The 144,179-nt window shown below is 45.8% G+C and overlaps 2 protein-coding genes across 4 annotated transcripts; one reads left to right on the top strand and one right to left on the bottom strand.

The window, feature by feature from the left end:
* Positions 1–74,841: 74,841 nt before the first annotated feature.
* On the bottom strand, positions 74,842–87,713 carry LOC135385701 (UDP-N-acetylglucosamine--dolichyl-phosphate N-acetylglucosaminephosphotransferase-like). Of its 2 annotated transcripts, none has more exons than XM_064615168.1 (8): positions 87,592–87,713; positions 82,734–82,848; positions 82,098–82,311; positions 79,844–79,990; positions 79,652–79,736; positions 79,328–79,516; positions 77,188–77,434; positions 74,842–75,005 (listed from the first exon to the last, which is right to left on the bottom strand). In XM_064615168.1, the coding sequence occupies exons 1-8, from the start codon at positions 87,615–87,617 to the stop codon at positions 74,940–74,942; spliced, it is 1,089 nt and encodes a 362-aa protein (XP_064471238.1). In that variant the 5' UTR covers positions 87,618–87,713; the 3' UTR covers positions 74,842–74,939. The 2 variants fall into 2 exon arrangements, with proteins under 2 accessions (XP_064471238.1, XP_064471237.1); XM_064615167.1 differs by having other exon boundaries at positions 87,066–87,693.
* On the top strand, positions 87,712–108,900 carry LOC135385700 (splicing factor, proline- and glutamine-rich-like). Of its 2 annotated transcripts, XM_064615164.1 has the most exons (4): positions 87,712–87,865; positions 89,179–89,212; positions 94,916–95,057; positions 106,235–108,900. In XM_064615164.1, exon 4 carries the CDS (start codon positions 106,255–106,257, stop codon positions 108,733–108,735), a length of 2,481 nt encoding a protein of 826 aa, XP_064471234.1. In that variant the 5' UTR covers positions 87,712–87,865; positions 89,179–89,212; positions 94,916–95,057; positions 106,235–106,254; the 3' UTR covers positions 108,736–108,900. The 2 variants fall into 2 exon arrangements, with proteins under 2 accessions (XP_064471234.1, XP_064471235.1); XM_064615165.1 differs by lacking the exon at positions 94,916–95,057.
* Positions 108,901–144,179: the final 35,279 nt, after the last annotated feature.

Genomic DNA, 144,179 nt, shown 5'->3' with positions numbered 1-144,179 from the left:
TGTGTGTGTCAAAAACTTTTTTCCCTCCAAAGGTGATTTTTCTAGTTCCCTCCTCTAGAAATCCCTATGCCTAGGTGTGATTTAATACCATGATGGTACACGTGCAGACTCTCACAGGGGCATAGAGCTGTACCCCTAAAGGTATGGCATATAGCCCTTTGTTGAGGACTATTTTATACCTGTAAGCGGCGTATAAAATAATACCTAAGAAGGGCTAAGTTACTGAGCAGGCGATCTATATCTTTAAAGGTATAGATTTTTCTCTGAGTGTAGGAGCACGGAAAGGTGTCTAGCCTAGCTAGTATTAAACTAACTATTAACTAGCCCGTATTAAATCATTCAAGTCTTTTGTTGGTACATTTGGTATTTAATCAAGATGGTGACTGCGCCAAATAATCTATTTGCTGTTATCTGGTAAGCGACTTCCAAAGCTTTCGTCAACTTACCTTCGCGTTTCGAAAAGAAGGCAAAACATATACAAGAATGCAATTTCCTTTTCCACGTAGACTCTCTGTTTCGTGAACATCCAACCACTTCAAGGGCTACTCTAGTGTGACGTCCAGTCTGCGGAATTAATTAATACACATTCAGGCCCCGGTGGCGTCTGTAATGGTCAATCCTATGTAACGCCATGTAAGTTCCCAAAGATCAACTCCCAATACGTTATTCGAGGGAACCAGTGACCGCGCGAGTGTGACTTCGAGGAACCTTAGAGGAATTTTCTGCTATACTAAATAGTATTGACGCAACTGTGCAAAAAGTGGCTCAGGAGAGCTAGATGTCGTACGAGTAGCGAGTTACTGATTTTCATTTATGTATTATTTGGTTATTTATTTTCAGGCTGGATCGTCGGTTGAACCAACCAGTGATGACGATAGTTGCTGACGCTATACGACGAGCGTCAACCGCGACGTTGGGCAATTTCAATGCCAACGATCAGCTGTCGGGCGCAGTGAGATACCAATGCTGGCCGAGGGCAAGCCTCATGAGTCATGGCCAACGTCTCTTCACCACTTAAACAAACAAACAAGTTTCACTAGTAGGAGCTCGACAGTACCAATCATGTCTGTGGAATCCCGGTTGAGAACCACTGCCCTATACAAATGTGCGATTCGCTGGCCGTGTTAGCTTGAACCTCGTTACGCCCGTGTTCGAAACCGTTCCCACAATCTTCCCCAAATTACACACAAGCAGAAATGCAAGCGGGGATCGTCTGTGATTCCGCATTACCCTAGTGGTTTTCAAGCTCAAGCACTAGCTTTTAAGTGGTCGTAGGTAATGACAACATCTCTTCTCCAACCGATCCTCTCCTGGCTGCTGAATTGCAAAGTTTCCCTCTTTAGGCGAAATGAACGCAAAGACAAATGGCAGTGGAACTGTAACGGAAACAGTAGAAGACGCGGCCGCCCTTCGTGCTCGCCACCCTCATTTTCGAGCGAAAGGCCTGTGATTACCTTAAACGGATAATGAGAGACAGCAATTTTCCTTCGGGCTCTACATCGAATGGCCAGTTCGGCTTACCCACATACATCGTACGGATGAATAAAAAAATAACCGAAGAAAATGTTGAAGCGATGTCCATGTCAGACATGCGCGTTCGCAAAGTACATGACTACTCTGTATGCAACTTTTGTCTGTGCCTTTCTCCAACAGAGAGAGAAAAAAACTTCTACAGGGAAGACCATTTGTCTTTCATTTCCTGTCAGAAACGTTACACGGAAAATACGCCTTTGAGGTGGTTTTGGAATTCTATATGTCAATTATGTCGCATTACGTATATCTTATTAAATAAGGCGTGTGTTCTGTTTGATGTAGAAAACGACGAAAGGTGACAGTACAACAAACTGGAGGTGTTTATGGAAGCAAGGCGAAGCCGTATGTACGTATGTAGATTAATACACACTCGTAGACACGTGGGGGCTTACGACTTCGTCGCAGAAATAATTGATTAATAGTAGCTAAAGTATGCGTGACGACGTGTACAGGGCCTGGCGCCATTTGCCATGATGAAGGAACACGCCATGCCATTGATGCAGGAGGAGGAGGTGCACTGACTCACTGCTAGGAGAGCGAGAGCAAGGCAACTGTCCCGTCACGTGACTGTGTGACGTGTAAAGAAAGAAAGCACAGTAGCTGTCCAGAGAGGATAACGTTGTTTCGAGTCGCACTTGTTTGGAAGGTCAGTCCACCGTAAGACGTTTTCCAGGTTCAAAACACCAGAGATGAAACAAGGAAAAATTTTATGGCACAGGTGTAATCCCAAAAATCAACACAACGATGCTAACGCTGTCATCGTAGAATATGCTAATATAGATAAAATAGTTATAGTAATAGATATATCGATACAATAAGATACCACTATGCTACTACTAAGATAAAATTCTATGCGGACTCTTAAAATGAGAAGCGCGAACAACAACAACACAACAACAAATAAATGGAGTGAGGACAAATGAGGAAATTTGCTACCCAATTTTTAGATTATTACTCCAGGACACACTGGGAGTATGTGATATCAAATGATGAGGTGACGCATGAATAATGATCCAAGCCCTTAGTTATGAATAGGATTCCGGATTTTCGGATTTACCAGGACGTACGCTGGTGAAATTCAAAGCAATTCGGATTTATCCGAAATACCCTCAATGGTATTTTGCAAAACCCTCTTACCAATCTTGGGTAATAGTGACTTGTAACAGTAGCTAGTTACTTTTTGCAATAACTGGATAGTGTAAATAATACTTTCTGCAAAAGTAACTTGTAACTTAAGTAGTTACTGCTTTTTGTTAAAGTAACTGTAAAATGTAACTGTAACTACGTTACTCAGGTATTGCAATATTTTACACGCGTCAGTTCTCGATAGTGTCATTTTGTCGAGGCTTCGAATGTCCTGCTCGTTGTTCATAACCAGGAATTCTCACACGAAGCCAGGATGGCCTTAGATTAACTCCCACCGTGCTCTTATAGCCCGCGGGAAATCCCATGTTTATAATATGTTTATAGATATGCTTGGACAGTACAAGTGCTAAAACAAGTTTTTGAGTTACAAATATTCAGCTTAAAAAAAGATAACTAAGTTAAGGTAACTAGGTTAAAGGTAACTAAGGTTGCCAAGTAACTAAGTTACTTTAATGCAGTAACTGTAGCTGTAACTAGTTATATTATAAAAGGAATAACTGTAAGTTAGTTAAACTTTTTGAGGAACTTTACCATGACTGCTCTATATGTACACCCTGACCCTACCTCTCTTTTGTTCTTCTTCTTTTTTTTTTCACCCCTCCCCAGAAATTTCTGAGATTGCTAATACAACTCGGCTACCAATGCATGTACCGATAAATAGATCTATAAACATATTCACCCCACCCCCCTCCAGGAAGCTCTGTCAGGATGTCTACAAAATTGCAGCCATCGAATTCCCTGACTTTTCCAGGCTTTCACTGACTATTTCAAGAAAAAATCAATGAGCAAACCAGAAGGGAACTTGGTGCCAGCTGCTACGTTTTGATACAGATCCCTCATACAAAAGATAGTTTACTGAGTATTAGTAAAGCTGCCCTACTTTTCTGCCTCTGAGCTTGTCGTATTGGCGAACAGTTACTCGTCCGTGACAATTTCCTGTTTTCCAGGTTGGTAGATACCCTGTCTATAACCCCCCCCCCCCCCCCCACACACACACACACATAGTTGATTTCTAGGAAAATTACTGCGTCCAGCGCCATTGGTTTTGCTTTCCCTTTTTCTGGGCATCATGCCTCTCTTCCCCACCAAAGTGGGCAAGGGAGCACTGCTCTCATACAAGTTGACGTCTTGAAAGGGCAGACAGTAAGATGGGACGCCAATGGCGAAAGCTTCCTGGAGACTATGTCGAGGGATTTGCGGTTTTCAAGATGATGGTGCTGCCAGACGATCGCGATACAGATGTCGCTGTCTGCAATTTCTACTGCTTAAAAGTAGGCGTTTTTAAATCAGCCTTTCATTCGTTTTGCGAGAATGTCGTTCAACAGCTGTCGCTTTTCCTCCAAATTTAGCATATTCATCGGCTTGTAAAAATAAACTACAAAAAACTCCGAATTCTGGGGATATAATAAACGCCGAAAAATCCGAAAAATTTACACCGCCTTGGGGGGTTCCAGTATCCGGGAGCTCTGCAAAAAAAGCCATGCCTTGATGATTGGTTGATGGGGTTCGCTTCCCTTTGTGCCGAGAGTGCCTCGCGTCGTGGATAACCAGCACCCGTAACAAGGAAGGATGGCTCTCTTGATCTAGATCCACTGTGCAGCTGTAACAATGCCCCAAGCAGAGACACGTCGACACTGGAGTCACTGAATAGGGTAACCCAGTTAGTGAGTAACTCTATATACTAGACATGAGGGCATTTTGAGGTAAATTCGGTCACTTTCCAGGTCTACTTGGGAAAAGCCGAGGTCTATATAGTGTTCTCATTTTCCTGTGAATCGTGTTTTCTCTCCTCCCCATAGCGCACAAGGGAATGAAGATACAAATTGACCTCTTGAAGAGGCAGGTAGTTGCTGCAACGAAGACAATAAAGCGGGACGCAAGCGATATCTGCCCTTGATTATGTCAAGAGATGCGGATTTCGAGATGATGACGACGCCAGGCGATTACGATATACAGATGTTGCTGTCTACAAGTCTTGTCGCACAACACTAAACGGGGTACCATGTCATTCTCTTTGTGAGTATGTCGTTTCACAGCTCCGAATTTTGGAATAAAAAAATGAACAACGAAGAGCTCGCTCGTCGTTGTATGTGTCTATTCTGCATGGTTTGAGTGCGTTCTCGTAAAACGTTTATCTGACGGCCCTTGCTTTTCTCGTAGCCTTGTGTTTGTTTATTCGCTATTTTCAATCTTACTTAAAGAAAAGCAGAAAAAAAAAACATCCAAAAGCGTACTGTGTTCATCCTCCTATAGTTTGGCGAGTCGCATCTGAGCCGCTCCAAAAGCACACAACTAAAGCGGGAGCCAATACAGACGTGTAACGGTCACCACATCTTGAGAAATGTATTACCTCACGTCATAAATATACGGCTGCCCAGTACACTGCAGAACAGTTTGTCTCTGTTAGGCATTCGGCATTGGCCTAATACAATTGTGAGTAGAAAAAGGCGCGTTAGCAGGCCCGTTAGGCCCAAACGTCCGAAAGGCCCAAAAGGCCCGTTAGCAGCACTGTTTAACTCGAGTGAAACTGTTTAAAAAGCAGGATCCCCCCAAATTGTATCATTCAGCAAATGTAAAGCATGCGTACACCGTACCACGAGAAAAAGAAAACGCAGTTAAACAATCGCACAAAACGCATGCATCACGGCAGCTTTCTTTAAAAGTACAACGCGTTGTTTTCCCCGAAGCCAGTGATTATACCCTGCGTGCAAATCAAGCCGCGCGAAACTGAAACACGCCTTAACCTCCCTCAACCTTAAAAGTGTTACACAAAACAAATTGCCCTTTCGAAACTTCTGCGTTTCGCTTAAGTAGGCAAAATCCATTTTTTTTTTAAATCGCACGCAGCTTCCGCGAAGGCAACGGTCTCCTGTATCGTGCATGGGGAGAAAGGCGAAAACGAATGGCTCTTTCGCCGGGCGCGTTTCTGGTAAAGCATGTAATTACAATAATGAAGAGGGCGGTCAAACGAATCGCTCCTGCTTGACCATTGCAAATTGAACAGGGAGAGAAATCTCTCTCGGATATATGCCAACGAGAAACGGGACAAACAAATTAAGAAAGGGCAAAGGAAAGAATGCGGGAATCCGTTCCAGGAACGTCTGCCCTGCGGTGCTGCCCCTGCTTCGCCCCCTTTCCCCACTTGGACGCCGCGTTCTGTGCCCCCCCCCCCCTCCCGTCCTAACGGTTTCTATCTCACTCCTTTTTTTCCCTCGAAAATGGGACGCTCTTTGGTTCTTTTTAGGTCCAAACTTTCTACTTTACCGTCATTTATTTGACTGGCAAAGTTCTTCGCTCACCGTCACTACAGGTATTTGTCGTGACGTTGCGAGCCCTACTGACTATGGCAAGCAGTTCCATCGCCACCAGCACAGGTATTTGTTCTTGTTCATCCGCGAGAGCCTGAATGCTGCTTATTCCGGAGATCATACGCTTTTCAAATTCCGAATACTCGGATGTATTTAAAGCCATCGAAAGAAAAAAAGGAACAAAACAGAATCTGCTCGCAGGAGCGTAGGAACAAAACAGAACGGGTGAGACATAAAAAAAAAGAAGCTTCCATAATCGCGATTTTCCGTATTGATGCAACTACTAACGGGTGCCCTCTCTGCTTCTCTCTCTCTCTCTCTTGTTGCAGCAGTGAAACTTGCCGCGTAAGGTGAGCAGGCAGACCTCACTCCTTTTTTTCCCTTGTTTCATTGAACATCACCCCCCCCCCCCCCTCAGTGGAGCGAAAGCACCGCAATAAGAACTTATGCAGCTTACTAGCAACTATTTTCGTTTGCCACACAGGAACAATGACAATATGATGATGACGATGATGATGACATTTCATCGCCACACGCGATGCTCCCCACGGTAATTTGGTGAAAACATAATGGTGAGCATCACCGAAGGACAGAAGACCTACATTGTCCGGAAAGGCTAGATAGTGACTTTACGGTAGGGGTGATTGATAAAACGGCATATATGCAGGCAAGCTGGTGGACAAACTCCGTGGTAAATAAGCTTGAGCACTGGGCGAACACTGAAGACGACAGGGTAGGGGCGTTGGACTGGAATTGACCATTCACCAAGTAATTTTGTGATCCAGAGAAAGCGTGAGTCTATAGCTGATCTAGGGACACTATAGGAGTGGTCCTAAAAGGTTGATAGTGCGGGCAACGGAGAAGGACGTGTTCCGAATCCGTCGCAGGAAAACGCTAAGCATATTGCAATATCAGCAGCAAGATTTAACCAGATTTTAAGATTTCGTTCCCCATCGATTCCGTAACTATGCTGCCATCTTATTCCTCGTTGAGCACTGGCCATGGTACGAAAAATCCCACGCAAATTATTGGCGTAGGTTTTGTGCAATTTAATGAGATACACCGTAAGAGCAGACGCCGGATGTTGAGAGTAAGGCGGAATTTCCTCTCTGGAAAACCGAGAAAACGTCGTACTCTAGCCGACAAATAATTGCACGCGTTTGACAAAGGTGAGCCGCCGGAGCTGCGGTCGTCGGGAAAGCGCGGAGCAGACGAAACAATCGTCGCGATGCCAGTCGACTGCGCGCTGCGCTCTCAATAGCCGCGTTTACATGAACTCGACAGAAGCGGGTCGAGTTGGGTTGTCGGATTCGACTAATGGCTCATGAAAAATGCTGTCGGGTCGTGTTGACCCCGCGTCGCGTCGAGTCCAGTCAAGCCGACGGCAGGGGGTAGGTTGACTCGACTCGACACGCTCGGGCTAGGCTCGACCCTCGACTCGCTACCCGCCGCTGCGATCGCCTCCGGTTGGAGCGAGTTCATGTAAACAGCAGCGGGTCGGGTATGACTCAACCCGCTAGTCAACTGGACTCTCTCCTGTCGAGTTCATGTAAACGAGGCTATTAGTGTACAAAAGAACGCCACCACGATGTTTTGCCGCTGGGAGCTTCCCCAACTGCAGCGGCAATGAAAACCTTTAAAACACGTTGATTTAATAGCTATATGAACTAACTTTTCGGGAAAAAAAATTGGCCGAACAGATTGTCGAACAATGCCAAACATTGTGGTACTTGTTTCATACACACGTTTCCGGAGACGACTGTCACTTTGAAGCAAAGTAACGAAAAAAGTAATCCCGTTACTAACAAGCAGCAGCATCAAAGCTTCTTCTTCTATTCTATAAAGCAATACTTCTAATTTTTGGTCGGTTTTACCTCGATGTTAGGGCTGCAAAGTTAACCGTGTTGCGTGAGTATTCAAAGGTTGCGAAACTGCTGAAAGCCTGCTTGGCATTTCTATACGCACAAAAACAGCATTCGCTCATGAAAAGCTCAACGGATACTTATTGCAGAGTGCATAAGAGCCAATAATCTCGATGCGAGCAACCTGGAAAGGAGGGATCCATCTTCTTTACGTAAGGCATTCATACAGCAGTATTTCTTCCGAAGAATAAACGCGCCGCCTTATTGCCGAGAAAAAAAAAATCAAGAGGAGCAGCGTTTCGCAAGCGCAGTGGGCGGCCGGACTCCTTGCCACAAGTTCCCGGGAAGAAGCCGCGAGCGCGCAGGAAATGCCGTTGCATAGCTCACACCGTGAGACATGCACAGTTAAGTCCCCCTTCTCTCTCTCTTTTTCGTCTTTACGACATCACGAACTGTATGCATGAACGCAGAAGAAAAGAATGCGTGCATGATATTCCACGAATTATTTTCTCGATCGCTATATAATGTTCGGAGAAAATTGATGCGCTTCATTCTCAAGCGTTTCCAGCGAATAGAGCAGCTGCGCTAGCCACACAGAAAAGACCTTGTTACGGGGACGTCGGAGAAAGTTTGTTCACTAAGCATGACTTTGTCGGAATGACCAAGAACGACCAAAATGGAAGGAAAAGAAAATGTAACATTGAAAGTAACCCTAGAGCAGTGTTTCCCAAAGTGTGGTCCGCGGACCCCTGGGGGTCCGCTAGAGTGTCCGTGGGGGTCCGCGACCATCTATCACATTTCCGTGAGGATTTCCGTCCCCACAAACACGCGCTCGTACATACTGCCCGATTTCCAAACACACAGAACTTCCAAAATTGCTACAGGCATGCTTCAACGGCTAGCTTCTAATTTCTGATAGAAAAGTCGCGCAATACATGTTTGGCCGCGTCATACGTACACATACAAGCAAGAAGAAACCAGTCCGGAATCGTTTCTGAAGGTGTATCGAAAGCACGCGGCAGCTGACGAGGTTTCTGGTTATGCACTGGCTGTGACGGTGGGGGGGGGGGGGGGGGGGGGGGGGATCCGTGAATTGGTTCTCATCGCTTCCGGGGGTCCGTCACCACCAAAAGTTTGGGAAACACTGCCCTAGAGGTCACTTCGCTGACCACCGAAAAGATTCAAGCAGTGAATGGAGCCGAAACACCGTGGCCTCTGTAACACAGCCACAGCTGGCATTTTACAGTCTGAATGACAGTGATGGCCACTAACTACTTCTACAGTAGTTTAACTATAACTACTAACTACTTTGCGATTGAGTAGTTTAACTAGTAGTTGAACTACTTTTCAGGGAGTAGTTAAAACTACTTTAACTACTGGCAATGTAGTTTCACTACATCTATAACTACTTAACGTTATATGAACCAAATATGAATCACAAGCAATGATAAACTTATCTCAAGCAATTGCTACGATCTTCAAATACAAAGCTTGCGGCAGGATTCTTTCTGTGCCTACGCGATAAACTAAGTTACAGAATTATTTCACAGCAAATGAGGCTTCACTAGACAAGCATTAAAAGTGAAGATTTAGTACACATATACGACACAATTGCTCTGCACCTCCGTTCTCATCAAACAAGTAGCTCAACGTAAAAGTCGGAAGCACAATCGTGCCGTAAAGCTTGCGGCGAATTCGGAAGCAGTTCGCGCCTTCAGTAACCTAACTACTGCAGTTAACTACTTAAAATTGTAGTTTAACTAGTAGTTGCCACTACATTTCTGCAAGTAGTTGATAACTACTTTTTAACTACAATCAGGTAGTTTAACTACATGTAGTTAACTACTGGCCATCACTGCTGAATGACAATATCGGATCAATATTGGGTCAAGTTTCGTTTTCAAGCATGTTCCAATATTGTCAATCGAATGTTCTCAGTATGGGTACGATCTGGGACCAAATGTTGCGTGTATACTTTACTCCATAGAAATCGCACAGTGTACAGGAGGGGCAAGATCTGCATGTGAGCTCAGTATTTTGTGCGCCTTATGTACGAATATCATACAGCAAGAACACAGGGGAACATCTCCTGCATCCGACAATGAACAGCAGAAATGCTCCCAAGGTGGAGGTGGAGCAAAGAGTGTGAGATACTGGAAGGAGAACTAGACAATAGGAAAACTAACGGCATAATGGACAGGCAATAGCTGGTTCTGACGGCAATTTGCCTGCCGTAAAACCGTTCCTGCAAACATACTGGTTTAATGCCCCGAGCAATTAACGTTGATCTGCAGACGCATGTCCTCTCTGCAACCGCTCCATACTTTAGGGAGTAAACGCTTTAGGTTCGTGAACCCATGCCGAGGTTGTGATAGACACTCCAATACAGGGACTGTTTCATTCACAGGCCACGGTAATTACAAGGCCTCGCTGGAGTATGAGTGCATTCGTTGAGAGCGAGATATCAACGGTTACGGACGTCGTTTGACATCGGCGCCGGTTGGTTGGTTGGCTGCCTGTTTTGCGCTAGTGGGTCAGCTGTCCGCGCATCTCCCCAGTTTCCCGCTCTCGCCTGTTGCCCGAGGAGCGACCTCACTTCTCAAACAAGAGGTAACAGCTTAACGTGAGGTACACGTGGTTTCCACGCCGAGTACCATGCTGTTCTATAAATACCCCCCTATTGCTACCTTGTGAGTGGATAGAGAATTCGTCACGTGGGCAGGGATGGGACACTCCCATTGATCGCAATGGGGACGTTTTTCGGGCAGCAGCAGAGCCAAATACGACCCCAGTGATTGCAAGACAAATTCTGCGGATGCGCATTCGCCATGATTTTGGATAAGGCGGCGGGTAGCGCATTCATCCGAGGACGCTGTTTTTCATGCTTATCCAACATGGCGGAGCGCTCTGCGGCCTCTCCGGTGCTGGGGTTCTGTGCCTTTCATTAATTATTCTACTGGTTTACGAGGACGTCAGAAAGTGACAAAAGACAGATATCGGAACGGAAACACTGTATTCATCAAGCTTACTCATAGATATGCAAATATGATGTCACTACTTTCCTCGATATCTCTGCACAGGCGTTGCAAGATAGCATAATTACATAGTTTACAAACACATCACAGGGTTTCTTCGCAACAAGTCTCTTCTGGAGGAGGCATGCTTTGTGACTTGCTTTCCAGTATCATGAAACTTGGCTTTCAGGCGGTCTTTATATATTTGCAAGGTTCTTTGGCATGCCCAATGTGGATTTCCGTACGTACACAACGCTTTCGGGAAAGCAGTTTCGGTGCTCTGTATCCCGAAAGACCTGAAAATAATCGATCAAATGTGAATCCTGCAATTCCGGTTTCCGCACGTACTAACTACCTTTGCAGAGATACGAGTATTTTTATTCTTACCAGTGCGATTTTGCTTGGCGTATATCCGTGTATCCGGAACTGGTGTCTGTCACATCTGTGCAATACAAAATCGCATAACAATTCACGCACCCACCCAGACCATGCACATTCATCATAACTCATAATATTTCTACGGTTGCTTACTTTGGAAAACACAGGTTGATACAAAGCGCACACTAACGCACCAGCTTCCACCTTCCACTGCTGTCACTCCAACGGTCAACGGTTCAAAGCTCGCGCCCAATGTTTCGGATTGCTTGCTGGCGGTTGAAAGGTTGAAAGGAATGTGACCACGGGACACACACATTCTAAATCGAAGAGAACGAGTTTACTCAAACAAACGTAGGCTCGCACTTTGTTCAGTTGTTGTAGAAGAAGTACACCTATTAAGTGGGGTTTTGTTTTTATAATTAAGAAGTCTTGCGAAGTGATGGCGCCCCAATCGATACTACCGTGGCGACACACTTGGCGCGGCCGCGAAACTCTCCCAGTGGCCCTCCTGTGACGTGGGTTCTACGAACTTTACCCTCTCTCACGCGCAGACACAAACTGCAGTAGCGTATTGCGAACGGTGTGCCTGCCGGTGCGGTGGCGCTCGGGGAGACCGTGCGTCCTCGGCCGACTTCACAGGAAACTGTCGACATCGGCGCCAGCATCCAATATAATATTCGAACGTCGATCTTCTTCTTCTTCCACCTCAGACGCGGGCCGTTATCCACCAAGAGAGATTGGCCAAGGCTAAGCTATTAGTTCACGACGATATTTCCTTTTTTCCCTGTGAAGTAGGCCTAGGACGCACGCCCGCTCCCCCCTCCTGCGATAGTCGTGATGTTGCCCGCCTAAGCGTGGCCGACTACCGCAAGCAGTTACATCATCACCACCACCACCGATCTTTTCTGACTGCCACCGCGTGCAGTTGACTTCATCATCATTTTCGTGACGATTTCTCCCTGGGGCTTGTGTCGACTATCTTCTCGCTATCCTACCCTCAGGTCGTCGTCATCTTTTTTCATCGTCACCTCTACTCCAGTCAAAAGCGCCAACCTGCCTCCAGTATCACCACCACCACCTACGCGCTATTCTAACGGGTTAACGGTACCACCGCCACCACCATCCGACTACTTTGCTATGATATCAATCGCCTTCACTCAATGTCACCGCACGACCAGATTTTATACGCATACAAAGGAAAACGGGGAAGATACGAAAAGCATGTACCGGGGACAAGCCTAAAATATAGGTACAAGTTTGAGAACGATGAGAGGATGCGTGCATACCAGTTTCCCCCACGCCCATAGCTTGAAGCGAATGCAACGATTTATCACCTTTTCCCGCCGGAACACTACTTTGGGTACATAAATCCGAGTTAATAACACGCTTCCGCAAGTCATGCCGGCAAGAGGTCCTCACGGCCACTTGATCCTGAAGTTAAGGTGTCGTTAAGTGGCTCTCAACGAACCCCACTGAAAATACGATTCTGTAATTTAAGTGTAGGAGTTGTCTTTTCCTCGGTGGCTCTGCACGAGAAAAAACACATTGAACATATTAGAGGCAGTGAGAAGTTGAGTGTACGATATGCTTTGCTTGACTTCGAACGGAGCTGTAAGCGAAGCGGGCGTGTAGTGCCATATGTAGGTGTGCGGAGACAACTTCAAACGGTGAAATGCGAAGAACTTCAACATCGCAGTTAATTTCGGCAGTCCATGTTACGAGAGACTGCTGAACTCCAGACCTTTGGTGACGCTTATCCCAACGTCGACTCTAAACGGATTTTCATTGCGAAACACTTGCGATACAGACAGTTTTTTGATGCCCCAATGAGCAGTCGTCACTGAGGATGTCCAGAACAAGTGCGTTACACAATGCCGCATTGACGGCCTGTTTTCTCTTTGAGGCCACAAAGGGTAATGGTATACCCTATTCTAAAACTGTCTAACGATTTTCTGATAGGCTAGGTGTAATGAAGCTCGCACGGCCGTGATAGATGACTTCAAGAAATCCCAGTCCTCCTTGCACACGCGTCCTGATGCGCGTGGAAAGAGAATAGCGCTTCGTGTTTCGTTTTCGCTGGCCTTGACGTTTCGTGGACAAGGGACAGGGAGGGAAGAAATCGAAACAGTTTGTGGATTTTCTCCTCCTTTCTGGTAATAAAGTTCGCACACTTGAAAACGGGGTTATGCGACTTTCTCATATCGTCTATTGTGTTTTTCAACAGTTTGCAGGTACTGATTTACACCCCGACAACACGAAAAGGGAGCATTGCTTGCACGTGCAACAAAAGAATGCAAAACGGCGAATGCTGCTGAATGCGACATCACTGACTCATGTAAATAGAAAATAAATGCAGGACAACAAGTTACACTTCCTTTTCCAAAGCCAAGGCCAAAACCAATGACTGTGACACTGTCCGACCCGTTAAAAGACGCTTCAGTTCCGGCTTGAAGCATAAATGATTGTTTGTGAGAAATCGCTTCTGGGCCTAATATAAAAAAGGAACCAGTATGCCACGCTCATACAAATAATGTGCGTCGTTTAACTGGAGATACGGAAGTCGGACAATAAGAGGGCGAGCGTTTTTGCAGCATCTTTGACCTGTTGTTGTTTTTTATATACTTTACCAGGTCTCAGCTTGTATATTTTTCAGCGTTCGTTTCTCAATACGGAAGGGAGCGGAAACTTAGGAAAGGAAGTGCGTAAAATAGAATCATATTCCAGAATCCGGCCTCAGAAAATCCCTGTAGCCCCTTTCAAACTGGTAAGACGCACAGAACAGCTTTACCAGGCCGTATCTCACGGAACGGTATGCCTTCGGTGAACTCAATTCCGTACTTGAGAGATACAAGACATTAGAAATAAGACAGTAAAACGAGCTTCAGAAAGATTAAGGCAAAAAAAAAAAAAACATATGGAAATAGTACACTAAATGATGGTGGTGGGTGGTGATGGTGGTGGTGGTGATGGTGAAAGGGCTCGCCGTTATCGGCCTCACAGAGGGTTACATCCCATTTCGCCTAATCCGGATTATCGGATTAGAGAGGCGGGAGGGCTGACTGACGTTAGGCGAAATGGGACTGCTGTGCATTCTCATTAGGCGAAACGGGACTGTGGACAAGTGGGCGTTGCTTACATGACCCGCCCCGATAGTGACGTCTGTAAGAAATGAATGCATTCGTCCGACGACAACATTACGTCGTTCGAAACAAGGACCCGTTACATTTGCAAACGAAGGTATATGCGATACCACTAATAATAAAATGAATCGTTTATTATCGAGTAAGACGTCTTCATTGATTCATGAATGGGTGGATGGATGAGTGTTTAACATAAAAAAGGACAAGTTTCCATACAGACTGGACATGGAAATGGACCTGCTACCACTTTGCAATATCACTAGCAGGGACACAGGTTTTTCCTGCGGCTCAGGGAACTGGACTTGGAATGAAGAAAAACAAAAGGAAAGGCAGAATTTTTTATTTTTCCTCACTTCAAAAAAAGAAAAGAAAGAAGAAAAAAAGACAGAAAGAAAACTCCACTCGTGAAAAGAGCGGAGGGAACATGAAGGCATGGCGAAGGGTACGCCGTGACCAACCAGACGGTCGTGAAGTGGTCCCTGTGCACGTGACCTGCGACAGACCTCATTGGCTTAGCACACAGATACGAAATATAACAGGTAAAGCGACTTTTGGCAGTACGCTTGAATAGAACTAGCAAAGGGATAAAGTTGTTATGCGGAGATGCGTAATGAACTTTGACTTCCCGACAAAGAATCAAATTTCTCGCATTTACTTTTTCAAGAAGTAAAAAAAAATGCATTTAACGGAATGCTATGCTTGAATAAAACCAACGAGGTTGTAAAGTTATGTGACGATGGGAAAGTGACTTTTAGTAGCACGCCAGCGGACCGCCTTCTTTCATCACGTGACACGGGTGAGTAGGCGAAGTCTGACTGTCTGCAGCATACATTAGGCCAAATGGGACCCCCATGAGTTGGAAGTTGGTGAACCTGCTAAGGGATTGCGAGATAATCCGCTACGAAGCATTAGGCGAAATGGGAATAGGCGAAGTGGGAAGACACGTCACAGAGGTGGGCAACGTCACGACTGGGGAATGTGCGTCCTGCACTCTAAAAACTGAACTTCACCGCATAGCACGCTCTGCGCCAACCATTACCTCGAATGATATCGTTATCTGTAATGATTTGTTAGAAACGGGAGACGTACGCCTTGTTTGTGACACTTATGCTGTTTATAATTGTCACAAAAAAGGTGCACGCCCCCCGTTTTCATCAAATCAGGGCAGATAATGACATCATTCCAGATGTTGGTTGGCTAGGAGCGTGCTATGCGGTGATGTTCATTTTTAAGAGTGTACCGAGTGACATCGTTCTCTCCCCTGATTTATTGAAAAATTTTGTCAAATTTTTGAAATTCTCCCCTTTTTGTGACACTTATGCAGCAATGATATTTGTCACAAACAGGCGTACGCCCTGTGCTTCCCACAAATCAGGAGTGATGACGGTCTCATTCTGTGCAATGGTTGGCCTTCAGCGTGTATGTGGTCAAGTGCTGTTTTAAGAGTATGTAGGAAAAGGTGGGACAAGATGAGACAGACATTTGCAATTGAATATGGAATTTCTTTATTTTTCGTGTTAAAAAAAACTAGCCATAGGCACATTCTCAGGGGTCTAGAGTTTCGGATCTATAAATGAGAACGGACGTGGCCGGTTCTAAAATAAACACAGAACAAGAAATTCAAAAACACAGATTGTTTCATCTTGCCCCAACCCTCGGGGCAATAAGACGAGACATCGCATGGGGCAAGATGAGACACGCCGTGGTAATGAACTATAGAAATTAGTTTTTTGCAATCCAAGCACCTACACAGCCCCCTTGAGCCCACCGTCCACATGATGTGCTATAAAACCACACAGAGCCCGGTGCTATTTTGCTCCGCCGTCTTTTGCAGACAAGGCACCGCCAGTCTGATGTGTAGCTGGTCGCTCGCTTTTGAGTGTCCTCAGCTTTGCTGGAAATATCTTAGGAAACAGGAAAATTTCCTAGGAAATCCTAGGCAATATGCAAAAACAGGAATCTCTGAGGAACAAGCATAAACCCATCTAATAGTTGACTTATCAGTTTCTAAATTACATTAAATTGTCGCGTCTTGCCCCGTGCATATCGTCGGATGCATTCATTTTTCAGTTAAACACCGGATAACAAAGGGTGCCCATATTTTGCATATATCTAGACGTATGAATAAAGAAATAGGATGTGGAATTACATTGACAGAATAAGTCTGCGACACGCTGCTGCACAGCTGACAAGAAAAACGACTTCAGAAAATTGCGCCTTTTTTGCGGGTCTTTACATTCCAGGCAGAAGTAACCGATTGTTTTTCTCTCTCTCTTCAACGCAAACACCAATCCTGACAATTCTCACGTGCAATAAAGCGGACATGCATGCCACATATGTGTAAAGCTTCAAGCGCATGGGGCAAGGCGTCTCTGAGACAGGCGGTGTCGAGCAAAAAATGTCGCGCCTTGCCCCGTGTCCCATCTTGCCCCACCTTACCCTATGTGGCTCTGCATACCACATGCACTTACCGCCCTCTCTAACACGCAAACCACACCTTCCCCAATATAGTAGAGCTTATTCGCATGACGTCATCCGCAGGAGAGAGCCACTGTCGCTAGCAATTTGCCGCCATAATGTAGATCATCAGGTTTTGACTGTCCAGGCCTACACCCACATCCCATTTCACCGTATACACGTGGTTTTCTTCATAGTTATTGTACTGTGCGCCCTACCCTCTGAAAAATGGTGGTGGTGGTGGTGACGAAAACCGGCTTGCCGTTGTTGGCCTTACGTATGTGGGCTGGTTAAAAATGAACTTCACCGCATAGCACACTCCTAGCCCATCATCATCTCGAATGATATCATTATCTGATCTGGTTTGTTGAAAGCGGAAGGCGTAGGCCTTGAAAGCGGGAGGCGTACGCCTTTTTTGTGGCAATTATGAACAGCGTAAGTGTCACACAAAAAAAGGCGAATACTTCCCATTTTCAACGAATCAGGGCAGATAACGATATCATTCGAGATGATGGTTGGCTAGGAGCGTGCTATGCGGTGAAGTTCATTTCTAAGAGTGTACACCATGGCGGCGATTTCGCCTTTTCGAAGCTAGTGCCTTCTGGAGGGATGACGTCAGTAAATAAATTCTACCACGTACAGCAAACTGTACGCACAAAAAAGTCAAAACTTGACCACTCTTTCTGAGCAAAAAAGGAAGTAATTTCATTGTTCGTTCTCTCTGTTACTCGAGATCCTGAAAGTTCCTCGTTCACCGCTTGTTAGTTTATCCTTTATTTCCTAATTCTCTTCTTTTTAGTTATTTTACTCTTCTTTTATTTTTATTTTTTCTTTGCGGAATAGCAAGCCGACGTCCCGTTTGGATGACGCTTCCTCTCATTTTTGTTCTTTGTTCTAATAAATATACCCTCCCCCCTCGTAGTCTGTATGTCACCAATTATTCAACGAAGCTCTCGTCCGTTGAGGAACCCGTGAATCAAGCTGTTCAACAAAAGCAACGTGTAACACTACCCTTGATTTATGAACGGTTACAGTTTATCGAAAAATTGGTCACAAATCGAAGCACGGAATGAGTGGAAGAGTGTGAAAGTGCAAGAGCGATAGGATAATGCTTTGTGACGTGGGATTCAGTTTATTTTTGAAAAACACTTGTAATTTGCAAAAGCACTCTACTCCATCGGTTATCCTGCGTTGCTCAGGAGCCACGCGGTTCCTGTCCACGAAGCTTTAAAAAAAATAAAAAATCTGCGTGAGCGCCGCTAATCATTTGTGGCTATGAGCAGCGTACAGAATTGGACAGATGGAGAGCTCGGACAGCAGGAAGAAGTGAAGGACAGGGGTGGTTAGTATGCGTCCTGGGACGACTTCACACTCTAAGAACAGAACTTCACCGCATAGCACGTTTTGCACCAACCATGGCCACGAACGATACACTCTAAAAACTGATGGAGGTGGTGGTGATGGTTAAAGGCCTCGCCGTTGTCGGCCTCACATATGTGGACAACGTCACGACTGACGCCCTGGGGGAATGTGCGTCCTGGGCCGACTTCTAAGGGAACTGTGCGACATATGTCTGAAAGCGTCTGAGGGAAACCCAGGAAAAACCCCAGACAGCACAGCCGGCACCGGGATTCGAACCCGTGTACCTCAACTTCTCTGCGTGAACTTCACCGCATAGCACGCTCTGCGCCAACCACTGCCACGAATGATAGGGTTATCGCTTTTGATTCGAAAAGAGAGTGGGGCGTACGTCTCTTTGCGTCAATTTGGATACATGATAGTTGACACAAAAAGGCGTACGCCTCCCTCTCTCCTCGAATCAGAAGCGATAACCATGTCATTCGTGGCAATGGTTGGCGCAGATCGAGCGTGCTATGCGGTGAAGTTCAGTTTTTAGAGTGGGTTATAGCTTCTGATTGGAAGAGAGAGGAGGGAGTACGCCTTTTTGTGTCAATTATCATATATCCAAGTTGACAGAAAAAGACATACGCCCCCATCTGTCCTCGAATCACAAGTGAGAACCGTATCATTCGCGGCAGTGGTTGGCGCTGAGCGTGCTACGCGGTGAAGCTATGTTTTTAGAGTGCAGAGGGAACTATGCCGACATTCGTCCGCGAAATTATGCCGGAAAACACAAGGAAGGCCCCAGACAGCACGGGGCGGAGATCCGAACCCGCGTCAACCCGCGTCACCTCCCAGTCTTGGCGTGGAAAGCAGTCATCCTAACGACTATATGCCACGGAAGCTGGTTATCCTCGAAGTACTGCATTACATCCGCTATGCATGTTAATTTCAAAGTTCAGCTCTAAATTGACAGCTGCTGGCCCCGTTCGTGCCGTGTACCTCGAAATAAACTGATCAAAATCCCCGCTGCAAAATAAACTACTGGAAGTAAGTGTTATTAGACTATAAACTGCCAACAGCGAACCTCGACTAACCTGGATAAAAAATGCAAACACCGAACTTGGACTAACCAAACAATAAACTAACCAACACTCTTAGAAATGAACTTCGCCGCATAACACGCTCCTAGCCAACCATTATTTCGAATGATATCGTTATCTGCCCCGATTTGTTGAAAGCGGGATGCGTACGCCTTTTTTTGTGACACTTATGCTGTTCATAATTGTCACAAAAAAGGCGTACGCCACCCGTTTTCAGCAAACCAGAGCAGATAACGATATCATTCAAGATGATGGTTGGCTAGGAGCGTGCTATGCGGTGAAGTTCATTTTTAAGTGTGAACGTGGTGTTCCGTCGTGTCTGTCCTGCTAAGCCTAACGACCGCTAAAATTTGGTTGTCGTTCGCTAACACGACTTGAACAGACATCGAAAACCCGTGAATATGGGTGGTTAAATATTGATACCGTGTTTTTAAACACGGCATATTATCTTACGAAGCAGTCGAGCATTCTCCTTGATTTTCCTTATTTCGAGAACGGGAATTTCCAGATCGGGGATTTCGCAACCGGGAATATGGAGGTCCGCCCTCCGTGCCGCAGCAGCATGGACCATACTTCATGCTAAATATGTGAATCACCTATCATTTTTTGACAGTGGAACACGGGATGCTCTACCTCTGTGTGCTTTGTTGATCTCTATTGACCTGTTGCTGGTCCTGGACGACACCCAGTTCATAAATCGACATCAAGAATGGTGGGATCTTCGAGGTCTGTTCCCCAAACATCATTTCACTGTCCCAGAAGGAATGAATGTTCACAGAGCGAATGAATTCTTGAATATCGGGTTCAGGGTTGACTGTATGTGAATTTAGCTCCGTCCAAAGGCGTCGCGTTCAACATTAATTCCTCCGTGCCGCTTTGATCGCGCTACTCCGTGTCAACAGCGGGACGGATATTCCCCATGCCTGGCAAAAGGGATGGCAAACGACACCCCGCGCGATGCACATGCTTCGTGCTTCCGGTCGAAGGGCAAAGACGGCAACCCGATCACGGGACACCCGAGATACACACAAAGCACGCAGGCGATAGAAGCGACAACTGCTGTCGTATCTGAACCAAAACATACGCCGCTGTCAACCTTCGAGATGTCATCCGCGTGTCAGATTCGCATGTGAGGCTCGCGAGAATCAATCGATCGGGTGAAATACGATCACCTGTGCGTCGGCCTCGGGCAGTATACAACGCGAGAGCGCTGGGGAGAATCTCTGCGGCACATTCACAGAAAGCGCGGGAGATGACTTTCCTTGCCACGCTATCCGTCCTGTTTACATTTTCTCAAATTCATCGCGTGCTTGCACATTTATGCCTCCTCGTGGCTTTTGTAGCTCGTTTGTCCTTCACGCGATGTGTGTGCTGTGGTTCCCTTGTGGGACTGACTCTATAACCTTGGCGCGCATTCTTGCGGTCAATTTACAGCGAGAGACGCGCGCAGATATTTCTTTCGCGCGCTGCACCAGACAGCACCTGGCGAAATGGACACATCGCGAGCCAAGTGTTAGGCCCTCGGATGTACAAAACGTCGGTATACCAAACAAAACGAAGAAAACCCCGTTGTATCGTAAATATTTCCGTGTAGCCATTCAAGAAGATTACAGAAGCATTTTCCGTGTATAGTTTGGACGCCTCGAAGGTAACTTCTCACAATTACTCCTCGCTGGCCCGGAAAGACAAGGCCGTCACTTGGTCATCTAGTGTTCCTTCCTAAGAGCTTGAGGGTTCGCATGCTTATACGGTTTCGATTGTTCTTTTGTCAGATGATGATCATGGTAAATACTCGCTCCCTGTTTGGTCACAATATATGTTTTTCAGAAATGCCATATGGAGCCCCTACATAAGCACACTACTCCTCTGAAACTCGGTAGCGGAAGTTACCTCGGGTTTCATGAAACACATACCTATCTTGCCAATATCAAATGTGCTGAACAGATGCAGAATGAAATGATAGAGGTATACATACACTGCTGAGTGATACATTTAGAGAGCGGATTTTTAGTCACTAACAATGAGCGCTTTTCATCGCATAAAACGCTCTATAGGCCAAACAACGTTCAGAATAATACCGTTTTATCTTCCCATCGGAAGGAAATTTGATACATAAAAATGTGTGGGCTCACTTTCTCAGGTATACTCGGGATACAGAGCGATATCAACAAAGGATGCTGATTGGCATTCGGCGTTCTATGCATTCAAGAGCGCACCCTGTTAGTGCCCAAAAATCCGCTCCGTAGTTGATGATCATCCATCGTTCAGGCAAAGCGCTATACCCACGTTCTAATCGTGTTGAGGAGAATGACCTGCCATTCTGTGCAGCATGCCTGAAAATTAAGAATTTAAGGGTCGAACACAACCATACGCGCCTGCACTGCAGAAGGCACCAGTTGGTTCTGATGTTCTTACCATTTTATACGCAATTGCACGACGTAAAATGTTTGCGAAACGAGCTATACTTTGGCGGTTGTACACAATGTGACAATCAGTTGAATTTTATTGCGCTGTGTAAAGGAACGGCAGTTGTACGAAAACAAAAGCCGTTCGACATTCAGGGAAGTTTATGACGTATAGGTCTACAACCAGGAAATGACACTGGCGATGAAGCAAGCGGAGCACGAACACACAATCCTCTGGGAGGCATATTACCATATGATGGTCACACAGCCCTTTCGTCAGGAGTACTAATCAAAGAAATGCGGGTTCGAGTCTCCCGCTACTGCACACTCTAAGAAAAAATGGTGTAAAAAGGTGGTAACTTCTATAGTTACCACCTACAGGTCAACGTAGCGTCTGATAGAGGGTGCAAAAGGGTGGTAAAAGCAATTAAAAGATATCCAAATTGCTACAAAAAGGCGTACGCCCCCCTCGCTCACCGAATCAGAAGCGGTAACCCTATCATTCGTAGGTAGCAGGTAGAACTTTGCAACCTTTTAGGCACAACATATGCGACAACTATTACCTCCTAAAAGGTGTAACTGTTCCACCCTTTTTTCTAAGAGTGTGACACACAGGTACCTTTTCCGTCAGGGGCGGCTTTTTCGTGGTTGTAAACCTATAGCGTGAGCTGCCGTTCTTTCATCGCAGCAATGAAGCTTTCACGTAGTGCGACTATTCTGAAGCCCACCTCTGTTATCCTGCGTCCACACGCCTCGCTGTCACCTCTCGGTAAATCAGCTTCCCTGCAGCAGACGTGAGTAGATGATGACGCACCAGACGCACTAGATGTCCACGGAGTTAAAGACGGGAAGAGTAACAAGAACACATCACGTTCCAAATATAGGTTACACAGCATTATTGCCAAGAAGGAGGCCATCCCTTGTCACCAATGGTACACAAATTCGTCATCTATGTGGAAGCAGCACAACCGCACATTTCCCGTGTCGAGCATTTGGTAAGCCTGCGGACCACGGCATGGAACAACCGTGTGGTAAATCCGTCCGACAGGAACGCTGGGCCGAACAAACAAATTGTACATGTGGCGCGCGAAGTGCAACCCCAAAAAGACTTTCGGGAGCCACTACGCCAGCCCTCTCCACACCAAGGTTTGCACATTTATTTGAAAACGGGAAAGGGAGACAGACGTGCGGAAGTGTGGACGCACAAAATGGACCCTTAGTCCACCATTGACCAGTCCTGATAGGAAAGATAACGTCAACACACGCGCGCACAAAAGAAGAAGAAAAAAAAAAACAGAAGCGAAACGAAGTGTGGAGCAGACATCGCCACGTGATCACCGCAGGACGCTATTCATCACGAGGGCGAGGGGACAGTTGAGTATGCAAGCCCTGAAACCAAATCTGCCGCGATCAAAATAAAATTTTCGGACGTCGCCATAAAAGAGAAAAGACGCAGAATAAAAGTAACGAAAGCAGGGAAAGCCCAGGCAGTGGGGAGATCCCTGCGGCGTCCATCCGAAATTGGGCTCGAACCCCCCCTCCCACGAGCCGGCGGACATCTGCGCACGCCCGTAGAGAAGCACGCGTCTGAAAAATTCGCCACCGCCAAAGCCCTCACACAAAAGGAGAGAGGTCCAGTCGACACCGCCAGAAGGATGGAAAGTGAGTGGGGAGGCAAAGTATAAAAGAAAGTATTAATAAACTAGTAATAGGTTTTCTTTGAAACGGCCCCGTCATGGGGACGCAGATGCAACGGCGACCGATATCCACCGCTGATAAATACAGGTAGGGTGGGCAAGGCACGATGCGATTAGAGCTTCTCCTATTCTGCAGCTCCAGTTAAACACGGCTGTCCACCCGACGGCGGGGAGGGACGGAGCACCGTTTCCAGGGCAACGGTGCATACATTGCGGCAAAACGGAAGCGGGATGACACAGTCGGCGAGCTTCATTCAAGGTCAGGGTGAAGGCCGGGTGGGGCAACGGGTCAAGTTCGCCTGCTTCAGAATAACGGCCTCCACCACTCTCCTTTTTCAACGCTGTTATTTTCATTTAACGATCCTCGTTGTCGTTAAGGTTTGCTGCCCAGTCTATCCAACGGTTTATCTCCATTATGTGTCAGAGCATCGATGAGTGTACTCTGAGCATTGGAGCCGTTCCCTTCCATTTCGGTCATATTGAGGGAGTTCATGAACCTCGTTTCGCTTTGACGAGCCGAGTGAAGAAAAAACCCTGGCTACGTCTGACTGAATGCAACAGACGAAAGCAGAATACGTGGAGAATAGAGTAGGTCCAAGAAGTACGTAGACCAATAAGACCGTTCTGATCAGAGCATGTTTAATGTACTATCATATGATCCTGTACATCGTTCTGCCGTCGCAGTCGTCACTTGGCCATTTCCACAGAATTCCAATTAATTAAGCTACGTAATTAGGCTACAGTTTTCGCATTTTATAATGCCGAACGGTGTCCCCAATTGGTGTGCCATTGCAGAAGATGGGTGCAATGCAGGTTATTGGCCGACAACATTTAAAAAAAAGTGCGGTTGGGGGGGGGGGGGGGGGGTGAGACGACTGTGATGATTACGGTCCAAAAAATGTGGTCCGGCTGCCCACAACACTTAGCGCGCCAACGGCTCTGTATCATGTTTCATTTACTCACGCGAGCTTGAGAAAGATGTCGTAACGTCACTGTTACAAAAGAATCTTGTACCTTGCTCTAAAAACTTTTTTTTTAAATTCCGGATTAGCGCCGCGAAGAAACTGTGGCTATGAGCGGCGTACAGAAGTGAACAGATGGAGAGAGGACAGCAGGAAGGAGTGGGGACAGTGGGGTTAGTATGCGTCCTGGGCCCATTTCAGAGGGAACTGCCCGAAATTCGTCTGGAATGTTTGCCGGAAAACCAAGGAAAACCTTCAGACAACAGAACCGGTGCGGGGAACAAACCTAATTGAAATCACAGGTAAGTTTTCTGTATAGCTTCGGTTCAGGAAAGAAAATCGTAGGGAACAAAATGCTGGAACAGACATTTAATGCACGTATTGTTATTTCTTTATAGAGGAAGGGTTATGTTAGCCATATAGAACCAAATGGCCAGATACTGTCCGGGCCCTGTGATACACCTTTACCAGGAGCACGAACGTTGGCCCCATAGGTTCATCGAGTGCAACTCACGGCAAAGCACGTCACGTTTCGGCGGCCGTTCCGCAGCCAATGGGAGAGAAAGCACAAAACTTAAATTCCCCGCAGCAGAAATCTGTGCACCTCGTCTTTCGCAAGTTCCCATACGGTTCCTTCTGCTCCCACTTTCTCCGAAATCTTGCATTCTCGCAGACCAAAACAGAGAATAGTGCACGTCCCTGCAGAAGAAATTCCAGATCTCCGGTGAACGGTCGAACGACAGACGACAGAAGATCATTGTGGAGACGCGTCGTCGGCAGCCGTCATTTTCCAGGCCATCAGGCGTTGCCATTTCGAGCCGTCGGTTAGTCATGCGTGCAGAACGCACATGGAAGTGATTTGCGTCACACTCTTCTCCCTAACTTTATTTATGCCTGCTTCGACACCCGATTCCAGCTGGTCCGCCAAGCGTAACCCGGTGACAGCGAAAGATTGCTCTATGAATATGTAATGCGACACAGGCCAGAAGGGTGAGACACGTTTTCCCGGCACTTTTAAACGGTATACAATTCCTACCTAAGTGTGGGAAGAGTGAGACCAGTGAATGTTCTGGTTGTATCACGTTGGGACGGTCTTTTCACATTGGCCGGACCCTTGCTTCATGGACTCCTGTGTATACTGTAAAAGTGTTTTTTCTTTCTTTTTTTCCGCGCGGAACGATTTTTCGCGTTTTCCGCGAGTACCAAACATAACACCGCGAAGCAGATACACTGACGTCACCGAGAAACATAAGCTTGCGTTTTTCGCGAACTTAAGTTACCGCGTCAAAATGGCCTCCGCCAAAAGGCGAAAATATGTTCCACGCGAAATCAACGACGTTTACAGTAAACAAGGAGGGGTAGAGTCCGAGTTACCGCGCGTGCATGAAAGCCACTGTATCAAAGAGACGTAGAATCTTCACCGTACAACGAAACCATCGAGAAGCGAAACGCAATTTCCCGCTGGCATTATAGGATGCGTGGATTTGCAAACAATGCAGTGGCAGTGTGCGCTGCCTTGACCCTGCGAATGTGGTGATACGGAGCGTCGGTGATCCATTAAAGACGTATCCGGCGCCAGAGCTTGGTTCCCAGCAGTCCGGCGGCCGCCCATTCGCATTCACGTTGGCCATTAGGGATCATTACCATGGATATGCAAACATTAGGCAACCCGCGAGCATCTTTTGCACGCGATGCCACGGGAAAAGCGGCGCCTTCTTCGCTTCATCCGCTCTGTGTGCGCTCAAACAATTGTAACTTGGAGAGGTCTTATCGTACGAATGGATGCAAAGTTCCCGTCTTTACTCCTTCACTGGGAAAAAATACACTCTTAAAAGTGAACTTCACAGAATGATAACGTTATCACTCCAGATTTGTGTAAGGTGCGGGGCGTACACCCTTTTGTCAAAGTCAACATAGCTGCGTAAGTGTCACAGAAAGACGTTTCCAACGAGTCAGAAGAGAGAAATGCCGTTCGGGATGATGATTGGCTAGGAGCGCGCTGTGCGGTGAAGTTTTACTGAAGTACCACAACCTCTGTTTTAAGCCGTGTATAGGATTTATTTAATGCGGAAGCCACGCGTCGAGGAGATTCCAAATTGTGTCGGAAGGATAAACGAAGAACAAGTGTTTAGTTCATGTTAGAGGCGTTATGGAATAGAAGAAAGCAAACATTTGGTCAGCTCGGAAAGGGTCAGCTCGTTTTGTCAGCTCGAGAAGGTTTCATTAGAACCTGGAATTTCATACTCCTTCTACACAACCATTCCATTAAAATACAGAAGGGAGACGAATTTGGTCAGTTCTTCACATCACATCGTCATGAGATCCTCAACGCGTACAGAGTGCAAAGAACAATGGCCTCGCGTGCACGTGTACACGGCAGGCGGGGCATTTGAAACAGCCTGAGGGAGCCCAGAGCCCAGAGATACCGTGATTAGGTCCTCTTCACGTTCCACCACTCACGCCGCTGTATAGCCTGGAACACGAAAGATCAGAGCGCGCTGTTCGCCGTTTTCAAACACGGAGCAAAACCACAACACTGCTATAATGTTCGTGCAGATAATGTTTATATAATGCTAATAATGTAAGAAATAGAGAGTTTAAGTGTGGGCTAGCAGCTAACGTCTAACATTTACCTTTTGTAGCTTAGTGTATCCTCATAAATGTGAGTATTCCTCTGTGAAATGTCGAACCTCATAAAATTGTTAGGTAGCCTTTTTGTCTTCTCCAGCAAACATTTGGAGAAGCCACGCATCAATTCGCTTCGTTTTCCTCCTCTAACGCTTTCGAGTGAATTCACGATTTTGGTCTCGAACATAGTAAGTAACACTCTACTAGAAAAAAAAGAAAGAAAGATGCGACTATATACTTGACACAGGACGTATATGCAATGCCCACGGAGCCTCTCTTAAACCACAAACCGACAACCGGTGCAATAAGCAGGATTCCTCTGGCCTCATTTCCATACAATCCCCCACGATCCCAAACAAGAAACTCATTTCAAACCGGCCCGCCGCAATCAAATTCCCACGCGCGCACCCCGTCCCCCTTTCACGAATACAAATTCCGCGACCATATTCCGGTATGTCGCGCAAGGTAACGCCGTCGAGATGCTACAAACGCGGCGCTCTCAATTCGACGACACCATCTCAACCGCGAGGCTTCACGCAATCGTACGTCCAAAATCAACAACATCAAAGACGCGAGTGACCACGCACTGCATGCGTAACGACGCGCTCGACGCTCGAAAGGCAACCCTGGAATGCGGCCCGCTTGATATTCCAGTCAGCGGGAATATTTTGCAGACAATCCCTCTCAATTTGTGTAAACGCGAACGAATATACAAGAGCGTGCGATATACGGATACACGACTCTCGTCTTTTATCTGCGTGTATCCGCAGCGCATAAAGGAAGATGGGGAGTGCCAAGTCACTGGTCAAGCAATGCCGTGAATACAGATGGGGGTGCCGAGCGAATAGAGGGAATGGAGAGATGCATTGCGTGCGATCCGCGTGGTCACTGCGATGCGTGCAAAACGTGCTCCAAGAGGCGTCGTCAGGATCAAGTGTGCGACAAACATGAACTGCATGCAGCTAGTGGAGGAGGAAAGCGAATGGGACGAAATAAACAGAGTGAGTCGTGCGCGGGAGAAAATAACCATCTCCGCATCAAGGCAGAACGCGCAGGGTGTATGCCCATGACCGGACACGCTAGAAATTGAACTTCACCGCATAGCACGCTCAGCGCCAACCATTGCTACGAATGATAGGGTTATCGCTTCTGATTCGAAGAGAGAGAGAGAGAGCGGGGGGGGGGGTCGTACGCCTTTTTGTGTCAATTTGGATATATGATAATTGACACAAAAAAGCGTACGCCTCCCGCTCTCTACGAATCAGAAGCGATAACCCTATCATTCGTGGCAATGGTTGGCGCAGAGCGTGCTATGCGGTGAAGTTCAGTTTTTAGAGTGTACACTCTTAGAAATGAACTTCACGGCAGAGCACGCTCCTAAACCCAAGCATCATTTGGAATGAGATCGTTATCTGCCCTGATTTGTTGAAAACGGGAGGCGCACGCCTTTTTTGTGACAATTATGAACAGCACAAGTATCACGAAAAGGCGTACGCCTCCCGTTCTCAACAAATCAGAGCAGATAACGATATCATTCGAGATGATGGTTGGCTGGGAGCGTGCTATGAGGTGAAGTTCATTTTTAAGAGTGTAAGGCAAGAATTCGGATACGTAGTACGAGATCGTCAGAGCTTCAACTGCATGGTGCCGTGTTGTTGTACCCATCTATGAAAATCGTGTATGCAAATCCTGCAAAACGTGAGACGGTATAACATCAAATGGCAGTCTCTGATAGCTGCATGATTTGGAGCTATTTTCGCAAACATTCCAGTTAGAATCGAACGAAAGAAAAGCCCGGCATTGAGGGAGGATGAGTAGAGCACTCAATCCCTCCCACACTCTAAGAAAAAAGGGTGTGAAAAAAAAGCTGGTAACTTCTATAGTTACCACCTAGGTCAACAAGGCGTCTGGAAACGGGTGTTTCGACACTTAGTGATTTTTCCGAGTAATTAATTGGTTTCGGTTTACATATTTCTTGCGCGGAGCAGTGCACCAATGCGCTCTTTGGATCAGCTATCCCGCTGTCAATTTCGTGTTCATCTGCCTGGTTCACGCACGGGGGCGACGGAAGATAAGGAACAGCCGCAAGAGACGCTTTGGTATTCGTTCTCAAAGTGACTGGTAAACAGCGCTGGCGGTTCTGCCGCTCCGTAGGTGAGATAGCGTGCTCTTATCATAGATGATGACGAATGCGCCTCGAGCGCTGTGAACAAGTGGGGTACACTCTTAAAAATTAGCTACACCACATAGCACGCTCCTAGCCAACCATCATCCCGAATGACAACGTTCTTGCTCGATTTGTTGAAAACGTGAGGCGGGGCCTTTTTGTTCTTATGTTCGGAATAACTGACAGTACAAAGAAAGCGTACACCCCCCATTTTCCTCAAATCAAGTGAGAGAACGTTGTCATTCGGGATGATGGTTGGCTAGGAGCGTGCTACGTAGTGTAGCTAATTTTTAAGAGTGTACCCCACTAGTTCACAGAGCTCGCGGCGCATTCGTCATCATCCATGATAAGAGCACGCTATCTCACCTACGGAGCGGCAGAACCGCCAGCGCTGTTTACCAGTCGCTTTGAGAACGAATACCAAAGCGTCTCTTGCGGCTGTTCCTTATCTTCCGTCGCCCTCGTGCGTGAACCAGGCGGGTGAACACGAAATTGACAGCCGGATAGCTGATCCAAAGAGCGCATTGGTGCACTGCTCCGCGCAAGAAATATGTAAACCGAAACCAATTAATTACTCGGAAAAATCACTAAGTGTCGATGCGTAAAACAGAGGTTACGTAAGCGTGCGAAGTAAAAGTTAAAAGCTACGATGTTTATCTAATGAGTCAGTGTATGCAAATGAGCCGCTCACTACCCAGTTCATGGCCGATGTCCCAAGGATCTTTACCAAAAAGAAATTTCTTCGATGGCGCCACCTGTTCACGAATTATTCAGCCGGGGGATTTTCGTGGAACACCCTGTATAAAGTCGACTATTATAACGTGGTAATTCTATAATGTGGATCTATGTCATAATTCACTTCTGACTACCGTTTCTCGAAGCCTTGTTGCCGACTCGACACCATCGATGTGTTATCTGTGCCACGTACTCCAAATGAAACAGTCTTTGTTATCTGGCCCTTAAGGAAGACGGCGCAATTCTGTTGGGCACAGCGCGTGCGAAACAAAACCATACGGAACGAAAATATCACGAAATTTGGCTACCGAGCAGGAATGCTTAAAGCAGCAATCAAGCGTGCCAAGTTTCGAATATTTCGGTGGCTCCACATTCGATTTAATGAGTAGGCCCGTCTCGTGAAGGAGAAAAAGTAATGTCTCCCCCCAGAAAAGAAAAAGCAAACAACTGCACTCTTCATCGCGACAACCCCGCAGAGCAAATAAGCTACGGGGTCAATATTCAAGGTCAGGGGCGCGGCGTGCATGTCGCTCAAACCCGCACGCGCAGTCGCGCGACGAACACGCACGCACGCGCGCGACATCTATTGCAGCGTTGTTCCCCTCTTATATACACTCAACAAAAACTGGAAGAGACGCTCCCGTGCCGGAGGGAAGTTCCCTTTTGGCGCTATGGGCCGCATTAATCAGTATTAAGTGTCAATAGGGCGCGCAATTCACCCGCCCTTTATAAATCACTCACGGCGGCCCCTCGTGCTTTGCACGCACAACTATACTGTCGCGATAACCAGTCCCCCGTCTCCATTCCTTATATTTCCCTTCTGTAACGTAAAGTAGGCTTTAGAAGAGAGCGATCGTGCGCCGAAAACACAATGGCGACCCCGAAGAATTGAGGCTATGGCAGAAACGGTGAACGGTACAGGCAGCGCTATCACTGTTAGGGAGAGGCGACCCAGGTGGTCGACTGGCCGGAGTTTGTGGGCCGTGCCTACGGCCTACGTTCACACTGAGCCTCTGTGGAATATCTACAGGTCTTTTGTCGCTAGCTGGGAACAACGTCGGAATAAGTGCTCTCTTAGAAATGAACTTTACTACACAGCACGCTCCTATCCAACCATAATCTCGAGTGATATCGTTATTTGCCGTGATTTGTTGAAAAACGGGAAGTATACGCCTTTTTTTGGTGACACTTACGCATAATGGTCACAAAATTGGTGTACGCCTCCTGTTTCCAGCAAATCAGGGGAGAGAACGATGTCTTCGTTATGTCGGCAAGACCTGTCAGTGAGATGCAACATATCGCAACAACACTGGAGTTCGAACTCTGTGCGTTATCGGAACTACTGGAGAGATACTTCTTCGCTGCACGCGAATTTCGCAACAGCCTCAAAATTCGCACGCTTTGAGCTAGCTTTTTTTCCGTGCTTGCTCATGCAGTAGCCCGATAGGTGCCATTCCTGACGGTTAAGATTACATTTTATACGCCAGTAACGCGAACGCCAATTAACTGCTTTCTTCGATTAAGCACGGGTCTGCGACAAACTCGAAACCGCCCCTTGGTCACATGAAAGAGGCATAGAACCGCACGAAAGATGCCATCCAATACATTCATATTATCGCATCCCTCCTATATGGAGGACAGCCATTTCCACGAAAAGAACGTCCATCCGGTGAATCTGCAAGCAAAACGAACAGCCATTTCGTCCTGCATCGATCACGAGGAATCGCAGCTACCGCTTTCATGAAACGGAAATGTCACATACGCTCGCACGGCAAACACGACGTTCTCTAAAGATTCATCCTTCTGGCCACATAGTGGGCGTTTTTGTGCCTGGACGAAGCGCGGTTTGTGCGTGTTCAATGCCGTGGTCATCTTGTGTCGCCTCACGAATCTTTCAGAAGCTTGCATGGCCATGGTACTGTCGTGGCGTTGATGCGGCAAAAAGAAGCGTACGTTGCGTCTAGAAATAGGAAGATGGCTGTTATTTCGTTGAACGGCGAGAGGAAGACCTGTGCGGTGGAGTGCAGGCCCAAGTAATCGTTCTATGAATTGCTTTGATCGATGGCGCAAGCGTGCGCAGCTGGCGCTGAAAGGTACGGACTCGTTGTTCAACGGCTACCTTGCCAAGATGTCAATGACAAAAATGCTCCGCGTTTCACGGAGAATTCCGTTCGAGTTTTAATTAACCTTCGGTAAACTAAATTATCGCCGCGGAAGTTTTCGGGACCTTTCTCCTCCTCCCCCAGTTCATTTCCACCACAAACACGTACGGTGTGAAATGAGTTACATCTGCTCATCATGCTGGCGGCTGAGAGGTTACCAAAACAAACGGGGACAACAGCATCCACATTACGACACATGTTATCTTTCACGTCCTATTAGAAGCTCGCTTGCGTTCCTTATCGTCACCTCCGCTGTTCCGTCGTCTCGGGCGCCCGAACCACGAACAAAAATTGAGGCGCGCGACCGACATTGCTTATTTCCTTCTGCCGCGTATGTACCTTCTCGCAGAGCAAAGCCTCCAAGTCGGACCATTTCTCAAAGCTGCTATGGCGCAATACGTCTGGCTGAATAATCGATTCCCAAGTTGTTCGCAGCGTGCAACACAACGCTCTGATCGAATCTCCGAGACATTTTGTTGCTGGTGCCTGCCACGAGAAGCGAAAAGTTTATTCCGAGTAAAGCGGAGTAAGTAGACTATACGCAGAACTGCTGGAAGAATATTACCCGAACGGCCACATCCCCAGGACTCGCATGCTGGTTTTCTGCCGTGATAAATGGCATTTCCGATCGTGCCTTCGGAGCGGAACAGCCACGCCGTACACTAGACTGATCTTTCTTCCGCCAGGCGGCACCGCAATTTGGAGGTACATATATGCGTCCGACTACGGCACATACATCAGCCACCCTTATGTATACGCTCGCATATATCCATTCTCTCGTTCTTACCATAACTCCATTCCGCACAAATGACCAACTTCTTACGGGAACCCAATTTTGTCCATTTCATTCCCGTTTCCTCGTGTATATCATTACTTCGTTTTGCTCGAATCGATTTTCTGCGCAAAGGATGGGCGAAGGAGGCTCGCTGCAACGTCCCAATAAACTGTCAAGCCCACGTCGAAGCAAGAGCCACGTTTAACAGTGGGACACCGACCCGCTATATATGTCCGTGTGAACACAAGTGGAGTATATGCTCAGGTTCCGTATAGCTTATATAGTACAGGGTAAATTTAGCAAAGGCTACACATTTCGATCGCGTCGTAAATATAGAAGGTGACGTCTCTGGAGCTTCAAACTTTGCACACTTATAGTCATTTGTCTCAAGTTCTATCGATGTCTTTTTTTTTTTTTTTGAAACGGTATCATTTTGTAGAAAGAAAGTTAGAAACCAACGATGAAAGATAGAAGTCACTGAAACGGTTAGCCAGCTGTAGGAATCCCATGTTAGAAACCAAGCAAATCATCACCCCATGCATTTCCTATATGGCCTATACCGGCCGAAAACCGTCATGTTTTCCTCTCTCTGCTTCACGTTCACATCACCACGTATAGGTTGCGTTGCCTAGAAACCCTGCATCTGATCCATCTGTTTGTTGGTTGCTCCATAGGTTCTGTTGCTTCGTCTCCAGGCAGCGCCACCTATACGAGGTGACGAACGAGGAGCAGACAGAGGTAAAATTGGCGGTTTGCGGACGGTATAGGCCATAGAAAATGCATGGGGTGAGAATATGCTTTGCTTCTAACTTTTTTCTACAAAGTGATAGCATTTGAAAAAAATAAAAAATAAGGGTTAATCTTCGAGCGAACTACTATCAGTCTGCAAAATTTGAAACACACATATAATAGATGCAAAGAAGTGAGTAAGACAGAGAGAGAGAGGGAGGGAGTAAGCCACCTATTCAACATGGACAAAACGAGTACCTGAGTATTCGACCTTGCATCGCAAAGCGTTTGCATTGCGTACACTCAGGCAATTTTTGAAATGTAGCAGCCTTACTGATTTTCTGAGAACTTTTCTCGCACGCCCTGCGCAGAAACTGACCTTATGCTCAGCTGAGAGATATTTCTCACACGGCTGGACACACGGCGTTGAACTAGGCTACTACTTATACTCTACTTCATCGCTACTATACTATACTTTGCTTTATGTTGAGTGACATGACTCCTGCCTGTTCTTTTCTCTTCCTTTCGTGAGAGTTTGCTTGGTCCCTGTCTTTCTGTTTGCTTTGCTATTCGTATGTCATTTACTACACACCACGAGAATTAGACCGGACAGTCATGAACCTGTCGAAGTTAACGCTTCCATATTTTTATTTCATATCTAGTCTAATCGAAGAGGAAGTGGTGGTCGATTCTGGATGCCGCGCGGACGACTGGTCTAATGTCACTGGAAAGCCAGAATCCACTAAGCCACATCAGCTATTTTTTTTTTTTTCACAAATACAATGCGCTTTACTGCCTATTTGACGGTGTGCCTTTACTGTGAGACCCAAGGCCATATCTTTTACAGTTCGAGTTGCCCTGCTATAGCGTCAACGAGGCTTCAGTACGTACAAATAAATAAACGTATAAATACGTGCATTACCAATGCCTCCGTCACTGACGGGTGTGTACCATCTAAAAGCTGAAGTGCTACTCCGGATAAGAAAAAAAAAAAACAAGACAAATATCCAGCAAAAGAGACGAAAACATCGCCAGCTCCAACTGCAAAAAAAAAAAAAAATCGGAATATGCAAGAGAAATTCTGCAACAAGCGTGTGGCTGATTACCCCCCCCCCCCTACACATACACACTTATAACACGCTGATTGTCTTCGATGCATCACAACACAAGCGCATATAGGTACACATCACATACCTGATTAGCGTGCCGCCGCATCGACGTCGACGGAAAGTGTCCACCACGCTGTAACCACGCTGTAGTTGCACCAACACCACACACCGAGGTACCACACACACACACGAACAAACAAACAAAAGCACGTCGTTTGCTGCCCCTTCGGTTTCCTCGTCAACTCCGCGTGCGCAACCCTTCTTCGCTACCTGCACAAGGAACGTCCAGCCATTAGGTGAAATAATTGCGTACATCTTCTAATACACACAAATCTCCTACTTAATTGGTACGCCATGCACACTGAAGGAAAAAATAAAATCGTGCGAACGTGTGCTGTAGCACGCATAATCGTAAGTATGGCCAGCCGAGGGAAAGGAGAAAAAGATTGCGTATGTATGACATCCGTTCGTATAACGAGGGAGACCCCCCGAGGAAGATGAAAAGGACGCGAGAGACATATTGTGTTCAAGGCGCATCAGTCGCACGGATGGACGACGTTTCTCGTTAGCGTACTACACTGTGGCCATTGTGGCACCGCGTAGCAAATCAGCTACAAGAAACAGGTAAAGAAGGTGAACATGCTGAGATTGCTGCTGAGGTGCAGGTAATAAAGGAAGGGGGAGAAATAGCCCATCAGTACATCGTTGTCAGTGGCAATCACAAACAGCGATCGACTGCCCAAAACTTATCTCGGTGAGAATTACTCATTCTAGCAAGGCATTGCACAGTCAGACTCATGAACCAAAAAAATACACATCCACTCGTTCGGAATTTTCGCATGCACACGGGTATTCCGTCTCGGAAACCGACAACGGGTAAGCCTACAGGAAAGAGGCTTTCCGGTACTATGCCGCTATCTCCTTCAGCATACCGTACGCGCATTTCCCGGCGCACTCTTGACAACATATCGTTACGAACACGTATCGCGCGAACTTCGTCGCACGGAAAATATGAATGGAAATCCCTAAAGTGAAATGCCAGCTACAATTGTCCGCCCTGTACTGTAGGAGCGAGGGAAGAAACTTGTTCTTCATTCCCTAAGAACACCTCCAAGCCCCCTCCCAAACACCCATAGGACCCCCAAAAATATTACAACACCCCAAAAAATACAAAACAGAAAACGCCTTCAAATATGGGTTATGATCACTCTGTAGACACTAATGGCCATATTCGAATTATTAAATCCAAGCAACCTGCTGCAGGTTAGTTGTAACATTTCCCTGAATCTGGGGAGTCATATGAACAAAGTCTCGTCTCGCCCGTTTGTGTTTGTCCTTCCAACACAACTCCCCAGACCCAGGGAAATGTTACCAACAACTATCGTTTCTTTGTTCCCAACACATCCTGTGATGGGATAGATTGGCGCGCACAGCTTACGTGCACTATGTTTCCTAATCATTCGTGCGTCACATTATCTTCATTTCTGTGGATTCGCGCATATCAATTACTACACGCAGTCCTGTCATCCGATAACTTTGACTATGCTTCTAACCGTTCCATTTAGTTTTCGTGGCTATCACCACCAACAAACATTCCCGCCTAACTGACGTCACGTATCTCGGCCTCATGGCCGACAAACGAGGAACTTCTGCGCTACATGCGTTTCTGTGCCGTCTGCTTGGAATATTGGCGTGCCGCAAAGCCCCGTAGGAGACAAAGCTAGTATTTGGCGCACGCATACTTCAAAATTCGCGTGTATCAGTTCTCGAATGCTGCTGAAATCGTTATTTCCAGCAGCGTACGTTGAACTTGCGAACATACGTGCTGACATGGGTTTAACATAGTTTTGACCCCGTATGGATATTCCAAAGCGAAAGTGCACAGTGCAGAGAGTAAAGAGGCCCAAAGGGTGCTCATAAAGGCTCGCCTGCATTCCTTCACACGCACCCGTGACCCTTTACGTCGGCCCCGGGACTGGGGCCTCCCGTTCCGACATGCACGCGGGCGTCGTACGTGCAATGGCATCTACAAAGCACACTAATCAACCGCGATGTGTCCCATGCGATCCGCAGGTGCACGCGCATGGTTTCTTACTCCAGAGAAAGAAAGGGAAACACTCCGGAGCTGTATACTCATCTTCCCTGTTCGGATTCTGTTGCACATGTGACTATAGCACGAAAGGTACAAAAGCAAAAAGATTAAGTTCATGCACGAGATATGCGAATGTGATTTCTGTCGAATACTGACCTCGATAATTCTTCACAATGCGCGTCAATATTACGTACGAATATACAAACATTACAACCCATATGTCGAAGAGTCAACCCTGGTACTTTCTCCTTTGTCTGCATACGACACATACAGATAGCACTGTATGTCCTCTTCGTGTCCTTTACGAGTAAAATTTCTACACAGTTATCTTCCCTTTATTGTTCTACACCTCTTACTTTTTCTTGACGTGTTAACAATTTACGACTGGCGAAGAACGAAGGCCAGTTTTTTATCCCTCCTCTGAGAGGCAACATATTTCACACACGACAGTAAATGTCGGTCCTTCAAAATCACCTTCGTCTCTGTACATCATAGCAACAAGGGCCACTTTCCAGCTGCCTCAATTATACTCAATTGCGTTTTGTTCCGCATTTTCATACAATAGCGAAACTCCACGGAATTAGTGCATGCTTCCCTGATGACTATGAAACCGTACGATATCCGTGGCGCCATCTGGCAGCGTCGACGAAAACTGTGATGCCGTCTCGAGCTCGGGGGGAACGCTGGGCCGGAACAGCAACATGTGCTGAAAAAGACAGAAAAAAAAAGGCGAAAAGGGAGAAAAGTGACCGCTGCCATCGTCACCGACGGAATGCAGACAGCGAGCGTCCTCTGTAATCCGAAACTGGGACTAGCCAGCCAGTGGTGCGTGCGCCATCGTACGAGTAAAACCTCTACCCTCGTACTTCCTCTCGTCGGACACCATAGCCAAAGCGACCACTGTGCCACATCACCACCATTCACTGTTGCGGACACATGATTTCTTTCGTTTCATCGTTTTACGTCATCGTGGTGTTCTTCGCTTCCCCCCCCCCCCCGTCCTCAAGAGTATAAATCGACCTCCAACGTATTCTTTTTTTCTTTTTCTTTTTTTCTCTGTCTGCAGCATGGTCACCGTGGTGGTGGGGCAAAATAGTGGCGCCGTGTGCCGCATGCTGAATAAAGAGAAGGAACCGCCTTGTGAAGCGCCAGTCACCGTGGCGAGAAGGTGACTGCTTCTCTCACAGGCGAAGGGTTAAAGAGGAGCCGTTATCGGGTTCGTAAATAACGAGAAGGTGGGAGAGCCTGTAGTAAAAGTGGCTATGCGAGAGGGAAAGGAACTAACGGGGCGAAAGTGTGCCTCGCTCCGCGTCGACCTCAGCCACGCAAAGTCAAGGTTAAGGACGACGCGCCAAGCGGTGCGCTCTGCTGCTCTGTCAGTGTGTCACACGGGCAGTGTTGCACTGGTGCTGCCTTTCTTTGGTTCTTTCGTTTCCTTTCTTTTTCGCTGACTGGCTGAGTCTGCACTCTTAAAAATGAACTTCACCGCATAACACGTTCAAAGCCAACCATGATCTCGAATGATATCGTTACCTGCCCTGCTTTATTGAAAACGGGAGGTTCATAATTGTCACAAAGGTTGCGTACGCCTCCCGTTTTCAACAAATCAGGGCATATAACGATATCATTAAAGATGATGGTTGGCTAGGAGCGTGCTATGCGGTGAAGTTCATTTTTAAGAGTGTGGCTGTGCGTTTCACTGTCTGGTCTCAACATCGGTGACAAAGCCCGATCGAGCCAATGAGGCGAAATATCGAAAGAAACATATCTATTTCACGAGGTTCACCTCACTCCGTCAATCATCGGTTCACCTCCTCCAGAGACATTGTGGGTACGCTCCCCTGACAACCTCGGCAGGCTGAAACGGCGGGACATAAACGTTGAGGAACGCGTCATTTTTGTCGTGTACCCTTACAAAGGAAGCTTTCACAACAGATGAGAGCTCGTCTCGCGATTGCATCACGGCAGCGCGGGAGTGCTCTGCGGTTCTGAGCTCTGCTCACTAAGCGCACTGCTATTTATTCGCTCTTATAAACTGAATTACGCTGTGATATGTTGTAGAAAGATTTTCCGTGTTGAATGACTCCACGATGAGTGGAACAGAACCTCAAAAACCCGAACTGCCCTATAGCTAATCGTCTCGAGAGTGACGACGCTGGAAGCGGTTTGATGGGTCCGAATGGTGTCAGCATACGTGTTAAGTTTTATCCCAGACGTGCAGCAAGCTTTGTTTCGCATAGATAGAAACAGCAGGTCACACATGGCGCCATTTTGGATGGAGCTCTAAAGTAGTCTGTAAGCAATGACTTGGTAGGTTACAGCTATAGGCAACAATGTCAAAATAACTGCTCGACGTTTGTCGTCGCAGTGGCCAGTTTTTGCATTCTCTTCGTTTGCAACGCGTAACAAGAACTACACTTCATTCCAATGGGTAGGAGTGGAGCGATTCATCGCGATGGACCAAACCCTACCTCCACTGCTTGGGGTAATTCGATGGAAAGTATGACGATGAACCCGAGAGCGAGGACGGAAGCCCCGTATTGTTCAGAGAAGAAAGCTGCACTTTTAAGACAGTACGCTGGTCAGCTGGATTTCACCACGGGACAAGAGGTTCTGTCATCCTGAGACGGATGACATCGCGAGTGTAGTTCAGAAAGTTCGGTAATGACGACAGCGAAGGACGATGTGCTCCAGATATTCAACGTCACCAATCCCACTAGGTATTCGGCGTCCTTCATAATGATAAGGAATGAGTATGATAGGAACCACCTCCGTGCCCACTTCAGTTGCTGGCACGTATCACGCGTTTTAGACAAAGTAATGTCCCCTGAGTACAAACGCATCGCTCGTTTCCATAAGAGAGCTCGATAACAAAAATGGGAGAACATCACACACTTTTAAAACATAACATCACCACATAGCACGCTGAAGGTCAACCATTGCACGGAATCGTACCTTTACCACTCCTCATTTGTTGAAAGCGCGAGGCGTACGCCACTTGGTGGCAATTAAGGTAACTGCATAAGTGTCACAAAAAGGCGTACGCCTCCCGCTTTCAACAAGTCAGGGGAGAAAAGGATGTCACTCGGGACGATGGTTGGCTAGAAGCGTGTCGGTTTCGTAACACCTCTGTGACGCTCCAGACGCTTTCAGACATATGTCGGCACAGTTCTCTTAGAAGTCGGCTTAGGACGCACATTGCCCCAGGGCGTCAATCGTGACGTTGCCCACATTTGTGAGGCCGACAACGGCAAGCCCTTTCACCAGCACCACCACCACCACCACCAAGTCTCGTAACAACCACGTCTGTTTTAAGAGTACAGGCTTCACGCGTAGAGCAGCGGCGAGAAGCCCCATATTCAGGGCATGCTCTGATGCGTCAAGCCCCAGACGCACGCTTCGGCCATGCATATACCCATATCGTCCAGCGGCAGGCGCAATTACTGCCACATGAACAGAGGCTGTATTATCTGTCCGCCATCTTTGCTCGGCGAAAAAAGCAGAAGAAAAACAAATGAGCAGCTAATAGTCGGCGCATATCCGGCTTTTCTCCCATTTCCCAACAGCACGGTCCGTGGATTTTCCTTTGACAGTGAGAAGCCCGCCTCTCCCGCGATCCATTACACTGTGTCGAATGTCGAGGTCGCGTTGGCGTATACAGACGTTTTCCGTGAAACATCATCTTGACTTTCAATAATATCGTAGACACGTTCTACGCATCTTCTCAAGAACCTCGTCGACTTAGCGAAGAACGGAACTCTATTAGCGACAGCGTCTCATATTTATTTTTCTGCACGCTCTATAAAGTCGGACTTGCGTAGCACGTTGCGCGCCAACCACTGCCACGAATGATAAGGTTATCGCTTCTGATTTGAAGAGAGAGAGGGGGGCGTACGCCTTTTCGTAGCAATTATCATATATATATATATAATATATATATATATATATATATATATATATATCCAGGTTACTACAAAAAGGCGTACGCCCCCTCGCTCTTCGAATCAAAAGCGATGACCCTATTCATTCGTGGCAGTGGTTGGCGGACAACGTACTATGCGGTGAAGTTCTGTTCTGAGAGAGTATGAGGTCGACAACGGCGAGCTCCTTCAGCACTACCACCACCACCATCTTTCTTAGAGGTGCAGACATGCAAAATTTCCGAACATTTTGAGCTGCAGAAAAAAAAAGAGAAAGACTTCTTTTATATTTTTTGGAAATTGAACCGAAACGAAACTTCCACTCTTGTAAAACTCCTTTTTTTTAAGTTAACAAATGTATCGGCGAACATAAAAGATGTCATAGGGTAATATAAATTATAAATACAGCCTATTTTTTAGCAAAATATAACAAGCTTAGCTCAATGTAGCCATTAGTGGGCTTCACTGGAACCACCGAACACCAAACCACCGGAACCACCGAATAGATGAAGTCGTTAAAGAAGTCGCTTCGTTCTTTATAAACATATCACCCCCCCCCCCCTCCTCCCCTTTGTAATTTTGGCCCTGAAGTAGGGCAGCTTTTCAGGAAGAATTGAGAAGAAAAGGCTAATTTTTGGTTGCACTGCGAATAAGATCTCTCAGAGCATTCACCATATAACTAAAAGGTGGAATAGCTTTTATTTGATATAACTCAACAAGGCATACAGGAAGGGAGTTGCCTCAGGACAGAAGCCGCCGATATTTCGAACAGAGACTGTTCTTCTTCTGAGCGAAAGAAGGGCGCCCAGAAGAAGAACAGTCTCTGTTCGAAATATCGGCGGCTTCTGTCCTGAGGCAACTCACTTCCTACATTTCTACCGGTTCGCTGGATTTCTACCCATCTACATCAACAAGGCATACGTTATTTGTTGATATTTATTTATTTTGCGTTATTTTGGCCATGTTGATACATTATATTTTGCCGGTATTTTATGTGTTTTACTTTTAGGATGGAAATTTTGTGGAATTTTTCCGATCGCTGAGATAAAAAAAAAGCGGAAAGAAACCTTTTTTTTTTTTTTTCAAGTTTTCCGTGGCCTCGCATCTCTAGAGAGCTAGCAAACGGACGGCATTCACGCTGCACTTTCCTATACAAAGTGCCTTTTCGCTACGATGTCATATTAAAAATTAGTTTATCGCTGCGATTCGTTACATGCATACTGTTCAGTTCGGTGTGCGTAAGCTAGGAATATTATATTAAGAATTCCGTTTAACTATTTGCTGTAGAGCCCAAGGCCAGTTACAAATTTCTAATATATCCTCCAACTCGAATTGCAGTCCAGTATAGCCAATTCCTTACACGCATCCCAGTCACCCCCAAATTTCCCACGGTCACCGCGACACGAAACCCAAAACTAAAAGTGAACATTTCTGGAAGTAATCGGCGTACTTACGACATATAGGAGCCGTAAATTTTAATCGTCCCTCCTACCCGCATATGTAATTCACGACGGCATTGGAAACCTTCGAACCCCCACTAGAAGAGCGGAAACACATAACTGCCTAATCTGAGAATCCTCCTCTCCCGTTCACGAGACGGGACAGAGAGAGCGATTTGCGTTTTGAAACTGTCTCGGGTGATATCTGCTCCGCTTTCCATCTAATCTGTCTCCCTTTTATGAGCCTCGCCCGAGAGGGAGCATATTCAGTGCACGTTACGGCATTCCGAAGGCGCGAGGGCCTCCGTCTGTGAGGCCCCCCAACGGGGGCGCCAATGCCACGGCGAGGCAAGGGACATCTGGGCAAGGACAGTGGGGTTCGTTGCTGCCACGAGAAATTGCGACCAGAATGCCACCACGTTGCTCCTAATGGAGATTCACTTTCTTCGAGATTTCCAGGACGTTGTCGCCATGCCGCCAACTTTGCCAACGGCGGAAATTATGACGAGAGAACTGCGGTGAGTGATCAAATCGCAAAGGGGTGATAATGGAACACTCCAAGAAACTCATGGGCTAACGTTCGAATAATTCATCGACTACATGCACGACGATGAGATGGGACAGATATATACCCTGCCTCAGAGCATGTGGGTTAGAACGTGAGTGGAATGGGAATAAAGGAGATGAGACATACACGCATATACATGACATAACGCGTGGCGAGTGGGGTATAGGCAGACATGTACAAGATACTCAAAAATGTATTTAAGATAAGATAATAAATACTAACGTTAGAATGTAATTAAGATAGAGTATAAATACATGAAAATTAATGTAATTAAGATAGAGTACAAAATACTTCAAAAAGTATTTGAAATACAATTAAGATACTATTTATCCTTGAACGCAAAAAGTTACCAGTCAGTGGTCAGTGCGGCAAGTCGCCGCTACGTGACATGAATCACCTAAACCCTGCGCACTACGCTGACCGCCGCTGTGTGATAGGAGTCATCTAAACACAAGTCCCAAAAAGATGACAAAGAGATACCACATAACTCCACTAAGTATATGTGACCCAGAACAAAGAACACTTCTAGCATGTCCGTGCTCGGCGAGGTCAGAATTCGGCATCACCGTGGCACACATAATAGAACCCTGACTGGCCAAGGATTAGTACACACGGGGCAAGATCTCTAAGTGGGGACTTCCAAGAAGGGTCAATGTCCGGGTCAAGTCCAAGGGACCCAGGAAATTTCCACTGAACAAGCAAGAATGAAAAGACGAGACACAGAAAGTCTAAGAGGGAGATCCAAAATATGTAATTAGAGTATTTAGTAGAAAATACCATAAACTGTATTTTAAATAGAGTACAAATACACAAAACAAAAAGTATTGAGTAGAGTACAAAAATACTGCAAATTGTATTTAAAATACAGTATTTTAAATACAATACTCCAAATACGTACAAGTCTGGGTATAGGTATATACTGCACGCGGAGAGGCACCGTAATTCCAGGAGACCACACGTGGCGTAGTACAATGAATACCCGCAGACCTCACTGCCGTGACACAGGAGTCGCGCTCTTGTAAAAGTTATCATTGAGAATAAAGGAGCTCAAGCAGACCGGTGAACGTCAATAATTTGTGAAATGATTGCAGACATTGGCGATGCTGCATAGAGCTACTGCAAGGGGTTCGAAGAATTCATTTTCCAACTGCTTTATTATATTATATTATTATACTTCTTTTTTTTTCTTCTTTTTTTTACAGTACAGCAATGCGCGGTATAGCAATGGATGGTAGGAACGCACGGCAGATACGAAAACTGCTCACTTCGAGCTCTGCTTTCTAATAAACACACTGTGGGCAGTAACACCTTAATGAACAAGATACGCAGACAAAATAATAACTTTACGTAAGAAGGAACAGATACATAAGTTATTACGAATTATTTAAAAAATAATAAGTTATTACGAATTATTTAAAAATAATAATTTTGGTCACTTCTCCTTACCACACGCAAGCTTCGTCTGGCTTATATATATATCAGTCATCGAACTTTTAGACTAACGTTCAGTTCCTCCGAACACGGGGAATCCCTTCCCGCAACGCCCAGCGGTCGCGTTCCACATTAATGTTTCCTTCTCCCTTTGCTTCTACGAGAAAAAGAGCGGAAATCTTCATTACTCTCTGGCGAGCATCACTTCTATACCTGCTTAAGACGACGTAAATGACAGCTGCCACTCCTCCCATGAACTCTATCGAACATTTCAAAAGTGCATCTCTCCCATCAGCACACGTAAGCCTGACATCTTAAATGAACGCCCTCACCGCATAAAACGAGCACAATGTCGTTCCATAAGAAATGTACATAGTCCAAATTCCGCTTTAAAAGAGGAGCATTGAGTTGACTTCCCCCACAGCAGCAGAAGAGGCCCTTCTATCTAAGTAATATACGATAATCTTGCCAGGGCCCCTCGCATGCAACGAACGAGGAACGATGGAAAGCTGCCTGTTTCATAATCAGAGCCACGATTTAGTTTCTGGAGGCCTCTTTCGCTCTATCAGTCGAGGGGAGAGAGAAACCCACAACCCACGGGCAGATCGTCGTGAGTGCTCAGCGCGATGTCCTCCGTGACATAAAGCTTCGGATAAATGTGAAATTCGGTAGCGATATAAGCGAGATTAGTTGCGACTCTTCTGAAAAGCAATCGAACGAATCATGTACGACAGCACCTGAAATCCAATTGGTTCCGGAAACATCCTTCCTTTATAGTTCAGGAAGAATCGTATTTAAAGAATTCTGTCCATGTTGAAAAAGCATTTATGTAAGGGAAAAGTTCAACGGTATACGCGATCGTATATGCGTACTGGAGTAGCCTGTACCCACCTTGCTGTGACTCCACATCCCCACGATATTTCTTTTTTAATCGATCAATCAATCAATCCAGTGATTGTAAAAGGAATGTACCTCGACCGTGTGGTTGTCGAGGCACTGTACAACTTTCCAACTGACACCTCGGCCCTTAAACCCGTATTTTAAAAGCCAGCTAATTAATCCGATATAATTAATTAATGACGCACAGTGAAACAATACTGACGACTGCTAACAACGTTCGGTTGGTCTCATTCGCGCTGAGCGCTCCGTCCTTTCCGAAACCTTGGTGGACGCGGAGTTGAGACACCCAGTAGATAAATCATTCGCATGAACGAAGAAATAACCACGCTACTGTTGCGACGACAAGGGCTCCTACCTATAACCTAGTTATTCGTTCATCATTTCATACTTCATAGTGCCCACTGAGGCCTGGTATACACCATGGTCCGTTTGCATAGAAGTTGAGCGCGCTAGCTGCTCGTGCAGGAAGCGCTGCCGAAGCTGTTGAGATAGAGTCTGAGACCCGAACTCAATAGCCTTGGCAGTGTATTGAGCACGCGCTCGCTTCCTCCTCTCCCCGCAGCTGCCGTGCGCTCTTCTTTGCGACAATCACGCAGATACTGTGCATAGGCTTTGTTGGGACTGTGGTTATCCGTGAGGGACTTCACATATCTGTTAGAAAAAAAGCGAGGCTCGCTTTGCAGTTTACAAAGTTTAATTGAAAAAAAAAAATCCCCCAATGAAAAATCGTCCAAAACCTTCCTAAATGACGGCAAAAGTTCCCAGGAGGTAATTGCCGAAAGTACCACAATCTTCCGGCAAGTCCATCGCAAGTTAGATTTTATGTGTTTGAGAAAATTTATTCGAGACTCACACTATATAGCACACTAATACACTATTAAGAACTCGTTACAAGCTACGGTGTATATATGGTTAGATGTATGGTGGTATGGTTAGATTTTATTATCGCATTAGGTGAAGCACCCTGTATAGTGGCTACGATGATGGCATTCCACGCGGGCTGGGAGGTGATCCGGGTTCGAATCCGGGCGCCGGCTGTGCTGTATGGTGTGTGTAATATCGGCCCAGTTCCCTGTGAAGTCGGCCCAGGACGCACGAAACCTGCCCGCCTGAACGTGGCCGACTATACGGAAAGCAGTTTCATCACAATCACCACCAGATTTTAGATGTGGTTTTAGAATTGAGCGGCAAATTTCTCTAGTCATCGTTATTGCATTTGTTGCTGTTTGCGACCACGAGTACTGAGTACGATCGTCGAAATATTGCAGAACAACGAAACGAGTTATTTGATTCCCTACGGTGGAAGATGCAGCATATTTTCTTCGCTCGGCCGTTTAGCACTATACTTCACTATTTTCACCGATCCCGTTCCCAGGGGTTGTCGCTACTGCAGAGATATGCGTACGAGACATTGCCCTCGCGCTGGCCGACCCAAGTATAGTGAAAAACGCGTTCAATCATCATCACCCTACATGATTGTACGCAGCCTTGAGTGGAAAGAACGAGCAACACCCATGCATTTGCCGCGGCCCCATGCATGACAGGAACGACGTGTGCACGAGAAGTTCCAATTGACTCTGACATGTTTCGTCGCTAATACCACAAAAGTCGTTGGATGCATGGAATACAGTTATTAACCGCTGTACTGCAGGGCAGATAAATCGCCGTAGGATGAAGTTTTAGACAGATGACCGGCAGTCTTATGCAAAATAATGCTGAGAAAAACCGGAGCAAGATATAAAAAACTATCGACAGCCGCGTGGCGCTGCTGTGCGTCCCCTTGATGCCACCAACACCCATAAGCGTGACAGGTATAAACACACACGGCATGCTGCTGGTTTGGCGTGTTGCTCAATTAAAGGGCAATTTGCCTGCTGGCCCGCTATGTGTGGTGCGCGCTGGGGGTACTTGAGTGAGGGCGCCTCACGAAATGAACATGGCAAAAGAGGAAACTAAAAAAAAAAAAGACTTCAAGGGTATCAATTTGCAACAGCTTAGGCCAGAAAGGTAAAGGTATAATCATCGTCTATAGTGTCATCATTATCTTCATGTTTTAATGCACTAAAATTATAAATTAACAGATTAACGTACTTGAATTGTATACTGATTTGATAATATGGTAACAGTGTCCCAGATGCTGTTGTCAGATGCTTTGACATGGGCGCATTCACCCTGCATGCCATGGGCGCCTCTTTCCTGCACATCTACATCTCCAATACATCTCCATCTTCCTGCAAGCATCACATAACAACGGTTTTTTTCTTTTTTTTTTTTTTTTTGCCAGTTATTACCGAGGCAGTCCCCAGTTTCCAAAATATGAGATTAGGCGACACGATAGCTTTCCCTTGTTCCCCGCCTTGCTCTTCGACTGCCTTCGAGTGAGAAAAACCTCCTGCAATACACATGAATGCTATCGAACTTTTCCACGCACACTCCAACAGAAAGACAGGTTGCAGAAAACGAAACGTTGCACGCTCTCAGTACGTTAGCTCATTCGTGTAGATACCTTGGATGTGGTGCTAACCCTGCTATGGTTTATGTGGCCTCGTCTCCCTTTGCTCTGCATGCATATAATTCGCAGTTTGTTAGTTCTTTTTAAAAAAGAGGGATATTTATATACTTTTATGGTTTGTATATATGAATATCTGTCTTTTTAAAAAAACACGGACATTTAGTTTGGTGTCTGGCGATGAAACACCCCATTCATCATCATAAATAAAGTTGTTGTTGTATGGTTTGCTCTCTTGCGAGCACCAGGCCTCGTATAATAAGCATATATATAATGCTTGTGCGCTTTTACCCACGTAAAACAGTTAGACAGCGCCTGCCATGTTAGCCGATGACCCACATGCCGAAAGAAGGGGCGTAGCTGCTTCCGCAATTAACGGCGCGAAGCCGCTGGCGCCGACCGTCGCCCTCAGAAAACTGATAATGAGGTGTAAACGAACAGGCAGCTTTCTCCTAGTTCCCACTTATTGGAATTTGAAATAGGTATATAGTTCGTCCCTACTACACACCAAGTGATGATCCACAGTAAGAGATGACGCATGATGTAAATACGTCCCTGTGGTACACTGTACTTACATCAAATAAGCACGCTGTTGAAAATACTCCTTTAAACAAATACTATTGTGGTTGCCAGGGCCTTTTGCTTTTACTCAATATTTTTTCCTGTACCTCAAAGCCTGGGAGGCTACGCCCTCAGTCCGCCGAAGTGAAGTGAAGTGAGCTTGGGGAATTCACTCAGTTCACTCGATCGTGGTTGAGCCATTCGACTGCAGTTGACTCAACCGTGGTTGAGAAAGCTAGTGTAACTAGGATATAAATCGTTAGTGCACTTGCTGCCGTGTGCCACTAAAAGATGATGTGTGACAGCACACGAGTGACACTAAGTACAAGTGTCACTCGTTCAAAGTGACAGTAAATTAGTCTGTATGACAGGGGTATTATATATACAAATGGTAATCAACAAAGGCGCTTTCCTGCACTCTTAAAAATGATGGTGGTGGTGGTGGTGGTGGTGGTGGTGGTGATAGGGCTTGCCGTTGTCGGCCTCACGTATGTGGGCAACGTCACGACTCACGCCCTGGGGGAATGTGCATCCTGGGCCGACTTCTAAGGGAACTGTGCCGACATATGTCTGAAAGCGTCTGAGGAAGCGTCTTAAAAATGAACTTCACCTCATAGCACGCTCCTAGCCAACCAAAATCTCGAATCATATCGTTATCCGCCCTGATTTGTTGAAAACAGGAGGCGTACGCCTTTTTGTGAGAGTTATGAACAGCATAAGTGTCACAAAAAGGCGTACGCCTCCCGTTTTCAACGAATCAGGGCCACTCTAAAAAATAAAACTCCTTTTTAGGTGTAATTGCGGTGTATTTGGGGTGTATCAATTGCTTTACTCCCTTATTACACCGTCAAGAAAAAGAATACACCCTATTTTTGGTCTGAAATGGGTGTAATATGTGTATGTCCACTCTGCAGGGTGTAATTTCGAGAATTGGTGTGAAAAAGGTGTAGTGGCCATCAAATTTCTAATGCTTCGCTACGACAGGTCTGGCAACAGTGTGCTGTTTACTCTGTGTTCTCCTGCTATGGCGGTTGGAGTTAGTTGTGGTAGTTTTCGTGTTCTTTGGGGAGGTCGTTTGGTGAACTACAGGTCATTTGACCGTCTGAGTTTAGTATGCACTGCAAGGACTATGGTTCCGGGTCTCGAACGGATGCAAGCAACAGATGCGCCGTGCCTATCGGATCGAGTAGCTTGTCCGAGCGTCTCGCTGCAGCGTGCTGTTTGGTAAGTGTTGTCGGTGTATTTTGTCTTGTCTGCTTGTTTGGTTGATTGAGGTGCCTTTGAAGCGGGTATTTTGAGATTGTTTGAACCTTAAGTGGAATGCACGGACTAGATCAGAGAACAGTGTGCGTCTCGTTGTAACGGTCACATGTGGCCGTTAGGCAAAGTCAAGGGGTATACGTAACAAACGAAGTTGTTGCAATTTGTGGTAGCAAATAAAGCAGCTGGCAAGAGTCAACAACTCAAGAGGCAAGAGGTAGCGGGCAATGAAACCACAAGGCCACAACCCTCTGATTTCCGGTCAGATGTGCTGAGTCAATGGCTGTGCGCGTCTTCAGAACAAGGCCCTGGCAAGTTTGTGTGTTGGCGATGTCAGCATGGTGTAATTGGTAATACACTTGACCAGAAATCAGAGAGGTATGGGTTCGGGTCTCGCTACCGACACTTCGCTGACCCTTTACCGATTGTAGCTTTGTAGGGACATTGGTCTTTTAACTACACTATGATTGTGTGCTTCTTAATTTCTAAGTTATTTTAGTATAATCGTCTGATTTTTAACTAGTCACAATATTACCATGGATTTGGCGTATTATAGCTTGAGTTGTTTTTGCGCCAATAAAATTCAATCATCATTTATCGATTGCTTTACTTTCTATCTTGAGCTGCTTGCATGTTGACGAGGGCTGTGTTTGTGTATACTCTTAATTCTTCTCTAGCCTCAGCCATCTGCGTAACTGTCATGTAATTTGTGGTTCGCCCTTAATTAGATTAAGGCATTTCACAGTTCATTTTTTTCTTTCACTACAGAGGCAGGACATCTCTTTGGTGGACACTTGGTGGACGACACAACGACACGTTGGTGGACACTTTTATGTTTTGTATTGTGCGGTGACTATGTAATTCTTATTGCAGTGCATGCAGTGTATTATAGGTAATACAAATAAATAATATGCCTGTTATTTTAACCGTTGTGTTTCTGTTGCCCTCGGCATAACACCCTTACTGAAGGGTGTTGTCTTGCCTGGGGGTGTAGACATACACCAAAAAGGGAGTCAGTTAGGGTACCGCTAGATTACACCAAAAGAGGTGTTCAGACAACACCCTTTCTGAGGGGTGTAGTTTTGCCAGAGGGTGTATATATACACCAAAAAGGGAGTCAGTTAGGGTATCGTCAAATTACACCCAAAAAAAGGAGTTATATTTTTTAGAGTGCCAGATAACGATATCGTTCGAGATTATGGTTGGCTAGGAGCGTGCAATGCGGTAAAGTTCATTTTTAAGACTGTATCCAGTATACTATACCTGCTTAAGAAGTTCTCGCGAGTCCCTTATAGTTCCCAGATGAATATAGTAAAGATATTCTAGAGACGAAAATCATCTGAAGTTTTCATCAGATATACACGTGCGCCAAATTTTCAACTTTCACGACGCCTCCTCATTCTTCTGAAGCGATCCGTGTGTACAATTGCGATTATTATTACGATTGCTACTGAAGCAGGGTTTTTCTCTCTTTTTTAAAAAAACGTGCTATTTACGTGCTACCTTTCATTGTTGTTGCGGCTCAGGGAAATACGTGCAGAAACATGAAATCAAATGTTGTTTGTACTACTCGCCATTCAGGTGCCTTGCACCGTCTATATACACTCTAAACCTGGTACCTTCTAGTAAAGAGTACAAATTTCAAAATTTTTACCCTCTATTTCAGAAGTTACCTTGTAACCTATGGACAATACCCTCTATAAACGTTACACAGATCATCTATAAATAGAGGTTACTGTCTCCTAACCGCCACACCGACGTAAAAGTTAGTTTCGCCAGGCATGGGTGTCTCTGAGACGCTCTCCTCTTCACAGACACTACAGAACAAATGGTGCTCAAAATGAGCTCTCATCATGCAGTGCAGAACGCATACTGTTATTCGGAACATATGGCTATATAATATACGCAATTCATCTAAGGGCATCCAGTGGCGAAAAGTGAGTGATCACTACATGTACAGATTCACGTGCACAACAAAGGAAAGAAAGAAATAATTGCAACTGGAGCATATGTATTATTTAATTGGCAAACCTGGAACTACAGTTGAGGCAAGAGCACGAGGACGTCGCAATACCAACACTTCAGCTGTGGTGAACGACATTCAGTTTCAAGGAGGTATCTTTGCAGTCCTCACGTTGTTGCAACTTCCTCTCCAGTATGCCAAAAACATTTCTATTCCTCTGTGATATGTCAGAATGACACATCAGCGACGCGGCTATGGTGAATCAGAAGCACATGAAGAAGTAAACCACAAGAATGGCAAATGACTAAGTAAATAACGGACGTAAGACACACACGTACACACTGCATGTGTTGAACCGTTCAACCGTGTTAGAGAGACAGACTGTGCTGTGATTAGTGTTCCTAGACTGTCTAGCAAAAACGTAACCACGTAAACTTTGTAGTGAACATACCGTTGAAATACCCTGATAAAGTTCCGTCACTTGACACTTGTGCTTTCTTCACAGTTCTGAACACGATCCGCAGTTCGTACAGACGCAGAGACACAATAATCTAACGCACACTGATCCGACACTCTCGTACTGAATGATTGAACCTTTTATACAGGTTACCCTGCAAACAAACAAGAAAAACAAACGAAGGAAATTCAAACGTGGAATTCGTTTAGAAGTTACAACGTTCCTATATAAAGGGTACATTTATAAGTTACGACGATTGGATTTCCGTTGAACACCGAAGTAACCTCTATTGCTCCTCCAGTGCCTCGTTACAAGTCATGTTTAACCTCTAAATAGAGGTATCTGTCGTGTAACCTCTACGATATTTGGAAATCTACGTCTACATAAAGGTTACACATTTCAACACTCACAACCAGGCGACATCAGTGTTTGTTTCCCAGCAAACTTTAACGCGTGGAAGAGAAGCCCCTGGCCACGTGAAAACGGGAACAACGTAACCTCGCACTGCCGCTAAACGGGGACCGCATGCACGCATGTATTTCGTAACCGGCAGCATTCATGAATGACAATCAGCTTCCCGGTGATAGGGTATACGAAGCCAAAATAAACTCCTTCAGGAAAACCTCGCACAAGCCCCTTTGCCAACGACTTGGGCATACAACTACAAGGTAATTATTGAACGACTCGCGGCCAAACAGACATCGTTCGCTGTACACTTGTACCTTTTTTGATTCAGTGAATTCAGCCTATACCCCAAGCAGTTACAAGCATTAACATCTTCGATATGTATAATGATACAATAATAGCATGTTTTTACCAGTTGCGCAACATATTGCCCGCAGCACGTAAGGCTGCAACGTGCGCGATGATCAGGCGACGCAGCCTTCTGCTGTGTTTCGCATAATTTTTTGAATGCGTGACTCGTTGCATCCCGCTTTCGGGACGAACACAAATCTTCGGAAACAGGGAAAGCAAAACCAGATGTGATGATAGCACTCCCCGACATCGTCATCAAACTAAAAGAAATATCTAAAATGAACTAAAAACAAAACACTAAACAAAACAAAAACTAAATGAAATTGCGCGTTTACTATACACCCTTGACTGCCGAGCGTTTTACTTCGCGAAAGCGAGTTGTATAGCCTTTTAGAGACAGCAAAGTCGAAGGAAAAATTAGTTATATTACGTACTCCGCACTGATTACACACACACACACTGACTGCACACTCAGTACTCTGCACACTACTCTCTGATTAGACCAGTTGGGCACATTGCCTCTGCGCGGATGATATTTTTTAATCAAAATTTATTTTCACCCTTAACACTACGAAACGATGGTCTACCTACAGTTCATAGAACTAAAAAACAAACAAAAAAAAAACACCCTTTTATGTTGACTTGAACAAGGCAACGCGGTTTACCACTGGCACATCCCACAAGTGCCGTAAAGTACTACTTCCTCAGTCCCCTCGTCCGAATTTGGCAAATGCTACAGAAAAGGTGACAACACTGTTCGTACGTAACTGCTGTCCACGTGATTGCCTAAGATGACGCGGTTCTGCTTTGCTCTTTTGTTCTCTGTTCACTCAACAGTATTTAGAAACTTGTTTCAAACATATATAATCACCTGGTTACAAACCTAATAATCGTTCCCCGTTAAGCAACGACTAGGAACCGCAAGTCAACGGTTGGGCCCAGACATGCGAGATAACCTCCCAAAAGTGCTCTAACTTCTTCTTTTCGAAAGCCCACTGTATAGTAATTATTCGATGCGGTTTTCAGCGCGTACGCGCACGTAACACGGGACGGCGGAGACGGAACATGGATCGTGAGGGATTCCGCGCATTGCAGCAGAGAGTAAAAACGAAAAACAATAGCTCGCGCCACACAGAGTGAATTTGGAACAGCTTCTGGGACGACTCCAAGAAAATTTTGGCGTTGAATCGCGTTGTAGATGCAAGCAGGAGGCGGGACGTGCTTGCGCAGGAATAGACTTACACAACCACCTCGGTTCCCATCCATTTCCGGGCACGCGCAGATACGGCGGCAGTTACAAGACAGGAAATATTGCGATATCCCTGTATTTCGCAAATATCCCCCTTCCCCCCTTTTCAACGTGAACGCAGGAAACATTTGCATGCTTGTAAACTGCCTCCGGGCCCCGTCGGGCCCGTCGGGCCTTAGACACTGAGGGTGTCATGCGGCAAAGTGTAGCTTTTAGTGTGAAAGTAAAGTAAGCTATAGGGACCGTGCGACATCTAGAGGGGGCGCGCTGCTCCGTCGCGACAGCGCCGCCAGTGGCGGTCTTGGAAGTATCCGACGTGATACCACGTCGCCCGTTCTATGCATTCTCAAGTGGAACCGTAGCTTGCGTGGCGACCGCCGTAATTAGAAGGGCTAATTTCGAAGTGCAAATAATGTGGAACCTTTCTGGGGCGCGAACGAAGCGAATGGAGACACACTGCACAGAAGCAACCACCGTATTTATAATGTATCTAACAGTGCGGTAGGAGAACAGCCACAGACGTCTGTCTGGTTAAAACGGTTTAAGTGATACGTCGAGAGGATGGTTATTTGACGCCTCACAAAATCCTGGCATGCTAGCGAAGGCTATATACGTGTATTTCTCTGATTCCAGCCATTTGTAATATATCATGTTTTTGACTGAGTCTTGTATTCCTTTCGTCCTCTTTGGACACACATAGCTTCATCAACTGAAATCTACATCGTGCGTCCGTTTTATCCATACAAATAAACACTTGAGGTCACAACTTATTGTTTAAACTTGTACTGCAGTTTTTCCAGTATCTTCAGATACAATAACGCTAAAGAGATCCTCAACGAAGAAATTATATGAGTTTTTACTTCGGCTACCGCCGTAGGCTTGCGGCACGACAGCTGTGAAATGGTCGGTGCGTAAATACTAAAACTAAACCTTTTGGACAACGTAGAACTTCCGTTCTCACTGTGAGACTCGTCAACCAGATTACCGGGAGCAATATCGGCTCTGGGCACTGGCGATGAAACACCTGAATCATTATCTCGAAATAGGTTGCCATTTGGTCGGTGCATTTGACGGTGATACAGTATCCAGCGGCGTTTCAGCGTCACGAAAGTGCCAACTGTAAATCATTGATCATTTCGCAGGTCCTCATTCAGTTGCATTGAAACTAGAACAAAAGAAATAGAATATGTTGTGCACACCTCATGCAATGGCCGAACGCGCGTCACAAACTCTATTCGCTGCGAGTCCTCCGGTGGTATTGGAAGCATAGAAATCACGAGAAATGAAACATCTGGTCCCTAATGAAGAGTTCTTTTAGGTGCTGGCGCAGTTAGCGATGCAACAGTTCCAGTGTGGCAAAAAAAGACGCCCGCACTTCACATGTAAACAAAGCTAGCTACCCGGCGGCTATCACGCAAGGTACTTTCTCCGGAGGCCGTATCGCGGCGCCACCAGTTTGTCGCACACTCCCTATAAAGAGGGTCGACGCACCCTTCTTTCCTTTTTCTTTTTTTCCACTCCACGCTGGGTAGCACGCTAAGGTCAGGAGCTCTTTTGAGCTCCTGACAGAAACAGTTTAAAACAGAAGTCGTAACTAACTGACTGATATATATGAATGGTCCTGGACCTGCAGCTCCAATTCTGTTAAAGGGTTTTAAGCTAGAGAAGGGACGAATCCAATTTTTTTCGAATCCGAATCCACGAATCTTACGAATCTCGAATCTTTAAAAAGAGTTCAAAAAGCCAGGAAAAAACACTTCTAATGAAAAGTGTTTTGAAGCAGAATATGATGCCTTTATTTAATGAAAAACAAATTAAATAATGCTTCAGTTTCAGGAGAAAATATACCCATATAGTTCCTCGTAAACGTAATTTTTTTAACATGTTCATCGACTACAAGAAATACATAAATTCTTGAGTCTGAATTATTTCCATAAAACTTTGCAACAATCAAAAGCAAAACCCGGTTACTTTTAAACTTGTAATGTAACAGTTCCTCTCTGACCAATTCCAGAACAACTGTTCCAGAGCAATACGAACAAACAAAAGAAAACAGCTGTCGACCAATGAGGCTTTCGGCGGACTCCGGAGGCGCCAATTTGAAAAGCAAACAAACAAACGTGGTTGGTGGATTCGAAAGATTCGATTCGCCGTTTTGGGCACTGGGATTCGGAAACGCGAATCTCGAATCCCTGCCTATAGGATTCGAGGATTCGTGGAGTCTGTTGGCACATCCCTAGTTTTGCTAGTACTGCTATATGTGGATGGGTTCTGGACCAGCAGCTCCATTTCTTTAGAAGGGTTTGCGACACTTCGTATCCACTTATTCCAGATAAACGTAAAATGCAATTATTTGACCTGCATTCCAAGTTTTTGCAGCAAAGGGTGCAATAGTTGCGTAGAAAACCAGCACCGCGAATACAGTGGCTCTGACCCTGACGTCGTGGCAGGCGCCTCCGCGAGTGAGAAAGCGCGAGAGAGGTCACGTGCTTACAATTACCAATGGGAATGGCTGGAGCTCTTCTGTAAGAGCTTGACAAGTATACATGTGTGTCCAATGGCTTGTATGTACGGAAAGCGCAGATGGATTTCGTTACTTTCGCTCGTTGCTACAGGCTGGTCCAGTAAAGAAACAGTTTTCAGAAGGTCGCGAGTCAAGCTTCTCAAGCACGGCTTCCATTCTTTCTGTGAGTCTTGTAACTTGGACGCTATGAGGTGTTTTCACAGCATGACACTGTTAAGGTAAACCGGCATGAGTAACGATATCGCTCTGTCTCCCGATTTGCTCAGGACCGGGGGGGGGGGGGGGGGGGGGGGGGGGGGTGCACTCCATGTATCTTTGCAACACTCCGCGTACATGTAAAGTGTAGCAGAAAAAGGCGTATGTCTCCCTCCCGTTTTCAACGATCTGAAGACAGAATATTATTGTGACCGCTGGTTGGTCATGAAGAGTGTTATCCGCGGGGCTTTTTATATACTTCGGGGTGAAAAAGGACAGGGGAAGTATTGACCCACTGACACAACTACATTTTCTTCATTGCACGACCCATTTCTGGCAAAGCCACGGGACTCAAACGTCTTTTCTTCCTTCCGTTAAGCACCACATTTGTAGGGTTACAACTAGCCCACAAAATGTCTCCAATCTCCGGCAGGCAGATTGCGAGATAGCGTCTTTTTAAGTGAGACGACGTGGCGTAGCCATGGGGTGGGGGGTTACGGGGTTCGAACCCCCCGAAATCGTACCTTTGGACTTTACACGGGGGAGGAGGATTTCAACCTTGAAATCCTCCTCCCCCGTGTAAAGTCCCCATCGAATAACCTGGTCGAATCGAATATTTTTCTCCCTATGAAACCGGTAAAAGCGGGGGGAGGGAAGGGGGGTATGGTAGGATCGGCTCGCCGTTGTTGGCCACACAGAAGTGGGCGTCGTCACGACTATAGCATCCCTGGCACGAAACAGATTCCGAACCTATGGCTATAGAGTTTATTCACTGACGTCACTCCACCAGAGGGCACTAGCTTCGAGAAACCGAAATCGCGGCCATGATGTAGGTCCCTGAAAATTTGGTTCCTGTTTCGTTCGCTGCCTTTACGGTATTGAGCGCTATTGATACGCACGGAAATTACTTGGATTCAATCCAAGTAATTTCCGTTGTATTATATTGTATATGAATATTGTGAGACAGACGATTGCCATCGTATCATCGTATCCCGCACGCTCGCTCGCTCCCGTTTTTCTGGAAGTTCCAGCAGGACCAACCCTAATAAACAGTCTCTCCTTGCCAAACCTATGCACCATGATGGTGCAAATATTCATACAGTACAATAATTTTGAAACACGATACGTACGGTGAACGTGATGTAGGTGAAGGCATGGACAGTCAAAATCTTCGGCCTGTACATTATATGGCGGCAAACCTGCTAGTGGCAGTGGCCCGCTCCTGCGGAGAATGCCACGCGAATAAATCCTATATCAAGAGAGCTGACCATTGCCGAAGTAACGGAATGCAGCATGTAATTCATAACTGCCGTGGCTAACCTTTCCCTTCCTTTTTTTTTTTTTTTTGTTACTTTGCATTAAATATATCCCCCCCCCCCCCCTCATAACTGCGTGTAGCACGTGTCACTTTACTACATTCCATTTGGTTTTTCTTCGTCATTTTCTGTTTCAGTTTCGTTTTCGGAACGTTCCTGATGTACCAGTCCCACGAACTTCAGCTCCACCACCCCGACCTCCCGGCAGGGAAAGGTAACGAATCTTTTCGTTACCATTACCACCTCCGTTACTGGCCCTTATTTGGTTCTGTTTCAGCTTGGTTACCTTTGTTGCTTTCGTTTCCGTTGCGTTTCCGTTTCGGTTTTCGGTACCGCCCCACCTCCAGCTTTTTGTTTCCCTTCTTTCTTCTCTTTCATTTTTTCTTTAAAAAAACGACCATTGAGACCGTGACAAAACTTAATCCCTCTACGTTTTGAAGTCTATTTTGAGGATTCCAGGGATAGCTGGCATACAGGAGACAGCGTTTATTCAAAATACACATATAGGTACGTGATTTCTGTGAACAGCTAATATGAACATGGTTTCCAGGAATGTTACTCATGCTTGCAACTTCCAGGTCACCATAAGCGTATAAGAACTATGTTTCTTCTATTTACTGTTTGATAGTTCATTTTAGTTTTAGCTCTTCAGTTAATTCTAGGTTGCTTCTTTGAGGTTTATTTCATAAATTTATCTACATGATACGGTGAGGAATTGCAATAATTCGGGTCCTGCGGTACCCGAATTATTACCGTAAATTTTTGTGGTTTCCGTTTCTGTTGCAGGCGGTATTCTAACTGTGCGATATCCGTTTCCGTTTCTGTTACCGTTACCTGCTATAATTCCTGTATAATACCCGTTTCCGTTTCTGTTACCTTCCCCTGCCTCCCGGTGCCAGGGAATTCCTATACATCAGTTCCACGCCCCCCCCCCCCCCCCCCCCCCCCCAAAAAGAGGCACAGCAACTTGGGAATAACTGGACTCTAGTCGACGAGACCGTTAATAAAGCGGAGCCTCCGAAACGTGTCATAACTACGAAGTGGGCGGAAAAAGGGAACAAGATGAACGCGGAGCGAAAGGATTATCAATGCGGCCTGTTGCGCAAGTTGCATGCAAAGCCGGGATTGGTGCTGCCATTCCGCCAATGCAACGCGCTCCTTTCAAAATGGCGCTACATCGGAGCTGCGCATATGCATGCAAATCGTGGCACGCCTCCCTGAAAGGAACGAAGAGCACGCGTTTTCCACAACATCGCCAGCTGGCACAAACCGCTAACACTTGCGTTGCCAATACGCGCACTGTTCTTATTGTTCCGCGATGCAGCTGATGGGCATTCCCCGTATGCGTAATCAGTTTCAGTTTCGGTTGCAATCTTCGCCAGGATACCCGATGGTTTTGAATCCGTTTCAGCTGTTCCCCGCACTGTAAAAACATAACTTCACCGCATAACACGATGTTGGCCAACCACTGCGCAGAATGATGCGGTTATCACTCCTGATTTGCGGAAAACGCTGGGCGTACGCCTTACTGTGACAATTAGCAAAACTGCATATGTGTCACAAAATGGCGTACTTTTGCCATTTTTAACCAATTAGGGAGGCAGCACGATGTTATACGGGATGGTGGTTGGCGAAGAGCGTGTTATGCGGCAAAGTACCGCGTCAGGGGTGTAGAGTGCAGTGGGGGGACACCCACATCTGGCATTTTGGCCTCTCTCGCTGGTGTTTTGGTGATGCGTTGCAATATACTATTTGGTGGGGATATACTGAGGTGGGGTGGAGGGAAGGGAAATTTCTGGTTCCCAGCCTATACACTGAGTTCGTTTTTCAGATCCAGAAGAAACTTCTCTAGCACGACTGAGGACATCACGGATCCGTGCGAAACGGTCCACAACGGCCTTCGCACGTGCGCAGCCACCCACAAACGGATGATCTCGATGGTCCTGAACACAGCCGCTGTGAGGACGATTCCCGTACTCGAATTCTATACCCAGGCGGGTACACAACGACCATGCGTGGTGCCGCAGCACAACCTTGAAACGCATAAATGACAGGAATTTTTCCTCTAATGTCCCATTCGCTGTATCCTCTAAACACGACATTCAGCCAAGACGAGTACCACCAATCGCGAACGAATTTATTATGCGAACAAATCCTTCGCTTTCCCCCCCGTATGATATATGACACCGACTTGTTTGCGGAGGAAAATACGAAAAAGAGGCTTTCGCATAATGAAGCCATACCCAATCTCTTGAAAGAGCGCGAAGGTCGCTCGGGAGAAAATTTATGAGCCGAGCAGCAATCGCGAGATAAGCAAAATGAATCGACCATTGGCTGTTCGATTAAGTGTGCTTCGCATTCACGACTGTGCCAGGGCGACGCTTTCGTAACCTCCTAACCGGTCTTTGTGGTTGCTATGCAGAAATGCGCCAACCTATAGTCAGTCATGCCGTAGGTATACGTTTACCAATAACGAGGCAGGCAGCTATTCAGAATCGCGTCAAGGTGTGCGCACGAAACACTGCGAGTATTCCAAAACGAAACGAAACGAAAGTCGGCATATGGGGTGTTAAAGGGGTCGTGACACTTTCAGAAGATGTGATTCATTACGTCATGCACGCCATAGTTCCGAGGAAAAAATATTTTTTTATACGCTCGCGTCAAGCTCTAACGTCAGAGGGCCGAGGGCTACGGCAATCCCCATTGGCCCTCGGAACCACGTGACCTCTCCCGCGCTGCCTGACGCCTGCAGTGATGTCAGAGCCAGATGGATTTCCGTGTTCGCGATGCTGATTTTCTACGCTTCTGCTACACGCTTCGCTGTAAAGCTTGGAATGCAGGTTCACGTAACCATATTTCATGGTCATCTAGCGTAACATAGGGTACAATGTCACACGCCCTCAAATAAAGGTAACTCATTCCTACGCTCTTAAAACGGTCACTTCTACTAGAGGCCAAAAAAATTATATACGTTTTTTACCTCTAAAAGTGAAAGATACACTCTCAAAACGGTCACTTCTCACGTTACCTCTGAGAACGGATAACTCCTGTTGTAGAGGTTACATAATCGGTAACGAGCTTAGATGGAACTCTTTGGTGGCCAGAGGTTAGAGGCAGCGTTATGATCACCCACAGGAGTTACACGATCACAGTACACGCTCGATGTAACCCGTAAGCAAACTCTTACTCGTATGCAGGTAACGCTTATGACGGTTCTGTGTGCACTGTGTCAGCGGAATACTTTCAGGTTTCTACCGCGAGACGAAATAGTCACACCCTATATTTCATAAACCTCCGTCCACGAACATTACCGCGTACACAGCACAGAAAAAGAGCAGATTTGAGAATTAATTTCAGTGTATTTTCGGCGTTACCTTCGATCTTGGCAGCCAAACACATCCCGGTATTACGCGAGGTTGTGCAATGCCGTGTCAGTGCTCGGTTAGCTAGTTAGAGGTTATGCTATACCTTTTACTTTTAGAGGTAAAAACGCATATATATATATATATATATATATATTTTACCTCTATTAGAGGTGACCGTCTTAAGAGAGTACGAAAGCTTCTTGAGTTTTCGTGGACCTGTTTATAGAAAAAAAAAGAAAAGGAATAAAATAGGGAAGATACCTATACAGAAGAACTGCTAAGAACCAAGCGAGCTGGTGACCATATACATGACAGTAAAGCCCCGAGACCGTCTCCGTAGTTTCAAGGCTTTACTGTCATTCTAAAAAAACGATAAATCCCCCAGTGCAGGGGAAAAACGGACACAAGAAAAAAACGAGACGGAACAAGCACTGAACCAGTCTTTAATCGTGGGTGCAGAGCGTGTATTTAACATGCTCAACTTCCTTTCCCAGCCTGAGGGTTTTTACCTTTTTTAGAATGGACCACCAGCTCGCCCGGACTTTTGCCTTATTTTACTGTCACGCATTGAAGGTGCCTAGTTTTGCTAGCCTGTAACAGAGAAATACGCTGAAGGAGAAAAGAATGTCGCAGCGCTCTCCACGGAATTAACAACCATATACCATGGCCCGCTTATTGCACGAACGTTGAGGACGTTCCTCAGTGCTGCACTCAGTAGCTTCGGTAGTGCTTCGGGCACGAGCACCGTAACAGCGCGTGCCAGGAGCACAACCGAAGCTATACTGAGGGTACAACTGAGGATTCTCCTCAACATTCGAGCTAGCGGGCCAATGGAGTCATACAGCTGTCGATTAGCGAATGAGGCCATCGCGCGTATATGGATATATTTAAAAATACACGAGAATTACGTGCTTACCCCCCACTGGTTTGACCGACCCTGTGATATGCATTCTTGCAGCTGTGCTGCTTCGAGCACCGGTCCGACAGAAACTGTCGGCCGTATACAGAGTTTCTGCCGCGATGTCATTTCAGCCACTTGGGACTTGCAGCAGCTTTGGGATGATGCCGAAAAGAGCGAGTATTTTTCCTCCTCTTTCACCAATGAGAATGGGTTGGAAATACGGTGAAGGATGCATATACGGTCGGGGGATTCCCCCCCCCCCCCCCAGGATGACAATCCCTAAAAAACAAAAAACTGCATGCGGTAAACTCATCCCTGGAGGAGTAAAAGAAGATTCACCTGTGAGCTACCACACACCCATATAGGCACCTACAAAGCTCTCCAGCACGCGCTTCACAAGTAATCGGAGCAAAGCTTGGTATATTCCACCATTCGGTGCACATTCGCTGACAAAACCACGATGGGGAATACGGTAGAGTCCAACACTAACCACACGTGCTTGCCTTACAAGTTTCTCACACGCATATTGGATATTGGGAAAAATAATCATACGTAGAGTGTATAGCGCGGACATCGAAGCCGAAACGTGGCCTAATTCAGTCACAGCTGCTTCCGTTTTTTATTTATTTTTATTTCTTTATTTTTTATGCAAAGAGTCGCTAGCACTGAGCAATATAGTCGCTGAATTTATGCTGCAACAAAGAGAGGTGACGACAGAACGATCCTCTGGAATATCAACTGTCGAGGCACCAGAACAACCAATATATGGTCCAATTACTCTGTTCTAAAGGAATTGCACTTTCGGAAGGTCTTTCTTGAGTTGAGGGTGGGACACCTCTTAAACCCGCTTCATGTGAACTCAGACGTGCAATCTCATTCTTCTGTGCCCCACTCTCACCCTCAACGCATTAACCTCATGCTTTCCTTTTAAAGTCATCTTGTGTGATTCATCTCATCATTCTTTCACCGTTTGTTAGTCATCTTTTTTTTGTCATCTTTGTCTTTAATCTACCTCATCCTTCTTTCATCATTTGTTAGTTTTTCGGTATTTCCTAATTCTTTTTCTTTTCTTTATTTCTTAATTTTCTTTATTTATTTATTATTCTTTCTTTCTTTCTTTAATTCTTATCTTTTCTTTTATTTATTTATTATTATTTCTTATTTCTGGAATAGCAAGCCGACGTCCCGTTTGGCTGACCTTTCCCCGGTTTTTTTCCTTTTGTCTAATAAATATATCCCCCCCCCCCCCGCTTCATGTTTTTAGGCACTTCGACGTGTGGACACACGAACAGACAAAGCACTCTTAGAAATGAACTTCACCGCATAGCACGCTCCTGGCCAACCATAATCTCGAATGATATCGTTATCTGCCCTGATTTGTTAAAAACGTGAGGCGTACGCCTTTTTTTTTTGTGACACTTATGCTGTCCATAATTGTCACACAAAAAAAGCGTACGCCTCCCGTTTTCGACAAAGCAGGCGCGATAACGATATTATTCGACATGATGGTTGGCTAGGAGCGTGCTATGCGGTGATGTTCATTTCTAAGAGTGAAGAAGTATATATATAAAATAAGTAACATCTATTTTTCGACCTGAATGCAAGCAGTTTCTCGTGAGGCACAAATAACGGGGCAGTGTACACAAACCAACGCACGTCTCTGTTTTCACTACACTGTTAAAACAGAACTTCACCGCATAGCACGCTCTTAGCCAACCATCATTCCGAATGATATCGTTCTGTGCCTTGATTTGCTGAAAATGGGAGGAGGCGCCTATCTGGGACAGATTATCTTGTCCCAAATAGGCGCCTCCCCCCTGTTTTGAACAAACCATGACACTGAATGATATCATTCGGTATTGTGGTTGGCTAGGAGCGTGCTATGTGGTGAAGCTCTGTTTTAACAGTGTACCTATACGCTCTGCAAGTAACCGAGCGTTCTGCGCATATCTCCTCTCCCGGTTACTCCACTCGGGAAGCCCCATTGGCTAAGGCGGCGCCATCCCTATTCCCTCTCACTGCCTCCTCTCATGCGCAGAGACGCACTTGCACAGCGTATTACATCTGCATACGAGTACATATAAGTACCTCGTAGAAGGGAAAAAAGAGGCTGCCCGTGTCATCCCCGTCTCAGCTGAGCATGTCTCTAAAATTTTCAAATCATTCCGTCAATCACATCGTACACTCTTAAAAAAAATTTCACCACATAGTACGCTCCTTGCCAACCATCATCCCGAGTGACATCGTTCTCTACGTACGCCTTTTGTGTAACACTTATGCAGAAATGTTATTTGTCACAAAAAGGCGTACGCCTCGCGCTTTCCACAAATCAAGAGCGAAAGAGGTATCACTCTGTACAATGTTGGGCCTTCAGCGTGCTATGTGGTGAAGCTTTGTTTAAAGAGTGTAGGGCACTGTCTAAGCTCTATGGCCCACTATGTGTACCACTTGGAAGCATTACTGCCACATTGTTTACTGGAAATACATAGTACCATAAAACGTAGTCGACAGAAAGAAAAATATTTAACCCTGCCAGTCCCCAACCCCCGCTTTTTTTTTTTTTTTTTTTTATTGCTTAAAACGTTCCTCTGCACTCTTAAAAATGAACTTCACCACATAGCACGCTCCTGGCCAACCATCATTTCGAATGATATCGTTATCTGCTCCGATTTGTTGAAAACGGGAGGCGTACGCCTTTTCTGTGACAATTATGAACAGCATAAGTGTCACAGAAAAGGCGTACGCCTCCCGTTTTCAACAAATCGGGGCAGATAACGATATCATTCGAGATGATGGTTGGCTAGGAGCGTGCTATGCGGTGAAGTTCATTTTTAAGAGTGTGGGAGGAGGTTCACCAGCCTTCGCGCGGCTAAGTGAAAAGCATTGTAAGGTACTTCGTGATTTATAGTACAGGACAAGTTAACTGTTCATGCAAATGTCTTCGAGGCTATACGAATTCCCTGAGCTGTAAATAACCGCACATGCAGAATAAGTATCCATCGTTGCGTTCGTGACACAGGGTCATTAGTCGTCCAACCCCAGGCGTTGTACAGAGCGTTAATTTGTCGCCGTGATACGGCGCTCTCCTCGCGAACATCACTCGAGCGGAAGTTCTTGGAAGAGGCCTCGCTTACGCGCGCATGCAGGGTCCGAGAGGCGTTGTTACGTACAAGTTGCAACGGGCTGTGAACAAGAGTGCGATACATCATCGGAGCAGTTCTATTCCGCGTCGAAACCGTGTCAAGCTTTCATGATCCCGCGAGACATCTGCTCATAGTCATCTTATTCGATGCATCATGCGCAGCCTTCCAGGAATCTGTGCGAGAAGGAAGTTGGTATTCGGTAGAGCCGTTGTAGACACCCGGACGGCGTAGACCCAGAACGAAAGATTTGAGGGAACCGATCTTTTAGGGGGGCAAGGCGTGAAAGTGAGATAGAACGGTAAAATATGCTAAAAAAGAGTCAACATTTTGTCATTTCTAATGGTCGGCGCAAGAATACGTCCATACCAGGATATCTCTTTTTCACCTTGCTTTAGACGCCGAAGATATTAGGCAGCCAACTGATATCATTACTTGCTTTATACATTTATTAAATCGATGACTTTTCAAAGGCAGGATGGCACCTGAACTACATCTATATGAAATGCTGGCGCTTGCACAACGGAGACAGAATTTGCAATGGGATCTGACAGACGCCCAAATACGGAGCATTACGTTGAGGATGTGCTATCTAATCTATCCAGAATATCTAAAAGAATGAGACAAGCCTAGCCATCCTTATCCCATAAAGTTTCTGACATACGGTGGTGGTGGTGAAAGGGCTCTGACAAGTTATGATATTATGTAGGTTGGACGAATGAGGCTGATCTTTGTCAAAAAGAGAGGGAAATGACATTCCTGAGGAGGAAATTTTCGCAAGCGTTGTGAACGATAACGGCGTGGAAACGCCGGAGAGTTCCTCGTGCCACCACATCGGCTGGCTTACAGCTCGGCAATAACGTGCCATCAAACAACCAAAAGAACGCAGACTACCAAAGCAAGATAGCAAAACAGTTTAAAAAATACAAGCCATGGAACACAATGCTAACATTCTATAATGTCAACGCGCCGTTATAAAAGGTTTATAGTACGATTAGCACGTGCCGCAAGTGTGAGATAGTTTTGGAGATAATCCTACCAAATGTCAGTTCAATGAGAATGACGTGTTGAGGAAAGTTATCTGAAAAGCAGCATCAGGCACATGCGGCAGTGCTTTAATGGCGCGGTGGACGAATTCCAGTAGAAATTAGTCTAATTAGTTTCGTTTCAAGTAATGAGACTACTGTAGAAGTGTTTTTTTTTTTTTTTTTTTTTGCGCGGAATTATTTTTCGCGCATTCTTACAAAATCGCGAATTTAAGTTCCTGCGAATAACTCTGGCCATATGAGGGCGAAAATCGTGCGGCGCTCGACGCTATACCGTGGCTACCTTGACCCTTTCTACTCTATGCAGTTTTATCCCATCAGGCAAGATGTAAAGAAATGAAAATTGCTCACGCTTTTGTTACTCCTACAAACGCATTGCACAGTACATATATACCACGAAGCCGCGAAGGTATTTTCCCCGCCTTCTAAAAACCAGCTTGTATGACAGTACGACATCTCAACCGAACTGTTCAGTGCCCTGAGTGATAATGAATTAGAACTGCTGAAATGAATTGGCTGACCTGCACACGGCCAGTACTATGGCCTCCTGCAGGGTCCTTAAAGGCCATTGTATAGGGCCTTTCGTCCCATGTCTGTGAGGAGGAAAGGGATTGACCCAGAACGCCGCCATCCCCGTGAACGGATGTCTTAGGATTCCGCGCCACTACATCCAACGTGCCATTACATCCAAAAACGGGCCGTTACGTCCAACATATTGTTACATCCATTGTGCCGTTACATCCATTTTTTGCCACTACATCCACGGGTGATTACATTCAACGAGCCTGTACATCCAACGAGTCATCACATCCATCGGGCCAGTACGTCCAACGAGCCATTACATCCACGGACACATAACACTCGGTCAATGTTCTCGTCGGTGTTCTGTGCTTGTTACGCAGCTCCTTCCTTCGACCATCTCAAACGCGGTTCATTCCAACGTCGCTGTTCTGTACTTTTTTGTCGCATCTACGTCAGCAGCCACCAAGTGTTGAGGTCGATAATTCCTTAGTTATTTTCAAACTTAGGAGGTGAGCCTATAGGTGAGTGGTCACCATGCGAATGTCGCTGTTCCGTGCTTTATTGCCAATGACCTCCTTCACCTATCAGATAGCGGCCTGTGAATCACGTGGTTTGAATACCAGATAGAGTTGGGAAGTTGCGCACACTTGGTCACTTGAATCCGGGAAAATCCACGGGTTGACCCCGAAACGGGTTATTGTTGCTGTCTCGAGGATTCGACGGAGAAGAATTCCTCCGATTCAGAGACACCACCCCGGCCAGCGAAATGATCGTCTTGAGCGCAGATAGCGACTTGGAAGCGCTTTTGTCGACCGAGTAAGTGTTTTGGTAACTCACCAGAATTCACGAATCCCGTTGTGCACCCTCCATGTGTCGATACTCACCAGGCGACGTGACACAGCCACCCATGAATAAACTCTTTGTGTAATTTGTGACACACTTCTACACCGTTTCAGCCACTTGGGAACATGCCTGGGTAGTAATGTCATTACTGTAATGAAATTACAGTAATGAATTACTTTTTATGATAATTTGTAATGTAATTCATTACTCTCGATATTATGTAATTTGTAACGTAATCTAATTACATTTGGGCAGTAATTTTAATTACATTATTCATTACTTTTTACAAAAGCATCGAGTGGTCAGATTAATGGTTTATGATATTCGAGAATCATTCTTTGCAGGCCACATCCTCCGGACAGTCTTCCTGTTGCAGTGATACATTGTGTCATCTTCGTCTCTACATTGTGAAACGATACGTCATACGTGGCACCCTGACATGTAGAAGAGACAAATAGAAGGGTGTGATTAAGCCCGCAGTAATGTAATTTCATTACACTTCAGTTGCAGTAATGAGTAATGTAATTTAATTAAATTCTAACTGGAGTAATGAGTAATGTAATTTAATTACATTTTAGAAGTAATTTACCCAGGTATGCTTGGGAACACTACAAAGCTCAGGTCACTTGGAAGTTGCAGCTATGAATGCAGTAGTGACAGTGTTCAGCGCTGTACGTGTAAATGAGCCGATCAAAATAAGTGGCTGTATGCGAAGGCGATAAATGAAAAACGGGGCGAGCTTTGCTTGGGAACCGTCTGCAGAGACAATGAAGTAGTACGAGAGTGGTTCAGAGTGGTCCTTCCTCCCCGAACATTTCTGTCTCCCGTTCAGCGAGGATTTCATTTCCAATCCACCTCAGCAAGTACTACCTCTTCTGAGCGCTCTGCTGCAGCACTTCATATCCTGCTTCCGTAATTTTGGCTGACGTACGTTCCCGTCCGTGACGTATAGGACTACTTTGGCGACTCCGGAGCACGCACCACGAATGTGGTTGAGGGTTGGCACAATGTACTCCATGATCAACTCCAGAACCAGCTCCCGAGTCTCGCGGAACTGCTTGCATTTTTTCCAGAAGGTGCAGCATGCCGCAAAGTACCAGCTGCTGCTTCTGCTGTGCGACCCTGCAGCGCTGCCCAAGCCACAAACGCCACGAGTCCGCGAGAGGATCGCCCGACATGCCGAAGAGATGGAACTAATTCGCCACTATTTTTTGTGTGCCCCCGTTCAATATGAAGACGTCGCAACGTACCTGAAATGTGTGATAGACGTTGGGATTTGCCATGTACATAATGTCCGCGAACGAAGCGCTGTTTGTTACTGATGTACCGACTTAAATATAGTATGCACTTTGCTGTTATCAATTATGGCCACGCTGATGAAGGAACTGTGATCTTTTGCTGTTAAGTCACTGCTATGCCTTTGGTAATTGCCACTGACCAGCAACCGCCTGCGGGTGGTAGTCGTCTTGAACACAGGCAGGTCACCGGTTCCCTCCTGCTATTCCTTAATCTGGGCTTCGTCTCCCGTCGAATTCTTACCTCTCATCGCCCCCATGGCGACCCAGATTTTTGGCCGTTACGTCCATCGTGTCGTTACATCCATCATGCTGTTACGTCCAACGCGTCGTTACATCCATACCGTGCTGTTGCATCCAACGAGCTGTTGCATCCATCACGCCAGTACGTCCATCGATGGATGTAACGACACGATGGATGTAACAGCTCGTTGGATGAAATGACCCCGTACCATTTCTTAGTACGTAACTAGACAAAAAAGCAGAGAACTCCGACTTAACATAACAAAATAACAAGGTTTACTCAGACGTTTCGTCCGTCATGCGACGGACATCCAGTCATCCAGGCATCATCAGTGCCTACTTTTTTGTCTAGTTATGTCGTCTCCCGGCTTTTGGAGTATTTTTGCGTCTTAGTACGTGCCGAAATATGCCCAAGTATTGACCGACAAGTATTCTCGCGAATCACTCCTCAAACCAGCTTTGTTCGAAAACGCGAAAATATTTTCCGCGCGGAAAAAAACACTTCTGCAGTAGTTATGGTTTCGTTTGTCGTCGTCCTCGGTTGCTCAGTCTCGTAACGTGCTTGCTTGCTGAGTCAAGATCGAGGGTTCGATTCCGGCCAGGGACGGCAGCAATCTGCGGCAGGTAAGCATTGCTACCAGCACCGTGTGTCGGAATTTTCGGCGTACGTTGAAGAACCCCAGGTGGTCGAAATTTGTTCGCAGTCCCACCCCGCGGCACGTGTAGCAAATCGCCCCCAAAATGTGGGCGAGACTATACCCTACGTGTAAGTCTACTCCGAATTATCTTCATAGTTTCGTTAGTTCACTTATTCGTCGCTCAAGCGTTGTGACATCACAGACGAGACAACAGCAGGTTTGAGAGGTTCCTCTCAAAATAGGAATGCTCGCGTTCTTTCGTTCACAATGCCGCGCGTCATTTTTTTCGTTCGTTCTCCCGTCCAATATCTTGCGCGATTAACAACCGCTCGCTAACGAACATTTCCTGCACTTAATCACAAGGTAAGTGGAACTTCATTTCTTCGATAGTTCGCAGCGAAGAAGCGCTAAGGTACGCAATCAATGAAAACTCTGCAGGTGGCTTCTGAGATAATCTCGCAAGTTTCTGTGATAAATGCTGGCTTTGAAGTTCGCGGCGACTGGAACTTCTCTCGGCTGAACACATTTTTTTCGAAGTTTCCTAATATGTCATCGTTTACACCTTGGAAAGCCGGAGAATACTGCGATCCAACAACAGTGTCGCAATAAATTCGTCCCGTCAGAGAGAGAGCGTGAGAGAAGCCAGGAAGTAACGACATGAAGCGCAACATTTCACACTTAATTGTTTCCAACGAGGTAGCGATGAAAGAAATGTGCAAAAACGGCAATCAGGGGCCGCTTAGACATATCCTGCTTCCTCTATCACTAATCCATCCCTGGGTTATTTCTTCGGTTATTTAAAAGGCGCGTAAGGCCTGTTGGCGAAGAACGGTGGTAAGGTCTTGAACGTTTAGGCGTTTCCAGTTTTCTTCGCTTGTCCTGCACTCTAAAAACAGAACTTCACCGGATTGCACGCTGCTGGACAACTACCTGCCTCTGAATTACGTCGTTCTCTACCCTGATTTGGGAAAAACGGGAGGCGTGCGCCGGTTTGTGACGCTTATGCAGTTATGTGGAATGTCACAAAAAGGCGTACGCCCATCGCTTTCCACAAATGAGGAGTGATAACGGTATCATTCTGCGCAATGATTGGCGTTCAGCGTGTTACACAGCGAGCCTTACACTGCGACTCACAAGTCGAAACCCTGTGTGAAGAACATCGGACCATCCTCACTACGGTAATGAAATTTGCCGTACCATAACTTGGTTATTGGATCCGAATGACAGAACACGTGTTGTGGGATACAAAGGCGTACACCGTGGATATGTTATTTATAACGTTTCAGAAACCATAATGTCTTTCTCCTGCTCATATATTTTCTTTTTCAAAGTTATTGTCTTAGCAGTGGCACCAATCGCCACTGTTTCGTCCTGCTACTATTTTTTACGCCCTGCGCTATGGACACAAGGTAGAACAACCAAAAACATGTCGTGAAAAGGGAGTTAAGCACATACCAGCCACAACAGTGATTTAATGGCTGGGAGGAGGGTATCATATATTTTTAGTACGACAGCTTTGCCGCTGTCCGTTACCACTCATTTTTGGAATTTCACGGCACGCTCAGATGATGCCGAAGACGACTGAAATCACTTGTAATGTAAAAGTATTAGCCGAGAGGTTTGCAACGAACTTCCTGTATTTAGGAACTGCAACGCGATAAGAATTACAATCATTATGTAGAAGATATCTCGCACGAAACTTGTTGAACGTTGCACAATAGTTGCGTTGAATTTGCGAAACGCTGTCAGAACTGCACAATCAATTAATTTTAACAATTTCATAGTTATGATTCTATGAATGAGGCACCTGCTCCGGCTACGAGCGGTGCGCCCCATTCACGCCAGTGCACATGGTAGAAGTGAACGTACAGGATAGCATCACGTCCATATTATTGGCGTTAATGACAACTGTGTGCAACAAATGCTATTTTACCGTGAGAATTATTTGTAAACGCACATCAATGACATGAATGTTTCTTTTTGCCGTTGTGGGTGCGAGATCTGCGCGCCGAACGTCCCGTGTGCTGAACGGTCCGAGTTGTGGATCCGGACACTCAATTGAACAATCTTCCAGCAGGGTTTGTCACATCATGTAACTCATACGGAATATAAAGCAAGACATAATCTCCACGGTACACGAGTACTGGAATCGAAATAACCATCAACAACGCGCCAAAGAAAAAAATACTCACCTGTCCAACAGTGAGGCGGCAGCGCTGTGTCGGCCATCTTGGATATCTATTTAGTTCCGGAAGCTGGCAGTAGGCAGTAGCGTGCGTCAGTAGTCGGTTGCATGAAAGTACGTGCGGTTATGACTGTGATATATCCCCAACTCCCAAAAACGAAAAAGTCTGAGCAGCAATAAGAGTTCTTTGCTTTGAAGCAGATGGGATGAACGACGGAATGACAAATATTCCTGTAGTTTTACAAGCGCATCACTTTGGACCGATCAAAATAGGAATTTCTCGTCTTTTTTTAATACTTAAACTTCAGATTATTCATAACAAGAACACATATGACGGAAAGGATGTTCTGTAACAAGTTTAAACACTTTTCAAACTTTATTTGGATGGGCCGTGGCTCTATACGACCGGCGACCAATCATGTTACGGGAGAGTTTTGTATGCGGGACCAGAATGTTTATTTTTTCGTGTGCTTCGGCACTTTTTATTGGAGCATGTACTGTATCTCTTCGCTGCGCTTCCTGTTGCTGTTTTCGCAATGTAAATTTCAGTCCTTGTATCTAACCTGCCCGCGTAAAGGTGTTAACGCGTTTCTTTTATTGACAGGGCCAACAAAGAAAATACAGTAGAAGCGCAACAACGGCGTTACAACACAGACACTCCGTCCGTGACTCTTGTGTACTACACACAGATTCGTTTGTGCTAACGTTTTCTTTTCGTCTTACATTTCGCCCATACACAACACTTTAGCGTTGCAGGTTCCTGGCTCTTCTAGATCCCTGTCCCTTTAAAGTGCAGTGCGACGTGATGTGCTTCACAGGGAAACCGCATTTGTACACGGCAGGCACAGCTGGGCAGTATATCGACCTGTGTCAGCCTCTGCACTTTGCGTTCCATAATGGAGAACAGCACATAGCTATGTTAACTGAACAGCAATATGAATATGAAGAAAACAGAACACTGGTGTCTACTTAATGCATTGCTGAGACAATGCATTCTTATGGTCACATTGTGGCCAGGATCTAACACTTTATGACCGGGGCTCCAGCGTTTATCGGACATTAGGGCTTAACGGCTATCAGAGCTTTCTTGACATGAAGTAGATTTTAACGATTTACCAATGTCTACCTCATAAACACAAAAACAGAAAATCAAGGGGAGGTGCCAGAGGGTTCTACACAGTCTACGTTTTGCTGTGGGGATAAGTACCAAACCACACATGGCAGTAATGAAAGTTATTATTAAGTTTTATCCCAATATCAAATCTTTCAAGCAAGCATGCTCAAGCAAAATTGACTTAATGGCATCAACAAGTTTTTGCTGCTTCTGTGCAAAAGTAATGCTGCTGATAGCAGCATTACCGAGCGGCGTTTTAGGCATCATTTTCAACTTTTCTATTTGATGCAGTTTTCTGTGTCTACATCGCTCCTAAAGCTCCCTGTACTAGTTTCTAACTATGGGGCCTCTAGAAATTAATTTCATCTATGTATGCATGAATGCAAGAATCAAAAAGAAAAAGCTTGAGGTATGCTCTGATATTTTTCTTATTTTAATTACACTCCTAAAGATGGACTGCGCCGCATAGCATGCTCAACCACCATCCTGGATTACATCGCTCTCGCCCGACTTGTTGAGAACGGGAGGCACACACCTTTTTTGCATCAATTACGTACTGCATAAGTGGTACAAAAAAGGTGTATTAGTTGACTAGGAGTGTGCTATGCAGTGAAGTTCATTTTTAAGAGTGTACCTAATTCTCCCGCATTTTTCTGTGCTGCAAGCAAGTCCAGTTTCCTGGTCTCTAAATGTTGGTGTTTGCCTGCATACACAGGAAGCATGCCACAATGCACAGTGTTTTGCTACGTGGTGCTCTCCTCACCTCTATCCTTTATTCTGGATCGCTGGAAAATGTGAGGGAATATGGTATATGTGTGCGTCAATAGAGCCTTGTGTTTCGGGTTAAACCCAGCAGCACCCGTTCTTACCCCCCAGATTTGCAGCACCATCACTTGGGGTAAAACCCTAGAAATGAACTTGCCAAAGTGCATATTTGGCCATCAAAACAGGCAGTGAAGCAAGCCATATACTGTGCATTCAGCACAACCGCTCGGCATCAAATGTTCATCTGAAGTGCGGGATGAACCTTTTTTTTTTTACTGTTCACACAAAAATCTGCTTTTCCGTTCGATATCACCTAGTTCTACCCTATTTTACAACTCCTAAAATAAAACCAGATTTTTGTCCCCTGACTTTTCAAAACACATGAAACCTGAAAACACAAGAGTCTGCATAAATAGGGTTCTTCGTTTTTGTGTTCTTTTATTTTTCAAATTCAGGAGAGAAAATCGGGTGCTATTTACACACGAGAATTGGGGGGAAATTGGGTGCTACGATCCACTACAATTTCTGTTTGATATATCATCAGGGAATTTTCGGGTGAAACAAAAGGCATATGAAACAAGCCATCGCTGTGACACTGGGACGAGAAACAAGAATCCTTATATTTCTGCTCGGAACTGGGCAGTGAATGACTGCGGCATTCAAACACTTGCCTGAGCGCCACAAGAGCTCGCCTTTGACTCCTGCAGGAGGGGATTATAACAGGAGGACAAATAGGTTGCCACTCCTTGCTGATATTATGATTCCGACTTTTCCGACAGTTTACCTAGAACGACAAGCTGAAGGAACCCCAAAGATATCGGGTTTCACCTGAATTCCTGAAAACTTGATCGGGGGAGGGGGGAACTATTGTGAAAAATAGGGTTTAACCCAAAAAACGAAGAATCCTATGCATAAATAATGCAAATGTGTTGCTACTTTTGCAGTGCTACACGTGACACTACTTGAAGGAAAAAGCTTGTTCCACACGCAACATTGCATGTAACAAAAAATGCCCATGTTTATTTGAACATAAATTACACGTCCAACAATACGTATTATACTGTCGAACAATGGCATCAACAAACATGTTTCTAAAAGTCATAAAATAACCTCGCAATGCCGTAGCGGATGACAAAGGCAAGAATGCTGCAAGCAACCTGTAACAGAGTAAACATATCACAATCAAGTCAAACCGTTCACTCATGCGTCTTTAACTGTCCCTCATCTCTCAACAATTCACATGTTCTAAATACCAATTATAATTTCATCAACATTTGTATAGACCAGTTAACTGTTTACAAACAAGAGGACCCATTTGCACGTGCGCGGGCTTGGTGTGGGCAAAACACACTGACTGCAGCATGTGAATTCTTTCCGCAAGTGCGACATCGGCCGTGTTGCACTGCTACACCACTGTCGACTGTCTTCTTCTGCAATACCCGAATAATACGGAGCTCTGAATGAATCTGACAAATGTCGCTACAAGACGAAGTTGTTTATGAAAGGTATACAACATGACGATCTCTTTGCGCTGCCCATCGACAACTGGACAGCCCAGCCACAAAACATGCTAGCGATCACAATCGCATTGTAGTTTATCTAACATTTTCGCCTAGCCAGTTCACTGCTGATACTGTGCAAGAGTACAAGTCACTGGAAGCATATAATTACTTCGCCTTAGGCAAGCTGGTTGATCGGGTCGTTTCTGAAAACAGTGCAGTAATTTGCTATCATGCCCCGCTTCATGTTAGCGTCATTTATTCGTACACAGGTATCGCGACGGAATCTCACAAAGGCGCTGTCATGTAATCTTTCCGTTTAACTGCAGCGATCAAACGATTTCTTCGTTCTGCGTTGCGCGGAAACCGATGAAAAGTGATTTCGCACCCGTTTCGCCAACCCGAAGGATACATGGCTTTGCGGCATGCCCACTTTGCATGAAAACAATCGCTCCAATTGACTGCTGTTTTGCCCACAGCAAGCAGACGAACTGCTGACTGCAGCGCCACCGCTAGAATATGACGTCAGGCGCGCAAACTGGTCTCTACACCTACAACATTCTGGAGGGAATGATGAGACACTTTGTTTTTTCTGTTTGTTTGCTTGCCTTTGTAGACAGATGAATGGATGGCTGGATTTTGTAACAGAAAAAAAACTAGAAAATTACAGGGAAAGAAAACCTTACTTTTCTTCTATGGCAAATTCTTTAGTTCTCTACAGCACTTTAGGTTCAATAGAAAAGATTACTTGGTCATAGGCTAAAATTGTCCAAACAGCTCTTGCTTTACATACCACGAAGCTCATTGTGTATGCCACAAGTACTAACTCATTTCAACATGCTAGCATGTGCCTGCACCCAACACACAGAAGATTTTATTATTTTTTGCAGCTATTGAAATGGCTATTCAGCACTGATCTGATTTCAAGGCATAAATGCTAGATCACTATTAATAAAGGGTACAAGCTTTTTTCATGGGAGGCAATTAAAGAGAGCCACGATGGGAAAAGCCATAGGTTTGGCGGAAAAAGAGTGAAGGACGACACTGAGGCAGCTCAGACGTCTCTGTGTCGTCCATCCTTTTTGTCTTCCAAGCTCAGGTTTTTTACAGCTTATCCACCCGCCTGTTTGTGTTCGTGCCATTTTATCTCTGAATAACGAGTGTCACGTTGAACGTTTGGCTCTGGACTCAACAAAGGGGATATCGTATGATGATGTTAAGTTATAAAGAAAGCTTTAAGACACTGAAGAAGAACGATGAAGCAGACAGAAAAGAAAAACACAGAGAAAAACGCTGGAGAACACAGTAAAATGCACACTGGCCACGTACAGGCAGCCACTGTGCCGGATGCTATAAAAAGTCAAGTCACATTTTCATGCGTGACGCTATACCTACTTGACAGACAGACTCCTGCTGCCACAGAGTGAATAATTTATGCTAGGGAAACCTACGAGAAAATCGTGGTTACCAACCACTGCGTAACAAAATAAATACGGCCACGCAAACTTTCATCTTCATGTATTTCCTATGCGCTATACCGATGGATGGAGACGAAAGTTTGCATGGTCGTATATATTTTGTTACACAGTGCTTGGTAACCACAATTTTTTCGTAGGTTTCTCTAGCATAACTTCTTTACTTTGAGGCAGAGAGAAGTCTGTGCGTCAAGGAGGTATCGTGTCAGGATGCCAATGAATGTGGTCATTTTTGTTGCAATGTTTTATCCTTGCCATTCTCTACGCTATCCTACCAGAATTTCTTTCCTATGTAGAAATTTAACACAATATGGCTCTGCAACTTGCTCTTCGTGGACGTGCACAAAATTGGGCCCTATGCATACCTGTATGCCAAGGAGAATAGAGGTGAGTTTCTCCTCGTGAGTTCTTCCTTTTAGGACTAAGATGAGGTTGATGAGGGTAAAATTGCTGCATTCCACTTCATCATCATCTCCAGCATTCTGATGTACTTGATACGAAACAATTCCCAGGGTTCTGTACACCTTCAGGACAATGTGTCCCAATGGTCCTAATGATGACAGCCTGAACCTTGTAGTGCTTGCTTCAACTTGATCATGCTCAGGGCAATACCTTTTTTGGAAAACAAAAAAAGGATATTGTGACAGTTGGTCATTTGGCATTAAAAGTGTTTTACAGGCACTAGAAGCAATTGAAACATTTGAAATATGCAGCATGTAATCCTTTTCTCAAACTTGTTGCCCGCTTGCGAACATACCCGCTACAGAGCATGGGCATTCTCAAGATTTTCTCGAGGGGGGGGGGGGGGGGGGGGGGCAAGGCCTGCCCCTCCCCACACCTTTTTTCCTGGAGATGGACGCTGCGGACTGTGCGGTTGAGCAGAGGTTCATATTATGACATCTGAGAATAATCATGACGAACTTTGACTAAAATGTTGTAGTAGTGTAGTAGCTATAATATTGTACTAACTATACTTGTGTTGATGTTGGTTATGTTTGTTTGACGTATTGTTTCTTTGATACCTCATTTGCCCGTATATCAGGGCCACGAAGTATATGCGTGGGATTCTACATTTTTCGCTTGTCAAGATTGCTGCCATTTTCATTCTCCTTTTTTTTGTCAGTTTAATATTAGTGTATACATTGGTATAACCACTTTTTGTGTACATTATTAAATCAGTTCGCTGCTGTCTGTATGGGAGTCGAGGCACTCTTCAAGCATTGTAGCTTTTAGCTTCAACTTCCACCACCCGTATGATGGAAACAAACAAATAAATAAAAAGTGCACAATTTTCACAAGTGATCTTGGAGCTCCAGGGGCTGGGCATGACCCCCTTGACCCCCTTTCGGTATGCCCATCCTACAGAGTTCTCTAACAAATGAAGTAAGCTCGCTGGGGTAGAAAATGTTGCCCTCTTCATTCTTATGGATAATGATCCAGAACGAATTAACAGACAAATGAATTATAAATTAACAATTTATTAACCAATAATTAACAGATGAATTAATTAACAGACACAAACTTGCAGTCAGTACTGGTTTGGGTCAATGCTGTCCGCTTTGTTCTATCTTTCTCGTCTGTTTTCTGTTCTTCTTGCTTCTCATCCTCATCTGCATTTCCTGTTTCTCCTCAAGCTCAGGGAAAAGTTACCACCTCACTTTTGTGCTGTCTGCTATACCTCATTACTAGATATGCTCTTATCGAAAGAAGGCAGGAACAATATACTGTTTGACAATATGCTGTTCTATTTGAAACAAACAGAGCAAGTGAAGAAATAAGGATTGTTATGCTCAGGCAGTTCTGTCAAAAGTATCAAGAGTGAGCTCCTGGAAGGCGGTATGCTTTACGTACATTACACCTAACAAAATGTACCATGGACGCCAGCCGCTTAATTAGCAAAGATAAAAACACATAAAAATCTTATATTATCCACACAAAAATCCTATTATCAGTTATGCTTTTTTTTCTGCTTCGCAGAGATGTGTGTCACTTTAGGGCGTAAGTGACAGTGTATATGATGCCTGAAAAATGCAATCGCACTATATTGCAGTCGCTATTGCCAGAAGCATGTGACCTGAAGAAGTACACCCTTCTGCACAAAAGTCTCGTCTCATTAAAATTTAGATGCTCTCAACAGTCTTCTTTCTGTTGTGTATCTCTATCGCCGGATACTTGCACATTGCTCTTCTACGTACCAAGAAGCGTGCACGTAACTTTTCAATGGTATTGTTCGCACGGGGAATCCCAAGAGCGTGAGATCATTACGCCAATGTGAGACATGAAATTCTTTTCACAAAAAATGCAGAATTTCCAATATTTTAGCATAGCATCTGAATGTTCTTGAAGTGGTAAGCTAGGATCTCTGCTCAAGACAATGGGCAACGTTAAGAGTTCTCTGTGCCTTGACCTTTAATTGTTCCAGTGGGGGATGTTCCAAGTAGGATGCTTTGAACGTAGTATCAAGGTGCTGAAATACGAATTTAGAACACAGAGGTGTACCTGTACCTGGGAAGCCTATGCCTTGGACAAGGAATCCAGTGGAAAAGCTGTGGTATGCTGTACAAGAAGTTGAACACTTGTGGTATGAAGAACAAGATCATAGTCTTGCTAAAATGACCCAGGATTCCCACCACAGCAAATGTCATGCCAGCAAAGTAGCAGAATGTGTCACCGACAAAGACTTCTGAAGGGTACCTGCATTAAGAGAGTTACCGGTGTAATTATCAGTAAGATATCTTACAACTGTATAATACATTTGGGTACTCGTGATAAAGTAAAAGTGAATACAGAAAAATAAACAAAAAATGAAACTAGAGGGGAAAATCGCACCAGTTGTACTTTAGTAATCCCAGTGTTGTTCCCAGAAATGGAGGCATCAGGTAGAGAGAGAACAGATGGTTCTTCCAACAGTCTCCTGGCAGAAATAGAAATATCTATGTGCACTTATTCAAACAATGCAAATATGTGCTAGCACAAAAAAAAAGACAGACAGCGAAATAAGTGCCACAATGAGGGGCTTACCAAATATTTCCACCACATTGAAAACTGTAATAGATGCTGCTATCACGACAGACTGGCCGGCTTCTAATCCATTGATCCCTGCCAAGATGTTGATGGCATTTGTGCAGAACACTGCAAGCATTCCCATGTAGACGTAGTACAATGGACCTGAAAACATAATAGACCAAAAGTTGTGTGCCAAAGTTATTATACCTATGTAGCATCAATCCTTTTAGCATTCCAAGGATCTTAAATGTAAATAAATCATCCCCCTTTTTTTCTTACTTCCCATACCTTCGTAGCCTGTGTTTCATTTTTCATATATATATATATATATATATTGAAAAGTTGAAGTTGAGTCGGATGGCTACGTAGTTATAGTGAATGCTGAGATAAATGGGAGACAGAAGACAAAAGTAGCGGAAGGGACAAAAAAAAAGGGTTTTTTAAAAGTTATAAAAGTTAGAAGTGACGTCTACGTTACGGTGGAAGCTCCACCTTCATCAGGACGAAATAGCTAAATGTGGCCATGAGGCTGATAAGGGGCTTTACAATGACGTCATCGTAAAGCCCCTTATCAGCCTCGTGGCCACATTTAGCTATTTCTTCCGCTATAGCTGTAAAGCTATATATTGTAAAGCTTTAGCCATTTAGAACATTCTTTTGTTAACTTTCCTTTTATCTGTCGTCCACGTCTTATTATTCTATGTCTTTTCATTTCACGTCACGTACATGTCACGTGTATACATATATACAAAGGAAAAATAGCCGAAGCTCTGTGGCTGCACGTTGAGCATATGTTTACAATTTGATCGTGCACTCCCAGCCGAGGGCAGCTGTTTCGCTCTACTTGGAGCTTGACACGATCTTGGGTCAGCGCTAACAGTGCGTCTCGGCGAGACGTCAATGTTCCACAGTGACGGCACCACCTGTGGAGGCCGCAGTGCAAGCCAGCAAGTACCATACATGTATACAGTGAACCTTCGATTTATGAACCTTCGATTTATGAACCTTCGATTTATGAACCTTCGATTTATGAACCTTCGATTTATGAATTCCCTCGTTTTATGAACACTAGCACGAGGAACCAAACTTTTTACATGCATTTTTACCTCGTTTTATGAACCTCGATATTCGAATAATGAATGGAATTTCTGGGAACCAACTAGGAGTTGCCCAGCGTTTTTGTCCTCAATTTATGAACGGATCGTTCCTAGGCCAACAAAAACCTTCAAAGGGATTATTCGTGGTCTTATGAATGACGCCTGAACAGACAAAACGTTTTCGAGGTATTGCACCCTCAGTTCTTGACCCCTCGAAATCCGAACAACAAACGGGTTTTTGCAGAAGTGTTCCTGACCTCAATTGACACAGCGGAAGGCATGGTCCAAAGCAAAATTAAACTATTTAGTATTGCATAATAAACAGAGTGTGAATGCGCTAACATCTGTGTTTTGTGAGACTGATACAGAAGAAGGCATGGTCCAAAGCAAAATTACACAATATCAACTCGGAAATACTGTTCCATTTGCTCGATAGTGCTCACTTAACGGAATTTTCGATTTATGAATCCCTCGATTTACGAACGATTTTTCAGGGAACCGAGGGTGTTCATAAATCGAGGGTTGACTGTATATGTATGGATAACTGGGTCAGATGGACGTGAAAAGGTCTATAAGTAATGAAGAGACTTGAGAAGCCGTATAACTGTTTTTAATGCTTATACGGCTTCCCAAGTCTCTTCATTACTTGTAGTCAATATATATATATATATATATATGTATAGATACTCATGGAACGATGCTACAGCACCAGAGGACACGTACGGAACACAAGGGGTATCGCATTTCTCTTCAGGAGTGACACCCTAGCAGCAAACAGAATTGGAGACACACACCGAGAGATGGGTAGAATACCCGGTCACCCGTTTCTTATTGACCTCTTCCTGGTGTCTAGCAGGGGGCTGCTCCAATGAAGAAATACACCAGTGCCGTGTTCCGTAAACTTTTGCCCCAAGCTGTCACATTGAAAAAGTATCCTCCAATGATACCACCTATCACTGCGTTCTATGTACTGCTGTACATGATCGGAATTTTTATTTTATTTATTTTTGGGGTGCCTAAGGGCCTCACTGATGTGGTGCACCTGGTAAATCGGGAAGAAATAAATGAACTAATAAAAGGGGAACATGTGGTGTGTACAGCGATGAAAGCTTACAAGAGCCTACTGTGTTAGAGATATAAAAATATTGTATAGCAAACAAACCTACACTCACCTAGCCAGAGATCATTTCCGATGAGAAAGCGAAGTGGTTTGGGTACTATAACTGTGGTATTGTTAAATGTAACATAGTACACCACCAATAATGGAAGAGAAGCAAGTGTTGGCAAGAGCAGCTTGTCTCGCCACTTCAGGTCCAAGACGTCATCAGCAAACCCAAGTAGCAGCATACAGCAGATGGACAACAGAGCAGCAAGGAGCTCCACAAACTGAAATGCATATACAGAAAAGGCCATTACACTGCATTTTGCTATGGATAAACACAACATAGTATTTCTTTTCATCACTCTCTGAACTTCTAAACAGCAGCATAGTATCGAGACAGTCACTGCTCAGCACAAAAGCTGGCCCCTAGTATCCGAAGAGGAGTCTAATACTAACCCAAAAATTAATGTGTTTTTTTACAATGGTGACTTATACCTCTTGCCATCAGGAATAAAGAAAGATGTGGTGTTGTGCCCCAAATTGGCAAAATGTGTTACATCAGAGCACGTATGCAGAGCAAATCTCTCAAAAGGTGTACCAACACAGGAACATGGGAAATCTGATCATACTTACTCAATCTGCTGACTACATTTGTTTCATTGGCCTTTAATAAAGAGCAAGCATATGAATAAATGAAGAAACTCACATCACTGTGGGGGAAGTTTGATGCGTCTGTGAAGTAGTTGAAGAACGCTATAGGAATAAAGAGGATTGCGGTAACCATGAACACTGTAGCTGACACAACTCCGATTGACTCTGCCCTGCAATAGCAACATCAAAAGTCCTTATGGCACAATTTGCAGCAGTAACAACTTCTGTCACAAAAGATTATGGTCCAAGCCAATTGCAATGCACCACTAGTGGACTAACGTAACTGGACAAAGTAACATTTCTGCACTTTTCACAAGGACATAAACAGTGCTAGTATCTTCAACACATCAATATACACACAGTCGAAGTAATATGGTAGGAGCCATAAAGATTGCGTTGGGAATACGAAGAGACGAAAAACATTCGTGTAATCTTGCAGAGCTTCTGCACTGATTACACTAAAGTTTGTGTACTGGTGCAGTTGGCTTTCAGAACTCTTCCAGTAGCGGTGGTTTATCCAGAATTCCAAGTACAGAGGAGTGTTGCCAAATTCGGGGGGAGGGGGGGGGGGGGGGGGGGGTCATACTTTAGTTATGTCACTACGGTAAACATTTCATAACCAATGTGTGTCTAAAGCTGAAATAGCAAGGGCACCCCAAGGCAAGGGCACCCCCAAGCAAGTTAGGGGGATGTCGTCGAACATTTGGGGGCGGTGTAGACAGTGTCTGGATTGTTCAGTAGTTGCGTGCACAAGAATGACGTAATAGCACATAGCATGTCCCAGAAATTGAGCAATCTTGGCATGAAATGCCTTTCACTGAAGCAAGCTCAATGTGGAACAGAGTACTACATATTTATACATGCAGCAGGTGTGAACGTACCTCGGCAAAAATCACTCATGCTCACTCACGCTCAATGTTGCAAATGAGCTGAGCATGCGTAAGCAAACAGGGACCTGACCGGGAAGTGAGAGAGCATGAATGGGCAGAAAGAGAACTGAGCAAGATAATGAGCGAGTAAATGGAGAGCTGATATGAGCTGTAATGAAAGACTCTGGATTACTGCAGGCACCGCTCAGATCAGTCGGATGAAGACCACAAAGTGGTTCCCTCTCCCATTGTCATCCTAACTGTCGCAATAGCCCATTGAGCCCTTCTCGATACCCTGAACGCTTACAACGGCAGCATGAGACTGTGGGTGAAGGGCAGCCTCATGTCTAGAACACCTACAGCTGCTACACAGAGGAACGTGGCCAGGAGCGGATCCCGACCGTGGGTTTGGAGGGGTTCCTTGTTGAAGCGCGTAGTGGGGGAGGGGAGAGAGGGAAATCCTATGTATAAACTGACTTTTTTGGGGTGCGGGGCGTGGGCGATCCCCCCCCCCCCCCCCCCCCGGCATCTGCCATTGAACGTGGCTTTCTCAACTAATATGCTCTAACCGATTACTTTACCTAAACCTCACTCACTTCGCGAATGAGCTGAGCATGAGTGGGAAAACGGGAGAGATGAGCGGGACGTGAGTGAGCTAGCGGAGAGTCTTGCAGGCAAGAATGTGCATGAATAAGCAAACGAAGAGCTGAGCAAGAGGTGAGTGAGCAAGCGGCAAGTGAGTGAGCATGAATGAGTGCGAGTCACAAGTGTCGACCGGTGGGTGTGAAAGCATTATGTCCTGGGCTGTGAAGTAATTAATCATTAGTAACTAAGTTAGTATAACTAATTACATTTAGGGTAGCTAATTAGAATACCTAAATACTTTCAAATATGAGTAACTGCACACGTAATTTAATCACGTTTTGCCTGTAACTTCCACTCATGGACAGTTACTTTCTGCAGTGGTTTAAAGGGATAGTTATTCGCAAGCATCGTCCCAAGCATCGATTCGTTGATTTCTGTTGCACAGAGTAGTGTATTTCAAACTTTATCAGACCCTTCCATTAGTTTCTGGCAGCTTGAGTGGTATGATTTATTATAGGCATCTGAAAGCAACCAGATCCATGTTAATAGGTTTTCCTGCAGAGAAGGATGTGTGCGCGATATCTGTCTGAGAACAATGTGATGACAAGAGGGCATTCCCATTTTCCTGACATCGAGATGTGGCTTCCTATCGCCAGCCTTGAAGCAACGTCATGAAACGCCACGATCGCAGCTTCCTGTATTATGGTCCTCCCCTGACGCCTGCCAGGCGCTGCCCACACAAAAATAATGAAAACTCCAAAAATATGTAGATTTCGAACGAAAGTGATTGATGAGGAGTTCTTCATTGTCTTTTTTTTTTAATTCTGTGTTAGCTCCGCGAAGCAACTGTGGCTATGAGTGGCATACAGATGTGGACAGATGGAGAGAGGACAGAAGGAAGGAGTGGGTTAGTACAGGGGGGTTAGTATGCGTCCTTTGCCGACTTCAGGGGAACTGTGCCGACATTCGCCTGGAACGTCTGCCGGAAAAAAAACAAAAAAAACAGGATAAACCCCAGACAGCACAGCTGGTGCTGGGATTCCATCCTGCGTCACTTCCCAGTCTCAGCTTGGAAAGCGATCATCCTATCCACTATGCCACGGGAGCTGGTGTCTTCATTTGTCTATTGCACATGTCCAGCAAGTTTTTTTTTTTTCCAGTTTCGTCAGGGAGCGAACCATCCCCTTAAAGGGGTTCTGAAACCATTTCCAGGCTTTTGAAGAAATCACCTGGTACATATTAATCCATGTCTACCGAACATGCACATCAAAACGGTATGTCTCTGCGATCCTGCGTTATGAAGCTATTGCAATCCAAAGGTAGCCCGCTGAGCGAACCCCTGCATCGCTCTCAGCTCTTAACCTCCTCGACCGTTTTCGGAATGACGTCCCATGTTCGAGAAAGGAAGCGCTTTCTTTTCCGTTTCCATGACGACGTAAGCTGTTGTAAAGAGGGAGACGACTGCCAGACCGGCTTCGGCACAGTTACCCTCTGGAACTTCGGGCAAGCACGCACACCTAAAATGTCACTTCCCGTTCGTCTGCCAACATCTCTCAGCGTTGTTTGGAGCCACCGGCTACGGTGGCTTGAAAAAAATTTTGTTTTACAAACCAAATAGTGAAAAAAATGTTTAATTCATGAATGTGGGACTTGCGTGTCGGCTCCATGGACTACACTGTATGAAACAATGCCATACATTTAGTGGGTTGCATTTGGTTTCTCAACCCCTTTAAATGAGTTAACTCGAAATTTTTGTTTGCAACATTGCCCATTGCAAAAGGCTGCAGGTTATTACTGCATTTAATGTTTTCATTTTTCGTACATCTACTGGTCATGAACAGGTTTTAGCGTTTATTTATAACATCATATACTGAAATAAGTTACACTACTGTTCCCGTGGACGCTTCCATCACCTAGTCAATGATATTGGCGTTTTTGTTTTGTTCCCGTGAATTTAACTTACAGCAGTCTGTACACATCACTTTAATGTCACACATCTAGTGCACTAGAATTCCTAATTTAACACCAATGTTAGGTGTGTTTTGCTTTTCAAGTTCCAATTAGGTACTCTGTCACCTACAGGGTGTGTGCATATAAAGTGTACCCACATCTGTGTGTGTCGTGTTATGGGTATACATTATCTGCACATGCCCTATCCATACAAGATTTGTTTTTATGACGATGTTTTTTATATGTTGTTGACATAAAGATTTATGTCGTCCAATATGTTATCTAAAGACGGAACTTGTAGCATGAAAATAAAATTACTTATTTTAAACTCGAGGGAAGTAACTGTTCTGAGGATGAAACACAGAACAGATTAAAACAACACAGGGCTCAAGGTGCTGAAGAACATGAACAATTGAAATATGGCAGTCGTTGAAAAACTCGGAAAGCGGTGAGAATCAAACCCAGTGTATCTGTTTGTTTGTTTTATTTGTATCGTTGTAAGAAAAGGACAACACTGTACATAAGAGAGACTGCAAGGACAAGCCTGTGTCGCAGTCTCGATCGGTAAACGCAGAGATAACGTCACATAGATATAGGCTGAGTTTGTGAGATATTGTTGTAATTGGTTAACACAGTGAACCGGCAATCGAGAGATGTGCAGTTCGATTGCCGCCGCCATCTGGCTTTTGGACGACTGCCATATTTCAATTATTTCAACTATTTCGTTGGAAGTGTTGTTATATGTGGTCATTTTAAGCACACATAGCATGAAGTAACTGTATTACATTTGGTAAGTAGCCGTAATGGTAACTGAATAACATTTTAGTGTCAATAATTTTTCCTGTGTCTTTATTACCTTCAGAGTTTGAGTAACTTGCACAGCGCTGGCTAGAAACCACAGTATTATCCTGACAACAAATGTTTTAGCACCGTGTATATGTAGTTGCAGAATGCGCTGGACAATCACTGGAGTTTATACTTACACCTGAACCTTTTTTGATTTGTTCATATCCGTGCCACTCAGTCCCGCTTTAATGAACCTCTCCCTGAACCTTGGAATCGCTCTAACAGTAACAGAATACGCCAGCAGGGACAGCATGACATTGAGTCCGACAGTTAGCACCGTATGCATTATGCAGAGTTTGTGCTGCGAAGTTCCTTGATTGTATTCCACACCGGTCACAAACAACAAACGGGGACCTGATCAGCTGAGGAGATTACGCGACACGTACACATGTCCGAATGCACACGTAACCAGAGCCCACTCAGAACTTCAACACTCAACGCTGGTGTTTCGTGTTTCTGTATTACGTCACAAAATCAGCCGGCAGTGCAGCCCGAGCTCAGCACAAGCGAGTCTCAAGATACGAACCACTCGAAACAACAACTATCTTTTCGTTTTTTCTTTGAACAGTTTGGAAGTCCCCAATCACTAGTGAGGGGTGAACTCAACAGGTCATATATGCGACATCAGTGACACCTTCTTCCCCACAATTTTGTTCCCTACACCTTCGCAATTTTGCATTCACCACCATTCTAACTGGTCCAGGTCCAACTCCAAATCCAAACTGTGCTTGGCAGGGGCAGGGTCGTAGAGCTGGTAGAGCTCAGTTGGCTCAGTATCGGCAACATTGAGTGACAACGCGCATGCGCATTATCTTTCTCCCTATCGCGAAGGCACGCCATAGTGCGTTGACTTGTGTGAGTTCGTTGTGTAAAAGAGTGCATAAAAGTTGTTAAAAGGACTTCGCCGTGGCATGAGCGTTGCGTCTTATACAATAAGGTATCGTTGTGATTACATAAAGCGTTATGGAATGCTTCTTGGAACTCTGTGTGTGACGTGCCGGTTCGTCGGTAGATTTTATTGTTTCTCGTTGGCCGCCATTAGGCATTCGTGCAAGAAGCTACTTTACTAGTGAAGGTTGTATCTTTAACTGTACGTTCTACCATTAATCTGGTGCACGATAAAGGGTCACGAAGCTTAGTACACTTCCAGGTTAAGTCTAGCAGCGCTTACACTTAATGAGTGTCAGGGCTATCTCGTGAACGGATGCCGGTCTATCTTTGTACGCCACAAATTTGAATATTGAACTTCCATGGATATATGAGATGGGCGTAGCATGCGAACATGAAGTGGTCAAGCGTTCTCATCATCAGCGCGCTTGCTATTAACCATCTGGTGGCTCGCATGGTCATTAAGCCTACTGATGAAATACACATCCACAGACCACCGGGTGTGTGGTAGTAACCGACGTGGCTGGGTTGTACCTCTCAGATCTAGGGAACATTGGAAAAAGCTTTAGGAACGGTCCTGCTACTTTGAGAAACGAAAAGTGCACGAATACAAACAAACCAATTGCAGCAAGACCTTTGAGAAATAGACAAAAAAGAAAATGTACTACGAAATTAACCTTTTGCATGGGGCTGCTTGCATGGGGCTGCAATGCTTCGTCCCAGGTTATACCATCACTTGTTTTCATCGTTGTGAACTTGCGTACTAACAATAAACATACAGCAAAAGCAGTAACAGACACTTAAAAAATTGGCACTGTGAATACCGCAACTCACCCTGTGAGTCAGAGGGAAGTTACAAGCTTATGACTAACGATGGAATCATGGAAATGTATAGTTCTTGGCCCTCTGATGTTAGAGCCAAGGATTGATCCAGGATATTTGGGGGGGGTCTTGGACAGCACGTACGTATACACTGCCGATTGCAGCATTATGTGATGACACCAATTGTGTGTGCAGTCAGAATCCCCAAGATCTGTGTCAGAGCTTTACGTGTGTGTTCTTGCTCCTGGTGCTGCGGCTGATGAGTTGTGCACGGTTTAAAGCTGTCTAAAATGTGCTTTTTCTTGCTTCTTTAAATTGATGCTCACTTCTTCTGCCCCAGTTCCTCTGTAGGCAGTTCGCACAGCCTTCAAAATAGATGTTTCCTCAGTGGGTCATACAGATTTGTTCTCTAAAGTTTTAAAGGTCACGTTAATGCCATTTCTGTGGTGAATTTTAATGTGTTGTCTCTGCAGTAGTTTGACAGCTCGACCAGCTACATTACAGCACTTGGTTTCATTTACGTATTTGTTATGTTTTCAGATAAAGCGTGCTGTGAGCAAGATCTGGACTCAAGGTAAAGACACTTATCTATTTGTATGCAAATGATCCGTGAATGGCACGACTACATGTGCTCGTAAAGTACTTTTGAAACAATCCATCTGTGTTGAGTAGGAGAGGTACACAGGTAGAACTATAAGTCCAACACAACACATTTGTCAGTTTTAGGGCAATTCGGGCAGCTTATTTTAGGACATAGAGGATACGTTGAGATCAGCAAGCTTCCACTGACAGACAGCCCAACTTTTGAGAAGAAAGTGTGGAGCTTGCTTTTTGATGTGGAAAACACGTGACTAAAAGCCACTTTGTGTATGCAAGCCTGCAGAGATACCTCAACCGCACTTTCAGAGCAGGTCAACCTCTGACAAACACTTTTCACTACCACTTCATGTAACATTACCTTAATATACAAAGATAAATAGACAAATCAATAGACAAATAAACATACCTGTTACAAATGAATGAACATGTAGTCTTATCACGTTCATACCTGCCAACTGTCCCATTAAGTATGCAGATTTTTCAGTATTCCTGTTTACTTGGGATTAGCATTTGACTAAGGAATGCATGGTGATCAAACATTTCAAATGATTTCCTCTGCTACGTTTTGTTATCCTGTATAACGTGCTTCATTCCTATACAGCCACATTTTTCGCATCTTAACTCCATGTACGCTTACAGGTTGGTGGACATCAGATGAAAACTTACGCATGCATGCCAGCAACTTGGCATGATATGAGTCTCAGAGCTAAGTTGCTTTCAGGGAACGATGTGTATCGTAGGCTGGGCTTTTGCCAGTGCTACTGGCCTCTCATGTGCCACAGGTAAATTACCACAATTAACCAAGAACTGTGGCATAGCACTCGATCATAATTACTGTAGCTTAATGACTTAAATTTTAAGAAATTCTTCCTTTCTGGGCATTACAGCGTAGCAGTGAACTTTTGCATCATGAAGCAGCTGGACATGATGCATTTAATGCATATGCTTCCAATCTTTCAGACTACACTATTTGCATCAGTGTTCACTACAGTAGCAGATCCAAGTGATCTAACATGGCCCTGCCATTTTTGTCAGCAGAATACAATGAAGCTCTTTATTGCACTGGTGGTAATGCTGCTTTGTCTGGTATCAGAGACCATGAATTATCTCGTTTTGGCTTGCACAATGACAGCCCCTCGTGGGTACTCTGTAACTAGCTTCGTTATTTATAATATAGGTATAATAGCGAGCAAGGTCGTAGTCGTGTAAGACTCTAGGTGCAGGCTGCCATGAATTCAAGAAAATCCATCAAGAATGCCTCGTTGAAGGTACATTCCTCCCTCAGATAAAACCTCAGCCCCCTTTTTTTGTTCTGGGATGTTGGCAGGTATGAAAACCCTTCTTATATGTCAGTGTGTGATTTCTTTCTGTGTATTAGTTTTCCTTTTTAGTATCTTCTTTGGGTTCTCACATGTTCCCGTCTGCAGTTATTTTCTTTTCTGGGACCTTTCACAAAAGATTCTGCAGAATTGTCGCATGTTATCCATTTAAGGATGCCCCTTTTCGGTTTTCCTTGCTCAGAAAATTTACCACCAGCTGTCAGCAGCTAAATTCGTAGTGCCAAAAATGCCACTACATCTGGCTTTGAACGCCTGACACACCGTAGTTTTTTCTAAATCAATATTTACTATCATCAGTTCATATAGAGCGTAGACTTTATTACGTTGCCGATATGGTTTTCCTTGCTTCTGATATTCTGCCATATGAAGACACTTTCTTCCGTTTTTATGTAAAGTTGGTTAGGTGTTCTAATACATGTTTTGCTGTCTGGGCACACTTGACCTGCAATAAATGTGTTTTTATTACAAGCACAGTGCAGGCCACAAGCACTTTGCTTGTCTCCTGTCATGACATGTACTATAAGGGGAGTTAATTTGCACACTTCAGTACTCTCCTGAGGTTACAAGGCCAAGATACAATACTCACAGCCTTTGGTAATAAGTAAATAATGGTATTGAGACTCATCAAATATGAAGAAAAATTGTGCTTCTATATGACCACAGTGGCAAGTGTGAAACATAATGCCACTTCTAAATAATATTTCTCTCTCTCCTCCCCTCTTCTGGAATAGATCCTTGTTGTCAGTCAGGTCAAATCTGACCTTGCACTGGATTTTCTTTGGGTTTGACTACTTGTGTTCATAAGGGGAGAAAAAATTGTAGAATGACTATTGTCCCAACACCTTCTGCAACATGTATGATTCCATTAAATTTTGAACAAATCTTAATAAAGATATGCACAATGTTGCCGTGATCTGGTGCGTCAGTGCAAAGCTAATCTTCCTACACCTGTAGTGGATACTACAATTATAACTTAGGAAAGTCCATATTTACAGTATAAAATGCATACTTTGAAGAGTGCATATATCTTTTATGTGCCTGAAGGCGTACTCGTGCCACACTACGACCAAGTTGTCGTTCTGGGACAAGGCGAAATAATCGTGCAGTACAGCTGTTAGGGGTTGCTCACATATAGGTACATAACCTGTCAAGTGAGCTAAGCAAACATGTTCCACAGATGCACCTCACAGTAACATGTCCCTGATACAATAAAGTATTCCGATATGATATGATATATGGTGTCGTATAATGCTGTAGCAGTGGAAACTATACAGCGAAAACAGCAAAATGCACATGCAAGCGCACTAGCATGTTCGCCAGATGCTGTACTGTACGTAATCACAAACAAATTGCTTCCGTGTAAAGCGTTGCATCAGTTTGTGTGGAACTTGCCATGTAAAAGATGGTTATTTGCAACAATGTGAGCTCATACCTTCAGTTTTCAAGTAACAGGGGTAACAATCGTTTTGAAAGATACTTCTACAAAGGTAGAATATCTGGCTGTCCTATTAGCGAAGCTTCTGGCTGCTGTAAGTGGCAGAGCGGGGTGTTGTGAGTTGTGATGTCAGTTACCATTTTCCGAACTACTTACTTGTCAATGGAAAACAAGGACTGGTCTCATGATTACTCCGATTCAAAAGAACCTGATTTTTGTTCAACAACAACAACAACTTTATTTTAGGCTCCAAGGCCGAAAATAAAGTTGTTGTTGTTGTTTTGATTTTTGTTAGTGCTTCCTGATCTGGCAGTAGTGCCCTAGCCAGGTGGCATCATTTAAGGTCTTTAACATCGTGGTCGCAAGGAAAGGCCATGGCTAGGTGATGGGCATATTCTGCAGCATGCTGGCAATGGTTAAGACCAATTATAATTATGAAACTGTTGCTGGATTTGGCAACAGTGACAACACTATTTATCTCTTTGGGCAAAGTTTTCATTTTTCTCCTGTACCTGCAGCTTCGTTTTTTTTTTCTTCTTCTTCTTTTTTTTTCTTTCTTTTCTTTTTTGTTTTTTTTTTTTCCTTATGTTGATGTTTACAGCTCATCGGTAATTCGCTGGTAAACATGACTGTTTATAGCACTTCTGTTCCTGAGAATTCGGATATTTCCTTCTCATACGCTTAGAAGTCTAGCCTGCACTGCCATTGATAAAGCCTTTCCTTCCGTTATGTTTAAAGTTTGGAGCTGGTGGGGAAATAGTTGTAGAATGAAGTGAGGTTTTGCTGGAAAGATGTATAGCAGTATCTGGCGTGTTGGCGAGGACTATCCAGTGTGCAATAGCATGTTCAGAGTATCCCATTTTTTCTGCTTTCATGAGTGGGCAGCTTGGAGATTACAGAATTTTGGGGACTATGTTCATTTTGTGTCTGTGTCCTCCCCGAGAGCTTATGCCATTATCGCTGCCCTTTTGGCATGACGTCATTCTCAGTTTTTGGTTTATGGATGGCTTCTGCATTTTAAGGCCTGAAATGTGCCCATCAGACTAGGGCACAACAGTATGCTCAACATGTTACAGACAGAGAAATTGCACCACGATTAAATATTGATCTGAACAGAGTTGAACCACTTTTGGTGTGCAGAAAATGGACAGTGATTTGTGTAGTGTTGACTTCAATTACGAGAAAAATGGGGGTATTAGCTCTCTTACTGCAAACTTTGTGATGCCTCTATCTTTTCCTTTTTTTAGCTATTGATTTATCTGTGCATGAACAAACTTCTCTGTTCATATTTGAAACTATGCACCCTTTACCAGGATGTTCTAAAATTAGCGTATCATGTTTTGGTGAGTATTTGACGTACTGGGGGGCAGGAGGAGTCCACATGTTCTATTGTTTTGCTGTGAGCTGATTCTTAATTGATCATCTGACCTGTTTGAATAAGAGTGACTGGCTGCTCCCCTCAGGATAGCAACGGCTGCAAAATGAGTTTCCACGACCATCAGGGTGAGCCCCGCCGCCCGCCCATCTATCGACCCAAGGAGCTTGACGTTGCCACCGATAAGAGCCGTGTGTATCTCGGGAACTTGGCTCACTCTGCAACTGAAGATGACGTGAGGCAGCTGCTCGACCCATTTGGAGAAGTCAAGGAAATTTTGCTTAACCGCCAAAAGGGTTATGCATTCGCTAAAATGGACAGTGTGCAGGCAGCAGAAGCTGTCATATCCAGCCTCGATATGAACATGCACCGGGGGAGGCGTTTACGTGTAGCCCCAGCAGCCAATTCCAAAGCCAAGCTGGCAGAGGCAATTGGCCAAGCAGGCGGAATGGTGCGACCACGTGATGAAAAACCCGGGGGCCGCTGCCGTCTCTTCGTTGGTAACTTGCCCAGCAATACCAGCGAGGTTGCCCTACGTAAATTGTTCGAGGAGCATGGCGAAGTGCAGGAGACATTCTTAAACGCGGAGAAGGGCTTTGGCTTTGTGAAAATGGGATCATACGAGGCAGCTGAAGCAGCAAAGGCAGCTTTAGATGATGCACCCGTCGAAGGGCGTCGTATTCAAGTGCGTTTTGCGACGCAAGGGACGTGTCTGACAGTTCGTAACTTGGGACCTTGGGTATCAAACGAACTACTGGAGAGTGCCTTCTCTATGTTTGGTGAAGTGGAACGTGCGGTTGTGGTAGTAGACGACCGAGGGCGATCGGTTGGGGAGGGAATTGTCGAATTTGCGCGTAAACCCGCAGCGCAGGCTGCCCTAAAACGTTGCCTGGAAGGGTGCTTTCTTCTCACAACTGAGCCGCGTCCAGTGTGGGCCGAGCCTCTAGAATACCGTGACTGTGTTTTGGGTCTACCAGAGCGGACAGTGTGTCGCAGAGGGAGAGGCTACGGTCGTGAGCGTGAATTGGGACCACGGTTCGCACGGCCGGGAACGCAAGAGCACCGCTTGGCCGAGCGCTGGAAAAGGTTTCTCGACTTCGAAAGGGAGAAGAGAGAAGAATTAGAGAAAGTGTTAGTGGACGAGAGGAGAAAGTTGGAAGAGGAAGTTGAGCACTATCGTCGTGAGCAGCAACAGCTAGCCGAGAGACAGTACCCACCCTGCTGGCAGGATGGTCCTGCAGACCAGTATGCTAGCTATATGGGCTATGACACGGGATACCTCGGAGGTCCTCCGCATGCCGTACCTTACGCCCAGTACTGGAACAACCACAGGGCCCCCCCTTTCTGAGACTTTGCTACAAAGTTACGAGTGATGTGTGCATTTGATTGTACTGGTTGCGTTATTATATGGAGTTCTTAGCTGTGTTGCGTCTTCTTACAACCATTATTTCTAGCAATTTCTGGAATGCTGTCATTTGATTTTGGGTTTCTCTTACATACACATTAATGTCTGGTTCTCTTCTTTAGGCAGGAAATAGGTCTCCACTGCTGGACCGCCTCCTTGTCTATCTAGACTAGCCTTCCTTGCTGAGTGAAACAAGAAGTGTGTTTGCACTTGATTCATATAGCTACGTTTGGGTTCACCACACATTCAAAGATAAAATCTTCGGTAAGATATCATATTACTGGCGAGCATGTTCTTTCTCACAGAGCTCATCGTCAGCAATGTGCCGACATTATTTCCTGGTAGCTACGTATAGCACTAAGCAAATTTATTCATGCTCCAGTAATGGAGATGCTCTGCTCGACTCCTACACCTTACTTTTGGTAAACACGGGATAATCGTACAGAAACTATGCGCAGATATGATTTTTTTAAAACTTCCGGTAGGGGTGGTGTGTCCTCAGACAAGAAGCATATCTTTTCTGCTACTGATTCAGTTTTGGTTAAGTACTGTTGATGTCTTGTGAATGACATACTAACATCCAGTTGGTTGATTAATATCTTTCTCATCTTTTGATTTCTGTCAGTTACATAGTATTTTGTAATGGTTGCGCTTGCAGTATTGCCAATTATCATAAATACGGTCGTAAATGTCGCAAACATTGTCATAAATAAGGTGAGCTTCCTTTGCTCCTGGGGGGATGGCACTTAGCTCTTGTCTTGCAATATTTTTCTGTCTGATCAGAATAATAATGTCGAATTTCCTCAAGTAATGTTTTTCCTGACTTTTTTTTTTTTTTTTTTCCAAGAGATTAAAAATCAACGACATTTGCACGAGGCAGTGCAAGTATTTTGTTGCATCAGACCTTGGATACACTGCACTCTGCTTTGACAAATAGGGCCATTAGCTATCAACGATGCTAGTCTTTCAGTCAATCACTCTGTGAAAGAAGACTGCACTATCTTGGTTCATGCTGTGCATTGACCATAACAGGAAGTAGAATTTTGTAACACTTAGTAGGTGCATTGGAAGGTGCCCATGAGCTGTGTGGAGATCACCTTTTGGGCTGACAATGCAAAGATGAAAGAAAAGCATGAATGTGCACAGTTCACCTTTCACTGTGCTATGCACGTTCTTGAATGGTCTAATTTATTACACCCCCTGTCAAAGGTGAACCAAGTTTGCAGCTCGTTTAAAGTGACGTACGCATCCGTTTTGTGTGCCTTAACCTGAATGCCGTCTTTCTGCATAGGCTTTTGTAAACATCAGGTGGTGATATTTTGTTGAAGACATCGAACTGTGGGCATTATAAGGAATGAGGAAAACTCAAATTTTGAGTTCATGAGTCAAAGTGCAGAGCTGAACTAAGCTTCCACTTCCACGCATTCTACTGCTTAGCATCGAGACATTTTTCGCAGTAATGCCTCCCTTGCAAGCCAGTTAATGGCTATGATATATCACATTTAATTCATATTCAGTGGAATAGTAAACAGATGTGCACTGAACATTAACTGGTGGTTCGATTTGATAGATGGCAGCACTGTAAATGCTGTCCTCATAAGAAATGAAAGAGGACATGAGAGTGCTGCAATATGTTTGCTCACTCTCTGGAAAGCAAAAAAGGTAAAACATCCGTGCTAAAGGAAGGGACTATTGCCCTTCACATTTACGAACTTTTAAGTTTAAGTTCATTAATGTTGAAGAGAAGTTACATTCGCATTAGGGTTTAGTGAATCAGTTGTGCAAAGACAAGATCCCTAGGATACCCTAACCTTACTTAATTTAGATGTAGTGATATGTGGGCAGTAATTTGCTTTGTTGTCCCGCTAATTGTTCTTAGCACGGTGTTAGCACTTTTGTGTAATTGGGTTCAGCTTATAACTATGCTGACACACTTGAATCTAAATGGATTCTAATGGGATGTAATGTTGCTGCCTCAACTTACAACTTCAAATTCTTTTAGAAGTATGTCCTCTCTGCATTTCATTTTTATTTATGTATCATTCTCTATATGGACAAGCTGTTCACATTACGTGCGTGCTTGCAAACATCGTATGCAGTGTATTTGCAAAGCTTAAAGCAATGACACGGTAAAATTAACCACATTGCTCTGTCAGTCTTCACTCTACAACCACACATTTTATTTCCATTACCGTCACCACATATTTTGCAATTTCTTCAAGTAGAGGGCATCTCCGGTCAAACCACATAAATTTGACATGAGCGCAGTTGGGATACCAGAAGGTGAACTTACAAAACTTTTCAGGCATTGTGTCAGTCTTGGGCAAACTTGCTGTAAACAGTAAAGATGGGACGAATCCGAATCTGAATCCAAGGAAGGTTCTGCGGATCCACGAATATTGAACCTTTCCAATCCTTTCTTTAAAAAGAGTTTTAAAAAACAGAGAAAAACCACTTCTACTGAAAAGCGTTTTGAAGCTGAATTTGATATCTTTGCTTAATGCAAAACAAATTATATAATAGTTCACTATCAGGAGAAAACATGCCCATATACTACTACTCAAAAGTAATTTATTTAACATGTTATGCGACTACAGGAAATACATAAACTGCCTGAATCCTTTCCATAAAACTAAGAAACAATCAAAAGTAAGTTACAGTTAGTCTGAGAAAGTAATGACTAGATAAGATAGTTAAAGTAACTTAGATACACCTGCAGTTACTTTCTGAGTTGTCAAGCACTGAAGTTCAACCTTTGTTCCAGATTCTGCACTAAGTAGACTTGTATGGTTCGTGTTGCACCTGAGCAATAGCTGTCACACATAGTTTGTGTCAGTAAGGTTGCTCCAGAATATTGTCCCTACCCACGCCTAACAACTGCGTAACGCCTGCAGGATACTAGATACCATACCTAGACCTGTGAAGAAGTAATAAAATGCTGTTTCCTGGTGTTCACCCTCAATGCAAGTGGGTGACAGCGAAGTTCTAACATCTACCTACCTACCTGTCTGCTCTCGCCAAAAGTTTTGTCATCAAAAGAAAGTTACTGAGGGCCCTGATAATGAAATAAATATATACTGTGCTTAAACTGCCTCAGTTACCAGCACCGTATCTTCAGTTACCAGTTATCATCAGTTACCAATGCCATATCGAGGCTTTCCAAAAAAAAGGTGTCTTACTTGTGACATGCAGTTCTAAATTGTGGTGATCAGTGGTGATAACATTTCCAACTATTTGTTTCTTTAATACTAAATTGCTTTCCAAGACTTCTATTAACCTTCCACGCCGCCTTGTAGTGTCTAGTCTTTGTTCAATGATTTACTTTCTGTTACCCCCGAATTCACCGATGTGACTTGACTTGAACCCGTGTCTGGGAACGCGATTTTCACTCAAGTTTTCACTTAAAATTTCCTTTGTGGTATGGAAACCCGATATTTCTTAGCGTCGGGACTTATAATATATACCAAGCCTGTTGTCTGGCACCAACGCTTGTGCAAATTCCCCATAAACAAATTGATGACGCATCAACTCATGTAAAACCAAGCCAAGGCAAGATTCTGAGTGTCATGTGGCTTCCCGAAGCTGCCGTACTGGAGCGTTATCCAAGTCTGGTTCAAGGTAGCCGGAGCGCTGACTTGACATTTCCACCATGCGTGTCAAGTCGATCTCGCTGCGTAAGAACGCTTCAAGCCGAGCAGGGTTTCTCAAGTACATTGGCGCTCATCCCAGGCACCTGCAAGTGAAGTCGAGATCAATTCACATCTGCAAATACTGGGGTTCAACAAGTAATACAGATGTGCTTGATTTGACAAAAACAGCACAGCGGAGCACCATAACGGAGCAGCGTAAGGCCAAGCGGTGCCATAGTTCATATTCGTTGCTGGATACGTTAATCATGAGGGTCCAGAAACAAAGTACGTACTTCAAATCATGTCGACCAATATGTTTTCTTTATTCCTCTACGCAAAAACGTGGCCCACTATGTTGTAGTATTGCCCTCCTTATGTAGCTACCCTGTCAATTTTATCGAAATCTGGAATCAAAGCATCTAACAGGACTCTCATTAAAAAGTTCACTCTCCGTCCATTAATTCGTAGATATCTGCTTCGACGGGTAGCACATTTCCTAATTTACCGAATCCGTCCTTCACTTTTCGTCAGCTGACGTCATATAATTTAGTATCAGCATTGCAACTCATTGCAACGCGTGTGGTTTGAACTTCCCACACAGAGATACGTGTGACTATGTTTTTGACGACACAATGACGTTCCCGTGGCGACAGGCTTTGTCTGATCCAGCTACCGAATTATTTGCATCCTGCTTCCGAGAATGCGTGAGGAGATGGTGTGGGAGAGTATTATGAAACGTGAACATCCTCACGAGAACATCACGCAAACATCGCACAAGCTGATGAGGTCCTCCTGCTCTCTCTCTCTCCTCCCGTGCATACGAGTCCGTTGGGGGCTCTCGCTTCAAAATATGCGTGACTCTGGAAATACGTTAATTTTGAGAGAAAGGGCTTGCAGGAGAGTTGTTTATAGTCAAATGCTTTTGCGGAACATGTTTATTTGAATTGCAGTATGATGCAAACTTTCTAACAATACATGTTGTAAGACGACATTGCAACGTAATTTGGCCGGACAGGTTTTGACTGGAGTTGTCCTTTAAGGCAGTGTGCCAGACCGTGAAACAAAATGGCCGCAACACTTCAAGTATGAGACATACTGCTTCATCTTTCTGGGCTGACGATACTGAGTTTTTCTTGCCAACACTGTTTGAGGCATATACTGTAAACATATCTTTATTTGCGATGTATTAATTTTTGCGAATTTTGCGATCACAAAAAGTTTTACACTTGAATAAAGAGGCATAGTGCCTTGATAGATTGACACATTGCCTTCATGCATTGCCAGATACACACTGTCAAGTTAAGTCATCACAAAGCAGCAAAAAGTACTCTTCTTTTTTTTTTTTTTTTTTTCAAAGTATTTATTATATGTTCTAGGAGCCAGTCCTGCTTGCGCAAAGCCTGAAAGAATAATGGCATCGTGCACAGAGTTTTCCTGCAAAGCTTCAGTCAACCATTCAGCATGAATGGGTTTGATAGTTGCAGCATAGAGGTCCACCTTGACTTCAAAAGAACAGTTCTTATCCAGCATTGCATTGACACATGTGGCACATTGAATGAATTTTTTGCGGGTGGTACCTTTTAACAAGGAATTCATTGGTTCACAGGAATTGTTTGGTTACAGTTCGCCGGTACAACTTGCTGGAACTTGCTTTCAAACATGTTATATACAAGCACTTTTGATAATGACTGGAAAAACCCTCAAACATTTGCCAACCGGATGCCTAACTGGGCGGCTTGACGTTAATCCTGCCATAGGCAACTGCCCTGGAATCTTGAAAATTAAATACACATGAGTAACTTCGCAAGTGACTGAAAGAGCGATTCGCAAAAATTCATACATCACAAATAAAAATATGTTTACAGTATGAAAAATAACTCATTATAGACGTTCCATTCTCTCGACGCAAGTATACTCTGTTTCTTGTTCGTTTTTTTTCCCCTACACAATGTTATAAAACTAATCCAGATGTACAACCAAAAGTACCCAGTTTTGAGAAGTCTCAGCCAAGTACGAGGTCTGTCCCAAAAGTAATGAGAATGATTAAAAACACACAGTCAGACTGCATCACCTTCAAAGTAAGTTCCTTGCGTATGAACACAGTGATTCTAGCGTATCTGCCATTTTCCATAGCAGTGGCAGAGGTCTTCATGTGAGAAGCTGGCCAGAGTTCTCGTCGCATCTGATTAGACATTTTCAATGGCACCGAAATAGTGTCCTTTCGAGTGGATTTTGATTTTGGGGAACACGAAAATTCACACGGCACGAAGTCAGGGTTATAGGATAGGCAGGGAAATGTAAGGACGTTTGTTTGCGCCAAACATTCCGTCGCAGCCAACGACGTACCACTCCGCCTTGTTGTGGTGGAGGACCCCCATTCGCAAAACCCTTCTCAAACACTCGAGGTCCTGTAGGTATGTCATCCGATATTAGCCTTACATTTAAATATCGGTCCCAATCCATAGCAGTTTTAAGAATGGCCACGTTTTCACTGGTGAAGGCCGCCCAGAATGCTGTTGATGGCCCTCAACCGTTGTCCTTCCGAACATTGGAAACCTTGTGCCATCTCAGAGTTTGAGTTGTTGACAAAGCAGCTTCCCCATATGCTGTCTTCAACATTTCTAAGGTTTCTGAATGTCTTCAAACAAATCAGGGAAAAGAGTTGCTGACAGCCCTAATTGTGGTCTGCCTCGACCAATTCTCGTTGTTTTCCTGAAGGTTCTTCCAAGTTTTACGCAAAATTTAATTGTGTAACGCTATTTAATGACCCCCTGCATTTTCAGAGAATGTACAAAAAAATCATTCTCGTTACTTTTGGGACAGACTTCGTACTAACCATGTGGGGTTACAATGGGGTCTCATCATTATTGCCTTGCAAGTGCAGCGGATGCATTGTGTTGATTGTTTCTTTTGCTTAAAAGTATGCTGTGTATCTTGCATCAAGAATGCACAGTTTGATACAGTGCATAACATGTGGACAACATTTTGAGATGTCTAACATTTTGTTGCCATATTCTCCTAGGTGCTGACGGATGAACGGGTATGGGAGTGGGGTCACTAGTTGTCAAAGCCTTTTGTCATGAGAACAGCACAGCTCGTGTGTTGGATAAGTAATTGCATTAGTAATAGACATTTGTTACCAATCAGCAGCTTATTGCAACATAACACAGTATTAGTTTAGAACTGCAAAGCTCTACCTGGAAATTTGGTCTTGTTACCGGTGTAGAATCAGTAATTACCATAGCAATCTTTTTCTGCAGTATACATTTTTGTCTTTCCAAAGGTATTTGTGAACTTAAGTACTTCAAAAGGTATCCTACCATCTTCGCACAGTAGTTGTAAATTCCTAGTTGGTTCTCCCTCCTAAGTGAAAGGGTATGCCGCATTTGTAACCACTATGTAATTAGCTATGGCTGGTTTCAATTTTAGATTGTTACTGCATTTCACTAATGACAGTTGAGCAGGCCTTATAATATTGCAGCTTTATGAAGTATATGAAGGCTTCACAGCATCAAAACAGTGCGAATGAAAAATGTTGAAGCACATAGGATCTGACCCGAGGGGGACTCCATGTAACTGTTTGAAAAGGCCTGAATTGATCTATTTTTGTTCACAAGACTGCTCAAATTACGTTCTGTTCATGTCCTCGTTCTAGTGAAATAGAATGTAGTTCCAACATTGTGTTTTGCCCATCCCCCTAACAATAGCAAAACAGATGTGAGCAAAGGATGTGGACAAGACTGAACTGGGACGAAAAAATCGTACTGGGAAAGACCCCCCTACCCAAGGGTTCACAGGGAGAGCTCAGATGTCTTTCTTCTGGGGGTACCATGCTGTGCAGCTCACCGGAAACTTCGCAGTGAAGTCTATGGCCAGTCCGAGTCTGGACGTGAATGTCGAATCTGATAACTGTGACTTTCATGGAAATTCATCCAAATCTTGCCTACTTAAGGCGCACCCACTTCTTAAGAAAGTCTATGGGGGATTTTTGTTGACGGGGTTCTCGTAAACCTAGCTACATTTCTACACGAAACAGGTACAGGCATGTTCCTCTAGAGTTTATCTAGGGAATGATACATTTTTAGAAGGCCTGAAGCGATCCACTGATTTTTGGCAAATTTAAGTTTGCCAAATTTTCAGTACCTGGGAGTCTATGGGAGACGGAACAAGATCGCTTCTTTCGGCACTCACGGCCGCGGTAGCTGGGCTAAAATGATGCCATTCCCTACAGTAACAGTCTAGGAATTGATTGCAATCAACAAATTCCATAAACTTGCTGCAGTTTTCCAGGTTCCTGCGTATGAAAATGATGGTTTTGTCGTTTCCTAGCATGTTCTGCATGCTGGTGCCGCTTACATCACTTCCTTGGAGCGGGGGATTAAAGCAAAATAAATTTCCGATAGGGCCACCATCCCTCGACGGAAGTGAACATAATAAGATCACATGAGTCTGCCTTAATAGCTTTCTTATTGCATCGTATACCATTCATTCCGTTTACAAAAAAAAAAAAAAAAAGTCTGCCAGTATTGACATGGTCTATGTAAAGTAACAAGTCCACCTATCTGTCTATTGGTGGGACATGTTGCATAAGATATTACTAGACAGCATGTTTAAATGGGTAACTTTACCTTCAAGTAACATCAAACAATGAAATAGTGCAACATTAGAGCTACCAGTCATAGTTACAGCTCATTTTGATGAACAGTCAATTCATGTCTCGTGGTAGGTGATACAGGACTTGTTAAGGCTTATGGCTCAGAATGCCTAACCATTGTGGCCATAGCTGTCTGGCGGCCGAAAGCCAATGATTATCAATTGTGTACTTGATCAGCAGTCTGCTACCGCTTCTGTCAAGTGGTCATGTATGCCATGACTTTATAGAGCTGTCATCAGATTTAGTAGTTGCATCAGGAAGAATGCTAAAGAAGGTGTCCTTGTACTGACACCTAGCTTTTTCATAAGGTTATCTTATCATATGCACTTAATGCAATTGCTGAGTGTAATACTATGCAATATTTACTTCTTTCTTTCTTTTTTTGTGCAGACGTTGTCATTAAATTTTGGCTTGACATTAATGCTTGCTGTTCTTGTGCACAGAGCAAAGGCAGCAGCGGCCTGCCATCAAATAGTAACTGTCAGCTGCTGCACACCACGGTAGAGATTGACATGGGCTGTCATTTTTTTACTTGGCCCGTACCTTTACAAACCCTAGACCGGTCCTGCTCTCACCCTTGAAGAACGACTCGGGGGGCCTGGTCTGCCACAGAAAGACCAGACCCGCCTGTTGGGCAGTTCGTAATTGCCGAAGTCTGTTATCTGTTACACCATAAGCTGCAAACAGTCACAAAATTGTACCTCCATGATATCACCAGAGAGTTCATTCGATTACACATCTCCGCACATAGCACTTTTTATTCTGTGCTAAAGATAGGTAATGCCGTCCACGGATAGTGAGTGAATCGTGGTTGTTCATTCTTGAAGTACATAGCCAGCTGCTCCAAAGCTCATTTAGTTGATTTCGCTCTTTGCTAGAAAATCTAACCAACTTTCCTCCAGGTTGCGGACTATCATCATCATCATCATCATAATCATTGGCCGGTCATGTACGTTTATGGAGAGTCTAATCATTTAGAAAGCAGCATTTCTTAAACGATGTGGTCCACGGTCCATCTCATTTGTTGAGCACTTGGAGCGGGCGGATGATCGGCAGCATAGCAACCCCTGGGAAAGGTCTTTTAGTCTTCATTCATCTTCAGTTCTTAGGTGTGCACAGGGAGTCTCAATAGGGGATCACTAGGTAGGGCGCAGGCTCGGGGCCAAAGGCTGTGAGAGCCGGCCCATGTGAATCTCTACACCACAGTGCGACACTTAAATTTTGCTGTTTGTTTTATTTCAATGTGTATTTTTGTTTTCGTGTTCCACTTTGCATCCGAGAGCAATTTTGTAAAATTGGTCTGGTAAATTGGTAAAAAAAAATTGGTCGAGTTGCAACTTCTGAGACTACCATGACCTGGAATCACGTGGTGTTTCATTTCTCTATTCTTGTACACCACACACGGTTGTCTAGCGACGTAAAGCCCTAAATTATTATTATTGTACACCACATCGATCCAGGGATTTCCCAGCATACCCAGATGTTACAATACCAATTTTATGAAATCAATATATTTTATGTGAATACACACGACAGTTGCCAGTTGATACCGGTGCCACCACCCGTCCCCTATGGAATTCAAACAACCCCCAAAGATAAATATCCTGCACAGATCCCTCTATCGAGCGCTTTACTTTCCACTATTTATTCCTCGCAAACAGTTTTGCATCTGTACTGACTGACTGACTGACTTGTCTTTGCTTCCCCCAAAATGAGGCATTTACGCAATTATGACATTTCGTCACACACTCGTGAATGCGTTGTACTTTAAAATTGGCTTCCGATTAATTTTGTGAAATAAATCGGCGACGACTCTGTTCTAAAGTTTCATCACAGACTTATTTTTACTGTTACAATTACAGGGCATCAAACAGATTTGCTGTGTGTTCTCTGCAGTTTTAAGGATACACGTGTTCAACGGAGCTGTTGTATGTTGCATTAGGCGTGCAGAATATGAATATCTTGCGCAAGAGTGTGGCAGGCCACTTCTGTCTTCAGTGGCCTGCTCATTGCTAGATTTGTTCAGAATGCTGAGGTACTGAAGTAATAAGACAGAATTCCACTACGGGTTGCTCCAGTGCATGGAGCACGCCTAGTTCATGGACATCCACGCATTGTGACTCTTACATGTCACTGATACGTCTTTGATGGGCTCGTGCCGGGAAGTGTCGTATACCAGCCGGCTTTGCGCTACAATACTCACAGCCGTGGCTTGTGAACGGATATAAGTTTTTAATTACGGCCACGTATAGCAGAAAGATGCGTTTCGGTGATGACTGATGGAACCCTTCAAATGGCGAAGAAGTGTGGAATTTCGTTACCAGCTAAGACAGTAGTGCCCAGTACATTACAAGCATGACTATATTTTAACATTTTACGAATGTCGTTGTTCGCACGAGGCGTTCGTGGCGAGACGTGAAAAGGATTCAAGTGATGTGTAGGTCAGGAATGGGTTAGAAAATGAAATGAAATTTCATTATGCGACAAGTCAACAGCTCTTTCCATCGCAAAACTAACTTGTATTCTTGCATGCTCCTCAGAAAAAGGGACGTAGTCCCGTTTCCCCTTAAGCCCTTCTAAGGGGAAGAGGTACTAAGGTGGCAAGAGCCATACAGCAGGCGTAATAGTTAAAGTCAAATTGTTATGAATGTTTCGAGTTTGCAAAACACGGGCAAGCACGAAAAAATTGAACGTTTCCATTACAGAAGATTACACCTTTTCAGATTGGTACAGACCGGATCGCGACGAAAATGGGTAGGAAGTCCGGTGACAGAAACAGCTTGCAATGAATACTACCAGCAGAAACAATACGGCCATGATTTATTCTTCCAAAACGTGCTTTTGGACACTGTTTGATGCTCACCGTAATTGTACATTCATGGAAACGCGTCTAGTGGTTGCAGGAGGCTGCCAGTTGCCTTTTACCAATTTCGTTGTGCTAACATAAGCTGAAATAGTGCATGGTGACACGTGTGTGTTTAAACGAATTAAGGCGGGAATGTTCTCGTAGAAACATCGTCGGCCCAAGCAGTGGCAAAGAAATCTAGAATGTTATGGAAATTGCGTTTCAGCTCGATGTAAGGCCAAGCGTCGTCTGTTACGTGGAAAACGAGTTGGCCAGTGTGGCGATCAACCCTTCTGTCCCCTCCCGTACGTAGGTTGACACCTCCGAAGAGTAATGATGGCTGGCAGACGTGGACCTCCATACCAACAGCGTTACTCTCCATATGGCGGCAACGGCGGCGGTCGCTACGGCCGTTACGACGACTATAACGATTACTACGATGACCACAGTAACCACCGAGGCTACGGTGGCGGGAATCAGCACCAGCAGCGGTCACCTCAACAGTACGGCCGTCCACAGCAACCGAGTAAGCCGCTGATAAAGTCTGATCCACCATCGCCTAAGAAGGAACCACCCAGGCCTTCACCTCAAAGCCAGAGCGCGAAATCGACACCCTCACCTTCCCCTACTCCCAACTCTACCCCCACTTCCACACCGAAACCTCCCCCTAGACCATCGCCTGCAAAACCTGCGACACAGACGCCGCAGAAATCGCCCGCACCGCAACAGCCGCAGAAACCTTCGGTGCCACCACAAGTTCAAAAACCTCCGATGCAGCAGAAACCGTCAGTACAAGAGCAACAACAAAAACCTCCAGTACAGCAGCAGCAGAAACCGCCTTCCCAACCACCGCAGAAACCGCCAATGCAGCAACAGAAACCACCCGTTCAGCAGCCGCAGCAGCCACAACGACCACCCGTTCAGCAGTCGCAGCAGCCACAACGGCCACTCGTTCAGCAGCCGCAACAGCCACAGCGACCACCGGTTCAGCAGCCGCAACAGACACAGCGCCCACCTGTTCAGCAGTCGCAACAGCCACAAAGACCACCTGTTCAGCAGCCGCAACAGCCACAAAGACCACCTGTTCAGCAGCCGCAACAGCCACAAAGACCGCCCGTTCAGCAGCCGCAACGACCACCCGTTCAACAACAACCGCAACGATCACCGGTGCAGCAACCGCAACGGCCACCAGTGCAACAACAGCAGCCGCCGCCGCAACGGTCACCCATGCAGCAACCACAGAAGCCGCCAGTTGAGCAACCTCAAAAGGCCCCACAGCAGCAATTTCAAGAGCCGCAGCCTAAGGTAGAAACTACACCAAAACCACAGGTGGCTGTAAAGGAGGACCCAGAAAACGCTGACAATTGCAAGCTGTTTGTAGCGAATGCTCCCAACGGGATGACCGACGATGAGTTCCGCAAAATGTTTTCCGAGTACGGAGAGGTGCGAGAAGTGTTTCTGAACAAAATCAAGTGGTTCGGTTTTGTTCTGTTCCGTACTCATCAGCAGGCTGATCAAGCCATGAGGGCGTTGGATGGCACAGAAAAGAATGGTCGAAGGCTTCGTGTGCGGTACGCTCAAGTGCTGCGGGAACGAGAGGAGAAGCCTCAAACACCAGTCGTGGTGCCCCCCGTGCCGCAGAATGCACCACCAAAACGTCACGGGGCTCGTTGTAGGCTCTTCGTTGGTAACCTTCCCCTTGGACTCTCGGAAACCGACTTCAAGAACTTGTTTGAGCAGTATGGCGAGCTGGTAGAGGTGTACCTTCACCCTCAAAAAGGTTTTGGTTTCATTAAGTACGACCAGCGTGCGCAGGCAGAGGCCGCTAAGGCTGCACTGGATAACACTGCAATGGAAGGACGCTACTTGCAAATTCGGTTTGCGACACAGGGATCATCGCTTCTCGTGAAACATTTGAACCCTTGGGTATCAAATGAGCTTCTCGAAGAAGCATTTGCTATTTTCGGTGAGATCGATCGTGCCGTGGTCATCGTTGATGACCGTGGCCGTTCTGTAGGTGAGGGCATTGTGGAGTTCGCGCGTAAGACAAGTGCTATGGCAGCACTGAAGAGGGCAAGCCAGGGCTGCCTTCTGTTGACCAGTTCTCCAAGACCTGTACTGGTGGAGCCCCTAGACCTTCGCGATGAGGACGACGGTTTCCCTGAAAAGAATGTCAACAAGAACAACCCGCAGTACATGAAAGAACGGGAGCTCGGTCCGCGTTTTGCTGAACCGGGTACTTTCGAGTACGAGTTCTCTAGCCGCTGGAAGAAGCTCCTGGAACTGGAGAAGCAGAAGCGGGACTTCCTCGAGCGGGAATTTGAGGACGAACGCCACAAACTGGAAGAAGAGATGGAATTCTACCGCTACGAGCACGAGACGAGACTCTTACGAGAACAGTTGCGCCTCATGGAAGAACAGAGCAAGCTGTTCGCACACGAGCACGAGGCCCGATTGGCAGAGCACAAGCGTAGAGAAGAGGCCCGCCGCCAGGAAGAAATGATCCTTCGCAAGCGTGAGGAAGAGATTCTAGGTTACAATCGAGGCAGTGCCCCCGATCAACAACAGCAGCAGCAGCAGACACCGGGTTCTGTGACTGAACAGAACCGTGGTGTCCTGCCACCTGTACCGCCCACAGAAGGGGCAACATTCGTCAGCACGTACGATAATGGACGTGCTGAATTCACATCACACTCTCCCCGGCAGTCGCGCTTTGACCAGCCTTACAGTGGACCTCAAGATGACATGCGTGGCGGCCCTCGTGGGGCTGACCAAGACGATTACAGTCGAGACATCAAACGTCGACGCTACTGAGCGGTTTTCATGCATCGCGTTCGATCAATTCCGTGGAACTGTCGTTTTAAGTAATCGTAACCGTCTCTGTGTAAATGAAACTCACTGTATTAAGTTTGTGCTCATTTCACTGCATCGTAGTACGCATCGTCCTCCCTGTCTTTCATTAAAACTAGTATATGGTGATGTGGAATTCTGAGTCTCGTTTTTCCTGCAATAGGAGGTGCGTGAGGTATGGCGAAACCTGCACAAAGACCGGGTTTACTACAAATACCCTTCACCGGTAATAATTACGTTATACTTGTTATAGGTTAACAGCGCATGGTTAGTATAACTTGTATGAGCTCTCCAATTTCTTCTTGGGTCTACAGGATGTGTTTGCGCAAAGAAATCCCTCGTCTTTTCGAGTGCTTCTCTCTGCCTAGTTTTCAGGAACCGGCGCCGAGCGTACGGTCGCTGTGTGCAAGGGTCAGTGGCAGACCACGGGTCGGAGCTGCGGCAGAAAGTGCTTTCGTGTGCCGGAGAGGAGCACTGTACGATACGATGTTTGTTACGATACGTCGGGCTCCATCTTTCGCTAAAAGGCAAGAGAAAGCAAGTCTTTCGAGACACTGTAAAACATGCTTTCAGAACAGAATAATACCGTACTCTAATACCGGAGTCACACTGGTTATACAAACGCTCAAAACGTGTTCAACAACGTGTATGTATATTGGCTGGTCACATTGACGACGCAAAACATTGCAACAGTGTCTGCTCCATACACATCTTTCAACAATTATGTAGTGCGCATAACCCGCTAACCATTCGGAGACGGCAGATTACAGAGCTTGGCAGCAGATTGCTATCGACACACGTGTCGGTTTGCTTCGTTTCATCGTCGATGCTATTTTTTCTTATCTATTGAGATATTAGTTTGGAAGAAAAGCCACGTCGTTCAAAATCGCGTTATAGAACTCCATATCCGGTTTAGAATTCGTATCGAATACAGTGATTCGCTTCGACATTCGGAAAATCCGAATGTTCGCACAGCCCTGTGCTATAGCGATGCAAACAGATACTCCCCCCCCCCCCCCAGTCCAAGCCCTTAGGCAATCTTCAAAATTCCATTCCACACTTTCTATTTATTTATTTTTTTGTCTCTGTGCTTTACCTACCATGGCGAAGGCCGATCCTTCTACCCATGGGATCAGATCGTACTCCATGTGCGCAGGGAAAGAGCTCGTCCCGATGAAAACGAAACCTTGAACGCAACGAACACCGCAGCATATTCTCGCAGCGAAGATTGCATGCACATCAGTTCATTTTAAAGCTAGAAAAGCTAAAGCAGGGATTTTAAAGCAAGAAACCTCAGTTAGTGAAGGTCAGCACGGCGATTTTGACAGTCGGCAAGGTCTCTGCACAGCGCAGAATTGAAAATAGCCGAATTTATGGTGCCATTGTGTTCCATCCATCTTCATACCAAATAAGCGCAAAGAGACGAGGACAAGAGCAGACAAGGACGAGCGCTCGTCCTTGTCTGATCTTGTCCTCGTCTCTTTGCGCTCATCTGGTATGCATGTGAATCGACTAGGCCAATCATCCACCTTGCCCATCAATCTCGTGTTTGAACAACGGCCGGTCTGGCCAATGAAGCAACACTCTTTAGCTCGCACGCTAAATAATGACAAAGTAGGTTTCCATACTTACTGATTTCATAGGTTCATTTTTTGCATTGTTTAAATACATGCTGCACGCGTTTGAAAACATCTTACCGAACCGCGCGTTCGTGTTCTGGTACGGTCACACTGGTTATGCTCCCATGTCTATAAACATGTTTTAACGGTGTATTAGCATTGTTACCAGAACCGTTTCGCCATACACGTTCGGCATACGTGTATGAGGGGATGCTCGTGTTTCATGTATGGTGTAACACGATACATAAGACCAGTGTGACTCCGGCCTAACAAACACTGTGTCGAAGCGGTATACGGCGCACTTATCCCGACCGGTGGATTGGCTGACGTGGCCCTGTGTGAGATGATTTGTTGCGATAAGTCGATACGATTTTCGCATTCATTTAAACTCAGCTTGTGATCACGTCATGGAATGTCACACCTAGGCATAGCTCAGCGCGATCATGATCGCGGCAGCCTTGCCAGTGCTTCGTGATCGCACTCATGATGGCGATCATCAGGCGTTGATAAGGCATTGCGATCATGATTGCGCCGACCTATGCACCTAGGGCACCGCCGAGCGTGTTCGTGCAGCCAGGAACGTAACGCCGTATTCCACGCTACATGATCACGTCAGTACACACTCATAAGCGAAAGTCTGCGTATTTACCGGGGACTTTTCGCCTGGTATGTAGAGTGTAATTAACATGACATCATACGTTTACCGCTATGGTGGTGGTCACTGTTTCGGTGTAGGCGCCGAGAAATAGCGTTTGCTCGAAAACCAGGCCTTGAATGGTGTTTTGAAATGCGGTGGCGTCCATCCCCTTCTTTTTTCCCGAAGTCACTTCGTCATTGTCGTTCTCGCGTTTTCTTTTACGAAAACTATGGTTGCCGCATTGAAAAATCGCGCAGTTTGTCGTCTTTCAACGCCGCCACTACGAAAAGTGACCACCAGAGGGAGGAGCTTACGCGCATGGATGACACAACTTGACGTAGGTTAATACACACTATTGCGTTGCGAACGCGAAGCAAACGAACCGGGAGACAATCGCTGGGTCTTTAGTTCCAGACGCAGTGCGAACCTTTTAAAGCTCGATTATTTTATCTGATCTCTTTTCGGAAGAGAAATTTGGCCAAGTAGACCGTGAAGCTGTGCAAAACATTCCCATAGCGGTATCATACACATTCATCAGTGGTATATACATTCCCGGAGCATACGATAGTCCATTTAATGTACGAAGGCAGTATTACTCCACACGTATGGATGTCTTTAAGTTTCATTGCTGTACAGCACGGCACACCACTCAGTGTGCCCTATTTTCTCCTTGCATGACTGAAATTGGCAAACAAAACATCGTCGGGGATCGTTGCCAAGTTCGGTAGCACGAGACAATATGAATCCGCTGCCGCGCGGAATACACGTAGCAGTTGCGACACGACGTACGCGGGCAATCTGACGGTCACTAAACAACCTCTCGAACAAAGGACACACACGCGTGGGCACCCGCAGAGGTGAGAAGGAGAAGAAACTAAATTAACGTTAACAGACATAATTTAATATCGACATACGATGTAATATGGTAGCAATGACAAGTACATAACAAAAGTATCTCTGGCTGACACGAAACCAATATCAATAATCGCGCTAAAGGTCCGCGTCCGGTCAACACACAGCGACCTGAATGCGTGAAACAAGCCCGACAACACCCTACTGACCATGACGTCACGACGACACCGACGTGCTTCCTCAGGCCGTAGACACTGGACTTGGAAGATGACTTCAATGTTGGCTTAAATTCCGGCTTTCCTGGCACAGGATTCGGTTCCCGCTTCCGTCGATCTTCCTTGGCCACGGTTTCTGCTCCTTGTCCACGACCCTAGTCTAGGGGCAGCGGCGACGGTTGACTACAGCGATTGGCCTACAGTCCTCCATATGGAGTCTGAGCCCCTGGAGTTCGGCAGCCGGGCCGCCCTCGTCTGCCCGTCGTGCCTCGCATCGTCATCGGTCATTTACGGTACCTGGGTGCTCCCAGCCTCAGCTTCGGTAGCCCGGGTCAGCACAGATGGAAGACGACTTCGGCTACGATCTCTTGTCGAGTCTGGATCCGTGTGCCGCCGTAGTCGGTCTCCACCCGTGCTCCTACCCTTGTTCTCGTGGTCGTCCGTTGGCTTGGCTGTACTTGCTTGGCTTCGACTCTCAGCTTCCGGCTCAGACTTCCCTTTTCGTTGATGCTGGGTGGCTGAGATATTGTGCGTCCTTCGTCACACAAGCCTCGTGACGCGTCCTGGCCAGTCATAGATCACGACCTCCAAAACGAGAACACTAAACGCAACGGACAAACAATTCGCAGACCAGCTCCCGTGACCGCTTTCTGCGCAGAGTCTGGGAGGTGACACGGGTTCGAATCCTGTCACCGACTGTGCTGTCTGAGGTTTTCCCTGGGTTTTCCGAAGACTTTCCATACGAATGTCGGCACAGTTCCCCTGAAGTCGGCCCAGGACGCATACTAACCCGTCCCCCACTCTTTCCTGCTGTCCTCTCGCCATCTGTCCACGTCTGTACGCCGCTCATAGCCACAGTTGCTTCGCGGCGCTAACACGGAATTTTTAAAAAAATCGCAGAAGCCATACCTCACAAACAAGCGAATAAATAGTCCGGTGACGCACTTCAACCCCAAGGCAATCCACTTGCACTCTCACGGCAACGATGACCGCTACACGAAAGGCCAAATTATACAAGGACACCAGACGCCTTAGGTGCGCCAGAGATTTACAGGACAAAGAAGGCGGTATGAATCGACCAGGTCCCTGAGTGCTCTAGAAATACGTCCGCAAAAATCTGAAATACAGCGTAACGTTTCATGGTATACAAATGAATTTGAGCAACGTAATGTCACGGCAACAACCGGTTTCAACCCTCTTCAAACGGTGGGCGAGGCGCATGTGCGAGAGCACCTCCCTCGCGCACAGTTTGCGCCTACGTCACAACGTGGTGGAGCTTACGGGAACACGTCAGGGGCAGTTCAGTGCAGAATAGCCAATCTTGCTGAGCGATCACTTATTGCTTGCAGACACAAGTCTTCTTTCTCCGAGCGTTCCAGGTCGTCGCCAGCGAAAAGAAGTGGTCTATAGCTCCCAGTGGCTCCGACCAATCTACCAAGCTTCTCCGCGACATGGTTCCCACTGGTCGAAGCCCTTGAATACCACAGAATTCGAAAATACACCCCCTGGAATTTTCCACAGTCCTTGAAACCCCTTGATTTTGCGCCTTTTTCCTATTCCTGCTGAGCTGCAGTGCAAATTCTGCTTATCTGGAGACAGATCTATAGTTTTGAAATTATAAAACATGGCTCTGATTCCAATAGAAATCAGCAGTTGTCCTTGTCATCTCCCGTCTTTGTCCTGCTTGCTGCATGCTTGCTTCACTCAGTATCAACATAAATCAGGGGCGGATACCAGAATTGCGAGAAGTGAAGTGTGCGTTCCGTTGTACTCATTAGTCTTCCTTCCCATCCTGTGATCTTTAACATTCAGGAGCCCTTAGTCATGTTTGTGTGAACGGATCACTACTGCACAGTACCCATGTACTCAGCCGTGCGATACCTGGTAAGCTGTCTACATTATCAGTATTTTTCGTGAAGCATTCAAGTCTTTCCCATAGATTGTGTTTTATATCTCTGGTGAAATGACGGCTCAGCCTTAAAGCCCCTTGAAAGGCCTTTGTACAAAATTTAAGTGGGGACCATGCATTAGAACCGAATGCTGCATTGCTTCGCACCTTTCATCGCTTGTTAGCGTGACATGACAGCCATGATCCATAAAAATCGCTTCTTGTTAGCTGCTCTCCCTGAGGTTTAAGCTGGTTCCGGAACACTCACCACGTTGGCAAACCTTCCCTCATCCTCACTGTCAACAAAAGCGTTGCAGGACAGTTCTGCAAGCAGGCACAACGTAGCTAGGATGCAGGGACTTCGTTGAACTATTGGGAATATAGTCTTGCCTCGTTATTATGGATACTTTTGTCCCCGACAAAAAATGTCCATAACGCGACTATGAGTGCTGTGCCATGAATCTGTACAAACCACCTCGTCCATATTGTCGAATATTTGAGAAACAATTGGTGAAGGAGAGCAACAACCACGGGGTTTGTTCGCGTGCATAACGAAGTGCAAAATCTCGGCAACAGAGAGTGCGTGGTGCTGGTCGCCAATGTCCTAAAAGAATAAGTGCTGTTTGCAGCGCCTCATGAGCCATGACAGCGGCGATGGCGATTTCGAGACGCCTGTGCACACAGTGTAATTCAAATCTAAATTCTTCAGACAAGTTAAATGGACATATCTGTGGCTAAAACATCCCGTTCGGAACACGTCGTCGTCCTTTTGTTCTTCGAGGAACTTGTGTCCTCTATTGCACGCATGCGAAATGTTTGTTCAATGATATGCGAAGTTCCTTCTGTACCGATGCTGGCCATAATAAAGCAGAAATACCAAGGGCACTACAGAGCTATATTGCTATAACTGTAGGCCTACAGAGAGGTTCGGTACCTTATAGCGAGTTTTCGTATTAACGAGACACACACTGAAAAGGTTTGGCCCCCTAAAAGTTGTCCATATTAACGAGGCATAACTGTATTCCTCTTTTGACTCTGATGAGCTCGATGCGACAACGACTGTGGGCTCTGCTGTGGGCTCAGCGCCGCCTGTATACTAATATAGAGCAGGTGCTGGTTCGACGCCGCTCGACAAACTCCGCGGCAGGACGCTGGAGAAACTCCTCATGCGGTTGCGCCTTAAAACGTCTTCGCTTAAAACAGCGCTGCAGTCCGAGCGGCAGTACAAGATAGGATGGACTTGCGTTATCACTCATGACTCGCAGACTTTGAATAAGTTTTATAGTACTTGTTTCGTTATTTGGTTTTTGCGAGACAACTGGCTTTCGAATTTTCAGGAACACTTTAGAGATTTACATTGCATGACAGGACTTAATGCATCGTAACGAGGTGCAATCAGAGACACGGTACCACATCTGTTAAAGTACACGGTTGCCCAAGATAAAACTCGGGGTTTGTAATGACGATGAAACGGAGAATACGGCCTTTCGGGATCTCAACACATCGGACGACGTATCATGCACTAAAATTTTGTGTCAGTACAATTTACTGCGAATAATTCGGGGAAATTAAAAAAAAACGCCGGCTCCTTAACATTTTCTAATTTTCTATGGACCATACCTGTGCTTCCGCCAGTGGCGTAGCCAGACCTCCAAGTTAGAGGGGGCTCGATACGAAAACTCGCCCCCCCCCCCCCCACCCGCTGATCCTGTGTCGACAACACACACATACTTGTGCACACTGCAAACTGAGGATTAAAAAAAAGGAATGAAAATAGTTGATTTAGAAGTTCACAGTACGATTACATGTAGAGGCTGTCATGACCAATGAGGTGGTGTCACGAGATTGGAAGTATTTTGAAAAGCTCATACTTTGAAAACCATTCAAGAGCGCTTCTTAGATAGACGCCATGAACTGCAAGAACTTTCGCGATCGTCACACTGGTCCCCCCCCCCCGCCGCCCCCCCACATATATTATGTTCTCGGATTTGCACGATTTGTGTGGGTCGGTCCCCCCCCCCCCCCCCCCCCCCCCCCCACGTGGCTACGCCACTGGTTTCCGCTCCGCTAGAGAACGCCATAGTCGAAAACGGCTTTGCGGACGGCATTGAAAGCAACAGAGTGTGTCGAGCTTGATGCACAAAACTGCTGTATCAAGCGATTTTGTACGCAGACAAAAAAATTAGAGTACGTAACGTTAATTCACGGAAGCAAAATATGAGAATTAAGGCTACCAGCAAGCCCCCAAGCAGACGAAACTGTCTGCAAATCCCTTCGAGTTATTCGACGTGCACTTGTTTTAATTTTATCGTTCACTGCTTTCTCGATGTTTACTGTGTATTCATCTGCTGTCTCTCCGTTATATACCACGTTTCTACTTTATTCACGTTACTTACAATCTGCCAACTATACAGGCGCGCACAAACGTATTACTCAGGGTAAACGAAGCTAAGAATTGTTGCACTCGTGCAAGGAAAATTCAGAGCGACTTGTAACCGCCCTGCGCCGTCGGAACACACCATAAAAAACTGGCAGACAGACATGATTCAAACAGTGGCATCAAATCAACGACTGAGCTTGTTTATTTGAGCTCGCCTATCACCGAGGTTGCTCTGTCGATTATACTCCGCAGCAGTGTCTTCTTCCGTACATACGCTTCCTAGGACGGACCCGCTATTCACCTCCGCACGCACACGCAATTCGCTCCGAGATCGAACGGTGTCGGCGCGCTGCGGAGAACAGGGAACTATTGCAGTGTGGACGCGTCGTCTGCTTTTACACGTTTATTCCGCGTTCAGTGCCGTAGGGGGAACCGAATAGTATCGTACCATCGCGGCACAAATGATCTTCCGGTGAATATACACAATAATTACGAAAAAGAACCATCAAATCCGAACATGGGCCCACGTGTTATCCGCACTAGAATGGTGACAGTGTCGCCCCCTATAGGTCGATCTCGCAGCGAATACCGTCTCCGCTGCTGCTTCGGGCGACGAGAAGCCGGTACTCGCGCGGCGCAACCATCCGCCGGAAGCTCCCATTGACGCAGTGGTCCAGGGAAAATGGCGGGCGCCCAAACCACGTGATCTGCAGGAGCCACTCACAGCGTCCCAGATCAGCAGCGCGGAAAAAAAGCTCGGGTCAAGTGCGCTGACCGACCTCCTTTCCCAACCTCCTTCCCCTTCTCTCCTCGGGTTTTTCGTCTTTCCTCTCGTCCCCCCTAGCCCCGGCTTCGTCCGTTTTTCTTCCGCGCTTGCTGTAGAGCAACGATTATGTCCCAAAGCAGACAATCAAAAAGCGATGGTGTATGATAAAGCAAGTTTATTTGTCCTCGCGAACTGCTTCGAAAAAGTTACAGTACATATCTTTTCACGTCTTGTAAAAGGCTTCACTGGAGCTTTAGATGCTTCGACATCGAAGAGCAGTTCAAAAGCCAATCGCAGTTCGCACACCCAGAATGTACAGGTATACAGTTTTCGAAAACAGCTGGGCCAGGTGCGTCGTTGTTGCCGATGGCTGCGGGAGCACTAAAACATAAAACAAAAACAATTTATTGATGATCCGTAACTCTGAACGAAAATCACTGTTATGAATAGGCAATCGACGTTTATTTCGTACTTGAATACCAAGGCACACGTGTCACAAATGTTCGTAGATCACAGTGAATGAACGGCTGCGACGTACATGAGGGGCAACTAGCATAACCACACATAATTTGATTAGCGGCATATCCGAAACGCACAAGCTACGGCAACGCACTGCACTGTTAAACGCCGCTAACGTACCGAGTGACTTGTAAATGTTGTACATAATACACTTAACATGATAAACCTGCATTACTTCCTTCGATAACAAAAAGTGACCAAACTTCTCTTACAGTTCACCTGCGGGACATCGGAAATAGTGCAGACTTCCTCTCGAACGATTTCTGCGTCCTTTGGAGGTGCAGGAATTCCCTGTCATGTTCGTCTTCCCGCTCTTGTGATGATCAGCTGGATGTGCCATTCCGTTTTCACATTAGCAGTTCGCCACAATCTAAACCTAAAGCATTCAAAACCCTCTAAACTACACGCTAGCGTCTGCGAGCACAACGGTCGTAGTCCGAGAGAACACGCGTGGCCGGACAGACGCAGGTCCCCCAAGGTCGCCATTTTCCCATGTATTTGTTCCTATCCCGATGCGTGCAATGCCAGAGGCCGCCCTTAGATACCCCATTGTTACCAGACGTTGGCTTGCGTTTGATTGTAGCGCGCTAAAGATCCAGTTGAAGCACAGTCCAAGCCAGGCCAAGTCACCGAAGGAGAAATGGACGACTGCGCCTGCGGCGCCAGTGGCGGCGCCTGGTACGACAGGTACGCTATGTGATGCAGGCAGCCGTGCACTAGATCCTTCCGATCGCTCAACACGTTTAAAAACGGGACCAAAAAGTGAAACACGACACAGAAAGTTGTTATACGCGTTTTATTTGGACATATAAAGGCTAGATTCATTCGCAGAAACAACAAAAACATCTTGCCGCTAAACTTAGCGCGCTGAAGTGATCCGGAACGGCAACAGTGGGGTATCTAGTGGCGGCCTTCTTAGTTGCACGCTTTTCCGAGGTGAGTTTGGGGGACCTGGACAGACGTGATGTCTCGTCCGTCGTTTTTCTTTCTCCTCCGTTCGACCGACCGTCCAGACCCTCGCGCCTCAATCAACTGACTCTAGCCCAATCAGCGCGAAGGAAGATTGGCGCCAGTTCTCGGAGACCAATGAGCATCCAAATATTTACACATGTATAACGCAGCCAATTAGGGATCCTCAGATCAGCCGCGCCAGTGGCGACGATATTTTAAAAGCGGTGGGTTTCGCTTTAGAGCCGGCGGCTGGCGCAACTCTTCACATGCTCTAACATGTACCCCGCCCGCTGCCACTTTTTTTCTCTGAGGCACGTGACGCCATCGTCACAATCTCCGTAACGACCAATACGCATCCCTAGCCTTTTCCTCGTTTCTTCGCTTCATCTCGCGTCGAGGGAGAGAAGGGTTTTCGGCGATGCGATGTACGGGACAAGATCGTATGGGATCTTCACAAAATTGAGGCCTTAACAGTTGTCGCTGTAAAAGTGGACAAAGCGCTTAACTGACAAAGGTTCTGTCAATGTTGCTTTCAATGCCGTTTCTGACTGTGGCGCCTTCTAACGGAAGGAACGGAAACAGGTATGGGCCACAGAAAATGTTGAGCCGGCGTTTTTTTTTTTTTTTTTAATTTTCACGAATTATTTGCAGTAAGTTTAACGGAGTGACTGTAATGACACAAACGTTTAGTGATGGTACGCCGTCTGATGCATAGGTAAGCTCCCGAAAGGCCTTATTCTTCGTTTTATCGTCATTACAAAGCACGAACTTTATCTTGGGTAACCCTGTAGATCTTGCGACGAAGTAAGTCAACCCACGATTTATTACCGTTTAACGTTCCTGGAAGAATAGTTCATTATTCGAGATATTCATAAAGTGAGGTTCCGAATGAAGAAAGTGGGCACCCATCATAAAACGAGGAAATTCGTAAATCGAGGGTTGACTATCATCACGACATCCCATCAAGAGCAGCATTCCAAGTGCAACTTTCCTGATTATGATGAACTAGAAATACCGATCCTCCATGACGTTTTCGAGGGACCGAATCACCACTGCGGCTTTTGCGCAACATCTGACTGCTGTGGAGTGTAGACGATAACGCTTTGGTGTCGCCCATATTGCTGCTTCGTCAGGGACAACAGTTGCAAGCGAACCGATCGTCGTCCCAAAGCGGCCAGGACTCTGTACGTAGTACGTATATGGCAATCCGTACGATATCAAGCACATTCACCTCGCTGTCCCTTCTCTCTCAACCAATCGTACGGGGTGTGCTGTGCTCAACTGGTTCCCTAAAACTCCCTGATGGCGAATTGATCCAGGGCGAGCCCCCGAATACGCAACTGAGTCCGGCACCGAGAGATGGAATCCGAATACACCAGGGAAGACATAACCAGCGAAAAACAGTCTCGCCCCAGTTAAGAGCCTTCGACGCTCTTTAATTTCTAGTCCATCATTTATTTCTGCACGAGTGGATCATGCACAGGAGGTCGACATCACCTTTACACCATTAAAACGTATTTTGTCATGTATGCACCCAAAACTTCCTTCCCGACTCTATTTCATCCACTACTGAACCTTCCTTTTATAAGAAAGCTCCGTGTGATCACCTTCACGTGGCTCTATTTTTAGTGTAGTTTTGCTTTTTTATGTATGTGTGCCCAGTTATATTTCTACTTATTACCGCCCCCTCCCCTTTCTAATGCTAATAAACCCTAAGGGTATCATCGGCCACATCCAGCAGTACTCAGCGAGCCGGCACAACGCTCGCTGTTGTCCAGCCTCTCAAGATTCGGAAGTGACGACGGTGATTCCTTCTCACCGAAACCGGGCTTTCCAGACAGTGCAAGAAGGAGCGTTCCGTTACAGAACGAGTTGATCCGAAAGGACCAGCGAAACACGCGAATCCAATCCGGTTCGACCAGTGGAATTCGTCATTAGAACTTGCTCACCCCCTCGTTACATACATCTCGGTTACCGCAAATAAATTTCAGTGTATTATCTTTCTTTACAGCCTACGCATTCTTGCTGTTCTTTGGAGAAGTCACGTATGTACATGAGCTTCCGTCGCACATGCCAGTCTCGGATGAATGAGAGTCGCTGAGATTTCTAACAGAGACACTTCTTCTGGGCGCCCAAGGAAAGGAGAGTCTCTGTTCCAAATAGTACCGAGAGTTCGACTTTATCCCTTGACGACCCTCTAGACACATTATGTGATACCTATTCCTCTGCATCGTCAGAACTGTCGTGCGGCTCTGGTTCCTGACCTTGAGCAGTTGTGGCGTCACCCCACAACCCGGATTTGTGCTTGCAGCAGTGAGAGATCCGGGGGGCGATCGCCCCCGCAAAACGCTAGATTACACATCACTTTTCCTCGTCTCTCCTCCCCAATTATGCGCTTCGACAATGAAACCGCCGCCGTCCCCAAAGCGCGGGTCTGGATCCGCCCCTGGCTCGCAGCGTCATCTGTGTCAGCTACTACGTGTTTCGCTGATACCATTGCACGCTGTGACCTCGGCAATTGAGTGCTTATTTTTTCTGTTCCCTTAAATAGAATGGCGACATTTAGGGATCCGATTATCTACGGCCTTCGACTGCTAAGCGCCAACCGCATGAGACGTTTTGCGAACGGCAGGGCGTTGCGCTTTTCTCAGCGACAAACGACGCTGGCAAAAAACGCTCGGAGCTCACCTCATGCAGCGTTTCTACAACGGCGGATGGACGGCGTCTCATGCGGACGCTTCGGTAATATCTCAGGGAAAGCAACTCTACGTAACTTGATTAACACTTTATTACAAGTGAAGAATCTCAAACACAGGGGCTTTTGAGTGATAACACGCTGTAACGAACAAGATACCGCAGCAGTGCACGCTCACGAAGTCATATTTGTTGTGAATCCCGGTCCCGCTATTCACTTCGCCCGAGCCGCTTCGTGTAATTAGACGGAGCGAACTCAGCATTCCGGTTGACATCATCAAGCTGTTGAACATTTCTCCTTGTGTTTTGTATGTTGGACACTCACACAAGAATTGCGTTCTTAACATCGGCAACAAACTTCTGTTCTTCTGCCGAACACCGTGGCCCAACAGCAGTCTGAGCGATTCCGCGTGCCGCCATCTATGGGGGCTCCCAAAAATTGGCGCGACCGGATGAACCTATCCCGAGGTTAATCCCTGATTGGCCACTTGCGCGCGTCGTTCCCGCCTCTTCCGTCGCCCAACCCTGAATTATCTATTCGCCTCGGACTTCTAGGGGAACGTCGCGCGCCTATTGTTCCACGGCGCCTTGGCTTGACGCTCGATGAACGCTGGAGAAACGCCCCATGCGGTTGGCGCTTAAAGGGGCCTGCATGTGATGCCGAAGTTGTGGCGACCAGGCGGGGCAACTTGTCCGGGTAATGGGGTCGGACTATATTGAGGGCACACAGGGTGTTGACGGTAATCTGTTTCCAGATACGGGTGCAGAATACCGTACAAGCACGGGTGGTACAGGTTAGCGCAGCGGACATGCGACAGTGCCTAGGTATTTGTTCCGATAACGAGTTCACCTGTTCACTGAGTTCCGGGTGAACGGAACATGCCAGCGATATAAAAGGGGCGTCGCGTAACGGAGTGTTGTACGCTACGCCAATTTGTCTCTATGCAGGGGAGGGGATAAGGTTCGGAGAAGCCACGTGACAAAGTGTCTGTCCACTCAGAAGGCAGCAAAAAGGGGGTATTATCGTGAACGGACTTGGGTCCAAACAAGAAACTATATGCGCCTCAACCTTGAAATGTTGCCCCATTATTTAGGAGAGCCACCAGTCAGGTAGCTCCGTGGGCAACAGGGGAGAGAGGGAACTGAGAGCTGCGCATAGCAGCTGACCTACTTGCACAGCGTATTGTTGGACACTCAAACGCATGCCTGACGTCGCACATCGAACGACTTCCACCCAAACCTTCGCTTATCGCTCACAAATTACCTCGTAGAGCTACGCCGCAGTATTTTTTTATATGCGTGTTGCATTTACCGTTGGCGTAGTAGCATCAGTTTATAATTCACTGTGTGTTACGTGTAAATCCCATAAGCAAAATTGCACTCCATAGAACGTCAGTGTTTGTGAGTGACAAAAAAAATGTGACTAACAAAATTGATTGATAAAATAATGAGAAAATCGTTAATGAGATAAAAGGCCACTGCAAACTTTTGATGGCCCCCAAAACTTAATCGAAAAGTTTTGCGATGAAACTGTGGTTGCAGTGCTTTCCAGGGTGCGAAATCCCGAGCATTATTGATGTGTTTGGCACGTTCAGGTTATTCCATGATGGCCATGATCTCACAGCAAGGCTTGTACAAATACTCAGAAAAGTATTTAAGTCATTGAGTACCAGGGGAACATAACTGAGTAAAAGTATAATCAGCCTTGAAAAGTATTTTAGTAGAATACTAAATACGTACTGATCAAAGTAACTCATTATACTGGTACAAACAAAGCGACGATAATAACTGGTATTCCTGTTTTCCCGCGGCATCTTTGTGCACGCCATCCTCGCTCTCCACACCGGACATCTCGCCCCCATAACGTCGCTAGTGCGGATACCCGATGCTGTGCTCAGAGGGGGAAGAGTCATATAAAATAAATGGTGGCGTCGCAACCACGTATGTGCCGATCCTAAACTGGTGTAACGTTTCGGTGTGCACACTCGTCCAAGAGTGAACGTTGGAACTGCGCGAGAAATTGCGTGAGGTCTACAACCAATTAAACGTAGTAAAAGAAGCCATGCAGTATGACAAATTCAGCAAGACCTGTTTCTAGTCGGAGCCTGCCTGTCTCAAGTTATTGAGTAAAACAAATGCTGCTGCTACCGCTTGATGGCGCTGCAAGCACAAAGGGCCTTAAGGTCCCTGAATAGTACGAGCGCCCCCTATGCTCAGGGGGAGCTCGCATTCAGGCACCCTAAAAAGGCTGTCATTTTGGGCGGCGGGGGGAATGTTGCCTTCGTTTTCGTCCTCCATGCGTCCCGTTGGTGGGACGTAGAATTGGGCCCACTATTATAAAACTAACAAAATCAGAGTTACTTTCGGCAACTAAAAGTTCATGGTACATGCACATTACTCTGTGCATCATCAGCGGAATCCAAGTAAAATCGCGTAACACGCTTCTTCAGTTACTTTTTAAGTCCATGGTATAACCACGACCTACTAGATTATAACGACCATGTCATAATCGGCAACCCCTATGAGGAGCCCGTCCGCACTCTATCCGCCAGGGGCTCTACTCATCGGCCCCCTGACCTACGTCATGATTGGACAATGGAAGTTTGAATTTTGAACGCGCAGAAGCGGACGTACGACTACTGTAGCAGACGACAGCAACAGCTGTTATGGGAACGCGTAGAATGATGATGATAATCAACTTTAGAATGTAACATCTTCCGTGGGACATCCACCGCTTGTACAAAAATACTAAGGTAAGCTGAAGTGCAAAGTATTGTGGAAGTTGAGGAAGCAATAACCGGGCCGATGAATAGCGCCACCGCTAGCTTCCAAATGCGGCGCTGGGAAGGGGTGCCTATGACATGGTCGTTATAATCTGGTAGGTCGTGGGTTTAACACAGTTTGGCTATTCAATTTTGTATTGCTCAAATTCAAGCGTGCACGAGGCAGCGTCAACAAAGCGCGTGCGGAATATCCACGCTCCGTCATCGCGACGCCTGCAAGAAGGGCAAGAATTCCTAAACCGTGTCTAAACCAAGTCCTAAACCGAGTCTGCTACTACTGATCGCATACATGCCGTGGCTTTGTATTGTAGAGTGTCGCATCGGGAAGACTGATAAAGGCGTCCATGTACTTGCACCTAGCTTCTTCATTTCAGGGGTTATCTAACCGCCCTATACACACAATGAATCCGTTTAGTGTAGCACGATGCAATGTTTAGTACTTTTTACAGCGACAGCTGTATATGCGGAGTTTTGAATAGCGTACGTGCGCAGTGTGTCTCCGATATCGCGACGCAATGAGCCACGGAAAAAGCGCGCTGCGAAGGTGGCGTGATACGACGTTCGGTATCACGTGAGGTGTGGTGATGCAGGTGGCGGGAGTGGAAAGCACAAGACGCCAGGATGGCTCCGCCGAGAAAGAATGAGTGAATGTTCTTGTGCTGGGGGGGGGGGGGGGGTACTCGCAATATGAACTCGCTCAGAAAAGATTGTAAAGATTCCTAAGCATCTGAACAGCGTTCGAGTGGCAATGCCGTTGTAAAGATCATTTCGAAATATGAACATATATATATAAGATATATGTTAAGAACTCTCGAACACAGATAAAGAATCGTGTTCGAGTCTGCCCACAATGTGTAGCGACACAGCTGTCGCTACACATTGTGGGCAGACTTTAACACCAAAGTACCAAAGGTTGCACAGCTACTCGGAATTTTGTTTTCTTGAGTGGACGTAATCATCAAATTTTGGAGTGACATTAATATTTGCTGTTGTTTCTGTGCACAGAGCAAATGCTGCAGCAGCCTGCCACCGAATAGTAACTGTCAGCTGCTGTGCACACCACAGTAGAGATTGACATGGGCCGCCATTTGTTGACTCGGCCCGTACCGACCCTAGACCGGTCCAGCTCACCCCCTCGAATTACGACTCGTGCCTGGTCCGCCACTGAAAGACCAGGCCCACCTGTCACACAGTTCGTAATGGCCGAAGTCTGTTATCTGTAACACCTTAAGCTGCGAACAACCAAAAAATTGTACTTCCCTGATATCGCCTGAGGGTTCATTCTATTACACGTCTCTGTACACAGTTCTATAGAATACGCAGTCACAACTGTGCAGTGGATGGATCGTGGTTGTTCGTTCTTCCAGTACATAGCCAGCTGCTCCGAAGCTCATTTAGTTGGTTTTGCTCTTTGCAAGAACAAGAAATTCTAACCAGCTTTTATCCAGGTTGCGGGCTACCGTCGGCGGGCTAAGTCGTCATCAGCCGTGTTGTTTTATGGGGACTCTGTTCATTTAGTAAGCAACATTTCTGAAACAGTCCATCTCCTTCGCTGAGCACTTGGAGCTAGCAGAGGATAGGTGGCGTAGCAACTCGTGGGAAAGGTCTTCTTGATTCATATTCGGTTCTTTGGTGTATCAAAGGGAGACTTAATAAGGACTTGCCAAGTAGGGTGCAGGCCCGGAGTCAAAATCTGTGAGAGGCTCTAGTCCAGGCGGGCTGGTAATAGGGCAGCCCGTCCCATGTCAATCGCTATTGCAAGTCTCTCCCGCAACGATTGTGACGTTGAAAACTGGACCATTCGCGACTCGCTATGTCTATTCTCACGGGCAGTCAGCAGCTAAGCTGTAAGCCCCCCCCCCCCCCCGGGTTCTTTTTTCTTTTTTAACTTCAACTGTGACAGTACTGTGAGTAGTGAAGGGTGGTACACCTTTTTACTTGATCCAGTTTTAGTGCATCGACAAATAAAGGTCGGGTCGCCGGTATTGGGTAAGCAGGTAGCGGACAGGACCGGAGCACAGAGCTGCCATCATTCTTAGGACTGCATTTTCTTCAACTGCCATAATTCAGCCGGAGAATAGAGCTGTCTGTTATGCTGCTTACCCAATAGGATGAACTTTAGTCATCGTCACTAACCTTTGTGAGCTGCGTTTGAAGTGATATAAAGGGAGCTGTGCATTAACTATACGCTGTAAAAATCCCGCAGCGTATTCTTCGTAGAAAACGAAACTTGCGATTGAGACATGCTTCTTCTGTGAACGTTGGTAATAGAACGAAACGTACGTGTAAATACTTACATGTTTGTGCACACAACGGTGCGCACGCGCGTTCAAGCACTTAAAGGAGCACTGAGATGACCCCCCGAATTTTTTCGTTTTTCGGAGCAGAGTGTTCGGCAACGAATAAAATCAAATCACGCGAAAGAACCATGAGCGCAGGTGACCTACAGGCCGAGGGCTCTGTTCCGCACACCCTTGAAAAAAATCCCTCTCCTCGTGAAAAGAGCGCATCGCAGAACGAGAGGACGTATCGCGTATGCTACTCCCCGCACGTGACCAGTGACGTACAGCGGCACAGCTCAAGCACGTGTAGGTGGCGCGTGAGCTGAGAATAAAAAAACAAGACAAGGCTCCGGGCATTCTCTCCGTCACGCGAGGATCGTGTCGACCGTCCGCGGCTGCTTTCTCCGTCTCTTTTGTAAATTCGACCCTGCAAAATATAACGCACCGCAGAGCGAAAATATTTTGCAGGGTGACTCCTGGTGGACAGCTTGACAGATGAGGCAGGATTTCGACCTAATCTTCGACCGTAACCTTTAGGACGTCAGGAACATGTGTACGAGATATCTCGTTCCAAAACTGCCCAATTTTATTCAAACGAATTTATTACGAAGCGAGTGCTTCGCCTCTGTGAAGCGAGAGGGCGCTGAACGCAAAATACTGTTAGAATGCCTCGATAGTTTTTCGAGGCACCCTACATGCTGTCATGCTGCTGACATCATCTGGCATCTGTTCCCGGAGCTGCTTCATTCGACCTGCTCGTGTTTTGGAAGGATACAACCTTTTCCAAAGCGTACTCGCTTCTATCCCGTTGCAATCGACGCCGTAATGGTCGGCTCAAAATGTTGCATGAGTGGTTGCGGCAAGAGATCGCTACATGGCGGAAACGGCAACTACATGGGACGTACTTGTTTCTTTCCTTCAAAACGCAAGGGAGAATGCAGGTTTCGAAGCAGACGACAGTGCTGGGTGATGTCACGGTATCCTGTTCTGGACGAACAGCCGTGGTATGGAGCTTTGTTTTCTGCTCTTCGCATTTCGATTTCGGTTTGCTATTATCGTCATTTACGATATAATTACTCGGGCAAAATGATTGCGAATGTTGTATTCTGTATCTAGATGGTGGTTCGTGTTCGGTATGATGCTCACATAACTTTTTTTTTAGAATCCTTGCGAAATCTCTCTTTAAATATATATACAAAACAACTTATTTGATAATGATGATGATTGGGGAGTTTCATCGCCAGGGGCGATACTCTACCCCATTGCTGGCGTTAATGTGAGAAATGGAATAAATAAAGGTTAGAAGTGCTTTGAGGGCAGAGCGTTGGTGGGCTGGATGGACTGGTTCGGGAAGGTTATTAGTGCGATGGAGAAGGATGTGCTCCAGATCTTCCAGATCACCGCAGTGACGGCATCTGGGAGAGTCGACTTGTCTGAAGCGGTAACGCCACTGAGCTGGAAAAGTTACGTTGTGTCGCATCCGGTGAATTAGGCAGCATAATACAAAATATTTTTATATGTGTACCAAAATATTCACATAAAGATAAATACTTTCGAGATGAAGCGTATTTAAATGCAAAATATACAGTATGTGAACATCTTAAGTTATCTACGAATAAGAAGTTTTGATACTTCCAACTGACAAGTCGTTGTCTGATACTGATTTCGAAATACTAATTCGGTCTCCTGTGAAGAGTGCCTTTACTCCATCCTGCTTATTTTTATACCTACAAAATACCACGAAAGTCAAGAGAGAAGTCGCAGTATATCTAACACGTTTAGGTCTTGAATTGAATAAATATATATGGGGCTGGATGGCAGGTCAATATGTCATGACCTTCGTCACATTTAAGGGACGACCTCAAATTCACTACTATGCATTCGAGTATATGAGGGTACGAAACAGTGCGTACTCCGGAAGCCAATAGAAAGCGTCACGCAGATGTCGCAAGGGATAAGCAAGGACTCATTCACCGTCGAAGGTCTCATGTCCAGCAAGATTCATGGTATTCTTAATGACGAGTCTCCCTCCCCTTCTATACATTGTAATGAAAATGCTATATGTTTGTTGACACCCGCTGTTTCTAAGTACACGGCGGTCTATCAGCTTTAGATTTTGCAAGCCGACTGTTCTTGACAATGAAAAAGGTCTTTGTTTTATCTATTTGGATATGGCATGGTGGATATGGTAATTTATGCATCATCTAATTCTTATCCCAAACACTCTGCGAAAGTCAGAACGACTATGCTACTAAAAACTAAAATTGAAAATAAGCGTTTGTGCTCTTGTCGGCATTCGAACCTCGGCGTCCAATCGTGCTGTGCCCGGCCTGCAGTTCTTCCATAGTTTCAAACAGACGCGTTTAGACACGGGTAGCAACTATTCCCAACAAGAAGCATGTCACCACAATGGCAAGCAAATCGCTATACTCCGAGACAACTGAAGAACTACAGTCTCAGAGGTTCAAACACGCCTGAAGTCGTACATATGCTAGTGCATTAGGAAGAGAAAATCTAAGGTGAGATCATCCTCCCCCATGTAAAGACCCCATAGAACCCCTCCCGAAATATTTTTCTGGCTACGCTCCACTGTGGTGGACACAGGAAAGGGGTGCAGCACGCTCCGAGGAGTCTATCGCTAGTAACACGACACGAAGGTAGGTATGCTCCGTGAGGTTGCACTGCGGATTGCGCATTGCGTCCTGCTTTCCTTTCCGATCAACATCAGTCACCACGAATGGCAAGCAAAACTGCAGTCTCGTTTGTTTCCGTGGGACGGCCTTCTACGATCACGTCCAGAGGATGTTTTCCCTCCACGTCATGGAGGTATTGAACGTAGCGTGGAAATACCGCGTCTGAGGAAAGCTCCTTCACCCAGTAATTTGACCCCCCAACAGCCCCAAATTTTTTTCTTTAGGACATAGCTGTAATGGTGACCCCCATTTTTTGCTATCCCCCTCATGTTTGCAATTCTGAATAAACTACTGCCTTCACCTTACTTTCGCTCCCTCTTCTGGAATGCCCCCATAGGCTTATCTAGAGTCACTGAATAGGGAGCAGAGTAGCGACACTGAGCCACGCCGGCGAGCGAGACCGCCATCTCCCACTTCCCCGCCGGAGAACATCGCGCAGTCGAGCCAGCTGGCAACTGAGGAAACCGGTTTTGGATGGAGGGGACTCAACATGGACGGCGCGTTCTTGGAAGGAGATGCGATGGGACAACTATCGGCCGAATCGTGGACACCGAATGGCGGCTCCGGCGTGGAAAAGGAATGCGATACTCTGTACCCCTATTTAGTGACTCTAGGCTTATCCTTTGAACTATGCTTCCCCATTTCACTAAAAAAAAAACTTGCAGGTTTGTTTTCTGTGCGTATTGAGCACTCATTGGTGCATGCTGGTACCGTCTCCATGATGGTGCAACAAATAATACTGGCTGTTCGATCTACTACTCAGAATAAATACAGGATGTCGACCATTGTACAAGTGGTGAAATATATCTAAGAATTTTCGTCGTGAGGAGCCGAGCAGAGTAGGAAGGAATTATAGGGCTCGACTTAGTAGAACTCAACTCTGACAAGGGCGGTTTTTTTCTTTTTTTTTTTTTTCTTTTTTTTTACACGGTGGATTTGCAACTGTTGGTTGTCTTGTTGCGACTCAACGTTCGACTTGGTTCCCATTCGCTCACAAGGGAAGAATACAGCGACAAACTCTGGAAGGATGCCCACACGTCATCGTAAAGGTAGGTTTGCACAATACCGACGGATGAAAGAACCACGAGTACTTGGGTCGGACTGTCTTCATCCGTGTGTCATGGACTAGCTGGACAGGGTGTGTAATTCTTCATGGTCTTGGTGCATGCGCCTGCTTCGAGCGCAATGATGTTTGCAGTGTTACAAAAGCTGCATTTTTAGGTGCATCTACAGCAAGTGTAGTTAACGTGACAAAGAATATACAGAAGGGTTGGTGCTCTCTCAAACAAGCGAAATCTACTTTTCGCATTCCCATAAGGCATGGATGGACGGTTGACTGCATAGAGTTTTCGGGAACCGGTTGAGCACACCCGGTACGATCAGTTGGTGGAGAAGGGAGCGACGCGCATGCGCTTTACCTCGTGGGGATTATCATTCCCGCGCGGCGATCTTCCTGGCCGCTTCGAGGTCACGATCGGTTCGTTTCCGATCGTTCTTTTTCGGGGACCCCCGAACGAGCTGAAACATGGCCGCTGCGATGGATCCCATTTACTTGGCAGCAGCAAAGTATTCCGTGGATGGCGTAGTGGTTCCTCGGAAACCTCGCGCTGTGTTTATATTTCTGGTTCATCATTAGTCCGACTAAAGGTTAGAAGCTCGACGTAGAACATGGCGGAATAAACAACTGCCGCCATTTTGATAGCCGTTCCATGTGGGGATGCTGTGGTGATTTAGAACTGTTCAGACGTTCCATTTCGCAGATTGTGCGATATCGTATTGGTTGAATATACGTGTGGGAGTACGCTTATTATTCTATGACAGTATATTTTCCGTGCATCGAAAAAGTGTTTTTCTTGTATTGTTAACGAGAGATGGCGCCACACGTATCGCGGCGATTTTTCCCCTTCGGTTCCCGAAAACACTTTTTGGCCAGTCTCCAGTCGGTTCCTTGCCACTACCACGCACTGACCGATAGATCGACGGACCGTATGCGCCGCACCAGTTCCCAAAACTCTCTACGACCACGGGCGCTGAGGCTGCATAGTTATCCAAGGACTTTGTCGTCATTTCGTCTTCAGATCGTCTTCGACAGTCACCCGCTTTCCACGCCACCTACACCACCTCCAGAGCGGAGGTGGCGCGCTCCTTTTTACTAAACGGTGTCACTCCTTTTCCGGAGCGTGGCGCTCTTGATGAACTCTGTCTCACACGCTTTAGCTTGCAGGTAAAAGCGCATGACTTGTTCTGCTCAGTGACGTCCCAAGTGGAAAGTGCCGACTGCCAACAATCGGCCAGTGGTCGGTTTTTGGTCGGTAAGCGACTTAGCCGGCCACTGCACCTTGGACCAACGTCAGTATGATGTCGCTCACAGTTATTGGCGAGCGGCGATTTGCGGGCGTACTAATGAGAGTTTTGCACAATATAGGCGGGCCAATGTCGGTCCTACACTGCAAACAAACCCTAAAACAATGCAGCTGCTACTAAACAAAAGACAAGACGCTTTGACGGTTGTCAAAAAGTCGGATGACAGTTGGCCAACGACTCTTGGGCCAGCCAACGTTAGGCAGAGCGAGGTTTGGCAAGCCGTCGGCCAGGGAGCAGACCTATACCAAAAACCAGCTCGTTGGCCAAGCACTTGCCAAGCACGGCTAGGTTTGCCAGCCAAACTTTTGCCAAGGTTGGTCCAATCTCGGTATCTTTCCTTGGGGAGAGGGTGTGTGTGTGTACCCCAACAACACAGAAACGGGTCCTGCGATCGTCCCCAGGATGTCAACCCCGGACGACGATGACGTCCTCAGGAAGTTATCAACTGGTCCTCCCAGTGTTACCTCCGTGTTGGGACTCCCGGTCATATCACCTGCACATCCTAAGGATGACTTACTGGACGTCCTAGGGATGTCTTACCGAATGTCTTATCGGACGTCCTAAGGATGTTTTACCGGATGTCCTATCGGACGTCCTAGGGATGTCTTGCCGGATGTCCTATCGGACGTCTTAGAGATGTCTTACCGGACGTTTTAGGGATGTCTTACCGGACGGACGTCTGGTAGGACATCCCTAGGACGTCCTAAGGATGTCCTACCGGACGTGTCCTGTCTGCGCAAGATCCCAAAGAACACACGCGGTCCTCAGGACGTCCCCACAGTGTCATCGTATCCTCGTTCTTCGAGGTTATCCTCAAGACGTCCTGAGGATAACACTCTCGGACTGTCCGTTAAGAGTCATTCAGGTACGTCCAGTGCCCGTACCTGTGGGTAGCTACCCAAGCAAGCAATGGCCGACGGTTGGCAAAAAGTTGGATGACAGCTGGCCGACGACTCCTTTGGCCAGCCAATGTTGGCGTAATGTTGCATACTGGTAGGCGGAGCGACATACTTGGCAAGCCGTCAGCCAAGGAACAGATCCGTACCAAGAAACGAGCTCGTTGGCCAAGCACTTTCCAAGCACGGCTAGGTTGGCAGGCCAAGCTCTTGCTAACCTTGGTCCAATCTCGGTATGTCGCCTCGTGGAAAGGGTAACGCTGAATGGTGTAGCAGTGCATAAGCTCGACTTTCGATGGACCAAGTGAATATCTCAATTCAAAAGCAGTAAGAAACAGAGGCGTCATCTTCATGGGGTGCTAATACGACAAACAGTTCATCATTCCAGTGTCCTTTGAGCATGCGTTTAATTAAACTTGGACACCTCACCCTTTACTTTGACTATCAGGTGAACAGGGCTCTCGAATTTGTGAAAGTTCGCGAGGCAACCCATATACAGTATCAGTTGTTCCTCAGGAAAGAAATGCAATTGCGTTTCTTTGTGAGCTCTTTTGGTCCTAGTGATCAAGGCATTTTGCTCTTTCTTTTACTTTGAAAAGCCGTGCACATTGTCCATTGTGGGCAATTTATGCACTTTAAAATGCCGTGCTCACTGTCCGTGGTGGGAAATACAAGCAACGAACAAAGAATGGTAAGTCGTTGCCTTACGTCGCGAGACAATTGAGTATGGAAATGAGCAACATCGCAGGAATGTTTTGGTCTCTATCTCGGCACAATGTAGGCTAGCCAGTGCTTGGCAAGTCATTGGCCAAGGAACAGATCCGTATCAAGAAACAAGCTTGTTGGCCGATGCTGTACCAACCAAGGCCAGGTATGCCAGCCTGACCACTGCCAAGCTTGGCCCAACCTTTGTTTGTTACTTGGGTAGTTGGTTGAAGATTGGGAACACACTGGCTTGCCAAATGTTGGCAAATTGTTGGCCAAGGAACAGATCCGTACTAAGAAACGACGTCGTTGGCCAACCACAAGCCAAGCGTGGCCAGGTTGGCTGGCCAAGCCAGTGCCAAGGTTGGCCCAAGGTTTTCCTGTTGCTTGGGTAGCGGGACGGGAAATATTACTTTGTTTAGTTTACCTGTTCAGACTTTCTAAACACATTTGTTTTCTTTTTGGACCAATCTTGGGACCTGATTGACATTTTTCTGAAACAAAGAGTGGTCCAAGGTAAAATTATCTGCATCTAAAAAGGATGACTGTCTATGATAAATGGAGCGCATTACTCGTGGAATGGAGCGAAACGCGCGATTCTGTCGCACTGCTTTTGACTTTCAAAGCTTCTAGCTGAACGTCTCAAACCAAAGGAGTAAGAAACATAGACTTTGCATTGATGTGGACCTAATACTTCAATCAATTCCTCACTTCGAGTATTCTTTCTTTCCGTAATCGAAAGAAACATGGATAGCTCACCCTTCGTTTTGTGTCACAGGCGAGCAGGACTCTCGAATGTACGGAGGATCGCGTTATAAGCAATAAACAGTGTCTGTTTTGGCTTCGGAATAGAATTCTAGCACCTTTCGGAGTGGGGTTTTCGGACTTCGTGCCCCTGACAATATTTTTTGTGTGTGTCTTATATATTTCTCTCTGCTTTCTCTTTAAACCGCTGCGCTCGTTGTCCGTTATGAATTGTACTATAAACAAACAGAGATTGTATTGCGGAAGTTACGGAAAAAGAGAAGTTATCAGGACTGTGTCTGGTTTGGTATAAATTATACGCAGAGAAATGAGGTACAGTTGGGTGCAGGTGAAGTCGTCCTCACAAGGTCCTACGAGTGTTCCAGGTTGACACCCTGAGGATGTGCAGGTGATATGACCGGGAGTCCCACTTTAACACGGAGGTAACACTGGGAGGACCAGTTGATAACTGCCTGAGGATGTCATCTTCGTCCGGGGTTGACATCCTGGGGACGATCACGGGACGTTTGTGTGCTGTTGGGGATGGACCGCGTCCCCAAGACCACGCTGACATCCCTCACTCATCCTGAGGATGTCATTGCGGGACAGCAGTGACATCCTGGGAATATCCCCACATGATCCTCAATTTGTTAGAAAATGTTAGAACGAGACTCCAGAGATGGTCCTAGGGAGGGACAAGACTGGGATACTCTCAGGAGCACTATAGGATCATGTAAAATCCTCCAGTAAATCTGCTTTCATTTCTCACTTCTAGAAGTGTGCAGACGTTTACAGTGGAAACACACTCTGTATCTTGCAGTTTCCAACCTCGGCCCCCAGCTTGTCATTTTCCGTCTCTCATTTTTGATTGTTTTTCGACGACGGACAATGGGTGCCGTGGTATAAAAAGCAAAAAAATATAAAAGGCCACATGCCACTAAGTGTAAGACTAAGACAACCAACTTTGAAAGGAATATCCAACAGTGGCATTTCCTTTCGCAGATAAAACAAACTATATATTGTGCAAACTCCCGCATGTGCGAGAGTCCTCCTAGCATCGCAGTCAAAACCAAGGGTGAGGTACCTAAGTTTAATCCAATTTCATGTATAAGCAACGCACCAGTGACGAATTCCTTGGATGATGAGGATACAACCAAGGTAACGTCCGTGTTTCCTACTTAGATGATTTAAAACATCCACCGAAAGTCAAGCACGCGCTGTAATATGCCATCACTTTTCTGTATCTTCCACGGAACTGCTCCGTGCAGCATCCCATCAGGGGCGTTCCTGATAACTTCTCTTTCGTAATTAACTTCCGCGATACAATCTCGCTGTTTGTTTCTAGTACAATTCATAACGGACAACCAGTGCAGCGGTTTAAAGAGAAAGCAGAGAGAAATATAAAAGACGCAAAAAAAAATCTTGTCAGAGGCACGAAGTCCGAGAAACCCACTCCGAAAGGTTCTAGAATTTTCTTCCGAAGCCAAAACAGACACTGTTTATTGCTTATAACACGATCCTCCGTACATTCGAGAGTCCTGCTCGCCTGTAATACAAAACGAAGGGTGAGCTATCCATGTTCCTTTCGGTGACGCAAGGAAAGAATACTCAAAGTGAGGAATTCATTGAAGTATTAGGTCCACACCAATGCAAAGTCTATGTTTCTTACTCCTTTTGGTTTGAGACGTTCAGGTAGGAGCTTTGAAAGTCAAAAGCAGTGTGACAGAATCGCGCGTTTCTCTGCATTCCACAAGTAATGCGCTCCGTTTATCATAGACAGTCATCCTTTTTAGATGCAGAGAATTTTACCCTGGACCACCCTTTATTTCAGAAAAATGTCAATCAGGTCCCAGGATCGGCCCAAGAAGAAAACAAATGTGTTTAGAAAGTCTGTACGGGTAAACTAAACAAAGTAATATTTCTCGTCCCGCTAGCTACCCACAGGTACGGGCACAGGACGTACCGGAATGACTCTTAAAGGACAGTCCGAGAGTGTTATCCTCAGGACGTCCTGAGGATAACCTCGAAGGACGAGGACACGATGACACTGTGGGGACCTCCTGAGGACCGCGTGTGTTCTTTGGGTAATTGAAGGTTTTATGGCGCAAGGGCAGCTTGGGCCAAAGAGCGCCAAATCAACCTTGGGGAGAGGGAAACGTGGAATGGTGTAGCACTTCATAAGTTCGACTTTCGTTTGGCCAGGAGATTGTCTCGAACCAAAATCAGTAAGAAACAGAGACATTATCTTCACGGTGAGCTAATACGACCAGCAATTCCTCATTTCAGTGTTGTTTGTGTACACGTCGAATTAAACTTAGACTCCTCACCCTTGATTTTGACTCACACGCGAACAGGACTCCCGAATTTGTGGAAGCTCGCTAGACAACCTATGTATTGTATCTGTTCTTCCTCAGGAAAGAAATGCTTACGCTTGTCCCATCCTAGAGTTGGCAATACGATAAATGCAATTGCCTTTCTTTGTGAGCTGTTTGATTCTGGTGGTCTCTGGCATATTGCGAGTTTTTATGATTCTCCCTCTCCCAATTTTGTCGCATTTTGAAACGCTGTTCCATTGTGGGAAATTGCTGTGCTTGAAAACGGCGTGCTCACTGTCCGTTGTGGGAAATACGAGCAACAAACAAAGGATGATAAATCGTTACCCTATGCCACGAGACAGTTGAGTATGAATACGTCCATCCAACGTCGGGCCAGGGGCGGATCCAGCCCCCCCCCCCCCCCCGAGACATACCTCTACCCCCCATTCCGGCAGATTTTCCTGCCGCACGCTCCGTTTTCCCGCCAATCCCGTGTGCGCCTTTCGCCTAAGCTTCGCAATATGTAGATCATAAATAAAGTTCTGGTGTGAAATGAAAGCGCAGCAGCTCGCCGTCTTACATGGCGACCCCCCCCCCCCCCTCACGAGGATCTTCCGGATCCGCCCCTGCGTCGGGCCTACTGCTCTATGACTGTGGGGCCTTGGTCGGCCCATCAATAAAAATAGATTGCTGGCTAGGGTGAAGCCAGGGAGACCCCAAGCTGCAACTAATCTCGGTTTTATGCTGGCACTACTTTGACCCTATGTCGTTTAGGTCGGCCATATACGTTGGCCCAACCCCCAGCAGATTAAGTCAGGCCGCGTTAAGCCAATGTCAATCCCCAACCTTGGCCCGGCCACTTTTACATAGGTCGGGCCGACAACTTTTAGTCTGACACTGTACATTGGGCCCACTTTGTGCCGACATTGTTTTTCCCGTTGGGGTATATGGATGAAGGGGAGGTCGGATGAGCCGCCTTGGAAACTTCTCCTGAGCGCGTATCGCGCTCGTGGCTTCGAAAGACCGTTGTAGTAGACGTACCAGAGTACGAGTGACAGAGCACACCGCCACAGAGGAGAAGTAAGGAGACAAGGGAGACCGAACTCTGCTGGAGAATGACGGCCAAATCCCTCGAATCATTCTTGGTCGCGGCGCCGCGCTTGCGTTCCCGGTGGTACTAGCTCCGCGAAATCTGCTGCCCGGCAATGCGCCGTTTGTGTTCGAATACTCTACCAAAAAAGCGTTCAAAAGGAGTGTTTGGCTAATAAACATGAACGCGGTGTCTCCAATAATGAATTAATATTTTCTGGTCAGCTACAATCCTTATTTGTAGTTTCTGCTGCCTCGTTTTCGTGAAACTACCCCAAAGGAGGAAACAAAGGTTGTGCTGAAAAGCCACATTTGAAGGGTATGTTTGAAGCTTTGTAATCGAAAGTCGCCGGACGCGATCTTTTCGGAATCGCGCACGCCATGTGGGTGTCGCAGAAGCTCCCGAGGGGAAAAACAACGTCGGCACAAAGTCTGCCCAATGTACGGTGTCAGACTAAATATTGTCGGCACAACCTACGTAAAAGTAACCGGGCCAAAGTCGGAGATTGACATTGGCCTAACGCGGCCCGACTGAATCTGCTGGAGGTTGAGCCAACGTACATGGCCGACCTAAACGACATAGGGCCAAGGCAGTGCCACCATAAAACCGAGATTTGTTGCAGCTCGGGGTCTCCCTGGCTTCACCCTAGCCAGCAATCTATTTATTATTGATGGGTCAACGATGGGTCCCACAGTCATAGAGCAGCTAGTAGGCCCGACGTTGGATGGACGTTATTCATACTCAGTTGTCTCGCGGTGTAGGGTAACGATTTATCATTCTTTATTTGTTGCTCGTATTTCCCACAACGGACAGTGAGCACGCCGTTTTAAAGTACAGAAATTTCTCACAATGGACACGGCGTTTCAAAGTGCAAAAAAATAGAGAGAGGGAGAATCATAAAAGCTTGCAATATGCCCGAGACCACTAGAATCAAACAGCTCACAAAGAAAAGCAATTGCATTTCTCGTATTGCCAACTCTAGGATGGGGCATTTCTTTCCAGAGGAAGAACAGATACAAGCTAGGTTGTCTCGCGAGCTTCCACAAATTCGAGAGTTTTGTTCGCGTGTGAGTCAAAACGAAGGGTGTGTCTAAGTTTAATTGGACGCGTACACAAACAACAGTGAAATGAGGAATTGTTGGTCGTATTAGCTCACTAAGAAGATAACGTCTCTGTTTCTTACTGCTTTTGGTTTGAGACAATTACTTAGCCAATCGAAAGTCGAACTTATGCAGTGCTACACCATTCAGCGTTTCCCTCTCCCCAAGGAAGCATACCGAGATTGGACCAAGCTTGACAAGAGTTTGGCTTGCCAGCCCAGGGTGTCGGAGCGAACCGAAAACTATAAAAAAAAAAACGCTATGTTGGTGCGAACCGGAACGGAATCGAAACCGTATACGTTTTTTCCGCTCAGGAGGGAAACCGAAAAAATTATTTAACGGTTTTCGGTCCAAGAAAAAACATCGCCGGTTTGGACTACGAATAGGCGAATGAAACTGATGTCGTGTGTTCTGAAGTCATGTCGTGAATACTTTACGAGGGTTACGGTGGAATGTATGTCGGTATACTATGACCCTTAGGCTCCCTTTGTAACGTTTTATCATTCGCGCACATAGATTTAGAGGTACATGTGACCGCTTGTGACTCTCTACCAGTGTGCCGTAGTGTTCGTTTTAATTTCATCCGCCCAAACTCTCCTCAACGAAACAGCGACACAAGGGGGCTGCGTTACGGCTTCTATATAGGTAATGTCGCGCAGCGCGTCTCTTGTTTGAGAGCAGCGAAGTTGAATACATTTACGTATCCGCGAGGGCAAGCGCGTGCGAAGTGGCGCCTCTTGTGGACAGGACACGAAGAAAAGAAAATGGAGCCGTCCAGCGCGTTTGTGAGTGAAGGTGTTCCTCGATTTGCGTCGTACTCGTGCGTCGTATACGTTCGGATGGGACGCGATCGCAGTACTTTACGTATGACATCACGACAAACAAGTCCGTCTGTATCATGCGGATCAAGAAAGGAGAAAGCCTGTTTGAACAGATAGTCACCGTCAGGAACCAGGAGCTACCAATTTCGCAGCTGCCTATTAATATTAAATACCATGGAATAAACGCGTTTATATTTTGCAACATTTAATTTTTTTTCTGGGAATGAAAATGCCCACCAGAAGCGGAACCGGTATGACCGGTTAAACCCGGAGCAGAACCGGTACCGGACCGTTTATGATAGAACCGGAACGAAAAACGTTTCGGTTCGACACCCTGTTTGAGAGCAAGTTATTTTTGCATTGTAGTGCCCCTTTAAGCAGATATTTTAAATTCCGTGTTAGCGCCACGAAGCAACTGTGGCTATGAGCGGCGTACAGACGTGGACAGATGGAGAGAGTACAGCAGGAAGGAGTGGGGGCAGGGGGGTTAGTATGCGTCCTGGGCATACTTCAGGGGGAACTGTGCCGACATTCGTCTGGAAAGTCTTCGGAAAACCCAGGGAAAACTTCAGGCAGCACAGCCAGGGACAGGATTCGAACCCGTGTCACCTCCCAGTCTCGCCGTGGAAAGCGATCATCCTAACCACTATGCCACGGGAGTTGGTAAAGCAGATTTTGCATCTGGGTCAAGCCGTTCCGACGAGCGGGGCGGTCCCGGGAGCACCCCCGAGTTCGGTTGAACAATAAAGCGAGAGCCGAGAGAATTTTTTAACTCTATCGAAAGTGCGGACGAGCGATTTTTTTCTTTTTATAGAGCTTCTGTATGGAATGGGGGGGGGGGGGGGCGTTTCAGGTCCATCTTGCCTTGGTCTAGGCGGCGTTGGTTCTGCTACTGCCCCCTCCCCCCGATCTTGAACTTTTGAGTTCCAGCAAGCATCTTGAGGAACTTGTTCCTTGTTTAGGTAACTTTCTGACTTGGGGTAAGTTGCTTTGTTGAGTTGCGGAGCACAAATAACGCGAGCTATGTCCTGCATGAGACGCCATGTCAGGGTGTGTACCAAGCGGGAATTGCCAGTTAATTTTGATGCGACCGGAAAAGTCAGGGAAGTTGCCAAAAAGCAGGTGAAGCCGGCCCTGGAAAATAGCAGACAAGTGCCATGACCGACGACGATACGCAGCGAATCGCGAGCGGCCAAGCTGCAGAACATTATCCAGTTCGCCAATACGATAAGCTCAGAGGTAGAAGAGTAGGGCAGCCTCACTAATAAATTACCTTTAAAGAAAGAAAACGGCAAGGGCAATAAATGAGACACAGTACGAGGTCTCCTCACTGCAGAAAAATAAAATAAAAAGCGAAAACATATATTGTATCCTGTCAATAAATGATCTGTATTATTCAATTATTCCTCTGTTTTATGAGTGATCTGTATCAAAACGTGGCAGCAGGCACCAGGTTCCTTTTTGTTTTGGTCAGGCTGCAATGTGATAGACAGCCTGCATGTGCACGCTGGTTGCTCGTAGCCTCGTACACGACGCGTTCTCGTCTCTGACTTCTCTCCCTTGTGGTGCTGCGAGTTCTGTTTTGGCCGTGTATTCGGAAACTCGAGTGGTGTCCATTCATAGCGAAGTCTTTAATGGCGGAGGGCACTGCTTAGATAGATAAAATGCCACACTTGGTGCAGTTCAACGAAATACGCGAGAGTATGGCAACTCATCGGACTTCAAATTCTGATGTTGGTTTGCTTCCTGCTGACGAGGACATCAAACGCCTATCCAAGGAAGCCCATAAAGGTACGCCTTCTTTCATCATATTGACGATTGGTGTAATTTTGATGTATCAGCTATTATAAAACGTCATGCACCACCTCTTGTGACATGAAGATCTGATGAACTACTAATACAAAGGTAAAGGAGCAAAGAGTAAAGAACGCAGTTCATTTTCACAACAGGTAACATCGTTAGTTTCTTAAATTTTTTACACAGTAATTAATAATAATTGGGAGTAGATTTATAATTAAAGGGACGGTCGCATCCGAAATGCCATCCCACTATGTTCGGCATTGGCCGACAATCTACCCGGCTAATTTCTTTTTTCTTCCGAAAAGTGCTTAGATATTAAATAAACTAATTTTAAAGCTCAGCGGCTAAAGCTATTGCTTCCGCGGCCGCAGGAGCTCCGGCGGCGTGACGTCACTCCCTAAGCGGAGGAGTGAGAGCGTGGCGCTTAGAGGAGGAAAGGCACCGTCCAGACTAGTCACTAAATAAGCTTCGCTTCAGAGTATCGACACTGAGTTCCAAGAGCGAGCATGCGCCATCTTGTTTCCACGCCACGCGCGCGGGTGAAATGTTCCGTTTTCTAGCAAGCAGCTCATCAAAGTTGATGGCCTTGAGCTCACCTTGACATCCTCGGGACGCTCTGGTGGACAATACATTGATCATAGCACAACAATTATGTACACTTCTCTATCCTAGAGTCACTAAATAAGCTTCGCTTCAGAGTATCGACACTGAGGTCCAAGGGAGAGCAGGAGCGCCATCTTGTTTCCGCGCCACACCGGTACCATCCCCAGTTGAGGACCAAAGACGGCTAACGTAATACTCGCTGTGGGATAGAGAAGCGTGTGTGATTGTTGTGCGATAATTCATGTATTGTCCACCAGAGCGTCCCAAAGATTTCAAGGTGAGCTCAAGGCCGTCAACTGCTGCTTGTAAACGAAACATTTCACCCGCGCACGATAGATGGCAACGTGCACTAAAGTGCGCGTGGGAACAAGATGGCGCACGCTCGCTCTTGGAACTCAGTGTCGAATCTCTGAAGAGTAGCTTATTTAGTGACTCTACTCTATCCCACAGGGAGCATTATGTGAGCCGTCTTTGATCCTCAACTAGAAATGGTACAGGCATGCTGCGTAAACAAGATGGCGCTCCTGCTCTCCTTTGGACCTCAGTGTCGATACTCTAGTCCAGACGCCCCGTAACTCTTGGCGAATAGACCTCTCCCTGTTTGTAAACAAATGACGTCATAGTGTTCGACAGCGCCACCAATGTGGTAGTGTTGAACTAATCTCGAAGCTAGGGGCGAACAAGGTCGCACCCGAAAGCCACGGTATTGAGGGGATTACGATGGTCCCTGAAAGAGACGCGACCTGCGGTCCTACTTTTCTTTCAATAGGAGGCAGCGAACAAGTGTCCATTCGTGGAACCCAGCCCTCCCCTTCCGATTTCTTTCGGTTTCAGTCTGTCTACCAACGTCATGATGATGTTTCTCGGGTAGAGGTCTGTTCGGGTCGTCATTTCGTGGCAACACTGTCTAGCGCCCGGAAATTGCTAGGTCGGCGCCCGCTGCTGGATCACGTACGTGACCGTTGCCACCCAGAGCCGTATATTAAAAGGGAGTCTGGCCATTAATGGGTCATGCCTATACCTGAAGCTCCACCCACTTTTTCAGCTTTCCGACCAATGAAGTCTTGATATATGGGGCGCTATCAATCAGCCTATCCTCACTATTTGCCCCCCTTATCCAACATGGGCAGCGCCATTTTGGGTGGCAAGTGGATTGGATGGGATTGAAATGGATACCTCTCGCAATCTGCAAAAGTAGTGGATTGTTGGTGCAAATTTGATAAGCGCCACCTAGTGAGCGTCAGGCACGTCGGGAATTGTCGTCTGCTTCCGTCGTTGTACCGCTGCCGGCAGAACCACCTGCTGGGACACATTCTGTTGTCGGTATGATTTTTAAACAAATCTACGTGAATAGTTGGAATGTAAGAGGCAAGAATGTTTATATCCATGAAATCCAGCTGTTGAAAATAAGATTGCACAGCACAGCGCCGTTTTTGTTATGATTTCGTTGTAAATCGCCGTGTTCACTAGGCCTAACACCGGCGACAAAACGTATTATTTTCAGTTAGATATTGATGGATGAGCATAAGTTGAAACTGATTTCCGAGAAATTGATATTAGGATGTACATTTGCAGCGTAAAATCAGGTGAGTCTGTGAAAATTTTTTGTCACGAAATCCCCGCTTCACTGTGTTTGTTTTCGTCGCCATTTTGGGTGGCAGTATGGTGTCATGGCGACCCCCTTGGTAGAAAGCAAACCAATCAGAGGAGCGAAACTGTGATTGACAGGTCGAGCCCCTTTTTGTGACTCCTCCCAATGGCCAGACTCCCTTTTACTATACGGCTCTGTTGCCACCCGAACGTGAGTGCCAGGAATCTAGCCGTGTTAGTTGCTTGCATCACGCAAAGGGCATCGCGGTTGCTCGTCTTCGGGTTCCGTCGTCTGCTTACCCAGATGAACTTCGTGCGGGCAAATGAGGGCCCGTTGCCACCCTCGCGGTGCGGATGTGACGACGCCGGATATAGTTCGGTATTCCGCTGCCCGGTCGCTTCGAGGCCGTACGGAAAAAGTGCTAGTTGGCAAATTCCTGGCGCGCGGAAAGCGCCACGAGAACACACGAGATTGCTACGTTTTGACCAAGCAAACGCAGTTTATTTATTTAGTTAATCGGAATCTGGCAAAAAAAAAAAAATGCCAGGAAATGACGACACCAATTCGCCATGCATGAGACGGCCGCGGCATTTCTTTTCTCAAGGTCGCGCCCTCATTAGTTCTTAGGGAGTGACGTTTTCTCGTTGTTCCAGAGAGGGAATTCGGGAATACTCTTTTCAACATCCGACGTCTGCTCTTGTCATGTACTCATTCGAATAACAGTGCCGTATTTTGCGCCACTGTTTCGCATGGTATTTTCGATACCGTGCTCAGTGGTCCAGGGAGGCTATGCTCGCTGATTGTCGAGATAAAGGGCGAAACGCATTGGACGTTTTCTCAGCGTCAAAACGTCGCGCGTACGCCATGGCCTTGCACACGCGGCGAAGAAACGCCAACGAGGCGACCGCCCGAAACGCATGGCACGCGTACGGAGCGAGTGACGCGCGCCACTGTTGCTATATTCGTCGACCACAAATATCTGTTAGAACGTGCAGCTGCTCTTCTTTCCTGTGGTTCCTGCGTTCCTTCATTCCAGATACCATTAAAACGTTCACATAAATTTAGTGTGATGGATAATGTCCCGAAAATGTATGCGAGCT

This window comes from Ornithodoros turicata, chromosome 2, assembly GCF_037126465.1.
Source record: "Ornithodoros turicata isolate Travis chromosome 2, ASM3712646v1, whole genome shotgun sequence".
In the NCBI taxonomy this organism is placed as follows: Eukaryota; Metazoa; Arthropoda; class Arachnida; order Ixodida; family Argasidae; genus Ornithodoros; species Ornithodoros turicata.
The sequence above is the reverse complement of the archived record's forward strand: the minus strand, read 5'-3'. Positions and strand labels throughout refer to the sequence as shown.

Bases quoted from the DNA above. Each gene is read 5' to 3' on its own strand.
- LOC135385701 (XM_064615167.1), bottom strand. From the start codon at position 87,214: ATGCATACGGTGCTAACTGTCGGACTCAATGTCATGCTGTCCCTGCTG. The intron at 77,435-79,327 runs GTACAGGTACAC...TTTCCAAAAAAG, and splicing joins CCAAGGCATAGGCTTCCCAG to GTATTGCCCTGAGCATGATC. The intron at 75,006-77,187 runs GTATGCATAGGG...ACTCTGTTACAG, and splicing joins CTATTCTCCTTGGCATACAG to GTTGCTTGCAGCATTCTTGC.
- LOC135385700 (XM_064615165.1), top strand. From the start codon at position 106,255: ATGATGGCTGGCAGACGTGGACCTCCATACCAACAGCGTTACTCTCCA.